The sequence below is a fragment of the Paroedura picta genome, chromosome 2, assembly GCF_049243985.1.
Source record: "Paroedura picta isolate Pp20150507F chromosome 2, Ppicta_v3.0, whole genome shotgun sequence".
Taxonomy (NCBI): Eukaryota; Metazoa; Chordata; class Lepidosauria; order Squamata; family Gekkonidae; genus Paroedura; species Paroedura picta.
The window spans coordinates 62,180,969-62,312,577 of NC_135370.1; the positions used below are offsets into that span (position 1 = coordinate 62,180,969).

General features: G+C 43.1%; 5 protein-coding genes across 21 annotated transcripts; 3 read left to right on the top strand and 2 right to left on the bottom strand.

The window, feature by feature from the left end:
- Positions 1 to 7,256: 7,256 nt before the first annotated feature.
- Positions 7,257 to 53,435, top strand: ESYT3 (extended synaptotagmin 3). Its single transcript, XM_077320315.1, has 23 exons — positions 7,257 to 7,857; positions 15,638 to 15,679; positions 17,163 to 17,297; positions 18,486 to 18,562; positions 28,088 to 28,154; positions 28,268 to 28,357; positions 31,312 to 31,367; positions 33,562 to 33,682; positions 34,522 to 34,695; positions 35,214 to 35,296; positions 36,156 to 36,204; positions 38,121 to 38,210; positions 38,640 to 38,702; positions 40,188 to 40,256; positions 41,473 to 41,538; positions 43,043 to 43,129; positions 44,186 to 44,335; positions 46,551 to 47,017; positions 48,294 to 48,392; positions 48,999 to 49,130; positions 50,748 to 50,853; positions 51,992 to 52,041; positions 53,278 to 53,435. Exons 1-23 carry the CDS (start codon positions 7,501 to 7,503, stop codon positions 53,312 to 53,314), a joined length of 2,667 nt encoding a protein of 888 aa, XP_077176430.1. The 5' UTR covers positions 7,257 to 7,500; the 3' UTR covers positions 53,315 to 53,435.
- A 1,397-nt stretch (positions 53,436 to 54,832) lies between these two features.
- CEP70 (centrosomal protein 70) lies at positions 54,833 to 77,734 on the bottom strand. Of its 10 annotated transcripts, XM_077320318.1 has the most exons (20): positions 77,478 to 77,733; positions 77,243 to 77,280; positions 76,519 to 76,596; positions 75,869 to 75,915; positions 74,959 to 75,072; positions 70,959 to 71,055; positions 69,379 to 69,502; positions 67,769 to 67,949; positions 67,246 to 67,415; positions 65,352 to 65,411; positions 64,787 to 64,880; positions 63,779 to 63,867; positions 63,485 to 63,556; positions 62,231 to 62,330; positions 60,752 to 60,925; positions 58,878 to 59,024; positions 58,322 to 58,490; positions 56,987 to 57,101; positions 55,564 to 55,643; positions 54,833 to 54,942 (listed from the first exon to the last, which is right to left on the bottom strand). In XM_077320318.1, the coding sequence occupies exons 4-20, from the start codon at positions 75,875 to 75,877 to the stop codon at positions 54,881 to 54,883; spliced, it is 1,857 nt and encodes a 618-aa protein (XP_077176433.1). In that variant the 5' UTR covers positions 75,878 to 75,915; positions 76,519 to 76,596; positions 77,243 to 77,280; positions 77,478 to 77,733; the 3' UTR covers positions 54,833 to 54,880. The 10 variants fall into 10 exon arrangements, with proteins under 10 accessions (XP_077176433.1, XP_077176432.1, XP_077176435.1 ...); XM_077320317.1 differs by lacking the exon at positions 77,243 to 77,280; XM_077320320.1 differs by lacking the exon at positions 77,243 to 77,280 and having other exon boundaries at positions 77,426 to 77,733.
- A 673-nt stretch (positions 77,735 to 78,407) lies between these two features.
- FAIM (Fas apoptotic inhibitory molecule) lies at positions 78,408 to 96,859 on the top strand. 5 transcript variants are annotated; one of them, XM_077320331.1, is made up of 5 exons: positions 78,408 to 78,545; positions 83,814 to 83,949; positions 92,546 to 92,774; positions 95,747 to 95,796; positions 96,131 to 96,859. In XM_077320331.1, the coding sequence occupies exons 2-5, from the start codon at positions 83,839 to 83,841 to the stop codon at positions 96,278 to 96,280; spliced, it is 540 nt and encodes a 179-aa protein (XP_077176446.1). In that variant the 5' UTR covers positions 78,408 to 78,545; positions 83,814 to 83,838; the 3' UTR covers positions 96,281 to 96,859. The 5 variants fall into 5 exon arrangements, with proteins under 5 accessions (XP_077176446.1, XP_077176442.1, XP_077176445.1 ...); XM_077320327.1 differs by having other exon boundaries at positions 78,529 to 78,549; XM_077320330.1 differs by lacking the exon at positions 78,408 to 78,545 and adding an exon at positions 78,947 to 79,103.
- A 2,945-nt stretch (positions 96,860 to 99,804) lies between these two features.
- On the bottom strand, positions 99,805 to 113,254 carry PARP9 (poly(ADP-ribose) polymerase family member 9). 2 transcript variants are annotated; one of them, XM_077320334.1, is made up of 10 exons: positions 113,126 to 113,254; positions 112,291 to 112,324; positions 109,860 to 110,677; positions 108,857 to 109,087; positions 107,737 to 107,955; positions 106,812 to 106,887; positions 106,289 to 106,648; positions 103,837 to 103,982; positions 103,250 to 103,421; positions 99,805 to 100,374 (listed from the first exon to the last, which is right to left on the bottom strand). In XM_077320334.1, the coding sequence occupies exons 1-10, from the start codon at positions 113,147 to 113,149 to the stop codon at positions 100,046 to 100,048; spliced, it is 2,409 nt and encodes an 802-aa protein (XP_077176449.1). In that variant the 5' UTR covers positions 113,150 to 113,254; the 3' UTR covers positions 99,805 to 100,045. The 2 variants fall into 2 exon arrangements, with proteins under 2 accessions (XP_077176449.1, XP_077176450.1); XM_077320335.1 differs by having other exon boundaries at positions 113,070 to 113,180.
- A 1,148-nt stretch (positions 113,255 to 114,402) lies between these two features.
- Positions 114,403 to 128,092, top strand: DTX3L (deltex E3 ubiquitin ligase 3L). Of its 3 annotated transcripts, XR_013228154.1 has the most exons (6): positions 114,403 to 114,790; positions 117,294 to 117,541; positions 118,622 to 120,178; positions 124,254 to 124,471; positions 126,622 to 127,654; positions 127,773 to 128,092. XR_013228154.1 is itself a non-coding variant. In XM_077320332.1 (5 exons), exons 1-5 carry the CDS (start codon positions 114,418 to 114,420, stop codon positions 126,689 to 126,691), a joined length of 2,466 nt encoding a protein of 821 aa, XP_077176447.1. In that variant the 5' UTR covers positions 114,403 to 114,417; the 3' UTR covers positions 126,692 to 128,092. The 3 variants fall into 3 exon arrangements, 2 of the variants coding, with proteins under 2 accessions (XP_077176447.1, XP_077176448.1); XM_077320332.1 differs by having other exon boundaries at positions 126,622 to 128,092; XM_077320333.1 differs by having other exon boundaries at positions 114,565 to 114,812; positions 126,622 to 128,092.
- Positions 128,093 to 131,609: the final 3,517 nt, after the last annotated feature.

A 131,609-nucleotide genomic window follows, 5' to 3' on the forward strand; every position in this document is an offset into this window, starting at 1 on the left:
TTTTTGTTTGTTTGATTGCTGTGAAGGGGGAGGAATTGGGCGGTTGTTTTCTCTTTATTCCCATTTCATTTCATGTCACCGCTTTAGGTGGCAATTAAGCCTTGAGGGATTGCTCTTTTGGTCTTTTTATTTTGGGGCTGCTTTTTATGGGGCTGCTCTGCCATCTAAGCTTTTTTTTTTTCCTTTTGAGATAATCACTGCCTATCCCACTGCTTTCCTGTACACACCTTGCCTTGGAGGAATTCTTCCAGTCTCAAGGCCCTAGGGTGATTTTACTGCCCCAGCTCTCCATGCTGATTCAACCCCTCCCCCAAGCTTCTTCTCCTTTGGGGGGTGATTTCTGCTTGTCTGGCTGCCTACTTTGCCACACACCATGTCTTGGGGTAACTGTTCTGGTTTCAGGGGCCTGGGGTGACTTACCACCCCAGCTCTCCATACAGACTCTTAACTCCGTCCCCTCTACTGAGATACTTCTCCTTTTGGGTGTTCTACCTGACCAGCTGCCTGCCAGCCTGCCTGTTTTCATTTCTGCCAACTTGTTAAGACCACCTGGTCAACTCTTCTGAACTGTGGTTAGGTGCTTGGTCAGGTCTTCAACACCATGAGTGAGGGAAGGGATTGTGCTTGTGGTCGTGGGAGGAGGCCCTCAGTTTCCCGTGTGCCAAGTGGTTGTGGGCAACAACCACATATCGCCCAATCAGAGGAAGAAGTGTCAGCCACTACTGGGTGGCTGAAGAGGCCCATTCCCATTCAGCCGGGCAAAGCTGGAGGTTCTGATTGAGACCTGCCAGTGCCCAGCCAGTCACTTCTTGTGCCGATCAAGGCTGCGCATCTGCTGCAAGGGAGGGGGAGGGGGAGGAGCCCAAACAGTGGCTCATCTAGGATGTGGCCACCTGGTAGAACTCCACTAACACCATGATTGCATGTTTGGTGGAACAGAAAAGTGTGATCCAGGAAGTTATCTCCTTATGACCATCCTGTACGGGGAAGAGGAGCTCAACACCAGCTCTGACTGGCTGACCCTCTCCCAAATTTTGCATTTCCTGAAGTCATTCCAGAACACCACCAACATGCTCTATACCCATATGGCCATTATGGGGCAAGTCTTCCCCCTTACAAGAGTACTGCAGCGGCAGCCAGTCCAAATATGAAGTTTGACTACAGAGTCAAAACAAAGCCCGAGGAAGTTACATATAAATTACATACAAATGAATGATTCCAAATAAGTTTGCAAGTTTTCAGTACAACAAATCTGCCTAATTTCCCTATGTGTTTAATGGGATTAACTGGCTAAGCAATTTATTTTTTCTCTGTTTTCTATCCCAGCTTCACCTGGCAAATAATGTATTAGGTTATCTGATATATGAAACTGTAAACCACACTTTTTCAGTGACATCCATGATTGCATAAAAAGTAGCCATTTGTGGCCTTTATTCAATTTATATGCACCTTTTGAAATTACAAATGGTTTTCATATGCTGATATCCACAGGAAAACATCATACATTTTGGACATCAAGATTATTTCTTGTAAAAGCTGACAGGTTCCTAGCCTGCTAAATGAATTACGTAATAGCACAAAATTAGTTCTCCGTTATGAGAATAGATTTAAAATCCAAGACAGAATAACCTTTCTTTTAAATGATAATCTCCAAAATCCTAATTAATACAGATTAATACATCATCATATTTCATATTTTTGTTTTAATAGACCAGCTATTAAAGTTGTTACTGTTTAGTTTTAATAAGGTAATGATGAATTGCTACATATTTCAAATTAGTTGAAAGATTCTGAGGCATCTCTCAATCACATTTTGCTAGATGGCTATCTAATATAGCCTTGTTAATATGATTTTGCTCTCGACTCCTGACCATGTGTATTCTTGATTAAATTAGGTTCAGTCTGAGGATGTACGGATTTAATTTCTACTCTTCCCAATTAGATTTGTTCATTTTACTTCCTATGACATTCGGGGGGGGGGGGGATTTTGTGTATTATAATATCAAGCCATACAAAAGATGGTTTGTATCCAACCTGTGCAACACTTTCCTCCCATGAACCCCTTTCACCAGCAGACCCCTTTGACCTCTGGAAAGATGATGCCTCAAGTCATAGGAAATACACAGACAAAAAGCCATGTAAATGAAGAAGAGCCATTTTTTATACCTTGCTTTTTACTACCTGAAGGAGTCTCAAAGCATCTTACAACCATGACACCATACAGACTTTCAATACTGCAACAAGGAGGGGAAATAAGGAAACCACCTCTCTTCCACTGACAGAGCTCCACACAGCAGAGGGAAAAGGGCCATTCCAACTGATTTTCCATTTGTAGCTGCGGCCCTCTGACCCACGTGCTTCTACGAGAGATTATCTGAGGTTTATACCCCCCCCCAAGTGCTTGGGGTACCATGATGCCTGCCAACAACTTTCATGGTGCAAGAAAACATTTATAACACTCTGTTCATTTTAAAGGACTCCTGCTAAATAGAGCTTTTGCCTGAAATGTTGAGACATTACTATTAGAGTTATGCATGACATCACTCCTGGACATTTGTGGCTGGCCTCACCTCATGCTGTAGCTATTTCTACCACCACATTGTGGCAGAATCCCAAAGGTTATTGCAAACTCAAAAAGGTCGACAATCTGTCTTCTTGTACTTTATATGTTTGAAAATGTGGTATAGTGAGCCACCCTGTCACAGGGGAAGACAGGGTGTACCTGTTTTAATAAGTGCCTTTATGAGGCAGGACGGTGTTGATATATAGTCAGTAAACCAGGATTTCTCAACCGGAGTTAAATGAAATCCTGGGGCTTCTTCAGGCTCTAGAAGGGTTACCCAAATGGGTGGGAGTTAATTTATATATATACTAGTAATCAAGCCCGCTGTATGAGTAATACAGCGGGCTCTAGGCACTTACCGGATCGTGGGACGTCCGTCGGGCGGCGGGGCCTCCCCGGGCGGCGGACATTTGGCGGGCAGGGAGTCCCCGGCAGCCGCGCTCTGCACGACTGCCGGGGGCTCCCTCGGGCGGCGGCCTGATGCGGCGAGAGGTGCTTTGCGCCTCTCGCTGCATCAGAACGCTGGGCAGGGAGCCCCCGGCAGCCACGCGGGGCTCCCTTGCGGCCGGCCTGACGCGTTGGAGGCGCTTCGTGCCTCCGACGTGTCAGGCCGGCGGCAAAGGGAGCAACTGTGAGCCGCGCAGCGCGGCTCGCAGTTCCTGGGGCTGGGAATTGGAGGGACCAATAGGCAGGCGCTGCGCACCTGCTGATTGGTCCCTCCGATTGTCTGTCCTGAGGAAGGGTACAATCCGGACCCTTCCTCATCATGGACACATCCCACCTTAGAACCCCTTAACCATTTATTTAGTCCGTGGCGCCCCCGGCACCACGGGCGGTTTAAAGATATTTAAAACATTTATTAAACATGTATCAGATGAAATGACCATATTTAACCATGTCTACCTGCCCCCCCCAAACTGTCCAATGATGGGCCTGAAAGGGATGGGGGGGGGGAGAGGCCCCAGTTGGGTATGTACACAGTTATGCTTCCCAACAGTATTCTGTACGATTGCATCATTACTGTGGTTTCTCAAAACCTGAAGAATGTTTCAGGAGCTTCTCAAGAGTAAAAAGGTTGAGAAAGGCTGCAGTAAACTAAACTGTGGTGCCAAGATGCTAGTGGCAAATCAAAATTAAATTCTAATTAACAGAAATAAACGTTACTTTCAAAATGGTGTCAGGGTATATCTAGTGCTGGGATGGCATATAGGGTTGCCAGCTCTGAGATTTGGAGCCTAGGGAGGATAGGGTGTGTGTGGGGGTTTTTTTTGGGGGGGAAGACCTCAATGAGTATAATGCCATAGAGTTTACCTCAAAACAACCATCTTTGGGGGAAGTGATTTCTTCTACCTGGAGGCTGGTTGAAATTCCAGATCTCCAGCCACCACCTTGAGACTGGCAATTCATGGCATATCAGTCGCATGAGTTGGAAGAGAAGGTTGCTACACAACACCCACAGCACCCACCATTCCTTCTGGAAGCCAAGCATCATTAGTCATTAGAAATAATAGCTGTATGACTACCAAGACCTTTTAAAAATGTAGGCCTTTGCATGGACATCAGCACTGATTGAAGGCAGATGAATCTAAGGTGTGACTGTCATAGTAGACTGGCACATCCACTTACTAGCCTATTAAGTGATGCCCAGCAGTGTCTGGCTAAGACTGGATGATGAATCTAGTGAAGTCTGATGCATTCTTGTCCCTGGCCTCCAGTTACATCCTCTGACACATGCACAAGGCCTGTTCTATCTCCAAGGTGTTAGCATTGCAAGCCATGTGCTGGAAATTACACCCAAAAGTACAGGGTTTTTTTTTTTATTTTAGTGTTCTAAAAGGTAATGGAGACAAAAGATTTAAAGGAAGTTTAGTCAGCTTTCAAGTTTATATAAGCACAAAGCTGAGAACTGCACTGATAAAAAGGGTCACAGTGATGGTAGATAACTCATTTACACAATAATTTATAAGCTGCTGTCAAACACCTCAGAGCCATAGTTATTACATCACTGAAAGACTACAGTTGAACACAAATTCAGGAAGGTAGCAGCCATATGCCTAATGCAAGACAGGGTCTTGCTGTTTGGTGACTAACCATTTAATTGTGGCATAAATTAGGGTACAGCCTACTCATCAGTCCTGGGAAATGGGACAAACATTGTTAACACTGCATGTATTTCAAGAGGCCACATTTCCTTCAAGAGACGCAACCTGTTTTATCAGACTCCAGCTAAGAGAAGACTTCTGATTCTGCTCACTATTTCCCATGCATCCATCTTTTCAGGCAATACTCCATCCATGCAGCAGATGGCAGCAACGGCAAAGACTTTCGTCATCTGCTTGGAGAGAGGAGTGAGAAGCGGACTGCCTCAGGGATCTGTCCTGGGCCCTGTGTTGTTCAATGTATTCACAAATTATTTGGATGAAGGAATAGAGAGGGTGCTTATTAAATTTGCAGATGACACTAAACTCGGAGAGGTGGCAAACATACCAGAAGATAGAATCAGAATACAAGATGATCTTCACAGGCTAGAAAATTGGGCTAAAATGCATTAAATGAATTTCAATAACGATAAATGTAATGATAAATTTATCATTTAGGCAGGAAAAATCATATGCATCACTATAGGATGGGCAAGAGTTGTTTTGGCAGTAGTACTTGTGACAAGGATCTGAGGTTCTTAACAGACAAGACACTGAACATGACTCAGTGAGGTGATATTATACTTTAATCCACTTTGGTTAGACTTCACTTGGAGTACTGTGTTCAGTTCTGGGTACCACAACTGAAGAAAGATGTAGACATACTGGAGCATGTCCAGAGGAGGGCTACAAAGATGGTGAGGGGTTTGGAGACCAGTTGTATGAGGAAACGTTGAGGAAGCTTGGTCTGTTTAGCCTGGAGAAAAGACGACTAAGAGGTGATATGATAACCATCATCAAATACTTGAAGGGCTATCATGTGGAGCAGAGTTGTTTTCTGTTGCCCCAGAGGGTTGGACCAGAACCAATGGGTTGAAATTAATTCAAACGAATTTTTGGCTAAACATCCAAAGGAAGGTCCTGACAGAGCAGTTCCTCAGTGGAACAGGTTTCCTCAGGAGGTGGTGGGTTCTCCTTCAGAAGTTTTTGAGCAGAGGCTAGTCAGTCATCTGACAGAAATGCTGATTTTATGAATTTAGACAGATTGTGAGTGGGCCCTTCCTTGCATACCCAGGGAATTGCTGATCACCACTGAGGGATGGTAGATGAATTCCCTCCTGGCCAGGCTGGATTCTGGAGATTTTATTGGGGAGATCATTTAGGCATTGGGGTCACTATGGGCACGCAGGTTGTTGTGAGTTCCTGCATTTGGACTAGATGACCCTGGAGGGGGTTGGACTAGATGACCCTGGAGGTCCCTTCCAACTCTATGATTCTATGAATCTATGAAATACAAAACCCACCACAGCTGAATCCATTCACTTTTACCAGCTTTTGCTGGCAATTAAACCGCCCTGAGCCTCCAGGGAGGGCGATAGATAAATAAATAAATAAATAAATAAATAAATAAATAAATAAATAAATAAATAAATAAATAAATAAATCACTCACCACAATTAAATGTGTGTGGCCAAATATTTCAAAAGTATCCAATATGAAAAGAACATCATCCTGAAATTTCTTGGGCCTTGCCACTGAGGTGTGGTCTGGCACCAAGACTAAAATTGCTGGAAATGAAAGTGTCAACATGCAAATTATAGTTGACTGAACTCATTGAGAGAGTGCAGCTGTTTTACTGTACAAAGACATGAGATGTGAACAGAGCATCAGAACAGATGTGTTGTATGCATTCAGTCCCACAAACTAGCACTGCTGCTGGTGAAAGCAAATTCTCTCTGGACTACAGAGCTTTGGAGAGTGGTCTGCATGATACTCCATAGTTCAGGAGAAACGGCAGTTCTAGAGTGCCATCATATCCCTAAACTCCCTCGTCTCAGATTCTACCCTCCCCAGACTCCTCTGCTCCCTAATCTCCAAGGATTTCCCAAATTGGCACCCCTACATCCAGCACATGTTATCACCCTCCCTTGTGTTCAGTATGGGAATGCCAGTCTCCAGGTGGGACCTGGGGATCCCCTGGAATTATGGGTCATCTCCAGGCTAAAGAGATCAGTTCCCCAAGAAAAATGTCTGCTATAAAGGGTGGGACAATACAACACTCAGCTCCCACCTCATCCCAAATTCCACCCATTTCCCAGCTCCAGGTGGGCTTGGCAGCTCTTGACTGGAAACTTTGGGGTGGAACCGGAAGTGGGTGGGATTTGGGGTAGTCCACCCTCTAAAGCAGCCATTTTCTTTGGGGAAACTGATCTCTGTCGCCTGGAGATGCGCTATAATTCCAGAGGATCCCTAATCCCCACTAGGGACTGGCATCCCTAGCTCCACCCCAAGGTCTGCATGCATTTCCCAGCCCGGAGCTGGCAATTCTAGTGCATGGCTCAGAGGACTATTATTATCAGGGCTCTAACAACTTTATTGCGGCATAATCTTCTGTGGCCCCGCGGCTCACTCACCGGACGCATCCCTGCGCGCCTGGCGGCTTAAGTCACTGCCAGCGGATGCCTCTCCCAGAAGGACGAAGGCTTGCAACGCCGCTCCCTCCACGTGCTTATGCAGATCGCGCCAAGCGGCCTGCCCCAGCGAGGCCCCGCCCCCGCCCCTGTGCCGCCGCTGGAGCGGAGCGGATTGGCGCCGCGGCCGCCGGGCGTTTCGGGGAGCGCGTAGTAGCGCTTCCCCCACAGCGGAGCAGCAGCAGCGTCGCGCGACGTCCCTGTTTGGAGGAGTGTGGCGCTCGAGCGCTCCGCGGGCACCGGGGGAGGGGTGCGAGAGGCCGGCGTCGAAGAGGCTCCGTGCGGAGCGGAGTGGAGCGGATCTGCCTGTCCCGCCCCGTCGCGTCCCATGAGAGCGGCGCCTCCCGATGCGGGGCAGCGTGGGGCTGCCGACCCGAGGCCCGACCCGCCGGAGTCCGGCCGAGAGGAGCTCCTGCGCCTCCTGTCCGAGCTGAAGCCTCCCGCCTTTCTCCTCCGAGACCTCGCCTCCTACGTGGCGCGGGTGCTGCTGTACCTGGCGCCGGTGTACCTGGCCGGCTACCTGGGACTCAGCACCAGCTGGGTGCTGATCGGCTTGCTGCTCTGGATATGGTGGCGGAGGAACCGGCGAGGGAAGCAGTCCCGGCTGCTGGCCGCTTTCGGGCTGCTGGAGGATGAGAAGCAAGCCATCAGCCAGGGCATTGCTTTGCAGCAGCTGCCTGCCTGGGTGAGTGAGTCAGTGAGTGAGGCGCTCGCGGGCTGGCCCCGGCTCGGTGCGTGTCTTCTTGACGAGGAGTCCCGTGCAGCCCGTATGCTTGCGAGTTTTTCGCGGGGATGATTCTCGATCCAAGGCTTCACTTGGGACACTTCGGGCCTAACAATGTGGTGCTTCCGATGTACGATCTTGTTGAAATAGTTGAGGGGTGGCGCTAATGGCAACTAGGGCTATCGCACGAATGTAAAACATTCAGTGGGTAGTTGTTAAGAGTTGTGTGGTCCCAGTTCCACTTCAATAGGATGCGCCTGGTGAAAAGTGTTCCTACTGGTGGACCCACAACCTTAGAAATATCTTTCCATTGAAGTCCACCCAAACCAGATTGATGTTTACTTTTGGGTATCTAGAATAGAGGTCTGGTAAGCTGTTCTGACAGGACTTTAATGGATGTTAATATCCTATAATTGATTAACTTTTAGTACCTTCCTGTTGTGAGCCTTTTACACTCTGCTGTTGCTGAACTAGTTTTGATTTCTCCCGGTATAGGTGTTCTTATTCTCAACTTTCTGCTGCAGTGGTAGAGCAAAAGGCCCCTCAGTCATGTTCAAGGAGTTTCCACCGTTTCTTGAAGGGGGGGGGGGGAGACTGTGGCATACTTTGTGGATTAATGCAGGCAAGATCTTGTGAAAGATCTTGTGAACAGCAGGAGTAAGAAAAGCGCCACCTCAGGCATCCATCCAGTCCAGCATCCTGCCTCACACAGCGGTCCAACAGTTCCTCTGGAGGTCCAGCCACAGGCCATAGAGGCCAAGGCAGCCTCCTGAAGTTGCCTCCTGGTACTGAAATTCAGCAGTTAACTGCCTTGAATGTAGATGCAAGTGGGTGGCCGTGTTGGTCTGAAGCAGCAGAACAAATTTAGAGTCCAGTGTCACCTTTAAGACCAACAAAGTTTTATTCACAGTGTCATTGTATCTGACTAAGTGTGCATGCACACGAAAGCTCGTACCTTGAATAAAACTGTGCCACTGTTTTGCCACCATGCTTGCTATTGTAATTTGTAATTTTAACTGGATTTTAAAGGGAAATTATTGTATTGTGGGGTTTCATTCAGTAACCTGCCACGAGCCAACTTGCTGGTGAGAAATAATTTGAAATAATAACAACAACAACAATAACAACAATAATAAATTTGTACTGCCTTGAATGTAGTGGCTGATAGACCTATCCACGTATCTGTCTAATCCCCCTTTTAAAGTCACCTGTGCCTTCATTATTTAAACACTGTTTAAAAAAATGATTTCCTTTGGCCTGTCCTGAATCTACTGCCCATCAGCTTCAAATGGAAACAATATCCTTGGTAGGGAGAATTTCTGAGAAGAGTTCAAAGCCAACATATAGCTCTTAGAAAATGCAATCTTTTAGCAGCAGCTGGACAGATACTTCTCATGACTTCTTTTGGCTGATCCTGCATTGAGCAGGGGGTTGGACTCGGTGGCCTGCATGGCCCCTTCCAACTCTGTGATTCTATGAAGTCAGAACCTGGACAGGAAAATGTAGTCCACTGAGGGCCTTCATTAAGTTTCTCAGTGAGTTTCAGCTCCATCTTTAATACTATTATCTCAGAGAACAGTTACATTCAGTAAAGCAGTATCAAATGCTACACCTGCCTTTGAAGTATGTTGAACTGTTATTGGAAAATCTTGTGTTATGAGAAAATTACATCTTCTAAGAACTCCTCGTGGTTCCCAAATGTCAGGTGTACCTTAGGTGTTCAAGTAATGATAGTTTACTGTTATAATTTGAAGCAATTCATGTGCAATAGCCAGTAGGCCTTAACCTAAGCACTTTTTTCTCCCACAAGAAATCATGCTATGCTCCATATAATACCATTCAATCAGGATATCACATAATCACTGGGAAACAACCCCCTCCCCCAGTAGATTGGTGTTTGAGATATCTGCTCAGCACAGTCCTCAAAATATCTATATCTGTAGCTGCCTGCATCAAATTCTTAGGAGCTCTTCCACCAGGCATTTGGTTGGGGCCAAAGAATTACGGAATAGCATTGAGCTGGCCCCCTTCTTACAAGAGCCCGTAAGAGCACTCCCCCTGGAATAAAATATTCTGCAACTAAGTTTATACCAGTGGTTACGGAATCCTATGGACCTTAGATTTTTAATTGTTTTTTAATGTTTTAATTGTAATTCCTATATGTTGTAAACCACCCCAAGCCAGTGTCTGGGAGGTATGGTCATATAAAACCAAATCTAATCTAAATAAATATATAAAAGTTATGGGGAAACATAATATATTGACAATCATTATCCTCACACCAGCCCTGTGAAATAGATTGGGCTAGTCCAAAGTCTGAGATTTACAGCCAAGTGATTCAATCCTGGGTCTCCCTAGTCCAGGTCTTGAACAATTGCCTTCCACACTGGCCCTCTTAGAGGTGATCCGTATTCATGCCACATGGTGAGGCATCATAGATGTCCAAAGTGAACTGAGCCTCTAGGGGCAGCTATCAAGTTTATAGTGGCAGAGCATGATTTTGGCCCAGACAGAGCCTCAGGACTCTCTCCTTCCATTATTGTGATCTTCACTTCCATGGCATCCAGCACAGAGACTGCCTTTCAGCATTATGCAGAGAGTCTTTCCTTGACTGTTGACTAACTTAATACAGGACCTAGCTAATCAAGCTGCCTTGGCCTCTCCAGATATTAAGCTCTGGGCACCTGGGAATCCTGGCACTTAAAACTAGCTTGCACAAATCTGAAATAGCTGTTCAACCTTGAGTGCTACATATCCTTTCTCTGGTCATGCCATCTGAAGCCACCCTTTGTTTCTGTAAACAGTGTGAAGGTTTAAGAAACCTCCTCCCTAACTGTGTAACTGTGGTTTAAAATAAAATCATTACAAGAATGTCACATTTCCAGAAGGTCATATTTAAATACCTTAGTATGACCTTTGTCATACAGGAAGAAACTCAGAATTGTGGGGCGGTGCAGCTGCTGCCTCAGAAAGGTAGCCAAGGAAAGTGCTCATCTAGTAAATAGCAAAGGGTTGGGTCAGCCAGGCTAAACTTTAGTGTTTCCTGTTCAACAGATACACGTTTTGACATTTTTCTAGTGCTTTCTTGCATCAGGAGGGTCCTCATTCATGGAACTGACAAACAAGTCTTGAAGGAGCCTCTTTTGCAGAAAATTCACTTCTGCTGATATTAAAAGGAATATGTAGCTTTCCGATTCTAATCATGGATACACCATGATTGTATTCCACAAACCATGTTGTATTCAGCAGTGTTTATTCCCCATCTAGGTTAGGATTACAATTTAAATCATATCTGCATGTTTTTGTTTGGCCTTGGATGCTTTTCTGCAATGGCATAACTTCCTGCTGTCTGTTTTCTGGTTTCTGATAAAACACCATCCTTGTTTCTTTTGAGTAACTGAAAAGATTTAAGAAATACTTTTGAACACGTGTGCATATGCTAAGGGTCTCCAGGTTTTGGCTTTCTGTCAGGAGTTCTCTCAAATGTGTGTGCACATACATCTTGATTCAAAGCCTGTGTTTAGATGTTCATGAACACTAAGGGTCAGTGCACCTTCTGTCTCTTCCCTCCAGAACTGAATGTGTTTGATTCATGGCTCTTTTACAATAAGCACAGCCAGATGCAGTCTGAGATTGAATATTCAGTCAAACATGCTGTGCACTTCAAGAATAAACTGTTAATGCCAAGTTGAAAGTACAGCACATAGAGAAGAACAATAGCTAATGAATAGGGAATGGATGTGGGGTCAGGCAAGTGAACCTTTGTTGTAGCATGGATGTGTTTTGTACACAAGAGTGTTAATATTTTCATCTGTGAAATGTTGCAGAGAGAGCAACTGTTCCAGCCCAGTGATTTGCATGCCATGGTATCTGCTGCTGAAGAAGCTGTCACGATGAGGAATAGTATTATTGGGAAGCAGTGCTGTCCTTTCTTTTATAACCTCTGAACTCAAAGTGCTACTGGAACATTCATACTAGAAGAGAAGAAGAGTTGGTTCTTATATGCCACTTTACCCGAAGGAGGCTCAAAGCGGCAATACAGTCTCCTTCCCTTTCCTTTCCCTACAACAGACACCCTGTGAGGTGGATGAGGCTGAGAGAGCCCTGATATCACTGCCTGGTCAGAACAGTTTTATCAGTGCTGTGGCAAGCCCAAGGTCACCCAGAGGGCTGCATGTGGAGCAGTGCAGAATCGAACCCAGCTTGCCAGATTAAAAGTCCTCACTCCTAACCACTACACCAAACTGGCGATCAAATACACTGGCCTCCAACCTCCGGTCCAGAGACCGGTACCGGTCCATAGATCAGTTGGTACCGGGCCGCGACTCCTTCTCGTCCTCTTCCTCAGGCAGCAGCAGCGACGTCCCTCAGCAAAAGACTACCCCCCTCCCCCAGGCCTCAGTAAAATTGTCGAGCGTTGACCGGTCCCCGGTGATAAAAAGGTTGGGGACCACTGCTCTAATGGACAAAAATGATCTTATGTTAACTGCAGAGGTTGCTACACTGGTAGATATCAGCCTGACCAATAGGACCTTGCCCATGAAAGTTTTTGGCACAAACTAAGCCCTGTTCACATGTTATAGTGAACACACATCCATTCTGCACCTATGTGTATACATCTGTATGTGAGAAAAAGCCAACACACCTTCACTTTGTGCTAATTTCACTGTTAAGGCTTCCATTTTTAAAAAATTGTCAACTTCAGTGAGTGCAGTATTTGGTACTGCCAACTTTGTGAGGCAGAACAAGAGTGGGATGTAGAACAAACTTTACTTAAAACTATCAGGCAACCACTGGGCTCAGAATGGATTCTGCCTTTGCTGGTGGTCCTCAGAAGACTGTCCTCCCATGTGCACAGAATATTTGATATTTTAGCATTCATCACTGCTAACATGCTACAAATTATTTCTGGTATCTTTTGGTTTCCTTTTAGAACTTCTGTTTCCAGAATCCCATTTCTGTGCATGTTTTGTGTTTCTAAAAACAATTAGCTGATTATCCTTCTTTTACAATCTTGGGGACTAGTAAGCGTTCTTTATGAACCACATGAAATCTTGGAGATGGCTGCTTGAAAAGTGTATGGGCATTGATACCAGTGCCCCATTACAGCTCTTTTTTCCATTTCTGCTCTTAGATTCCCTGGGGAATCGGACTGGTTGTTAAGTGTAAATGTAGTACAATACCCTAAGAATTTATCAGAAACCTAACATCAAATGTCCAGAAGGCCAGTTATGGAGTATTATATGGAGTATACAGATTGTTCAGAGGTTTCCGTCCTGTGTCACACAGTCAGATATTGTGGGTTCTCAAGTTCCAAAATGCATGCTGCTCAATCTGGACTGCTGTTTGCATGAAAAGGAACTTCACCCTTCTCTCTCTCCCCTCCACATGCTATTTTCCTGACCTAAGGGGATGCTGGGAATACACTGGTGGGGAAACCCTTGTTTATACAGGTAGCTTTCCAGAGCAGGATATATATTGATTCAAGTGAGTAGCTATGTTGGTCTGAAGCAGCACAACAAAACAAAATCAGAGTCCAGTGGCACCTTTAAGACCAACAAAAATTTATTCAAGGCATGAGTAATAGTCTGAGGAAGAGTGCTTGCACTTGAAAGCTCACACCTTGAATAAGGCTATATATTATCATCCCTAAGAATTGTTTCAGGCCAGGAAAACGGCACATGGGACAGGCTGAAGTCCCTTCTCTATGTTTGCTGCAGTTGCTATCTGAATCAAGAGACATGCTTGAAGAACGGAGGAGAACTCCACAGCTCATGGTTAGGACACAGGTTAGGAACCACAGATTCAACATATATACTCCACAATATGTGAATTCAGCTGCTTCCTACTGGGTCCAAGCCATTTATCTTGTTGTAAAGAACGTGAAATTGAGGTCACTGTAGGTAGGCATGTAGTTGTGAGTTCCTGCATTGTGCAGGGGGTTGGATTAGATGACCCTGGAGATCCCTTCCAATTTTATGATTCTATATGGATGGACCTTTTAGTTAAGAGATTTGATCATGGACAACTAATTAATTGTCCTAATACCTTAATCCCCCCCCCCCACAGTCCAGTCCTGCCTCTAAGGAGCTCAGGGAATGTAATTCAAATGTGTATTGAGGATATAATGAAGGGCTTTGTTTCTGTCAAAGTTTTAAGGTAGTCTGCTTATCAATATGAATAAATCCTCATGCATTGCAAACACCTGTTTTAAACTGGCAGTGAAAGCCTGACGACCGAGGTCAGTACTGCTTGGTTCTTGGAGCATTTGTCACCCTCATCACCATCATTACTACATGTCAAGAGCATTTCATCTCTAGATACTCTACAACTTATCAGGCATGATTGATGATGTTTCAATAAAATATTCGTGTGTGTTTTCTTAAGAAAGGTAGAGTAGATCTTAAAACAACCAAGGCCAACTTCAAGAGAAACATGACATCCTCTTGTCTGAACAAAAGTGTATCAGAAAAGTTTTCAGGTTGAAGGTGTAGATGCTGTGCTCTTCAAAGGCCCACTCTCAGTTGAATCCTACACAGAACAGAAGATGGAACACTGTTAATAAAACAAAACACGTAATAACTGTCTTTCACTGAGTCTCAGAACTGGTTCAGCTGCTCTAGTCTGCTTCTTCTAGCTGACTGGCAATGGTTCCTCAAAGTCTTAGGGAGGCTTCTTCAGCCTTCCTACGGAAATCCTTTAACCTGGAGATGACAGAGTGAACCTGGGACTTCTTGCATGTATAGGCCACACTCCTAGTCCAAATAATAATATTGTGTCGGATCCTATTGAAAAGATACATGTGCACCAGAGGGTGGCCAGTTGCCCCCTCCTGTGGCATCTCTCCAGCTCCTTCATGTTACTTCTAGGGGTGCCTCATTGCCCATAAGCAGCAGTTCAAAGAGCTGCATTAGGAAGGGAGAGGCTGGGAAATTGTGCTGGAATTAAGAGAGGATCCAACCCATTGTCTTGCATTCAGCTGCACACCTTCCCATAGTGCTTTGGTGGCTGTAGAGAACTGAATATCTCAGTCCTGTTTTTATACATGTAAGGATGAATGCAAGAGCAGAACTTGTACATTGTGGGTAAATGGAATCTAATTGTTCCTGTGCCTGATATACCTTTCATTTGGAGAATTCATAGATCTTGGAGTCATTTTTGAAAAGGTATAAAAACCAAGTGGTCCAGTCCTTTCTGGACTGTTTCCCTTCAGAGTACAGGTTCAGGTGTTTGCCTGCTTTCCATTTCTTTAAAAACACTCCAGTCTTAGGGCTGACTCTGACAGTGTGTGCACAGCCTGGAAGCAGCAATCAGAGGAACCTGTGAGGAACCATTTCATGTTGCTGAGAATTTTGGACTACCTGACTGTGTGTTTCTGCTTATTGTGTACCTTGAGAAGGAGGTGATTGCCAAGATGCTTATGATGCCATTGCTCCAACTTCTAACAGACACTCCCTTAATAAAGGTCACAAGCAATACCATTCTGTTGTATTTCGTTTTCAAAAGTTCCTGCCTCAGCCATAGCTTCCAAGGTGCCTGTTCAAAAGCATACCAAGCAACTTCTTAATAAATATACAATGTGCAAGTATAACAGAAGCACTCCTTGTATTGATAAGATTGATGTCAGTGTCTTGTGCATCCTGGATTCACCTTAGTTTCCATAATACTCTTGCCTTCTTAATTGCATATTGTCTCTAAATTAATTTAGCACAGTTGATTCACATTTTCCCCCCTTTGCCAGGTTCACTTCCCTGATGTTGAACGCGTAGAATGGCTGAACAAGGTAAGGCACAAAGCAAACTTTATGTAGAAAAATGTAATCCTTGAACTGAATCTCTCCTAAAGCCAGTTGCATATCTTGATGCACACATATCAGATGAATGAGCATACTCCACTAAGTGGGTGGTACATGCTTAGAATGCACGTGACTGATACTAACTTGAGGGCATAGTTGAAAGTATGTTGATGTATGGCCTTGTTTAGTGATGAGGACGTTGGCACTTGAGATGAAAAATGTCAAGAAATTTTGAAGCCTTGGGGAGAAAACATTTTTTCCCCTGCGGGGTGGAGGATACAGACATGTTGAAAAATAATTATTTTCTAGTTAATCCTAAACATTTTACTGCTTTCACAGTACAAATACATTATTTGTAACAATGTGTACAATTGTGCTATTGATCATATTTACTGAATTTAATGCCTCATATTTCTACAAGCAAAATTAATATTATTTATTACATTTATATCCCACCACTTTCCAAAGATTTGTGGCGGTTTACACATAACCCCCTCCCCCATAAAATCCCCACATAAAACCCCATTACACCTAGGGTTCTTGGCTCCCTACAACCACAAAACATTGGCGGCCTAGAAATTCCTAGAAAATTGGAGAAATATCAAATTGTACAGAAAAAGAGAACCAGTAACTGCTGCAGTACGTGCTTGTGTGACATAGTTTTTGCTGCCAGAAAAATAGAAAAAAGATAAAAAGTTAAAAGCAGAACACACAAAGTTTGTAGTAAATAGAGTTGCAACCCCCAGGTGCTTGCATTGTCAATTATAATATTCTTGCTGAAGATACACTATATGTCTAACATTATTTAGTTAGGTAGCTGAGTTCACACAGACCTTTTGGCATGTTTGCTTAGTGCATGGTCCATGTTCCCTTTGTAGTTTGTTTTATTAACCTCCAGGTAGTGGCTGGCAATCTCCTGGGATTACAACTGACAGGCAACAGGGATCAGTTTACCCGGAGTGGCTTCTTTGCAAGATGGACTCTACGGCATTAAAGCTCACTGAAGCCCCTCCCAAATTCCCCCTTCCCAAATTCCCCCTCCCAGCAAAAATCTCCAGATGTTCCCCAACCCAACCAAGAAACTGCTACCTGTTGCATGTGATCTGGCACAAGTGGAATTTGGCTAAGGCCATTTATGTTTTCTCTTGTATGTGCCTTTGTTTTCATGGCAAACTATTGTTTCTTGTTATCGCCACACTAGAAACCATGTTTTCCTCTCTTTCCTGGTTTATAGAAAAGGCAGCCAACCTTCAGTCGCATGGTGGAGGAGCAGCGCACATGCTGAAGGCACATAAGCACAGCCCATAATTTGGTTTATGTCTGAGCCATGCCCATATGAACTTTGTAAAAAAACTCTCTTTTTTAGAAACTAAAAGCTTGCTTGTTATTTAAGTTGAATATTGTGAATGACACTAGCCTCTCTTACTCTTTCCAAGATTTTCCTTGTAAATATGTATTGTTGTTTGTTTAGGTTCTTGAGCAGGCCTGGCCATATTTTGGAGCCATTATGGAAAAAACATTTAAAGATGTTGTTGAACCAAAAATTAGATCAAAGAATGTTCATCTGAAAACCTGTACATTCACCAAAGTCCATATTGGAGACAAGGTAAGGTGATCACACTGGAAATGAAAAGTGGAGTTAGTTAATGGTAGCTTGCATTAGGCAGTTGTAGAGGAATGTAGGAATCTGAACTCGGAGTTCGCCCTCCCCTGTCAAAATGAATGGTTCGTAATGGGAGGTTTTCCCCCTCAAAGGTAACAATGGCTCTCAAGTAGCCAGTTCCAGGGGAAAAAACCCTGTGAGCTAGGGAGTTTTCTTTATTAAAAACAGCTAGAGAAATGGGCTCCGACCCTTGAAATCTTTTGTCCCATATGTGCTGTGCCCACAGATGGCACCTGGTGATTGCTGTAGGTATGATGCTGGATAAAAGACTTGCAGAAAGGCCCCGAACTTGAGAGGATATTCTTTCATTTCAGGGGATGAGTTGCTTGCTTTCTTATGAGAACTCTGAATAGCATAGTCACCCTTCACTTTGTTAGGGCAGTAAAAACTTGGTCTTATGATGACTCATATGTTCAAGGCCAGATTTTAAACATGACACTTGAGGGGTAAGGAGATCTTGCTTGTGCCATCTTCCAAATGCCCAGCATTTTGTTTAAATGGGACTTGTCCCACTTTGTGTGCAGCTGCAATGAGGCAGGCATTTATAGTTGGTGGAACTTGGGGATCCTCTGGAATTATAGCTCATCTCCAGGTAACAGAGAAAATGGCTGCTTCGGAAGGTGGATGCCATAGCATTGTACAGAGGTCCCTCCCTGCCCTGAATCGCACCCACTCTTGGCTCCATCCCTCAAGTCTCCAGGTATTGCCCAACCCAGATCTGGCAACCCTAATCTATAGCCTGTTCCATTATGTTTATAGATGCATATCATCTTTAATAGCATAAAGCCATATTGTTTAATGCTGTGCGTGCAGAGCTGCACAGCTTGTTGGTTGCATGCAAGGATCACACAAGCTATTTCGGCTTCTCTTCTAGCTTCATCCAGGCTCATTTGCACGCTGTTTAAAAAGCAGAATTTCACTTCTCTGGAATGGACTTATAATGTGAGATGCTTTTATTCCCTTCTGTTTCCAGACAAGTTTCCTTTTCCTGAAAATATTGCTTCCTCTGTGATTTTAGTGACTGCAGCCTGATAGCATGCTCATTCTCCCCCCCCCCCCCCAGATGTACAGGACATTTTTGTGTTTAATTCTTAATATCAAATTGTTGTTTTTTGTTTTTGTGTTTTTTAGTGTCCTAAAATTAAAGGAGTAAAAGCCTATACCAAAGAAGTTGATAGAAGACAAGTGATCCTGGACGTGCAAATATGGTAGTACAATGTTACATTCCTCCCCGCCCCCACCCCCTCTAGCTTGTCCTTGATTAGCTATATGGATGACGGAGGACAAAATGGAATCTTTGAGTTTGGTCCAGTGGTTAATGAAGTTTTTGACTGAATTGAGTTGCTTTCCAAGGAACAAAGGCATGAACATGAAACCTAACCATTCCAAGGTTGGGTAGCTTTATTTTTTGCCTTAAAAAGCACTTTGGCCTACTGCAAGTCAAATGACATCAGTTTCAATTCTCAATTTGAAAATTGTTGGAGAAAAGAGAACCCATTGGGAAATATCTTCCTGTTATATCTTCCAGCGCCGTGAACTGCTAATTGGGGAGAAAAGCAGAAAAATAAGTTGGCCAAATAAATATTAACAAATTAATATTTATTTGGGCAACTTATCCTGCTTTTGTACCCAGTAGGTAACCAAAGCAGGTTACAAAAATACCTATCAATCCAATAAATGACAACCAATTAAGCTAAATACAAACAAAAAACACAAAATCACATCCTGGGCAAGTTCTCAGTCTAGTGTTTAGATCACTCAATTAACTGGCAGTCCCATAATCGTGGCAGAATCCTTGCTTGAGTGCAGACATGTACCCGAACACTCAGTAGTGTGGGTAGTGCCTAGTGGTAGATCATTGCTATTTTGCACAATAATCTGAGGTTTGTGGCTTTTTTCTCCCGCTGAAAGAATTCCACATTTTATCTTTTCTCAACTTTCTGTCATCAAGGAGGTTTCTGATGGTTGTGAAAATAGTCTTTAAAGAATGTCAAGGAAGTATAATGAGTGGACTATTTCACAGATGATGTATGCAGGCAGATTCATGAACTGGGCATATTTGTGTTACTTTTGGCACTGAACTATTTATTCATCCAGGCCTTTCTTAATTTGTAAGTTGCCATCCTTTAATTGACTAACTGCTTTTAAAAATCATTTTCATCTAGGTTGTATCGTTTTATTCATCTTTTGCTAATTTATAATAATTACATTGCTTTGGAAACTTCAAAGTAGAACAAGTGGCACAAACCTTTAAATAAATGGGAAATGTGCATTGGGAAAAATCTAGCCTTGGCGTTCTTTAGATTCCCTTTGAGTAAACACACAGATGGTGCAGTATCCTTTCCAAACATCATAGCTCAAGATGATTTTGAATTGCTTGGCTCATAGGATGTTTTGAAATTGCTCAGTGTTCTGTACATATCAGTCCCAATACACTGAACAGCTATTTGCCCTTTAGCTATACTTGCAAAGAGGAACTGGGGGTGTCCTTGAATACAGCTGGACTGAGTTGGAAGGTAGCATTCCATTGCAAATAGGCTGGTTCTGTTTGCCCAGTATCGACAATCCACCTGTGATTCTTACAAGAGCTCATCTGATAAAACAATGAGGAGTAGTCCCAGTACAGGAGCATTCAAGTACCCAGAAAAACCAGCCCATCCAGTTAAACACCTTGGAGGATGCAACCTTACTTTATGAACTGGGAGTAGTTACTAAACATCCCTGTGGCTCAGGTGACAAAAGAATGAGTTGGGAATTTTCTGTTTGCACCTGTAAAATAAACTCCCATTGTCCATAACAAAATTGGATCATACTAACAAAAAAGAAACTGGCTAAGGGTATGTGTGGTCTCATGCTGTGCTTTACATTTTTGTGGTGGTTATTCTTTTGTGTGAAAGGGGTTGTGTGGGAAAGATTTTTGCTTTCACCACTCACTTGGACATTTTGGGTGCCACCACATCCAAAATGTCTTCCCATTCTTCTGTTGCTTGGTGTAATCTTTTCTTCTGTACAGAGCTTCTTCATTACATGATCCCAGTACTTGGGGGGAGGGTTCCACAAAATTAATGTTAGAATATCATGGTGCTCTGTAAACAGAAAGGGAAGTCAAATGTTTCCTATTGGTCTCCACAGTACTTGGATGATCAAGTATCTATTTGTTTATTTATTTATTTATACTTTATATACCGCCGCTCTCAAATGTCTCGCGGTGGTTTACAAGATCCATGAATACAATAAATCCCCTAAAATCACCCATTAAAACACAATTAGAACAATAACATAATATCAAGATGGCGGACAATAAAATATACCCTCTCCCCTCCCCCCATTCAGCATGAGTCTGTCAATTTCTATCTGGAAGCAAGGGAGTTAGTTGATTCCAGCTAGAGATCCTCAGCTGACAACACCAGGTATGATGATCCTTCACCCCCCCTCCTTTTATTTTCAAAAGAGATGTGAATGAGAGCCAGTTTGGTGTTGTGGCTAGAGTGGAAGACCAGGATCTAGGAGACCCAGGTTCAAATCTCCACTCTGCATGGTAGTTTACTAGGTGACTTTGGGCCAGTTACACACTCTTGACCTGATCTACTTCACAGTGTTGCAGTGAGGAGAGAATAGAAGAGGATAATGATGAAAATGTCTTTTGGGTCTCCATTGGGGAGAGAAAGTACATAAAGTACAATGAAGTACATAAATACCAGTGCGCACTCCTTCATACTCTACCCCAGCTTTGTACAACTAGACTGATGAGGAAGACTTTGGCCTGGTTATCCTGGGCATGTATTTTTGCAAGGGGATTTGAAGACTTAAAAAAAAGATTATTCTGTGGAGGGTTAAAATATTCTTTAAAATGTGTCTCAGTTCAGCATTCGTAGCCTCTTCTGTATCCAAACTGTTTAAAACAAATGTTTAACACTGGGTCATATCACAACTGCCCTGACCTGGATGGCCCAGGCTAGCCTGATCTTGCAGGATCTCGGATGCTAAGTAGGGTTCGCCCTGGATGGGAGACCAGCACGGAATTCCAGGGTCACAAGTCAGAGGCAGCCAATGGCAAGCCACCTCTTAACGTCATTTGCCTTCAAAACCTGATGAGGAGTCACCATAATTTGGCTGTGGCTTGATGGCACTTTATACATGCACACACACATATATATACGACAATGATGTTCTGTGGTATTTAAACAGGTATATAAATAATGGCAATAACTAGGCTGAGACATTTTCTACGTAGATTGTGTGACCACTCTCAAATGTTGGCACTGATAATAAAATTTTATATTTTGTTGTAATAATGCACTAGCTTTAAAATGTTAGATTGGTCAATATCTGTTTTGATGGGTAGAATGACCGATCCCTGAGCGAATGACTGACTTCTTTTTAGCTGCTTCAGATTGAGCACATGTGATGAGAACACAAGGCTAGTCTAACGCTCTTTACATCTGGGCAGCAGTTGGTGTAGCTGACTTGTATGTGATAGATTCAGATGGGTAGCCATGTTGGTCTGGAGCAGAACAAAATTTGAGTCCAATGGCACCTTAAAGACCAACAAAGATTTATTCAAGGTGCGAGCTTTCTCACACACCTTAAATAAATCTTTGTTGATCGTAAAGGAGCCGCTGGATTCAAATTTTGTTCTGACTTGTATGTGGTGTCTACTCATGGGCTCAGTTCAGGCATTCCACAGAAATCATAGTTTATTTGAGCTAACTGTGATTAATATGAATGAATGCAGTCCACAAACTATGATGATGGATGAATCTGAAGCTGGTTCTTAACCTCATTTAATCTTAACAAATTATATGAACAGACATCTTTGCATAATTTCATTTTAGCTTGTTCTGGCTTGTTCCTTAATAGTGCCCTCCTGTCATGAACCAGGCAAGAGACACCTCTGTAAAGTCACTGGAATAATTACTTCCTCGAGACCACAATTGTAGTGAAATCCAAAAGGAATATTTATTCAGCAGACTAGAACAAATAGGCATCAAAAGGAACAGTTCGATGAACAAACTTCTTGGCAGAGACAAAGGACCAATCTCCTCCTTGGGGTTTTTATACCTGGGGATGAATAGCGGGGAGAGAGCTGAGAGGTTCACTAGGCGGGAAAATGCAGCAGTTCTCAAGGAAGCAATTGGGAACACTCTTTGATCTAAAAGTTGCAAGTGTTGAGACTTCACAGAGCCAGGCAAGGTCAGGAAGTGATAAGGGTGGGCTTACGGAGAGATGCTTTGGAATGCAAAGGGAGATGGAAAGCCATGGGGGAGGGATTTATGGTCGCTAAGGGAGTGAGGGGGCTAACCATCTGGGATTGACCGGGAGAATACCGACAAAGCATGGGTCAGGAACCGGGGTTCATGACACCTCCCAGGCTACAAAGAAAAGGACATAAAACCAGCATTTGTTGACAAAAAAACAATGTTTGAGTGTATGGCTGTGAACTAAATCATGTTTTCATGAACGGACCATAATTAAAATAAACCTCACTGTCACATGAACTGAGCACATGGCAACAATTGCCCTTTTTAGATGTTAGTCACACATACTGAGATCCTGACAACCACACATAACAGGAGCGTGCACTATGATTGCCATGTTGTATATACAGGGACAAAATGTGTACTTATATGTGTATGCAGCTTCAATGCATGGAAAGGCTGAAAAACGCAGTTGCTCACGTGTACTGGAGTTGTACATGTATGATAAATACATATGTTGCCTCTGTACACACAACCTGATGTTGGGAAGTCGTTGGGGATCACATGTTCCTGTAACATCTGGCTGTAACTGTTGCTGTATTTGTGACTGTAAAGTCTGGAAAGGACTTTTGCTTTTATCTGACCTCCTGTTAATGTGATCCTGTGCAAGAGTCAAGCTTCCAATTCATTTACGTGTGACAGAAGTATTGTGTCTCCTTTTAAAGCTGAGGGGTACAGAATGAGTGGTCGGGCATGGTGGACTATCACGACTCTTGTGGGGTTCATTACTGGGTTTGCTGAGGAACCAAAAGCCTTCACAGGAAGAGGTAGAACAGACAAAGACATTTCTTCCTACCTCCTGAATATGCCTGGTAGTCTTCCCTAGGCAGGCATGAGCTGTCATTTACTTGAGCATCATAGCCATTTTAATTCTTCTGAAGTGACTCCTAATTGTGACAGGTAGGCTATAAGGTATGAATGAGCCATGATAAATGTAATAACCTGTGCTGCAACATAGGAAGTAGTTAGCCCGAGAGGCAGGAATCAGATCTAATAATAGGCATTAGTTTCCTTGCTACAATTTCGATAAGATGTACAGTATCGTTCTTCTCTAGGTTTTGACCATTCCTCTTACACACTGACAACTATAGCCTGCTGAAAGCTGTGTTTTATGGCCCTGCTGCCATCATTAACAGAGCTGCTGCTAGGGTTGCCAAGGTCCAGGTAGGCCCTGGGGATCTCCTGACTACAGAAATCAGTTTCCCTGAAGAAAATGGCTGCTTTGGGGGGTATGGTACCATATCCAAGTGAGGCCTTATGCTGAAATCTGCAGGAATTCCTCAACCTGGAGTTAGTAAACCATAGTTGCCATGCTAATTATTGGAGTGTAAACATGAGTGTTTTTGGGAGAGAAGGTATTTGAAACAACCTCTTTGTTTTTTAAGCTCAATTAACAATCAATCACAATTTTGCAGGGAAAGTGAAACCTGCAGTGCAGTGTTGTGTTGCATGTTTGTGCATCAGTAGATAACAGTGGGAGAGGGAAGAGATGCAGGGCTTGCCCATGTACTGCTCAGCAAAGGTTTTGCTTTCCCCTGCAATTTCACTTTTGTTCCTTAACCCGGAAAACAAATTAATCACTTCCTATAGGCTTAGCATATTTTAATCAAATGGTTAGTTGTTCCAGGAGGAGGAGCTTTTGCAGTTAAACCAGTGCTTGTTGCTGTAATGTTAGCTGAATAAATTAAAATTGATTTTACTGGCAACATTAAAAAAATACTTAAGCCTCCTCTTCTTTCTCCTTCCTATAAAAACAGGAATTGATAATTAGCAGTTGATTCATACATGTCAGAGGCCCAGCAAGAACAAAAACTAATTACTTAAGCTGCAAGCAAGAAGGGTAGGAAGGGAAATTACAGGGAGAGTAGCCCTGAAAAATGTATGGCTAGGAGCTGCCACAAATAAAATTGGGGGGGGGGGGGGATAATAAAGAAAACATTAGACTCAAATTTTGTTGTGCTACTACAGACCAACATCATTAGAAGGTTGTAAATAACAATGTCTGAATTACATTTTAAAAACAAGTTGTGGCAATTCTGAACTGATGTGCCCGAAGACTACCTAATACAATAATATAGAGGTGTAAAATTCAAAAGCAGATAAATCCCAGCAAATTTTGTTTTGTTTTACCTCCAGCATCTACTATTCCATATCCCTCTCTTCCCTTCTTTCCTGAAAAGACAGCTGCACTTACGTAATTATTTTCTGCATGAATCCAGTGGAATGTGCTTGAGAATATTGTTGCTCTTACAATAGAGTTCTCTGTATACAAGCAGTAAAGGGAGGGTGTAGTTGCCTTGTACATTTGGGGGGGGGACACCAAATATTTATCAAATACAGGCTCTGAACATGTAGGACAACCATAAGTACCCTCCTCCCCTGATCCATGCTTGTTTCTGAACTTGGTTATGGATGCATGTGTTTTATATTGGGGAGAAATTACATACTGCATGTAAACGATATGTTTTTGAGAAACGAGTAAAGTGTCTGAAAGTACATGTGCTAATAATGACCAATTAAGATGGTACATGTGGAGTTGGGTACTGTGTGATGAACTCCTGTTCATCTCTGGTATGTTTGAAACAGGCTCCTTGCATATTATAGAAGGTAGGAGTTGAATAAGCATGCTGTCACATAATCTTAAACAACCAGTTTGGTATAGAGCAGGATGTGACATCTATACTGAACCTCTTGAATCAGGAAAAGAGATGCCAAGTGGGCAGGAAATGCAAGTTTAATTTGAACACTTTGGGAATCTTGTGACACATGAGCTTCAGCTAAATTGAGTTTATCTTGCTATGTCTTACAGGTTGCTTGTGGCTGGGTATCACTCATCAATTCAGAAGAGTTACTTACAGTTGGCATCTAAAACAGAGTTACACCTTTCTTAGCTCATTGACATCAACGGTCTTAGAAGGGTGTAACTCTGCTTCGGATGGCACTTTAGATGATCTTCGGGTCCTTCCCACAGTTGTGAAGAAAATACTGAAATGACAGTGGTGATGCGACCTTCTGAATTAGCATTCAGAATTGTTATGTGTCTTAACTCCTCCCAGGTAGTCAGACAGCTTGATATATTTTCAGGAACCTGTCACAATGACACCCTCCCACATTAGGAAAATAAGTGTGTAAACATTGTACCTTCAACCTCATAATCTTGTTCATTTTCTCTCATAAATCACTCTATTGTTTTTTGTAACCTTCAGTAAAAGTTAATTCCTTGTTGATGGTTAAGTCAGCAGACTTGAATAAGTCTCATCTGAGGGGAAGACACACACACACCCCTGTAAGATCTCAGCTTACATATATAGGCTAAGAGATGAAAGAATGGTGGCAAAGTGTGGTTCACACAGTGTTTGAGTTCTAACCCCAAAAGCTCTTTGCAGTGGCTGAGTATGGGATGGTTGAAAAAGGGAACTGGGCTGTGCTGCCTGGTGGAGCCTGCGGGTGAGAGAGGGAAGCTGGTATGTAAAAGGGTCAGAGGTCTCTGTATCTTTTAAAAGAGACAAGACAGGTGGTGAATACTGGCTCCCTCACCTACCTGTGTACCTGTTGTGGGGTGGTAGGGCGTGTGATTAAGAGATCGCCTTGGTCTTCATATATAATTATCATTAATCGGATGAAACCTCATAATGAATGTCAATGTAAAGTAAAATTATTTAATACTTTTATTTATGATAACTTGATTGCAGATTTTTTGTTTTTGATGTTAGAAAGCATAAAGTGTGCTGATGACACCCAGCTCTGTCTCCTAATGGACGGCCACCCAAACTCCCCCCCCCCCGGAACCATTCACCAGAGTCGCCTGAAACTCAACCCCTCCAAGACGGAGGTCCTGTGGCTGGGAAGAAGGCGGCAGGAACAGGAAGCGTGTTTACCCACCTTGGCGGGAGCGCAATTTACCATCTCGCCCCAAGCCAGGAATTTGGGGGTGACCATCGACGCCTCCCTGACTATGGAGGCGCAGGTCAAGAGAGTAGCAGGCCAGGCATTCTTCCACCTTCACCAGGCCCGGCTACTAACGCCCTACCTGTCCCCTGACTACCTGGCCACAGTGATCCATGCGTCAGTCACCTCCAGATTAGATTTCTGTAACTCGCTCTACGCGGGCCTGCCCTTGTCCTTGATCTGGAAAGTTCAGCTAGTGCAAAATGCAGCTGCTAGGGTCCTCACTGGCACACCTTGGAGGGCCCACATCCAGCCGGTGCTGAGGCAGCTGCACTGGTTGCCAAATACTGTCCGGATCCAGTTCAAGGTTTTGGTTCTAACCTTTAAGGCTTTATGCGGGTTGGGACCCACATACCTGAGGGACCGCCTTTCGCTCTACGTGCCGTGCAGGGCTCTACACTCTGCGGGTGAAAACCTACTGATCATTTCCGGCTCCAGAGAAGTGTGCCTAGCCTCAACCAGGGCTAGGTCTTTCTCTGTCCTGGCCCCTACCTGGTGGAATGACCTCCCGGGTGAGCTGCGGGCCCTGCAGGAGCTGTCAACGTTCTGCAGGGCCTGTAAAACGGAGTTCTTCCACCAGGTCTATGGTTGAGGCTGGGATTGGCGAGGAAGAACATTTCCCCCCTGGGGGGTTTGAAGTAGTCATCATCACCCTCCATCCCCCAATGCCCTTGTTTGGGTAGGGGAGAGTGGTATTTTCCGCCGTGTTGGGTATTTTTATAGTCTTTTAATGGGGGTTTTAATGGGGGATTTTAAGACGTTACCCGCCACGAGCCTGTAGGGAGTGGTGGGAAATAAATATAATAATAATAAAGGCTCTGGGTTTAAAAATAACTTTTAATTAATTCTTATTCCTAACTAAATTCTACAATTTTCCAAAGTTGACTGCAAATTATAATAAATTAAATTATGACATTTTTTTAAAATTAGAAAACTGTATACAAATACGCTTTGTACAAAGAGAAGTCTCTGCTTTTAAGTCTAGTACCACATGGTAAAAAAGATTTATGCGCGGTAGGAAGGCAAATTGATTTGAAAATAGCCAACTCCTTCCCTAAATGAAGGGATGAGTATTTGCTTTAAAACTTTTACAAATCTGATTCAAAGGAGAAACCTACCTTCTCCATTTAGGGATTCCTATAAAGGGGTCTTGAGGGTAGAGCCTATTAGGTGCATGTCCAGCTCAGGACCACCACCAGTTGACAAGGGACCACTTAGCAACCAAGTAGTTCTCAAAGTTGCTACTCCATGGCTTTTCCACAGTTTGGGAGAGTTAGGTTCATTGGGCAACAGGTGGGTCATCCAGTGCTTGATCCATCCACATGCTGTGCCAATTCTCCTGCTGTTGTATTCAATAAAACCATGGCCAATTCTTTCCAAACCTGGTTTATATGTTCTGGCTTCTTTCTTCACCATTGCCACACCTCCACCTGGACCCTCAAAGAAGGGTCCTAAACCACTCTAAATATTTTGTATCTTCCCCCCCCCCCCTCTATAACATGCTTAACTCTTGAAATGCTCTTTCAGTTATACAGGAGACTGTGAAATCAACATGGAGGTGTCAAAGTTCAAAGTAGGAGTGAAAGGACTACAGGTAGCGTATGCAGTATAACGGGAAATTATCAAACATTTTCTGCCACTTTACACATACTTTTTCTCTACCTAGCAGTGAATTAAATATCTTGTTTTTACTTGCTTTGTTTGCAGCTCAATGGAACATTACGACTGATACTTGAGCCTCTAATGACCGATGTGCCTTTCTTTGGAGCTGTAACCCTATTTTTCATGCAGAAACCTGTAAGTCTGTTGTGGATTCTGATCTGGGACTGGAGCCTTAGTTCCTGCTTATGAGCTTTATTGTCTGTATTATTTAAATAATGGCACTAGTTAACATTTGTATTGCACTTTTAACCTTCGAGGTGCCCCGCAAGGCAGGCCAGTGTTATTCTACACGTAGAACTGAGACAGCGAGGCTGTTTTTCCTAAGCCTATCAGTACACGAGTGACTGAGAAGAGATTTAAACTGCCAGCCTACCCATATTGCAGCTTTTCTTCTGTTCAGTATATCTCATAATAGAATTTTGAATGCTGGCCTCCATGTTTATCCAGTGTTGATTTACCAAACTTAGATGGGGTTAAACGTCCCATGATAGATCCAGTTAGAGTATGGTGACCAAATTTTTAGTTTGTTAAAGAGGAACAACATTGACCGGGGTTGCCAACCTCCAGGCACAGCCTGGAGACTAGCTTCAAAACCCGTTTATGGAAAATGGGCTTTGAAAGGGGGTAAGGGGTAAGGGAAGGAGAGCCCCCACCCCACCCCTGCAGCTTACCTGGCAGGTGGAGCTGGAGAGGTGGCCTGGCAGCGAGCAGGGGCAGCAAAGAGCTGCCCCTGGGTAAGGGAAGGCACGAGCCATTTGCAGGCCCAGGGGTAGCAGAGAGGCCCCCGTCAGCAGCCCAGCGGGCAGAGAGCCACCCAGGAACACCTTACGAGTCATTGCCAGGCCCAGGGGTGGTGGAGAGGCCTGCTGGCGGCGGCCAAGGCAACAGAGAGCTGCCCCTGGGCCCGGGAAAGCCTCGGTGCCTGCCTCACCCTCCACAGGGCCTCCCACCTCAGCCTCGGGCAGCCAGGCCTTGCCAGGCCTCTCCCCCCCGCCTCCTCCTCTCCCGCCGCTGCCAGGAGCCGCTCCCCTTCCCCGTGTGGCTGGCTGGCATCCTGCCCAAGTCTCAAAGGCTGGACTTTTGAAGACCAGGGCGAGATGTGGGACTATTGCCTCCAAGGCGTGTCCCATGGAAGTCAGGACTGATGGGCAGCTTAAGTTAGAGCTTAAGGGTGCTGCTGGATCCAGCCTTGCTACTGGATAAGCACGTCTTGGCTGCTGCTAGGAGCATTTTCTTTCAACAACATCTCATTTGTAAGCTGGCCCCTGATGTGAATCCTGCCAACCTGATCCATGCTCCTATAACCTCCAGCTTGATCCATGGCTTTATGCTGTGTGGGGGCTGCCTTTGAAGATGCCCAGTTAGTTCAGAACACAGCAGCAGGCCTGCAGCCAGTTGTTTGGGACATATTTGTAATCACATGCCCTGGTTACCCATTTGCTTCCAGACCCAATTCACAGTCTTGGCTATTACCTTTAAAGCCCTTTGCAGCCTCGGACCCTCTTACTTATGCTATAGTCCAAACCAATATTTCCCTTCAGTGCTATAGTAGCGCTATTGAGATGCCTTGATTCCATTGACTCAGTAGAATCAGAGCACCTTGTGCTATATTGATATAGTGAGATTGCAACTGTTATTACCTGGAAACCGGAGAGGTAGCTCACTGGACAGTGGGTGCTCAGGGCATCAACAATTGGTGTGACAGATGTTGCTAACCTAAGCAGGTGCCTATAGCAAATGTCCTGATGTTCATCCATTCATGAATCCCATCCATGTCCAGTCGTGATTGCAGGTATATATCTCAGAGAGGCAAACATCTTCTCTTTGTAGATTGAAGTTGGCGAGCACCTGCTGCCCAATTAGTTACTTCTCTCCTCTGGTTTCCAGGTAACAACAGCTGCAATCTCAGTATATCTCAATGGAATCAATGGCCATAACAATATTAAGAAGGAAGCAGTCTGTACCCACATACTAGACCTAGTCATTTGTGGCACATTAATAGCCTGTAAATGACTTGGAAATTAAAACCAATGTCTCTGTTCCCATTTCCAAAAATTCCCTGACCTGGTCAGCTGGATTTGATTCTTATTGACTATAGATGACTAAGCAAGAATGCATTTTCAGTAAGCCATGACTTCTTCAGGTAGCAAGTATTTTCAAATATGGCAGTTCTATAAATGGATTGCTATATAGCATGATGCAGCCTTGGGGAGGGGGGTCTACAACCTCTTGTACATGACTTGTGATGTGTTCTTGTAATTAATTACATGATAAAAGGATGCACAAAGTAATGGTGATATTCAGGTATATTTCCAAATGTGTATGCATTGCCTGCTGCATTGAGAATAGTTTTTAAAACAGTGATTGCTACTAAGATTCCTAAGAATCCTAAAGGCTTTTTGATTTAGGGTTATTCTCATTTTACATATCTTCAGAGCAATTCCTGTGAAAGTGTCTTAGGCCCATATTATCTCTTCTCCTAGCCTCCTCTTATTCTGCTTTGGCCTGTTTTACAGTACATAGTTGTCAAATAAACTGTAGTGTCATCTCTAAAATGAGTCATATGAGTTCTAAAATTGTTTAATTACTCAGGTTTATATGGCAGACATCCACGTAGATTAGAAAGTGGCCACAAGCAAAGCCCATGCTCCCTTGGATGATGAACGTGTAGTTAGACACTGGATGATCATGGCAAGTTCTGGGAAAGGCAGTGTGGAAAGGCTTTGCTTAATTATCTGCTTGTGATATGAGCTGTCTAATCTCAGGGTTGCCCTGTTATGTCTGGTGAAGTCTTACTTATGGAATTTGTGATGGCCGATGTCATGCGTTCCTAATGGGCATGAGTGGGAGATGACTGGATGGCTTCTCAGGGGCTCAGTAGCTGTGAATAATCTGAGCTCATTTGAAATGACTGTAACAAACCTCATGCCAAACTAAAAGGCACATGCATTAGAGATCAATTAAATAATGTTGATTGGCATATTTAGAATGGTCAAAGAATCTTGTTAACTGTGTTAATTTTAGTGGTGTTTTTTTTTCATTCTATTTTTTTCATAATTGTGTCTTCTTTTTTTAATGCTCAATCTAAGTATCTGGAAATCAACTGGGCAGGACTGACAAACCTGTTAGATGCTCCAGGCATTAGGTGAGTGTTCACATCTCAAAGATGTTGGTGCTATATTGGCACTAGCCTACTTGATAGTTTCCAAATGGAGGTTGCTTGCTACATGTGACCCTTCCAATACACGTGTTTGTCATTTTGTCTGAAAGGTGCCACATGCATATTTTCCCATTTGGAAACATATTCTGATTTTTTCTAGGGCTGTGGTGCATATGTACCATGGCTGAAAAAGGGGGGAAATCCATGTCTTTTAACCACCACTGTGCAATAGCATGCGTGAGAATTATGAGCACACATATGGGGAAACGGTGCTATGCATAATACTTCCAGTGCAGACAACTGCAATTTTGTGATACATATTTTCTCCCAAAATGAGTTTCATTCATCTCCTCCCCATTTTATTTCACTCTAACCACTACAACCACACTCTCAGCTGCTAATTAATATATGAAAGCTCCACAAAGTTTGTATGCATGGTACATATTGTGAGCCAGTCTGCACATTTCAGCAGTCACTGTTGTAATTCTGAAATAATGTTAACTTGCTCTGTTTATGTATGCATGCACACGAAAGCTTATACCTTGAATAAAACTTTGTTGGTCTTAAAGGTGCCGCCGGACTCAAAATTTGTTTAACTTGCCCTGTTTTGTGGTCATTCAGGTGCTAAGCTTTGTGTCACAAAGCTTTGGGCAGATTTTGCCATGATGGCCAAGTATCCTGTGTGATGTCACACTTAAGCACAATACAAATTTATTTGCATGGTAAAATGAACCCACTTAATTTTCATTTGCAAAAAGTGTGTCTGTGTCATAATTTTGTTCAGTCATTTATGGGTAACTGAACAAAATTATTTCTGTTCGTCTTGTTCACTTTTTTAAAAAAAGAGCAATTTTGAGTATTTTGGTTTTTTTATATATATGATTCAACTTGTACCCTGCCACTCCCTTTTCTGGGTGATCTGAATGTGAAAACCATCTGCATTATCATATTTAGCTGTGAAATGCATTGAATGAGAAGTTTGCAATTTTCACTTTTTAATCTGATCAGACTGGATTGGTACACACACACACACACACACACACACACACACACCCATACTCATGTATTGGGATCTTGACAGCTCACCAACCATGAGTCCACGAAATACTTGACTTTATAATCTGTTTTAATCTTGTGCAGCCCCACATTGGCCATGGACATTTTTTAAATCTTAAGCACCAAAGAGGGGGTGCCCCACCCCTTTCAGAGCCAGTGCATGCATGGGATTCCCACCCAGTGAATCAGGTGCTCCAGCAGCGGGTACCCTCCCCCCTTCCTTCAGCCCCATTTTTGCCACCTTATTAAATATATGGGCTGGACATCATCATCAGATTTCTAGAGAATCATGAATCAAATGCAGGGGGTAACATAGAAGCCAGCGCCATGTCAATTCCCATTTGATCTTCACACCAGAAACTAGAAATCTCTGTAGCTTCCTGTCATAGCTTAAGTAGTGTTTCAGATCTGTCACCCAGTGATACCATGGTAGATCCAACAACAATACCTCCCAGTGAAGACTTCCATCTCTTTGCGTATCCTCAATGCTTGTTCCAGTTGCTTTCCTTCTCAGAAAGGAAGAATACTCTGAGGTTGAGGCCTTCTCAGCAGAATTCCCAGGGATCAGAGCCAACGATCTGCAAAGTTCTGACTAACCACCCCTATAATTGCTGTCATTTCTAATTTCAAGGATAGACTAGCACAGTTTGTAGAGGCCTGGCAACAGATCAGACAGTTGGGTCTGTCTATGGTAGAGGAGGGTTACAGATTAGAATTCTTATCTCAATCCCTTTGCTTCACTGCTTCAACTGCAGTAGATAACCCATACCTGGCAGAACTTAGATTGCCGTTAGAAGAGCTTTTTAGGAAGGGTGCAATAGAATAGTCCCAGGTGGGATGCATTCCCAGAGTTTTCATGCAAATTTGGTCTGTGATGCATTGGGCAAGAATCCCACACATGTGCTGGCTCTGGATGGGGCAGGGTGACCCTTCTTTGGAATTTAAGCTAGAATGAAAATGTCTGAGGATGGCCTGTGAAAGTGCAGTTCCAATGTGTGTCTGCACAGAAGACATCAATGAACAGCAGTTATAGGTAAGTGCAACTCTGTTTTCTTATGGCCATAGCTTTCAGCATGATGGGCCACAAGGATTTTAAAAAAAATTAAATATTTTCTCCTTACAGCGTACTATCTGATACCTTAATCCAAGATCTCATAGCCTCCCGGTTGGTGTTGCCAAACAGAATCACCATCCCACTGAAAAAGAACATTAATGTGGCCTGCTTGCGGTTTCCTATTCCATATGTAAGTGTTGTTTTCGAACCGGTCACTCAGCAGAAGGTTATTGGAAGGATTTATTTGCTCTTTTCCATCTTGCATGTTGAGTTGTGTTTTATGAAGGCTAGAACCAGAATATGGGCTAGCTGACTCAGAACATGCCGTGCTTTGGCCAGGTATAGTTGAGGCTGAGCTCTGAACTGTGTGATTCATACTGCGGCGGGGGGGGGGGATCTCTTGTTTTCTCTCATTCCCATTTATCCAGGATCTTATGGGATTTTGCGGCAGAAATTAGATCTTAAACAAGTGTCTTTGCCGGGGTGGGGGAAGTGTGTTTTTACTCTAGAATGATGGAAATGTGTTGAGATATTTTTTTGCCTACTAAAGAAGCATGGTTGTTAACGATAAAGGAGATAATAAATATGATAAGATTAGCAACTTTGCAATGCTCTAAGAACATTGAACACTGTTTAGGTTTACATTGGCATCAAATGATGTGCTGTATGGGAATCCAGAAATGGCTTTTGAAATTACAGTGGTTCAGTTCTAGTAATCTTCTGCATTTATTATATATTAAAAATAAATTTGCCTATTTAATAATAAGGTGCAGGATATATCCACTAACAATGAATGTGTATTTTGGCTGAGTTAATAGTACGTAGCAATCTTTGTGCTTGAGTATGAAATAAATATAGAATCCTTTGATGACATCTTAGTAATAGCATACATTTCATTAAACCGCTTTTGTAATGATAGACAGTACCTGCTGTATTTGCTTTCTTAGTCACAGTATTTAAATTGCATGCTTTGGTGAACATTTCCAAGTGACACTTGTATTTTGTTTGTGTGCTTGTTTCTTTTTTAAGGGAGTAGTAAGAGTCCATCTGTTAGAAGCTGAGAAACTTGTCCAGAAAGATCATTTTCTTGGGGCAATCCGGGGAAAGTCAGACCCTTACGCCCTCCTTCGGGTTGGCTTGGTGCAGCTCCGAAGCAAGACCATTCAAAGGAACCTGAATCCCATCTGGAATGAAACTTTTGAGGTGGTGCCTACTTTTGTAACACTTATTTAGCTACAAGAAGGAAGCTGATAGATTTGCTTAAAGAGCAGAGGGTGTATTTAAAGATGAGCTTGTTTGTAATATAACCCATCTCATAAACAAAGTTTCTTTTGTATGATATAAATATAATTGAATCAGAGTGGAACAATCTATTCCATCCCATGTAACATATTCACAATGCATTTTGCTTCCCCATAGTTCCGGTATTTTAGAGGGAAAGTTAGTCCTGTGGTAATCTGTGGAATGGAAAGCCAATAATTATCTTGCATGGTTACTGTTGTTCTGATCAACAGGGATGGGAAGAGGGAACGAAAGGTCACAAGGAAACTCCTGCTGCTCTTGCATCTGCAGGATGATACTCAGCCATCAGGAAAACACCATTTCTGTGAAAGTGTTAAATTTAGAGGAGTAAGAAAGCTGTATTTTTACAATTTGCTCTGTACTGTGAAATTTTGTGAATGTTGTTTTTATCTTCTAAATAGTTTGTGTTTCCCCTGTAGTTTGTTGTCCATGAAGTGCCTGGTCAGGATCTGGAGGTAGACTTGTATGATGAAGATCCAGATAAAGATGACTTCTTGGGCAGGTAATGGATATAAATGTCTCTTCTTCATCTGTATTTGCTGCGATATGGAGCCAGAATTTGGAGGACGGGGAGTTTCACAGTTGTGCTAGTTTTCTTTTAGGTGGAAAGAAATTTTGTTGTGAGGAAACTTTCAGAAATACAATTCCACACATGCCATCAGAAATGATAGAGTCTAATGAGAGCTCCTTCTTTGTCTATCTAGACTACGATATCAGATACATGTCTAAAACGATAACTGCACATGTAAAAATTCCCTCTGAGATTAGTGCTACACGACCGTGCCAGTGTTGTGACTTCCATAGAAATGGAGTAATTAAGCTAGCTCCAGAGTCTTCTGAGGCAAGCAGAAGCAACGTTTCTTACATTACCCACATTTGGTATCATACTACTGAAAGAGATCATGGCAGTCTGCTCCCTTTATACGCAAACAAGCTCTGATTCCTTTTTTGAGCCAATTGTAGCAGGACTTTTGATAGAATGAAGCTTCTCCAGCTCTGTTTTGTATGTCTCTGCATTTTATTGGTGGTGGAAAGTATCATACGGTTTCCACTGACTTATGGGAACCCCATAGAGTTTTCAAGGGAAGAGACATTCAGAGGTATTCCCCATCCAAATATTAGCCAGGGCCAGGCCTGCTTAGCCTCCAAGCCTGAGGAAATTGGGCTAGCTTGGGCTGTCCAGATCAGGGTATATTTTATTACACTGGAGTTTGTTTGTGCACCTGCCCAAGCCCCTGAAAAACACAGTTGATTTTAAACAGAAGTAATGTAATAGCTGTTTTATCTGTTGCATAATATAATCTTAAATCTAATAATTTTCTTTAAAAATTATGCCTGAGTCTTGTTCTATATTTTTACAGCTTGCTCATTAACCTTTCAGATGTGATGAAAGACAGAGTGGTTGATGAGGTAAAACTTGTTAAAATCTGGTGACTTTTCCTACATGTTCTACAATGTTGATAAAAAACATGTGAAATTTATAGGCAGTTTTTAAGAAAGATCAAAATGTATTATTATGAAAACCTAAATTATATCTAGGGTTAGAGCTTCATTTGGGTTCACTTGGATGTCTCTGGAAGTCTTAAATGTTTGCACAGAATTGTTGATGAATTTTTTGAACTCTACCTAAAGGCTTGGAGCACACACACCATATTTTAGTGTGGTGAATATTTTCATAAGCAGGAAAGAGACCATTAGATCCATGGGACAGAAGATGATGTGTGTGTTTGTGTGTACCCAAAGCCTATACACACATGAATCCAGTGAAAGGGAATTGTTCTGCAATATGAGATTTAAAATGAGAGAATGAAGACTAATATTAGATTATTAATTAAAATGTGCCTATTGAAGGCAGAACAGTAAACTTGAGATTTATGATATTGAGAGGATTGAGACTGGAATAAATTTTGCTGATGAGTAAAAGCAGGAGGCAAAAGAAAAGCTTAAGATGCCCAGTGTGGGGCACAGTTTCTGTTCATTACCTATAGAGGAACTGTGCACTATATATATATTGAGTTGGGACTGTTTATTTGAGCAGTCTCTAGATTGTCTTCCTTCTTCCAGGAAGAGAAGTGACTTCAAATGATCCATCTGCTACCACTAAGTACAATAAAAATATATATGGGGAGGATGCAGAAATTCATTACTATGCCAAATGTTTTCATAGGTACATTTGACACATCTTCTGCAGAAGTCTATGTGAATGTGTTGTGGATGTACAGGGCATGGTTGGAGCCAACTGGTTGGGGCCATCTTTCCCTTACATTTTCATGTTGGCTGTTCACACTTGTAACATGTGCAGTTCTAAAACGTGTGAACCTTGTTGAGCTAGCCCAAATCCTACCGGTGTTGCATGTAGAGATTTTCACATATGTGAGAATGGTTATAGGGAGGGAACATAAGACCCTTTTGAGAATTTGCTTGCCTCTCTGGAACCTACTGAGGCGGCCCCCAACTGAAACAAAATAGCAAAGCAAGTCAATACTACCAATGAACATGCAATGATATACAGTTAACAATATACAAAACTTGGAAGAGAGGTGTGTTGACTACGTACCCTAAGAGGCTCAAGGCACAGTCTCTTAACTTCTCTGTGAACACATCAGGGCTTCAGCAGGTTCCTTTTTGGCCCCAGTGTTTTCTGCTTCACAAGAAGATGCTGACCATGCAAGTGGCAACTTCTGAACTATAGAAGATCTCCTCTGAAGTGGTCTCAAGGTGTTTTTTGGATCTCAGCTATACTCTGCTAAGCCATGACAAGGATCCTTTAGATTGAGAGGTGGTGTGGGGTACAGGCTAGAGTGCCAGACTAGGATCCGGGAGACTTAGGTCCAAATTCCTATGTCGCCATGGAGGCTTGCTGGATGACCTTGCGCCAGTCACACACTCTGGCAAACTTTTTTGTAAGAATAATGTGGAGGAGAAGAGAATGATGTGAGCTCCTTTGGTTCTCCACTGGGGAGAAAGGCAGGGAGTATAAATGAATTATTAAATAAATAATAAAATAAACACATGGGGTTTTAAATAATAAAATAATTCCCCCAGATTCCTTCTGCACAAGCTGGTTTGAGTTTAAACCAGTCAACAGTGTAAATACAAATAGCTGCATGCATCATCTTTAGACATGGATGCAACTAAAAAGGTTTAAATGTGATGCTTATTTTACAGACATCAGCTTTTAAGGCTGTTTCAAATATACCTTGCCCATAAATCAATTGAAATTGAACAAATGCCACTTGGCTTCCCTGTTGTATACTTTTGATAGCACACTTGGAGTCTAGAATGTGTTTTAAGATGTTTATGTGTTTTTCTGCTCTTCCTAAAAGTGGTTCCCCTTGAGCAAGACAGCAAGTGGGCATCTGCATTTAAAGCTTGAGTGGTTTTCTCTGCTGACTGATCAAGAGAAACTGTGCGAGGTGAGTGGCCATGAGACTGCCAGAGTTTGACTCTGTCACTGAAAGAAGACGGAAATGATAGACAATAACAATGTGTCAACATTCTATGCATGTTCCCTGCTATTGAATAATGCCACTTATTTGTGAGGTTACATAGCTAAATACTGTACTTAAACATTTGCTGTGTGTTTAAGAGTCCTATTTGTAATTTTGGAAGGAATTCAGGTGTGTGTTACCTGGCTGCCCCTGCGGTCAACATTTTGTAAAGTATCCTGACCTTTGGAAGTTTGCATCCCTGTTCATCTCCAGCCTGGCCGCATGGCAGGTGGATGGGCAACAATGGAGCTAATAAGCAGCCATTTGATGCGCAAGATCAGCTTTCTGGTTGGGGATGCAAGGATGCTGAAATCACTTGCATCAATGTTTAAATTTTGGTTCAATGTTTTTCAGGACAAGAATGGTCTTGCCTCAGCAATTCTCATAGTGTATTTGGACTGCGCTTTCAATCTTCCCGTGAGTAAACTGAAGCAGGACGTACATACCTTTCAGTAAACTGAATTGTTACAGGGCAGAGTTTACATGTATTGGATTGGTGCTGGCCAGTAGAACATTCTTGCTAAGTGTACTCCTCTGGGTAGCAAAACACTATTTTGTCTTATTCCAGTGACACTTTTAAGACCAACAAAAGAGTATATCTTGAATAAATATTTGTTGGTTTTAAAGGTGCCACTGGACTCAAACTTTATTCTGCAGTTTCAGACCAACACAGCTACACACCTCAATCTATTTTATCTTGGAACATCATCATGTAGCTTGGCTAGTGGATGCAGTGTTCTAAAGATATGTGTATATGCTTGTCTGTTTGACTTATAGCCCACCACTCCCAGCCAGACTGGTTCCTGGAGGGTAACATAGTAAAACCCCACAACAAAATTCCCATATAAAGCAATGAAACAATTATCCATCTCGGAAGCGGAGAAACTCCCTCCCTCACCTCTGCTCAATGGACTGCCAAGCTGTGTGCCTCAGGGGACAGTTGGAAAAAGGGGTGGGCAGTTGTTCTAGCCCCTTTTGAGGGGGGCCCAGATTTTAACCGCTCCAGCCTCATCCAAAGACCTGGCAGAAGAGCTCTGTCTTGCAGGCTCTGTGGAACTGAGAAAGCCCCAACAGGGCTCTTAGCTCTCCTGGGAGCTCATTCCACCAGGTCTGGGCAAGGCCCAAAAAGGCCCTGGCCCTCATTGAAGCCAGGTGTACTTCCAGTGGGTCAGGGACCTCAAACAGGTGTGCACCCACCAAGCAAAATGCTTTGCATGGGGCATAAGAAGATAGGCGTTCCCGCAGCTATGTGGGGCCCAGACCACGGATAGCCTTAAAGGTTAAGGCTTTGAACTTGATCTGGGCTGCCTTCAGCACTGGCTGGATATGGGCCCTCCAAGATGTGAGGACCTTAGCAGCTGTATTCTGCACCAGCTGCAATTTCCAGATCAAGGACAAGAGAAGGCCCTCATAAAATGAGTTACAGAAGTCAATTCTGGAGGTGACCGTTGCGTGGCCAGGTGACCCCAGGACAGATAGGGTGCTAGTAGCCAGGCCTGACTCTTCTGAAAGTATTCTTTAAAAAATCTTGAGGAGAAGCCTCAGTTGAAGTGGTTAGCTTGTTTGTGAGAGGGTAGAGCAGAATGGTTAGCTTCCCTTTCCTGACCTGTACTGGATGTAGAATTAACCCATAGCTTGCCATCATTTTCTTTGTAAATCTCACACTCCTTGATGTCAGTAAAATTTGCTTCTGCTGTTTGTTGAACTCAGTAAACAAGGTAGTCTCCTTATTGGATAGGAAATGAGGATACCTACATTTTGTTCCGGCTGCTTTCTAGGTTCTCATGAGGGCAAAAAGGCATCTCCTGACCCTTGCTCCAGATATCTATGGAGCAGGGTTCTTATTGTTAGGAGTTATTTTTCTATTCCTCTAATTGTAAATGTCACCTTCCCTTAATACAGAAAAATCAGTTTGAATATTCCAATGGTGAATACGGAGCGAAGAAATACAGAACCCCCAGGTACCTCAAGGTAAGTTCCCCCGTCCTTCCCCCCAGTGCCTCAAAAGAATTGTGTATGCTGAACAAACATGCAGTAGATATAGTAGATATTGTGATGTATAACATTTTTGCATTTATGGTGCTGCAATTGTTCTCTGCAGCATGCCAAGCAAAACAGGGTGAACAAAAGGGACTAGATAGCTGGCAGGATAGGATAGGTGAAGTTACAGCAGTGAACAGCACAGTGGCTTCTATGTGATCTACACAAATATCATTCATTTAAAAATGTCTGCCTTTCCTCCCAGTTTGGGGTATCCAGGGCCCCCATCTTCAATACTTTGCTTGTAGCCCTCTTACCAATAGAAACAATAATGAGAAGTTAATTTTTTAAACCCTCTTATTTACACTCACACATTTCAGAACTCATGACTGCTAAGTCAGCTGCTGATTTTGAACATTCAGTGGAATTATCTTTAATTATCTCAGCTACCAGATGTCAGCTGGTTACACACTTATCTACCGTTGAAGTCCTGGGCCTATGCAAACTGTTAATGTCAGGCAATATAAGATACAGATTAGCTGTTGTCCTCCAATCTAAATCTTAAGGATGTCTTTTTGTGCTGAACAATAATCTTCCCCCTGGCTTTAGTTACAATTGACACAAGTTTAGATCTTGTGTTTAAGGAATAGCAGTAGGATTGCCATCCTCCAGGTAACGGCTGGAGATCTCCTGGGATTACAACTGATCTTCGGGCAATGGAGATTCCAGGGAACATGGCTGCTTTGGATGGTGGCTTCTTTGGCATTAGACCCCTCTGAAAACCCTTCCCTCCCTCAACCCCACCCTCCCCAGGCTCTACTTCCAAAATCTCCAGGAATTTATCAAACCAGAGCTGACAACTGTAGCAGTACCTGTTGCTGACTTCATCTACACCAGGCGCTTTGCAAAACCTTTAATGTTCTGTACCCAAGCTGTAGCTTCATAGTATAACTTGACATCATCAAAGGATACATAAGAGGTTGTGTGCTGTTTTAATCTGTGTTGTATTAAGCTGGGAAAATACAGTATTTACAAAAATGAAATGTCAAATGGCTCTTTGCAAAGTGTAGTTTCCCTCTAAAAGTTGGAGAGATCTAAAAGTTGAACCATGAAACGAATGTCCATATTCCTGCTCAAACCTTCTCCATGTCTTATGTTGCTATTAATGTTGTTTTCTGCATCCAATCCAAACTATAAATAAATACAGAAGGTGGAACGAGAACCTTGCTCTTTTGTCCAGCTCACAGTGGGCACCAAAACTCAGAAAAGTAAGGTAAGGGAAAATCTTTTTTTCTTCTTCTTAGACTTGTATCACAAAAGTCATAGGGATTTTTTTTGTCATGTGTGAGGGTATTTTTTTAACTTGTGGCAAAGGATTAATGAAGAAATTATCCTAAACATCTCAGGGCTTTTCTAGGTAACAAACAGTCCTTTGTACTATGCGGATGCTAGCACCAACCTAGTATCAGTATGAAGTGGAATGATAGCATCATAGCTGAAAAAAAAAACAAATGTCTCTTTTGCAGTTGTTTTGGTGTTACGGTGGATGAGCTCTCTGGTACTAGCTTTGCTCAGAAAATAAACGTACTGACAGCACGGATGTCCCCTTCCTGGCCTTTTAAAAAAAAGGTTAACCCTTTTTGATGTGGAAACACAGCTACTGGTGTGCTCCCTGTAATGAAAATGATAACGGACGTGACATCCATTTTTCCTGCCCCTGCCCATGACAGATAGGCGGGAGAAAGAGGGAGAATATCAGTAGATGTGAAAGGAGTCAGCAGTGGGGTGGGTGGCTTAGCGACCAAGGACCGAGCAGGGTGGAAGATGGGCAGTAGAGACGGCAGCAGCCAAGGACTGAACAGGGTGGAAGATGGGTGGTCGAGGCAGAAGTTGGAAGTTAATTATATCAGTCACAACAGCCAAGAGATGCCTGTGATATCTGCACTGTTATATTCTGCAAAACATGAGCATGTCGGCAAATTACACAGTAGCTACATTTTAAAAGTGTGCTAATCATGCTTCAGAGAGTGCACACCAGCTGTGTTTCTTGAGCTGTGTCAAGGGAATAGTTGGTACAGTTAAGAGCTAATTGAATACATTGTTAAAGAGGCATTCACTTCTTCATAATATTTTTCCTGTGTCTGGACAGACAATGCAGTAAAGATATGATGCTTGATGCAGCAATCTGGGGCCTTCATGCAGAAGAATATCTCCTTTGGCTGGAGACAAAACAAGTCATATCTTGGAGGCTGTTTTGTGAGCCAGAGAGAGCATTTGCTCATGAGCAGCTGTTGAGAGAGTCAGTTATCACTCCCAGTACAAGCAAAATAGCCTTGCTCCAGGTGGAATGCAATATTAATCTGCTTTATTGTTTTATTAATCTGCTTTATTGTTACCCTCTTCTGGTGTTTTAAAACCTGCCACAGTTAGCAGGGGAAACCTCCTTTTCCCCACAGATACAGACCTTGACAGCTTCTGTGACAGCATATTTCAGCACGGGTACATAGCAGGTCTTGTTCTGAGGTTGCTAAGCACTTAGTGAATGTTTTCATGTACCTCTGGAATTGAGATGGTATGTTGTTTTTTCCTTGAGGCTTTGGGTTTCCCACTATTTGGGTGTGCGACAACTATGATGAAAGTCAGGATCCTATGGCAGTGAGTTCCACTGAAGTTGGTGGGATTTGTTTTTGTACAGTTCACTTTTGTCAAGACTTCATTACTAAAACTTCTATAAACGTGTGGATGTTTTTTCTTCTCATCTCCCCCCCCCCCTCCAGACTTGCAATTTCACCAAAGATCCCGTGTGGGGTCAGGCATTCACATTCTTGGTCCACGGTGCCCAATCGGAGTCACTTCATCTGGAGGTCAGTTTGTCCCTTCTCATTTTCAAGGAATGTGAGAGAGCTTTGATTTTCTGCCTTCGCACAGTTATTCTAGTATATATGTAAGCTATTTCTGCTGTTTTAGAAAGTTATGGCTCACTTTTTTTCATGATAATGAATCTTCGGGGGTTATAGAGGACCACAAATCCATCATCATCTGGTAAACTTCATGAAGGAGCGGTGGTTTGAATGCAAACCTAATCAGTCCTAGTTCAGCACTCTAACCACTGTAGACCACTAGCTTTGCACACTGTAGTGTACAAACAGAGATGAAAATTAATTAAAAAGTACATTCCCCAAGTATTGTATATTGAACAGTTGTGTCTGGAACACCCACCTACAAACAAAGGACCACTTGATTTCCCTTGGGCCTTGAAATTCATTACTTAATAGACCTAATGAGTACCTGGAGCAAATTTTACCCACTTCATAGTTGAGGTATTAGCATAGCTACAGAATTCATCCAACGCCATTCTCATTGAGAGCCAGCATGCTGTAGTGGTTAAGAGAGGTGGCCTCTAATCTGGAGAACTGGGTTTTATTTCCCACTCTTCCAAATACAGCCAGCTGGGTGACCCTGGGCCAGTCACAGTTCTCTCAAAGCTCTTATCAGCCCCACCTACCTCACAGGGTGTCCGTTGTGGGAAGGGAAGGTGATTGTAAGCCACTTTGAGACTCCTTTGGGTAGTGAAAAGTGGGGTACCCAAAAAGCTGCTCTTCTTCATTTCCCATTGGATTCCAGAGGCTGTCCTTTCATTAGTTGCTATGGAGAAAGACTAATACTGATGAGTCATTTTCCATTAGTGACCATGAAATGGCTGAGTTTTGGGCTATTTTTCCTCCAGTGATTTGGTGAAATGCTCTCTCATTAGATAGGGGGAAGTTAGTATCTAGCTGCATCAATGATAGAGAGTGTGATTTGAAAATAAAGGGGTTTTGATATGATTTGAGAATGAATGATTTAAAATATTTAAGAGATTTAAATATTGTTGGGGCTAACCTGCCATATAATGCACCTCAATTGGCTCTTCTCTCTAGATAAAAGATAAGGATCGGGAGAATGCTCTGGGGATCTTGGTGTTTTCTCTTGCCAATTTGCTAAGAAATCCTGAGATGACACATGAGCAAAAATTTCAGCTGGATCATTCTGGCTCAGACAGTTTTATTAAGATGAAACTTGTGTTGAGGGTGAGTCTCTTGTTTTGTTTTTGTCTTCTTCTTCTCTCTCTGTTGTTCTTCTGTTCTTGCTGCTGAGGCTCACTGTGAGCAGAATCCTAAAATGGGATTGAGAGATTTCACAAAGAGAATTTTTTCTCCCTCCTACAAAATACTGGAACTCCAGACCATCCAATGAAGCTGACGACAGAGAAAAGTTATTAATATGTGGAATTTGATGCTGGAGGGTATAGTAATGACACTTTAAAAGGGAATGAGAGAGATTCATGGGGGATAAATCTATTAATGGCTACTAGCTGTGGTGACTGAAGGGAACCTCCACGTTCAGAGGCACTAACCCTTTGAATCGCAGAGGCAGGAGGCAATATCAGGGGAAGGCCTCTGCCTCCATGTCCTATTGTTGGCTGTCCAGAAGAACTGGTTGACCACTGTGTGAGACAGGATGTGATCCAGCAGGGCTCTTTATTGTCTTATTTTTTGTAATGGCTGTCAGGGACTTATTTTCATCCATACAGTCCAATGTTACTGATGATAATGAGCATTTCTTCAGCGTACAAGGACCCTCGTCTCATAGAGCTGCTCTGAGACCAAATCCAATTTTGTGTACTGATTTTGCACTCCCTCTTCCAAAGGCATGTTGACTAAAGTGCACCAAAAGCACATGATGTAACCCATTGATCTCGCTGTGAGATACACCTACATAGGGAGAGTGCTGACTGTTCCTACTTCGGATGACATGACAGAAGCCGCGATAGGAACTCTTTCATTGGTCGCAGGAAGCCTGTTTTTCCTTAACAAAACTAGTCTTGGGGTAATTTTTTATGCAAAAAATAACCAGGGACTATTAAACAGGTTTTCTTTAAATGTTTTATTTGAAAACATATGATATTTTAAATTGCTAAATTCAAACCGTGGCTCTACTGTCCAGGGCCTCACTCACTGGACTTAAGGAAGCATTTTAAATGTTGTATTCTTCTTCAAGCCCTAAGCTGGCTGTTCCCTACAAGGAAGAGCTTGCTCTTATGGAGCTGGATCCAAATGATATTTTTGGGCTAGTGGAAGGCTGATGTCTACTGGAAGAGATCTCTTCTGCCTCCGGTCTCTGCACAGCAGATATGCTGGTCCTGGGAAACAAGGGACCCTCAGGAATGGCCCGAAGGAGCAAGTCAGGATTGTGTAGCAGCAAGGGGGAACTGGTGGAAGTTACATGCCCCCTCCCCTTAGTGGAATTTTTTTGAAGGTGCTGGTAAACCAGCTTTTATTGACGTTTGCATAGAACAGAGAAAAGAGAAAATAAGAAAAGATACATAAAACACATTACAATCCATTAAGCCTTACCATCTTCTAATATAGTCCTTAACTAACTACCTAGGGTAGTCGATATAATAACTCCAGAGTTCCTGGAATTCATCTGCAGAGTGATTGTTCATTAGGCTTGTAAACTTCACCATTCTGGCCAATTCTCCCAATTTCTCAAGCCAATCTGCAAATTTGGGTGTATCTTGGTGTTTCAACATCTTAGTCACCACTAGTCGTGCTGCTGTTGTTGCATGAAATAAAAAACCACCAGCTTTTTGAGGAACACTGACGGGTAACACACTCAATAACATACATTCGGAACAAAATGGAAATCTAACTTTCAACATTCCTTCTAAAATATTATGGATTTTTTCCAGAATTTTTGCATTTTTGGCATGTTCACCACATACGAAGGAACCAACCTTTCCCCTACATTTCCAACATTTCATATCAAAGTTTCCAGAAATTTTACCTTAGGAGTCACGTATCATCTATAAAACATCTTATACCAATCTTATACCAATTTTCTGTTAGTGGAAAATAGAGTCTGGATCCAGTCCATGGAACTTAACTAGAATATGGGCTAACACCCCAGTAGTCAAACTTTCACAGCTTCTCATGCGTCATGATAGAAGAATCTCTAGAAACAAAGGTCTCCTCAGTTCAGAGGAGCTCACTTGTTCTACTTAGTACTCCAGCCTTCATCTCTCACAGAGGAAGTACAAAACTTTCCCTTAAGCTGTGGAAAAAACTTTCCTTTAAACGGCCCTCCTCGGGATAATCTTGGATTGGTGTGTGTGCATTTGAAAGGCAATGCTTACTAGTGCACGGCAGTAGGATTCCTTGGCTTGTCCAGATTTTCATAAAGGTAACTATGCTCACGCCAGAGATTTCAGCTATTTTCTCCCTCACCCCCTTTTATTTCTAGGCCTTAAGCATAGAGCAGCCTGACCCAGAAAACATGTACACTGGAGTTAATGCCTTAAAGCAAGTCCCTATCCCTGCCACGGAAGAGGACGGAAACGAAGGCAAGATGCCACTGCCAGCTCCAGCACCGCTGCCGCCACCACTGCCACCACCTCCCCCCAAAATGGAAGTGCTCAAGGCCCCCCAAGGGAGCAAAGACTCAAGCATGCCCGAATCCACGCAGCAGATCAGTCCTCATCTTACTGGAACTGAGGATCAGCCCGTTGTGATAGAGGCAGCGGCTGCCATTAATGAACGGACACGCCCTCGGGGTCTGGATGCCCCATCCTTGGCACCTCCACAGCCCTTTCCAGCAGGCCTAACGTTACCAGCCCTGCAAAGAATTCAGCTTGCTCCCAGCATTGCATCTCTGGGCTCCCTCGCCTCTTCACACTTTGATGTCACCTGTAGCAATCTGGATCTCTACAAGTAAGTTGATCGTAATCCACATTGTTTCCTGATGTGCAGACTATTTATGCTTGTTTCTCAACTGTATGTAGCAACACAAGGGCCATTTGGCTTCAGTCCCATCCACAGCTGCCACTTTCTTAAATAAGTGTGACTATAAGTATAATGTTCATGGTATTGAGAAAGGGAAGGATAACCTCAAGCCTGGGAGAATCATGTGTTGAAAAGGCAGAACTCCTTTTACATTTTTGATAGCTGCACTGACTTGTGTAGAAGCGGAATGAGAAGCCTATGCAGGACTCTGCACCATGCCAAAACCACTAGCAATTGAGCTTACATTTCTTGAGGTCTGCAGCTGAAACAGAGCAACGCTACAGGCAATGTTTGATTGTACAATGGCATATAATGGTGATAAAAGTTTTGAGTGGCACCTTTAAAACCAACAAAGTCTGAGGAAGTGAGCATGCATGCAAAAGCTTATACCATGAGGAAAACTTTGTGGGGCTTAAAGGTGTCACTGGGCTCAAATTTCATTCTGCTGCTTCAGCCCAATACAGCTACCCACCTGAGTCTATATTATTATGATGTAGCCATAGTATATATGTATAGAACATTGACTATGCAGCATTTAGTATGATACAGCTATAGTATAAAGTGCAGCATTGAGAAATGGTAGCCATTTATACAGGGGACAAAGGTCCCTACAAACCTCCCACCCCCATGATTTTGTACCACTGTAGTTATTTGTAGACATATGCTCCTTGGCCACTATGTTGTTAGGCCTTCCTAATGGATGGCGGTATTTATTTCCATATAGCCATTTATATTATTTGGGGGAGGGGGTGAGCCTTAGTAGCGGAGCCTCCGCTCTGCATGCAGAGGATCCCATATTCAATCTTTGGCAATGCCAGTTAATAGGATCAGGTAACGTGAAAGACTTCTGCCTAAGACCCTGCAGAGTCACTGCCTGTCAGACTAAGGAGTCCTACCAACAGTCGGCAGAAGGCAGCATAAGTGTTGCTACTTTGAATGCAGTTTCTCTTATAGTGTGAATATGGTTGGTGCAATACATGAAGCACACTTGAAGTAAAATACAGCACAGAGATTTCAGGAGGCTCCCCTTGTAAGTCAACAATTGCAGTGGTCTACTTTGAAATAAGATGGACTCGTGTGTGGCGAAGGGGATGGCATTTGTCGGTGTAGTTTACTTCAGTGCCAGAGCTTGTATGGGGGTGGTACTAGCGTGTGCAGACCTGCTGGGCAGCATAAACATTTTTAAAAAGCTATATTGTTGCAGCGGATCGCAGCTCGCTGGAGTGTCCATGGGAGAAATCCACCTCAATGTGCGCTATGCCTCCATAAGGCAGTCTCTCATTGTTACAGTCAACGGATGCAGGTAATATTTGATGGAGCCTTTTCAAGTTGTGTTCTGTGACAAGCATTCATTTGAGTTTGACTTATTTAAATACACAGTTTCTTTTAACACAGCCTATTGTGAAATTTAAGGTTTTCCATTTGCATATTTGTAAAATGGTATGGTCCTCTTCCAGCCATGTTATTGTGTGGCCAGTGCTATTCTCTTACTTTTCTTCTTTCCCTCCCTCCCTCCCGTCTTGAACTACATTTTAAATTCACAAATCTCCGAAATTGTGGTTTATGTGTCTCTACTGATTGGCAAGGAGAGTCACCCCACCCTACCCTCAAAAAAGCAACAACCAAATGGCAGCTGCCTTTTCCACCTGGGCCAGGAGTCATAAACACCTTTTTATTTTGTCTTCTTTCCAAAGGACAAAGACATACAACTTTCCCCATAAAGGCTATGCTGTCCTTTTAACTGATGTCAACAATAGTCCTCCAAGGAGAGCTCATGATCACTGTGATCTTTGCTCACTTGATCTGTACCGTCTGTCTCCAGATCTTTGAATGCAGTGAAGAGCACAACTAATACTCATAACAGCCGAATTTTGAGTCTATTAACACTGTTTTTTTTCTATCTCAAAAGAAAGCTAATGCCATGCTCTCAGCATGGGGCACATCCTTATGTCCGTATCTACTTGCTCCCAGACAAAAGGTGGGCAATGCGAAAGAGGACTGCAGTCAAAAGGAGGACACTGAGTCCCCAATACAATGAAAAGTAAGTGAAGTCCAGTACATTTCATCACCATCCCTTTAAAAACTGGATGAAGCTACAGACTGAAAGCCAGAGTGGTTTGGTGTGGTGGTTACAGTGTCAAATCAGGTCTTAGGAGACCCTTATTCAAATCCCCACTGTGCCATGGAAGCTCTCTGGGTGACCTTGAGCCAGTTACACACCCTCTGCCTACTCTACTTCACAGGGTTTTGATGAGGATAAAATGGGGGAGATGTGAAGGACGTAAACCGCTTTGGGTCTCCACGGGGTATAAAGGCAGGATGTAAACCGGCAGAGAGCCAGTTTGGTGTAGTGGTTAGGAGTGCAGACTTCTAATCTGGCGAGCCAGGTTTGATTCTGCACTCCCCCACATGCAGCCAGCTGGGTGACCTTGGGCTCACCACAGCACTGATAAAACTGTTCTGACCGAGCAGCGATATCAGGGCTCTCTCAGCCTCACCCACCCCACAGGGTGTCTGTTGTGGGGAGAGGAATGGGAAGGCGAATGTAGGCCTCCATTGGGTAGAGAAAAGCAGCATATAAGAACCAACTCTTCTTCTAAATGAAGAAAATAAGAAATAAATTATATGTGCTATTCACTCAGATGCCATTTTGGAATGTGTTATCTCCCGCATTGAATTGCGATCCAGTCCCTGATTCAGAATATGAAAACTTCTACCAGTTTCTACCTGCAGAAAGCTAAACTGGATTCTGTGTGGTGCCAGCAGACAGTGCTGGTAGAGGCTTGGTGGTATTTTTTCCACACAGCAGCTGCCTGCCAGTGCTGAAAAGGTGATTCCAGGGATTAGGGAACTGTCACAGTTGACACAGCAGGAGGTGCTTCCTGCATTGGTAGACCATCTGCTGCCCCCTTCAACAGTTTCATATGCAGCCAGCAAGTCCTTAATTTTAAACTGCAACACACAGTGATTATTCTAATTGATTGTTTAAATAGGTTTTAATGTTAAGTTAATGTTGAATGTTGTTTTACAGCTTTTATGAATTAACTGGTGTTGTAGCAAGATGTTGAAAACTGCCCTGAGCTCACTATGCTGGGAGGGGCAGTGCATAAATCACTCAAAAAATAAAATATTCCTTACTTTTCACCAGCAGGCTCCTGCATGTAGGTAAAATTGTTTTGGGAATCTGGGGGCATGGGTTAACAGTAATGAGTGGCAGTTAGGCCCAAACCCATGCTCTTTCTTACTCTGACCTGAACTATTTCAGTTCAGAGGAGTTTGGACTGGTCTCTGAATAATATAACTAGTAAACTGAGATAGTTGCCACATCTGTCCCTTCCGCCCAGTCCAGCCAAGTGGAATGAGCTTGTGGACCTTCCCTGCAGCAGATGGTGTATACATGGCTTGCTTATCTGCCTCAGTTAGCCAGGAGCCAGCCACACTTTCTGTGAAACAATGTCTGAATATTACATGAAGGAGAACAATTAATCATTTAAGTCTAATTTAGGTTTTTCAGTTCAATAAATAAGTTAAAAGCTCTCTCTTCATATAGCTAAAAGCTTTCTGAGGGGAGGTGTTTGGGCAGATTTCGAGATGGTTCTCTACTGAGTTTTCTCTTCATATATGTTATGGTGTACTTATTTCCTATCACCCAATTTAGGTTTGAATTTTTTGAAACTTTGGAAGATGTTAAGAAACGAGCCTTGGATGTTGCAGTAAAGAATAGGCGGCCATTTTTTTCAAATGAAAGGAAGGAGCTTGGAAGGGTAAGGTGCTTCTTGGAATCTCAGCTTGTGAAGATTAATCCTGTTGTTGCTTTCCCAATGTTTTGCTGATGTTATGTCAGGAAAAGTTAAGGGGGAAACCAAGTAGAGCACAGACTGATGGCAAAGACACTGGGTCTGTTTCAGCATTAAAAACTTGTTTTGTGTCTTCTCTGCTGCCACTGTACTTCCAGCTGAAATGCTCTGACAGGCCCATTTCCTGACTGGTGGTTAATTCTTTTGGATTTTTCTCTTTTTTTGAGCTGGCAAGCGGAGCTTTTCCTTGCACATATATCGGGTGAAGGATCACATCTTAGTTCAATCTGTGCTTTCGTCATGGCAGAGCAGGAGCTTGGATGTCATTACTGCCCCCCTTCCCTCTCCCCTTTTGTATACACACTACCATGACACAAGCAGGAGTTGGTGTTTCCAGGGCAACAGAGGTCTACTGTATCCTCCCCACCACACACTTCAGCCCACACCAGGTACCCCCACTTCTTCAGAGAATCAGGAGAGGAGCATGGGTATGAGTTCTCCTCCCTTTCTCTGATCAGCTCAGAGCAGTTCAGGACATTAAAGAGAAAAAAGGAATTTTAGTAGCTAAGCATAACCATTGTCCAGTAATACAAGACTGGCCCTGCCCCAGTCAGTTTATGGCTACCTGATCAAAAGTTAAAAAGGGCAGGCACTGCCAGGGGAAAACACCCACCTTGTTTTGTTTTCTTTAACTGCTAGGAAGTAAGGTGTGGAAGTGTGGAAGACATTTAAAGTGTCATCAACTGTTCAGATGCCACATACAAAAAACAATGCAGGTCTGTTTCTTCCAGAAACATCAGTGCAAACAGGGAATTTGGGAGATAATGAGTAGAGCAACAGTGGCCAAATGGATACCCTGTGTAAGGTTGGGAGGAAACCCACAAAGTTAGGAAGTGGGGGGGAGGGGGATGCATTTAAGAATCCAAGCTGGAGTTAAACCTCAGTGCAGAAGATCCGATCGTGGGGCATGGGAAACGAGGTAACATACATCCTGGCCAACTGAATACATTAACCTTTCAGAGTTTTCTCAAACTACCCAGAGTTGCGTTAGGACCAATACTGTTGCACTTTTGAAATAACGGCTCGTGTGTTAATCTTTTTATAGGTGCTGATAGACTTGTCAAAGGAAGACTTGGTCAAGGGAGTCTCACAATGGTATGTTTCAATTTTGTAAACTACAGAGGCAAACTAAGTTATATGGTGGACAGCTTCGTTCTTCAGGCACCAATATGGGATGTGGTAGGACAGCTGGATAAAGTATAGCATTGGGGGGCAGAGCTGATTAATACTCTGCACTTCCACCACCACACCACCCTAAACGGCCTTCATGTTTTTTTTTTCTTGCCAGCAGAAGTTACTTATAGGCAAACATGGCATTTAAAAATAATGTGGGGAAGCATGGACATGGTTTAAGCCCACACTGCATTTAAGCAGGCTCCCCTTTCCCAGACGCACCACCTTGCCTTTTTTTATGGGGGTAGGGCAGGAACCTTCCAGTGCAATTCTGTTGTTGTTAGGTGCGAAGTCGTGTCCGACCCATCGCGGCTCAATGGACAATGATCCTCCAGGCCTTCCTGTCCTCAAAGTCCATTTAAATTTGCACTGACTGCTTCAGTGACTCCATCCAGCCACCTCATTCTCTGTCGTCCCCTTCTTCTTTTGCCCTCAGTCGTTCCCAGCATTAGGCTCTTCTCCAGGGAGTATTCCTAACTCATCTCATGCACATGACATGGGAGACTGTGGTGGAAAGGGGGGGGGGATTCACTTCCTCCTCCCGCTTGTGTGAATAGAGCTCCAATGACAGAACAGTGTGATTTCATCCCCTTCTTCCTCCTGCTTTGTGTGGCAATAAGTCCATATGGTCCTCCACAAAACCCACTTTCCCAAGGTTGGAAACGGGGATAACAGAAAATCAGCAGCCACCAGCACCTTCCATTGAGGGATTATGGGTTGTTAACCCATTAAGGACCTAATAGTTCAATAGAAGTCATGGCTCCATTTGCTTAGGGTCTCACAGCTAACATAAAGATGTTGATTTAAAAACCTCACTTTTCATATATATATTCTAAATTCCTTTCTTCCAAATTTGTCAGCCTAATGCATAGATTTTAGCAGCTTTAAAACTAAGGATTTTTAATTATATTGAATTTTTATAGTGAAAATTACACATTCACTAGTTGGTAAAACAGTCTCTTTAGTTTTGTCTATGGCTGCAGTACACATTTGGGAACTGTTATTGTATTTAAGAGTGCATTTTCCCATTTAAAATTTACTGAAAGCTAGTCTGATTTCTAAAAGAAAGAAGTTAACAGTTGAACTAGTATTCACATCTTTGTTTTAATGTTACTGCTTTATCCAGCTTCCAACTCGAGTGTCCTGATTTTTTTATAGGTTTGAGCTGACGATAAATGGACACCCATGTGGATAATACTTGGCACCAAATGAAGAAGTGTATATTTGTATATTTTAAACTTAACTACATATAAACTTGTATGGAGATTTTTATGTATTTTAATAAATTATTTGGAAATACACTTGGAAAAGATGCAGATATCCTATCCAGTAATCTTGCTTTTGACACTTAAGAGTTTTTGTGTACAAGTAACTTATTCCTGTTTTTCTTAGCAGTCAATCCGCTACCAGCAGGAGCATAGAAGTTCTCTGACATCCTCCCTCCCCCTGCATTTTCCAGTTGCTATACCAATTTTCTTATAAAGATATCTTTTAAAACTAGGGCTTTGACCAAGGGTGCTGTCTTCAGTGATAGCATTATAGTGCCAACTCCCCTACTGTCCCCTTGGAAAAAATGTCCTCAATGCAGAGACACATCCCAATATTTACTGTGGACAAACAGCAAGCAAATTGAGAGGAGTCAATAGCTTTCAAACAGTCTTAATAATGTGAATATTGCCAGCAAGTGGCAGTATTATTATGGATTTTTATTTCCTGCCACTCCCAGAACTGGATTATGGTGGGTTATAGTCCAAAAATTAACAACCCCAATGAAGCCCTATTGAAATATCAAACAGGACATAAAATTTACAACATATAAATAATAAGCTGAAATGGCGGTATAATCCACCACCCATCCCCCCCATGACAACATCCAACTAATAGAGGAAATAGTGAGAGGAGAGCCATAACCCTTGCCATAGATGTCCCTGGAATACCACTGCTTAACACCAGGGGGGGCCCAATCAGATCTTCCACTCAGACCCCAGCCTCAACCATAGACCTGGCAGAAGAGCTCCAACTTATAGGCCCCGCAAATCCTCAAGGGGGAAAAATCTCCAAGGGGGGAAAAACAAATAAAGGTGGGGCAAGCTAGATTTCAGGAAACTTTTTCTTTAAACCAATGATACATCAGGAGCCCAACCCAAAGGCAAGGCTGTGGCTGTCAAGAGCAAAAGGTCCTCCTGTGCCTTCTGAAAGTGCAAGAAAACAATTGACCATGGGGGAGGAAATGTTTTGGAAGACAAAGAAAAAGGCAACAGTTGATACAAGCAAACCAGAAGAGCAACGATCCTTCCTGTGCTTTCTTATAGCAATACTGACCTTCACAGAAGGGTTAGCACTTCCTTCGAGGGGTAGATTCTGATAGCAGGCTGAAAAGCTTTAGGAATGGCATTTTGCACACTGCAAGTGAAAAGGCTGGGAGACCCAAAAACCCAGTGCCTCTGTAGCCCTTTGCAGCCTGACTGTCAAAGACTTGCAAGCAAAGCACATTCTGATCCCATTTTTATGTTCTTCATGTCACTGAAAGACTACAATGACAACTTTGACATTGCTTGTTTTTAACAAATAAATAATTCAAATTACGAGGTATCACTGGGGTGTTAAACTTGTCAGTTGGATGATATGCTATGCAGAAGTAAACATTTTCTGCCTTTGCCTGTAGGTATTGCATATTTGAAATGAAATAAGACTACATTAAGACAATAGGATATTAAACTATAAAAATATTTAATATTCATTCTGTACATAGCTTCATACATTACTGGATTTTCAATTTTAGCATCTGCACAGCAGGTAATATATCAGTTAGACTTCTGACCTCTAGGAAAAGAAAGAGAAGAGAGTAGTATAAATTACATCCTTCCAACTCAAGTTCTCAGCTATTTCTACAGTCCTGGTGTAACTGGCAAAGGATAGAATTCCACCTATTAAGTATTAAATTGCAGGTGCATGCCCTGAGATAAGGTGGGCTACAGCTAAATTAAGAATTAGGGTGGCGCACTAAGTCTACTATCAAGAGCTGAACAGCTGTGCTAAGAGTACTGCTTCCTTTGTTTTTTGCTGAACATAAATACGCTAACTGTAGCCATCACCTAATATGACATGAATTGAAGATAAATCCTTCAGCAAGTCAGTCTTTCTACCAGAACTTTCCCTCACAGGGTTGGTTGTGAGGATGCAAGACAGATGCATATGGACTGCCTCTGAGAGGAGCAGGACACAAATGCAATTAAATATCCCTCTGGTGATACAAACTGAACCAAATATAACTTTTTAACAGACATAAGTCAGCCCTTGATTTCAAGAATGCAGTGAACGCTTCTTGCAACATTGGCTACTTTTCTCTAGCGGCTACAACTCCCTCTTCCCTGTTTTACCCAGAAACCAATCAACTAAGAACAGCTCTGGACGTAGTGCTGAAAGATGCATAAATTAACTTACCTAGAACACGGAGCAAGTCCTCAATTAGAGCTTGAAATGCAGGGAAGAAGTCGTCATATTCTTCCAATCTATTGATAATGCTGAAGAATATAAATCATGCCAAACATTTATTCTTTGGAGGTCTTCTTTTCAAACAAACCTACTAAGCACTCCTATATATTCTAGGCTTCAGACCTGTGAACTAATAGTTAGAACAGGGGTAGTCAAACTGCGGCCCTCCAGATGTCCATGGACTACAATTCCCAGGAGCCCCCTGCCAGCGAATGCTGGCAGGGGCTCCTGGGAATTGTAGTCCATGGACATCTGGAGGGCCGCAGTTTGACTACCCCTGCGTTAGAAGAACCTCTTCTATATATCTACCCCAGATTAATTGATTTCAAAAAACATTTTCTCAGCATGGCTGTGCCACACTTTTTAACGAGAGGGAAATCTGCTCCTTCCCTGCCATAAATGCAGCTGTTGCCCCTGCAGTCTCTCTACAGCAAGGCCATGTGGATCCTCTGATTCTGGCAGTGACACGCAGCAGAAATGCAACAAGTACTCCACCAGATGTAGCAGATATAAAAATGGAAGCTACATTCTACTACCCTGCAGTATTACTATAGCATTTTAAGATACATATAACCTTTCAAGAGGATAAATGGCAGAAGCCATGTGCTCAGTGTCCAGTGCATACATCCATATTCAGCAGCTTTAAGGAAAACTGCAGCTTCTGCTATTACAATGCACTAGTGCGCCAATCGCAGCTGCAGAAGGAAGTAGCTGTCCTGAGTACATGCACAATTTCCCCCTTGGAATTAGTTTCATCTGTTATTTAAGCTGACAAAAGAAAGGAGTACGTTCCACCAGTGAAGTTTGTTGCATATCCCTTCTGAACAGCATTTCTTTGACAGTTCACTTGTAACTTTTTTTGAAACTGTGAGACAGGAGGAACTGATGCAGTAATGCTATGAAGCTACAATTAAAGCAGCATTATAGCAGGACAAAACTGCATACTGCATACTAATGGAGCACTGCCATGTGCCAATACAGCTACGCTATGCACAAGTTCATGGGTTCAATGGTAAGTCCTAATCGCTATTTCCTAGCACTGGGATCACCCTTGTGGGCCTATCATGATGTCTGCGTAGAGTCGGATATTATTCCAACAGTAGCTTAGCAATGTCTGGATATACTTGCTCAGCTACCAAAGAGTACTTATCACATAAGCAGATCTTGCCCAGAAAACCCTTCAGCCTCCGTATACAGAGTAGGGGCCGGGGGGGAATCAGAACTGTAGCAACTTCTCTTTCTTCTAAATTTAGTCCAACTGGAACAAGATGCTCTGCTGACTTCTGAGTGTTGGATAAGAGGACTAAGTACCACCTTCTGGCACTCTGTAGAATGAGTCTGACATTCAAGAGTTACTGCTAATTATGCTTACCTTTTGATGTCTTGTGTTCCCAGGAGTTGCTCTACCTGCCGGGTCACATTCTCATTAAGTGTACTGCATAGTTTTCCAACCGTGTTCACCAGGACACTGGGAGGAGCTGAGCCATCTAAGAAGAGACCACATCAGTTTCTGATTATTAAAATATCTGGTTATGCTATGGCTAACCTTGTACTGTGAACAAGCTATAATAATCCTTCATACCAACTTCAGCAGGGGCAGCGTATGCGCACACGCACAACAATCGAGGCAGCCAGTGCCATGGCTCTGCCACCTGCCACTGCCGCAGCAGCCAGCAACCTGGCAACGACACAGTAGGGGCCAGGCGACCCCAAATGGGGTCACGACCCCTAGGTTGAGGAAAGCTGGAGAGACTGCTGTGCACTTGGGAAAATCAGGATCACTGCTGGTGCCTCCCACATTGGCATTGTTTCCCTTGCTGTCGTTCCCCTAGCAGCCCCATAGCAGCCCTTCTTCCCCTCCATGATACCAAATGCTGGGGGGGGGATAAGCCATTATTTGACATATTGCTACAGCAATACAGCAATTGCGGTTTTAAAAGGGGAATATATGAAGCTGCCTTGAGAACAGCAATACAGATCTCTGCCTGGGTTTTTGGTATATCACATAGGGTTAGAACACAACAGAGATACATAAAATCAAGCTTGTAGTGGCGAACTGAGGAAGTCAAGGGGTTGCACAACCCCCTTAGGAATCCTAAAGAATTATTTTTGTAGTGAGATGCCTCAAGCCCTGGAAATAGGAGCAAGCAGTTCTTGAGGCTAGCGGCCACTATATAAAAGCAAGAGAAACAAAATTAACAATATACCATTCACTGGAGACATTTCACTTTTCTTTTGCAAGTCCAAGGATATTAAAGTTTCCTTTGACATTCAATCAAGTATGTCACCTAGTTGCAGAATGCTGCAGACTTAAGTACATAAAATGCCAGGAGCTAATGTTCGGTACTGCAAAAGTTTATGCCATCAGGGGCATCACTCTACTAGTCTTTTCAAAAGCTACTTAGCTGAATGGTCAGTAAACAGTTTGGGAACATCCAAGGCTACGCCACTGATAGAATTTTATTAGGCAAGCACCAGCCTTTAGTTTGGAGACTGCTGGGACCCCAAGCGAAAGTACGTCTACACAGTAATTGAGGACCTTGAGATGTCTCCAGTTATGACACTTTCAAAAGGCAGAAAATGAGTTCCTTATAACTAAGGTCTCGTTTACCAGTATCGTTCCTGAGCAGCCATGAGGGGAAACAAGATACGGATTAAGTTGCATGTTACTGAGAAGTAATGATATATTTAATATCTCATACTCTACCCAGTTCTAAGAGGTCGTGAAGGGTTCTCATTGCATTGGTCATTTCTCCAAGCTTTGTATAAACTTCATTCATTCGAGGATAAACACCTTTCAACGAATTCACATCAAACAGTTTTTGAAAGTGAGAGACGATTGCATACAAGGTTTGCTGCGAAGGAACATGACTACTCTGCAGAATGCCGGAAGAGGGATAGGGGGGAAATGGAGGGAATGTTCAATACAGACATCATAAATGTTATGAAAGTATCTACTTGTTCTAAAATGCAGGAATTTCCCACAGATAAATAGAAATGATAAATGCACTTTGAAGAAATTTGGTTGGTTTTACAAATAGACTAAACAGGTAAGATCTTTTAGATAATTATAAGCCTGCACAGCCAAAATCATCCTTGGACACCAAGATGGGGAGCCGAGAGAACTGATTAAAACTGAGTTTTGTCAATTCTCATCCCATTTGAATCCTTGCCCAGGATGTAAACACGACATTCTTTACTGGCACATGCAAACCAAATTCATTTCAAATGAAGAGTCTGAAGGGACAGCTTTTGAAGCTCACCTTTTCTTTATTTTCTACTTCTTCCAGCACGGCATCTATTAGGAACTGAAGGTCTTCCACTCTAATGCGTTCATTGTCATCCTGCACAGTTGCTGTATGCCAAGGCACTAGTTGTTGCAGCAGCTTTTTCATGGACCTTTGTAGGTTCTTGGAAGAAGTCAGAGACAATGTTCGTTCTCCTTTACTTAATATTCTTAATGATACTTGCATTTTAAGGGGCTCACTGGCCCAGAAAAGATGAAAGGGGGCAAAAGGAATAAAAGAGGATCAAAAAAAGAGGTGGAAGGCAGATGGAAGAAAGGAAGAAAGGAGCCCCAAGGGGTGGGGAAACCCTGAAATAATTCTCTCGGGGGGGGGGGGCAGCAGCAGCAGCAGCAGCCCTTACACAATGCTCATTCCTCATTCAGCACTCCAGCAAGCCGAGCCACACAGGCAACCCTTCTATCAGCAGCACAAATGTTGCCACTGTCTCTTGAAAGGCTGCTACAGCCACGCCCGAGGAGGGCTAGCTGCCAGCTGGGGAGGGAGGCAAACAATTGTTTACTTCACTGCATCCTCTCTCCTTGAAAACAAAAACATAAGCACCAACTCATGCCACCCTTTGGGCCCGGTCTGAGGTGCTGCACTCACCCACAGCCCAGATCCTTCTCTCCCCAGGAAAACTGCCCACTGCATTGCTGCCTTGAGTGGGTAAGAAGCTAGCCCTGCCTAGAAAAATCAGAATGCCAACTGCCAGGTGGGACTCAGCATTCGGACCCCTCCTCCCCAGGAATGTGCCCACTGGGTCCTCTTCCTGGTTCCAATGAACAGCAGGCCAGGCAGAATTCCTATTCCCTCCCTCGCAGGGGAAACCACTCACCGCATCCCTGTGGGAAGGAGGTCAACAGAGGTCACCGAATATCGGTCCTCCAGGCTGCATGCTGTGCACCTCAGATTTAAAGCACGTGAGGATTTTACAGATCTGGCTTTTACATTTTTAACATAATTCTTGCTATAGAAGGAACTGTTACTGATCAGGTGTCCCCCAAATGATGACGGAAAAGATTCTTCATACAACTCCATCTAACTTAAAAAAAGATTATCCATTCTCCAATGGGCAAAGAAAATAGTTCACTGAGTCTACAGTCTACTGCCCTTTTCAGACAGACAATCCGAAGGAAATAATTTAGAAGTCAAAGTGTGAGCAAGACTGTAGCAACCAGCTCTGCCCAACCTAAGCACTTCTACTGGAATGCATTGTATAGCGAACCCAATAGGAACCCCTAAGGGAGATCAGCATACAAGAGTGCAGTTTGACACGTGGGGCTGCCTTGGAGGACTACTTGGAATCTGACAGTGGCCGAGTTGAAGAAGCCTGTGTGATAGCTGGGCTACCCATATGGCGGCAGCATTACAACAGCAGCACAACCAACCTGTTGGCTTCCAAATCCAATTCAAGGTGCTGGTTCTGACCTTTACAGTCTGAATTCCATATACTAGACAGACTGCCTCTCCCTACATGAACATGCCTTAAGATTCTCACAACAAAGTTTGCTTACTCCTCCCCCCCCCAAAAAAAAAAGTGAGATCTGCAACTGGTAGAGCAAGAACATTCTTGTGGTGGGAGTGCATATTTATCAAGAATTTCTTGATTTGCCATAAAGATACTTTTGCTATGCATTTCTATTCAAGGAGAGAAGAAGGCTTGTCAGATTACTAGCAGATTAAGTGCCTTCAAGAGTTGTTCCTCAGTGACTACCCGAAGGGCCCTTATTTTGAAGCTGTTAACACAGCTGCCTACTTTCATCTCTGTAAAATAAGCATCAGACTGTGGTCTGGTCTGAAGATTGTGGTCTGGTCAGCAGCTGAAGACTGAAATCAATAACGGTCAGTACCTTTAGAGCCATTAACTGGTCAGCCCACATTTCAATGGTGGGAAGGAGGTGCTCAAATCCACAGTCTTGATCATCCTCTTTGGTGCCTCTTCGGGGCAACCCTTTATTCTGCTTATATATCACCAAGGGAGCTCTTCTTGGGCTTCTTATAACAGAGTCAATGCTGGACAACAGCTGTCAAGAAACATTTGAGGAGAATATTCTCACAAATATCACCCATTTTTGTTCCCAGAGACACCCAAAATAGTTCAAATGACAGTTCAAATTGGCATACCAGTCATGCCCAAATAATTGCTGATATAGCCTGTTTTCTTAAAACTCACTTTCCAGATGCTAAAAATCCTATATTATTTGTGAAATATCTATTTTTGTATCTTTCACCAAACAAAACATACACTTCCTGCAGTGTATTGTATTTTTCAAAATACAGTTCAATCTGTCTTGTAAGGCTTTGAATTTCAATAATCTGAAAGCACAACCAAGCCCAATTTATGTATATTTGTCCCACTAATTTCACTGAAAAATAATTAAACCACACCTATTGAAGTTGACAAGGCTTTAAACTGCCAAGTCCAAGGGAAGGCTGTGATGGGCTACTGACAAGTCAGGCTTCTTCCCACCCACAACTTCCCCAAATGCATTTTCCTTTCAGTTTGTTCTTCCTGTGTCAAGTGATAGTGAAAAGACAACTACCGCCATTGGCCTCTATATCACAGTATGTAAAAGAGACATATAAGTGTTGGATATACATTGCACTGCAGAGTCTCTCTTGACAGGACAAAGGCTCATGGACAGGCATTTTAGAATGCAAACTTTCACACCATTAATTTTTGTGCTTCAGTCTCTCCAGGTAGTTCAATTTGCTACCTGACTGGCTCAGTGCAGATACAGAGAACAAGCCAGAATTTTATTTATTTGTGTGTAACAGTTACAAATATGATTGACTGCCATCAACACTGCTACTAATCTCTTACTTCAATTTCGTTAAGACATCTAAGTACAGGCATATTCACCAACTGAGACTTGTTTCTTTCCGAGCAACTGGGATTCTTGACCATGGTTTAATACTGTTAAGATTTCTGCCTTAAGCCTTGGCATCTGAAAAAGTGTGCATGAGACTGGCAATTGAGCAGGTTTGTATCAGTCATAAATAAACTTCTGTCTGCTGCTGATGGAGCAACAGTCTTGAGTGCTCCAAAAGCACCACTTCATTTTGGGGGGTGGAGGAGCAGCACAGAAAATATGGCATAGGTTTCTAGCAGCTAGAAGTTTGCATGAGTCAGCCAAGATAAAGAGCATTATGAACCTCATATGATTTCTTTGCCAAGTGTCAATACTGTAGCTATCAGGGCAGAAAATACAATGTTATCATACATTTCTTCCTGCATGCCAAAAGGAGACAGGTGGTAGGTTATGATTTTTTTTTAAGAATTTCATCTTTTCGGTTCTAATTTAAAGGTGCAATCACTGTCGGCTTACTTGAAAATATCTTCTACAGGTTTCCTGTAACTGGTCTCCTCTGGTAGTACTTTTGAAGTCTTTGTTTTCTTTCAGATTTTCTTCATCACTCTCACATGTCCTACATGGCAGACAAAAAAAAACAAAAACAGTTATCCCATAAACAAAAACGAATTTCAATTCAAGTATCATTTATACACCGAACCTAGAGGGAGAGGGGTTTGGCCAGGGAGAAAGGGCTACACAACACACACATGCTACTTCTTCCTCCAAGATCTGACATGAGTACAACTCTTTCACAATCATATATGCCCCCTGCGTGATGATTACCCCTAAATAAAAGCACAAAAGAGTTATGCTCTGTTCCTTTCAAACACCTCTCCAAGCATAAAATAGCACAGAGGCAGTCCCTCTCATTCCTAGCAGAAGGCAAACAGACCAAACCTTGCTGCCCAGTAATGGGCTCTATGCCAGGCCATGGGAGATGCCCCATCACAATGGATGTTTGATACCAGCCCTACGTAATTTGTGTGCTAAGCTAATATGAAACACAGTAATTAAATTCACTAGAACCATCGTCTTCAGCCACTCTTGGATTTACATATCTTTTTGATCATTACGGTGTAGAAGCAGAAACTAAAAATAAGACAACTATGATGAGAAGGAGGTCCAACCTTTCAACTCCCTTTTCCTACCACTTTGCTTAGATGGCTGAGGCTGCATAGGCACAACTATTCAGAATACCTGGGGAAGGTACCAAGACATAATACAGACCAACTGTGTCTTCAAGCACACCTTTCTTCTGCCATAGCCCAAAGTCAGAGGCATCCTGAAAACTTGGGTGGCTCTACTCTTTGGCTAGAGCCTCTTGTGGCGCAGAGTGGTAAGGCAGAAGACATGCAGTCTGAAAGCTCTGCCCATGAGGCTGGGAGTTCAATCCCAACAGCCGGCTCAAGGTTGACTCAGCCTTCCATCCTTCCGAGGTCAGTAAATTGAGTACCCAGCTTGCTGGGGAGTAAACGGTAATGACTGGGGAAGGCACTGGCAAACCACCCAGTATTGAGTCTGCCATGAAAACACTAGAGGGCGTCACCCCAAGGGTCAGACATGACCCAGTGCTTGCACAGGGGATACCTTTACCTTTACTCTTTGACTTTCTGCTAGTCTATCTATATCCAGTCTTCAGAACAGATCTAACTAAAGGATCCCCTATTGTCTTAATAGATCTTCAAAACCAGACATCAATATTTGACGATTGAAGAAAGGCATAGTTACTTCATGTTCTTCACTGTTTTCTCAAGCTTCCTTGCTTGATGTTTGTAAAATTTTAACTCTTGCTCTGTCGGTCTAAAAAGAAAAATAGTATTTTCAGAATCTGAAAAACTGTAAAGTTAATGGCAGAAGAGGGTTTTTTTTATATTACTCTTTTCACTACCTGAAGGAATCCGGTGGAGAGGTTTACACATTCACTCAGCAATGGGGAACAATGCTGGGAAGGGTGGGAGGGGAAATACAAAATGCTTGTGCTATTTTTCAATGTTTTGAGCCATAAGCAGTAGACAAACTCACCTGATTTCCAACTCTTCCTTGAGATTTTTATTTTCATGCAGCAACTGTTCATTTCGGGCCTGTGTCTCAATGATCTGATTCTGGAAATACTTCAAAGATTATAAATATATTATAACTATTCATAATAGTTTCATACGTTCTCTCATTGGCCCTCACAACAACCGTAAATTAATGAATGTGCCACATCGTGAGAAGGGAACAGTTAACAACATCTTACTCAGAGAATCAACAGCAGAACTGACAGATTTGAACAAAGCTTTCCACAAGTGAGAAACCACAGTTGAAAAATCAAAAGTCTGACCACTTTCCTAATCTTTGAAGTTACAAAATCAATTTGGCACATCAAAAAATCCTGTCCTTTATCAAGGCTGATGTTTCTTGCTGCCCAAATAACATTCCTGTGGCTGAAGAATAAATACCTTGAGGCCTGTAACATCAACTGTAATATCTAACTCAGAAATATTTAAGTGGTGAGGGATAAAAATAGTTTCCAGTTGAAAGGTTGCCAGAAAGCGTACAAGAACTCTTCTTTCTGCAAAAGCTCAGCTTTCAATCTTTTCAGAACGCAAGCCTTCCAACAAAACTGCCTCTCTTGTTCCCAACATAGTGTAAAGGTAGAAACTCTTGATGGAACAAAATCTCTCACACAAATGGAGAGCTGAGAGCCCATTGATCTCATACAAGGTGCTGTCCCTTTTTAGCTACACAGAAAGTTGGACTAGTTTTCCCTTTCTTTTTCCACTACAAAAGCCCACCCTTTTTCCACTACAAAAGCCCACCCTGTCTAATATTAGTACTGTGTACACAAGAAAAAGTGAAGTTCTAGATTATTTTTCTCCCTCTCCTCCCATGATGAACACAGCAAGGTGACAACCTGTGAAGATACTCCTAAACTCTGATAACCTTATTCTGAAATGCGAAGGCAGGGGGGGGGGGGGGGGAAGCAAAAACTACCAATCCAAAATCTGGCTGCCATTTCCAGACTCATGATCTCTGATAGTTTCTTACCTTGAGCAAAACTCTGTAATTAGTAGTAGCGTCTACATTCAAAAACTCATCTTTTCCTCCTCCATGGATATCACCAGTCTCCTTCTTGTATCTCCTACGAAGGAAACAAAGTTAGACCACGCCTGTTCAATGAAAAATTCTAGAAACATGAAACTAAACAGAGTGACCTGCTAAACACCATCATTATTATTATTATTTTATTATTTATTTGATTTGTATGACCGCCGCTCTCGGAAACCGGCTCGCGGCGGTTCACAACATTTTAATACAAATACAATATATTAACCATTAAAATTCCCCATTAAAACCCCATTAAAACCCCATTAAAAAAATGACTAAGTCACAATGATGGCGATTAAAACTATCATGCCTTTAGCAGGACATTAGTAATGGGGAAGCAGGGGCCTGGCAGCAGTGCTTTTTGATGGCATCAGGAGTTGCCCCCTGTGCAAGATTCTCTTGTAGAAGGAAGCCCCTTGCATCAGTGGAAGACTCCTTGCACCAGAGAAAAGCACCACTGGCAGCAGAACAGCAGTACCCCTTCCGCATCCCTCCATTTCCCTACCTTAAATTTTTCTTCATTTGGTGGATCTGAGATTCATAGTAGTCAATTAGATTAAAAATCCTAGAGAGACAGAAAAGTAGAATGACCAGGAATGCCACCTCAGCCAATATAAATTGCACGCACCAAAGGAAGGATTTATCTCCCAGGGCAAATAATCTTTCATTTGTTGTCTGTAGAGCTTTTATATTGTGTTAACTGTAATAAACCAGCCAATCCACAAACTGTAGGCATGGGCAGGAACTCACAGGAACCGTTCCTCTCTTCTCCCATGCAGTGACCATTAGCGATCAAGCCCCGGATGCTAATGGGTACATTTGTCTCCAAGCCCAATTCTTCTCCCCATCTCAGGTGGGCTTTAGTGGGCTCAGCTTCCCTTAGGAGATTTGGGTTCAGAGGTAAATATATAACTCATGCCAAGCATTTTAAAAAAGCTTTCTAGTTTAGCATCAATACTTTCCCCAGGATTGTCTCAAACTACAGATCAGCTTCTTCTTATCTTACTGGATATAAAAAAAGCAGTTTAAATCATATGTTATGCCACTTAGGAGTTCAAAACCAAAGAATTGGAAACTCCGCAATAATTCAGGTGTGAATATGGCAAACAGCAGCAGGTGCCTCCAGGGACTAGAAATTAAACCATTGTCTCCTTTTTGCTGCCTCCCAGTGTGCAAGGCATACCATTCCCATTCTTTATTAATTTAATTCCAAGCATTATGAAGAGTTGGTTCTACACCAAGCTGGCTCTCCAATAAAGAAAAAATTCTACAGTTTGAGGAATACTTTTAAGTAGAAATCCCAGATTTTCTCAATGTACTGACCGCTGGATTTCGTTGGTGCATAACACCATGCCATACCTTACATAACTATAAACTAGTCAGCTTAGGGATGAGCACAGAGCAAAAGAGGCAGTTTGGTTTGGGGTCTGAGGCAGCCCCTGGACCAAACTCAAAACTGATTGGAACTGGCCTCACGTGGACCAAACCAGTCTGTGAAGGCAGCCAAAGGCACTCATGAAGGCTGCAAAGAAACCTCTGCCTGTGGAAGAAGCCCCTCAGGCACGTAAAGAAATAATGGTTTGTGAACCCATAAACATCAACGGCACATGAAAAGCTGAGAGCAGGAAGCTGCATACTGTGGGAAGCTCTTAGCTGCCTGTTTACCAGCTTCTCTTCAGCCTAGAGCCTAAACTGAGAGGCTTGGGAGGACACTACACTAACCCCAAGTATGCATCTCCAGGCTAATTCCATAGCCTCCAATAAGATCCCATTAACTGAGAAGGCACCCCGTCATCAATTAAGGACATTTTCTGGCTTCCTTGAGATTTCTTAGAAAGCATAGTTGAGGCTGATGATCAAACTCTCGCCTACTTCCCAATCTCTGCAGGATTCTTTTAGCAAGAGGCAACAATGGCAAAAAATTCTTCACCACCCTACCCCTTTTTGCCTCCCTCTGAATTTTCTACACAGGACCCCACTGAATCCCTCCATTCTCCCAGACATCTGACTGGTCCCATTGCTATACACATGCAGCTGTTGACTATGCAACCTGGCTGTATCAAAGTGTTAACAAAATGGGTCAGTGATGCTGTACCTGAACCATGTGGGTTAAAACGTTATGTCCTCAGAGAAGCATGCTGGCAACCGCCGTAAATAAGTGCCCCAGATTTGCACTATGTAATATTTACACTTGTAAAAGCATGCTTTGCAACCCCCAGTCATCCAGGGAGTTGGATGTATATATATTTTTCTGGCAATGTATCAGAGACACCCCTCCCCCGGGGGTCAGCCAGATCACATGGTCAACAGCTGCATGCATGTAGCAGTGGGACCAGCCCTACTCTACAGATGTCTGGGAGAATGGACTGCATCAAAAATAGTGATGCACAAGTACTTACTGTTGATCCAAGTGAGTTCTGGGAGCCTGTTTGCAAAACTGTTGGAACATTTTTTTCTGTGTAGCAATACGGTGCTGCTCTTCTATGCCCATCTTACAGAGTTCCTTCTGTAAACGGGCAATAGTCTCTTCTTGTTCCTTCAACTTCTCTGCCTGCTGATGATACTTTGCCTAGAAGCCAATAAGAACAGAGTCACAGAAGGCATGTCAGTTCTAGAAAGTGAACCAATCAATGCATAGGATGGGTGAGGACAGACAATTTACTTTCTCTTGCAGTTATATTTAAGTAGATCAAGATGGGTACTGCCTGTAGCAGGAGAAAAGAGCAGAAGTCCGGTAGCACTCTAAAGGCTAACAAAATTTGTGGCAGGGTTAAGAGCTTTTGTCACTTCCCACATCTTCAGAAGTTGCAAAGAAGTGAGAGGTCACATACAGAAGCTCATAGCCTGCCATAAATGTTAAAGCAAGGGCAAAAAAAAAAAATTCATCTACAACATACCCCCATATCAATTTACTGCAAGTACCTGTGAAGACTGCTGATCTTTCTGAAGTTCTCTGACTTGAGTCTGCTGTTGGCAAACTTTAGCTATGGACTCATCTTCCAACTGCCGTATCTTGGATTTAATATTCTCAACAATTATGTCTAAATCATTGGCCCGTTGCTCTTGGCGAGAAGCCCGACTTCGCTCCATGCGTATTTCATCTCTTTTTAAACAAAAAATAAAAAGAAAGGTGCTCCTTCAGTAAAAGCCAGTCGCTAACACATTGCAAAATTAACTCAAAATCAAGTAGCATATCAATCACAACAGGCTTGTTTCCTGCTGGTCTGGCTGGTGTCCATGCTCATTATCCTGAGCTAAGGGTCATATTCTGCCATATCCAGGAAGACTAGCCCTTATGCAAAGGTAGATAGGCAAGTGACGCACCAGTTCCTTCTGTGGCATGGGCGTCCAGGTCAATAACTCCTTTGCAGCGGTCAGAAGACAGTGCAACAGCTCCCAGAATGATAATTCTTTGCTAAAACAGCTCATCAGTCCTTTTGAGTTCAGTTGCAGTTCACAAAAACATTGGTGAAATAAAACTGTCCATGTTAGTAATTAATGGCAGAAACTTTCCCAGTTGTGGGAAGAATTAAAGGAGACTAGTTGGTGGCCCCATCCGTCTCCACCCAAGTGTGGAAGCGTCCCTGCAAGTGACAAGCTGTGCTGGCATGTTGTCATGTGAGATTCCAAATTACATTACATATTACTAACATCCCATTAGTGTCACATTGTCCCAAATAAAATAAGAGGGAGTTGTAAGGAATGTGGATATAAGAGTTGAATGAGGTTAGCATCCATAGTGAAATAAAAAAAACCTTTGTCCTTGTTGAGTCCAGGGTATGTAGTTGTTCTGAGTGTTTAGTAACTTGAATTTCTGCAACCTCCCTTTCTAGTCTGTTCTTGAAGTTCCTTTGCAATAATTAGAATTAGAACAGCTAATTAGAATTCCCTTATTAAATGTCCTGTAAGGTTGAAGTGTTCTTACAGGTTTTTAAGTTTGATGTCAAACTTATGTCCATTAATTCTTTGGCGGACGGTTTGAAGTGTTTGCAACTAGTCTCTTTTAATTATTTGTTTTCACAAGTGTCTGTCATTAATTACTAACATTGACAGTTTTATTTCTCTGATATTTTTGTGAACTGCAACTGAACTCAAAAGGACCAATTAGCTGTTTTAGCAAAGAATTATTATATGGCATAATTTGGGTAGTATGACAAAGTTTATTGATTTGCCACTAATTTACCTTTTTTCTATATATTTGTACTCTCATGATCCTTCTCCATTTTGTCTGAGGAAGAGTGCTTGCACTCAAAAGCTGATGCCTTGAATAACTCTTTGTTGGTCTTAAAGGTGCTATTAGACTCAATTTTTGTTGTGCTACTTCAGACCAATACGGCTACCCACTTGAACCAATATTTTATTGTTCTCAATTATGCCTTTGACACTAGCATTATAAAATGGGAACCTGACATGAATGGAAAGTCTATGATTAGAAATGAGCAAACATAAAGGTAGCTTCCTTCCAAACTCAATTTCAGAACTTTTCAAATTTAACTGGGTGCTACAGAATAAATCTTCAGAACTCCGTTTACCTAAGTTGACGATTGTCTTCTATCAGGCCACGGACAATTTTTCGTTGACGCTCAGACTCTTCCAGCAGTGTTTTCAATGCATGTCGTATGGCTTGTGAAGAACTTCTGTCCATAACAATCATGTCTATATACATAGAGAGAGAGAGAATAGGTTAGAAGAGATGCTGTTTAAAACACATCATAGTACAAGTACAAGTACTATGTACAAGTATAAAAAGTTACACCTGCTGGATCAGACCTGTGGTCCATCTAGTCCAGCTTTCTATTCCTACAGTGGCTAACAAGATATCCCATGAAACCTACAAGAACAAAAAGTCTGTTTTCCCCCCACCCCTGCAACTAATATTCAGTAGCCTAATACCTATAAACATGAACATTTTATTTAACTACCAGCCATTGGTAGACCTTTCTTCCATTAAATGCCTTTTAAGAGCCCCCATAGGGAATGGGAGACAACCCCAAACTGGTTGCCCTTTTTTGCTTCTTTTCTAGCTATCTGAGGCATCATGAACTGTATACAGTATTCTAAATGTGACTGTACCACCATTTAAGTGCATTATGGTGCTAGCATTCTTATTCTCATCCTCTTTAATAACTCCTTAACTTGGAATTTGTTTATTTTCTCAGCTGATTAAAACAGAAAAAACTTACTGTGGTCATAACCTATGACACCTCTTACATATGTCAGCCAGCAGGAGGCATGCTACTAAATGTGTCTTGAGCAGGCTAATTTTCTCCAGATACTAGTTTAACATGAAGAATGGTACAAACCAGCTGACAAATTGGCTGATTCATGAATTAATATTTGCAAACTGAAGAACTGCCACAAATTTGCATGAATTTTGATGCAGTTTGTGAAGAGCGGAAAGCAGGGGTTTAAACTAGGGTTGGGCTCTTTGGCTGCTGAAGTGGCCATTAACGCCCAGAAGCAGCCAGTGCCGTGATGCGGGAAGGAGGGGCGGCGTGGGTGTTGGCGCACCAGTCAGCGCACACATGCAGGCACAGAGCTCTAGTTTAAACCCAACCCTAGTTTAAACCCCTGCTTTCTGCTCTTCATGAAAAACAGCTAAGCAAGTAGGAGCTCCCACTGCTCAGCTGTTTGGTTTAAATAGCTTCAAACAGCTGGTCCAGACAAAGCAATTTGCTCCATACAGTTCAACTGTTTAAAGAGGCTTTCTTGGGTAGCCACCCCAAACGTAGCTGTCCAAGAAAACCCCTTTAAATGGCTGAGCCACGTGGAGCAAACTACTTTGTGTGGATCAGCTGTTTTAAAGGGGTACGCAAGAGCAATTTGGTCTGTGCAGCTCAGCTGTTTAAAGGAGCTTTCTTGGGTTCATCTCTGTGGCATTTAAACCAAACAGCTGAGTGTCAGATCTCTGCAAAACTGTGGTTCATGCCCATCCCTATTTAACCCAATAATCTACCAAGGTACCACTTATAATTCCCAGTATCAGTACAGTGATGTTAGACACACTTTGCTTACAGCAATATTTACAACCTGTGGTTAATGAAAATTCACATCTTCAAACAATTCTATTTAGGAGTTATAATTTTTCTTCTTAAAAATAGCATTTTGTTACCTGACACATTTCTACTACTTCTGGGTTTAGCAAGGCACACAGGTCTTAAACCATGTTGCCTTAGTACCTTGTTTAAATTTTCCCATTCTTCTTCTTCCTATATTTATGATGAAAATAGAAAAGAAAAGGCTATCAGAGTCACACAGTGGTATAGTACAGTGGTCCTCAACCCCCGGTTCGGGGACCAGTACTGGCCCGTGGATCAGTTGGTAACGGGCCGCGGCTCCTCCTCGGCTGCTGCCCTGCCACTTTGCCACTGGCTCACCTTTGGTGCTCTCTGGCAGCTGCCATGGCTGGGGCTCCCCCTTGGCGTGGCACTGCGCAGCTGTTGCTAGCAGCACCACCCAGTGGGCGGTGGGAAGTCAGGGGCACCAATGGGAAAGCAAGTGGAGCAGGGGCCTAGGCAGCGGCGACATCCCTCGGAAAAAGACTACCCACCCACCCCACCCCCCGGGCCTCAGTAAAATTGTCAAGCATTGACTGGTCCCCAGTGATAAAAAGGTTGGAGACCATTGGTATAGTGTACTGTATTTTTTAGCTTGACTACTAAAATTCCTTCAGGTTATTTAATGTGCAGCTAACATCAGTTGTCAAAATATACATGCCAGCAAGCATGGCACAGTGAGAAAATAAGAACGTCACTGAAAATATCACATTGTTTTTCAGATGCAATTGGTTAAATCCATGTAACAAGGAAAGCTCCCTCAAACTCCTACAGGGTTTCTTGTTCTTTTGTACGACTGAAAAAAAGCAAACGTAAGGGTGCTATACCATTCATTATTAATTGTAATTTAAACATATCAACAAAATGATTGCAAACAATCACAATTCTTTTCATATCCACATAAATTCCAAGCTCCCCTACCCCTTCTCTTCAGCAGTATCTTTACTGAGGCCCATTCTGCATGTGTACTTTACCTTGATTATACAATCATGCTACAAGCATTTCTAATTTTCAATTTTGCAACTCATTTTTCCATTTGGGGGATTCCTTGGAGTTTCTAAGGTTTTTTTTCAGAACACCTACAGGGCAATTTCATTTCCAAGCCAATTGCAAGTTGGCTTACATCCAGGTGCAATGTGCTGGAATTGGTATTTTTTTGCACCAGCGATAAACACTCTCTTTGCACAACCTCCATCCCCATTCTCCTTCCCTCTGCCATCTCTTCTCTAGCCACAATATTTTTTGTTATAATGGAGATTAGTGACAGCTATCACTAAATGTTATAATTTTTAGATGATCATACATGTGATAATACATTGATGAGTTGTTTTAAAGGCAACTATTCAACCCTCAACAATTTTTATTATGCTTATTCTGAGTTTGGATTATTTTGTTTTTTTCCTGTAACCTCTGAACCTGACCCCAAGTCATCCCTTCATTTGCATTGTACCATATTGGCTAGTGTTCACTACCATAATGCATTCAAAAAATTCCTACTTTCCTGGCAGTTTGCTAATTTTTTCAGCAGCACACACAATTTCTTGCCCCCTTCCCCTTGCCTTTTCCCACCCTTGGTTTTAGTAATCACATTCTACCCAGTCCAACTTTACTGTTCCCTTCACCCAGGGAGAATTTTTAGTACTATTAGGCTTGCAAATTGTTACCCAAACTATATTGAGTTGGGGCATTTAGCCAGCAAGAGGGTAATAACAGGCTCTCCATCAGTGTATACCAGGATTCTTCTTAGAAACTCTCAATAAACCAGACCAAAATAAGTGATTTTATTGAGAATAACTTGAACTAACAAACGTGCACACAAAAGTAAACTAAACACACACAAGTTTAGAAAAGCAGAGCTGAGATGATAATGTAGGGGAATATAAGGGGGAAAATATAAAGCATAGATACCGTCTCGACGTGAAGAAGTCCATGGGAGAAATGACCAGCATATCTGGGAAAAGATGAAGCCTACAAGCATGTAGGGATGCGTGTATTGAATCCAAGCACACACAAACACACACAGAGGTTCTGGTACGTGCCTAAAATAGCCAGATATGTGTCTTGTGGTTAAAGCTGGGTACTAAAGCAATTTACTTGCAGTGATGTGTGTATAATAAAGAAACTAGAAGGCATATGATGGTCTTGACAGGTTTGAGACCTTGGGTGGAATTCCAGAAGTTTCCCAAAGTGCGAACAACACCTGTGATAGCCCTGGATGGATCCTTAATGAATTTCCCAGGAAAAGAGACAAAATCATGTTTGCATTACTGCAATCATTACTGTGTGAGACTAAAAGTATAACAGGTTTCTTGGCAACACCTAGATTTTGGGACAGGAAGCGGACTAGCTGTGGCAGGCATGCTAGTGATTTCCCTAATTGAATTTTGCCAGGTGAAGGAAGGAAAAAGATTTTAGAAGAAAAAGAGCTGGTTTTGTGTACCTAATTTTTAGTATCTGATGGAGTCTCAAATGGCTTACAACAGCCTACCTTTCAAGTGAGCCTGAGAGACCTCTGACAGGAACTGTGACTGTTCCAAGATCATCCATGCGGAAGAATGGAGAATCAAATCTAGTTCTCCAGATTAGAGGCTGCGACTCTTAACCACCACTCAAAACTGGCTCTGTTAGCATTGATGACATTAGTAATACTGTTAGGAATTCTAATGTCCTGAAGATATGCATTGCTAATTTAAATGGGGAGAGAGAGAGAGTCAGTTATTAACAGCCCTTTGCAGGCTCTCAGTGATTTCACCTGAAGAGTCCAAGCAGCTTCTGAAAGCATGACATCCAGCAGGCATGTAGTTTCCACTTCTGCTCGGGAAATGCAAAACTGACATCCATCTGTATATTTCAGTCATATAAAATGATTGCAGGGCAATGTGAAGGCAATGTATAGGCGATCTCAGAGAGAGGTGTTTGTGGGCAAACTTCCCCTCAAAAGGAAGAAGGGCCTGGCACTAATACGATAACACACTACTATAAGTAGCCAGCAGCAAAATAACATTTTTTCATGTACTTTTCTGGAAAAATCACTCTTAGTTGCGTTAGCAGGAAATTGTACAGAAAACAGGCTAAGGTGCAGACTGCTCAATTCCCTGTTGATTCCAAAACTTGGGGATTGACCACATAAAAGATCAACATATGAGGAACAGGGCTATTTCAGCCTTCCCTTATAGTGACTCCATTATTACTTTTTAATCTTGTTACAAGTCTTTTGTGTATTTAACTGCACACAATCAAACATGCACACCACAAAACAAAACAAAATCCAAATGGCCAGGTAGAAAGACAGAAAGAAAGAGAAACTAAATTAAAAAAGAAAAATCCACCAGATAGGAAGCAAGATTACCTTCTTTACCAGGCTGCATCTCATTCAGAAACTGCCTCTCTCTTTCAAACCCAGACTTTTACAATACTACTGTTTCCTGGGCCTATGCTATGATGAACTGGTTTCTGAGTTTGGTTTGCACTTTACGTTTATGTTGTATATGTCTTTTAGAGGGGAAAAACCTGATCCTAGCCTTTATTTCTTTATAAGTTCTAACAAGCTGTGATGTATCCCAGCACCAAAATGTCCCTCAAATTCCTAACATAAGCAGCAATTCCAACACAGGAGCACTTAAACCAATATTTGTATGATCAGAGTTGTGCTTATGCCTCATTCATTCCCTCTTGTTTCTCATTCAGAGGTAACTGGTAACTCATTATCTGTGCTACATGAAGGTAGGTACACAGGGAACTGCTTCTCCTGAGCCAGGTTTTTACATGAGATAAAGATCTGAACCCCCAGTTTGTGCAGAGAAATTAATTCAGACTAAACCATATGCCAGCATTTATATATCACTGAGTAATCAGAATTATTTTCTAACCATGTTTTCTGTGCAAAAAGGAAAGTGGGCAGACTTGGTTTATGCACTTGTCGAGTTTAAGTGCCATCTGAATGCAGCCAGAATACCTCCCCATCACCCACACCTAAAACACTAAACTGTTTTAGAGAAGCACATCATGTTCTATGCAGAATCTTCTATCCAGCTCATTTTGACATAAGACCTCTACCTGATATCCTACATGTTCATTACTCCACGGATCAATGGGCAGTCTTTCTGGTTGAGAATTTACTACCACAGAACCTGAGAAGGAATCTCTTGGCAAGCCACAATTCTGAGAGCTCTGTAAAACAAAACAAAAGAAATTAAATATATGAATTAACACCATGTTATTCTTGTAACAACTGATTCTTAGCACCATATAAAGACATCAGATTAGGTACAACAGATTGAAGGATTGACTCCAGCTCTGACAACTCACTTAGTGATCTATTACAACTCTAGACTGAAAATGCACAAAAAGAAATGTTTGCAGTGCATCACCCTCTTTACATTTTACTTGTTGTTTTTTTTTGCAGAATGCAAAAAACAGAAAGATGAAAGGTGCCACAAATTAATAAACTGTTTTATGTATTCATATTCAGTTTTATGTATTTGTACAAAAAATAAAGTTTACAAGGCTTCATTGTAAGAAGTATGGACCGTATCTTTGTTTCTGATTTACTAAATAAACTAATAGTTTGCTAGCTTTGACTATTAATAATATGATTTTAAAAAATTAAACATTTTACAAAATTAAATTACAGGCCTCACATTTGAAGCATGGTATTATTGTTAAGCTAGATACTCTGGTTTCTCTTCAGATCGTATTGTTAAGCTGGGTACTCATTTTACCGACCTCGGAAGGATGGAGGGCTGAGTACCCAGCTTGCTGGGGGTTAAACGGTAATGACTGGGAAAGACACTGGCAAACCACCCCATATTGAGTCTGCCATGAAAACGCTAGAGGGCGTCACCCCAAGGGTCAGACATGACTCAGTGCTTGCACAGGGGATACCTTTACCTTTATTATTGTTAAGCATCATTGATTCTATGTTTAGACAAGGTTCAACATTTATACAAAGTTTACACATACACACCTCTGTCATAGTTGACCGGAAATCAATGTCTCAGTCACTTACGGAACCTGGAAACGTAGCACATAACAGGAGAACAATTTAAAAGATGATAATGATCAATTTCTAATATGCAGTAATAATGACCTTGGTATTTTGTGACTTCTTCCCCATTTCAAATAGCTTAAGTGTGCAAAAATATGGAATTTTAAGTCTATATTTTTCACAAAACATTTATCTTCTTGCAGCACATATACACACACATCTGTAAAGGTACTAAATGCAGTTATTACTCTAAACATGCAGTAAATCAAAAATACAGAGACACAATCACTTTCCATCTTCAAGCATTAGGCCACAGGTTTCCATTTAACTCGCTTAGAGCATCAAGGTCACCCCTGAATAACAGCATTGTACAACCATGAATGCTTATAAACTTGTGTTTTTGTACCACCATTTCTGTAATAGAGCTGCACATGAAGACCCACTGAGTCAAAAGCAGTCCACTCAGTCAAGTGGGCTATGCTTGGCAGACAGCTGTTAAAAACTTACACAGTGGTGACAATGTGTGATGATGGTCTCTCACACATTCTCCTACCTTAACCAATCATATCAGACAAATTTCTCAAAAGAAACAAACTTACTTAAAAAACTATAATCTTGTGCAAACTTACCTGGGAATAACTGACTCCACAGAGAACTATTGCCAAGTAAACATCAGACTGCCAAGTTCTGGTGCAAAAACACAAGCACTAGCCAAGTAAAAAAAAAAAACACCGTTTGACTCAGTGAGTAACAAGTAGACAGAAAAACTAGGCTGTACAAGAGTAACAGAACAGTTCAGGAGCAGGTATACTTCTCTTGGTCAGAGCATATACAAGTGTTCAAGTTATTCCAAGGCCCTCAGCAGGATACAAAAGAAAGGTATTTTTTAAACATGCATTCCAGTTTCAAAAATTTTGAACAGCTTACAAGTTTGAGCCGCTTGCTGAGCACCAAACTGCTTGAATAACTGATTGCAGACTGCCTTTTTTTCTGACGCACATGAGATACACTCTCAGCACATAATTATATAATAGCGAAGAGTAGTGACCCCCTAGGCATATGTCATAGGAGGTGGTCTCCAAAAAGTCTAAAATTTACATATATTGGTTGGAGCCATACTTTACAGATCCCATTCAACCACTCAGCTACACTTTATGAGTTTAATATAAATATAGTGTATTATCACAATTCTGACCACTGAGGAAGAACCAGTAGGGTCGTAACGCGTTTGGTCTTAAGTGCTGTTAGTTCTGTATAGCTTTTATGAAGTTTTAATCTGTTTTTAATTGTGCACTATAATAAATAATCAACATTTTTACATTTTATTGTACAGCTCAACTTCTGAGTTCCTACCTGTTAAGGCTGGGTTGTGTTCCTTTTTTGGTTTTAGACTGCAATAAAACACACACTTCTAAATTGCACGTTACTTCGACTCACATGAGAAAGTAGAACAGAACTTAAAACCAACAATCCTCCTCCTGGTTTATAAAACGAATGCGGCTACAAGAAAGCTTTACAGAAATGCCTCCCACGTACCAAAGGCCAAACAGCAACGCTTTGAACACCTATTAGGTAAAAGCATCATCACCTGACCAGAGACCGCCGAACTCTCGCTAGGATCCCGCCCCCGCCGCGCTCTTCTGCCTGTGTTGGGCAAGCGTTCTAATGGCCACGCGCCGGGAGCGTCTCCGCCTCCCCCTGGTCCTTTCCCCCTCTCGGCCCAGGTGGAGCCGCAAGCCGAGGCCGGCCGTTACAGGCGGCGTCTCAGGCTGGGCGGTGCAGGAAATCCGCGCTCTGTCGAGCCGCCTCTAGCGAGGGGGGCTGGGTTTCCATCTCCGCTCGCTGCTTGGCTCCGCCTGTGGAAGGAAGCGGTGGGCAAGGAGGCCAACCCCCGCGGCTGCGTTTATGCACCTTTAAAGGAACTCCTTTTGCTTCGTGGGATTTACTTTTAGATCAGGATGTTTGGGCTGCGCGAGATTTTATTATTCCGGTGTGTTCACGCCTTTGCGGGCGGGCGACTCGAGCGCTCTTGCGTTTCACCAATATGATTGCGCCTTTTTTCCTCGCGCCCTCAGTCGACATTCAACAAGTGAAGTTTCCCGACCATACAAGAGGAAAGGATGCCTGCTAAACTTTCCCGTCTCACACAGCTGTTAAAGGGAATGGTACTGCTAGATGGCCCAGGGCAGAATTTAATCAGAACAGGATTCAGTCAAAGCCTTGGTCCATCAAGGTATCTAGGGTGTCTGCTCAGTCTGGCAGTAGCTCTCAGGGCACAGGTCTTTCACTAGGTCCTTTTTAACTGGAGGATTCAACCTGGGACCACCTCATGCAAAGCAGTTGCCTGAGAGTTCTCAATTGTTTGCTCTCAATTTTATCACCAGATAGTGATCTCCAACTTCTCCAGAGGCAGGGTGCTATGGTGGGGAGCAGACCAGCATGGATAGATTCAGAGATCCCTCTCATCCATCTACAGAACTTCTCTGTTCCTTCCCTATGGTATCTCCCCTTGCACCCACTTGTCCATCATTCACCCAGCATTGCTCAACGATGCATGCAGTGCTGACTACTGCTATCTGCCAGAGCAGATCTCTCAGGGTGGAGCACTGGAAGCTGACAGGAAGATTACTGGGCCAGGCAGGAGGACTAAGACAAAGTAGGTGAGGGAAAGCTTTCATGGGGTGGGGTTTCAGTCACAAAGGTTTGTGGAGCACCTGAAGGCAGGAACTTTCCTGGTGGGAGTGAGGAAAGTAGCCTTTGTGGCATTATTTTTATTTTATTATCTCTACTATCCTCCCAATATGGCTCACGTAAATATGTACAAATGGTATATAACCTCAGTATGAATGGCAGAAAAAATAAGGGGGAAATATGGAAGAGGAGAACTCCCCCCAATAGAAAGGAGTGGGATGAAAAATGGGAATTATGTCCATCCTTACTTCGGATGCCTTGAGTCTCGGTGAGAAGGGGGGACGGTCAGAAACCAGCACAAACCCTCCTTGTGGGCCATGTCCACAGTCCAGTAGCGGTCACTCTGAGGAGACTTGCATAATCACAACAGGAGTTGGAGCCAAAGTATCTTCATCCACCAGCATTCAAGAAGAACGAGTTAATCTTTTAAGCTTCCACGAGACTTGTGTATATTTTTACTCCCCTTTACGTGTGCCTAGCACGGCAGTCTCATTGAGGAGCAGGACGGGGGTCTTCACTCCCGGTAAAGAAAGGGTCGACTCAGACGGTATTCTTTATTTGCGGGGGGAAGGGAAAGAATTCAATTAAGAAGCCACCGCTGCTAACAAAGGACATAGAAAAGAAGGCGTGGGTGAGGAAACTTCTGGCCTGTTGCCGGGAGGGAGCCGGGGGCGGGCGGGGCGAGTAGGTGTGTTGCTGAAGGAGAAGGAGGAGGAGGAGGGGGGGGGGATGCGCTGAGCTCTTGCTCCAGTCGATGCGCTCCCTCGCTCGCTCGCTCGCTCTCCCTCCTCCGGGCCCAACCGCCATTTTGCGAGCTGAGGCCGGCAGGAAGGCGCGGGGGAGCCGCGAGCGGAGCCAGCCGCCGGGGGAGCCGCAGCAGGTATGAGGGGGGGAGTTGGGAAGCGGCTCCGCCCTCCTCACCTGCTGGGTGGGAACTGCCTGGGGGAGTGCCGCGAAGTGGCCGGGCGCGATGACTTTCCTGGCACCGCCGCCGCCCAGGGAAGGGCCTTGGGCAGGCAGAGGGGGTCGGCTACCTTCGCCCCAACCTCAGCGTTTCTGCATAGTGACTTTGGCCGCCCCGCCCCTGTGTAAACGCGGCTGTGTGTAAATATTTGCACCCTTCTAACGCTGTACGCTTTTTGGAGGGCCACGGCCCGCTGCATCCCATGGTTATGAATCCAGATTAACGCCTGCTCATCCCTTTTGCCCTGGAGCCACGCTTTTTAACGCTGGCATCACCAGCCACGACCATAAAAGGGGGGGGGGGGGTTGAGTCGGTTCCTAGCTGTTCGTTGTTCCTAGTTGTTAGGTAGCTAGCCTGGCTTAAAAGTGGCTGCTTGTTTGTTAGTGTGCTTTTGGTACGCAACCATGGAAACAGTGCTATTTTTATATCTTCAAGAGTTATTGCTCTTTGTAAAACGAATTCAGGAATATGGTGTAGGTAATATAAAGTGTTCGGTAGGTACATGGGCCTAAAGTGAAATCGCAACCCCCAAAACTGTGTCATATCTTTTAATACGGCCAATCAAAATAATTCACAAATATTATCAATGTCTGCAACACCTCACTCCGTAAACATCTATGTAGCCTAATTAAGAGTTATACAGAACTCAAAAGAACTCTTGGAGGAGGGGGGCTTCAAATAAAAATGTATTTTGGGGGGTGTAGATAGTGGCCCTTTACCTTCATACAAGGAATAACATTAATTTCATAAGAGTGCATGTCTTTGTTGAAGCGAGCTCTAATTTACAAAACTTTATCCTGGAATAAATAAATGTTTTTACTCTTTAAGGAGTTGCTGGACTTCTTATTTAGGGACCTCTAATTCTCAGTATAAAATGATGATTTTTGTTTTAACCACAGTACTGATTGTGATAAGTATGCTCCTTATTTCATTTTAAGCAGGGATAAAGCTGAGTCATTGCACAAAATTATAAATATTAACCCAAAATACACATGAAGTGGCCTTTTGTTTTTGTTTCTGTTTATGCTGTTTTATCTTTGCTTCTAGAAGCATCAGTTATTTGGGATTATTGAGAGTTGCATACTTGTATGAAAAATTTATTTTGTTATTGTCATATTCAGAGACAATTAACAGGTAAAGCTGTTAAAATAGCAGGGATATGAGACATCAGAAAATCGCTCTCATCATTATTCAATGAAAGATGTTTGCAGAGAATCTCTAGGAGTTTTTAAAGTGGTGTTAGAATACTGAAATACAAAGTGAAGTAACAATGCTGGAAAACCGACTCATCAGGTCCAGTCTGCTCCCTATAAAACTGGATCTACAGTAGTTATCACTTCTTCCAAACTATTCTATGGTTTCTGAGGGTGAAAAGCGGGGTACAAAAACCAGCAGCTATTCATCCTCTTGACTTTTCTGTATTTGTTGGGAGGAAGGCTGGATGGGAGAGTTTGCCCAGATTTTGTGGTGAAATTAGATACCTCGGCTTATATGCAAGTATATTCTATTATTACAAATATATATAATATATATTTTTGTGATGTGAGTATTGTGTATGCTTTGTTACACCTTCTTTATTATGTCTCCATATCTTGTTGAGGTATAGTAAATCCAAGCCATTTAACATTGTTCTTGTTCACCTTCTCAAATATATCAGTGTCACAGCTGTAATTCAGTATTTCAGCTCTGAATTCCAAGCAAGTAAGATGGCAACTGGAGTGCAGTAACTATTCAATCCACAGTCACAAATGTGAACATTCAATTGATATGTATTGCACTCTACTTCCTAAGCAGCCTTGATCTCTGGTCGGCCAGTACTTTTATATGAGGGACACTTTGATGACAGAATTAAGAAGTGTGGAGACTGGAAATGTACTGTGGGTTTGAGTCTCCCCTCTTCTTCAAATACCCTTGCTTTTCCATAACCATTATTTGGCATTATATATGCACCTAAGTATGGTTGCTTCTGACCAAAATTGCTTTGAAATTGTTGTTTAAAGTGGGTTTTCAAAGGTTCAGTCTTTGACATCTTCTGGTAGAAAGGTTTTGGAGACCCTCTTAATCCTGATCATACTCAAACCAATCTTTGCAAGTAATGCAAATGGTGATTTCCTAAATGCACATTCAGTACTTGAGGGCTACTTCTACTGGCTGTAATTCAGAGTCGTGATGTAGCTCTAGTTTGTAAATAGTTTAACTTGGACTGTGCAATCCTAAGAAGTGTTAGAAGGATGTAAGTCCATTGAAGTCAATGAACTTAGAAGGGTGTCACTCTTTTTAGGGTTGCGTTGTAGATTTTCTTCAGGCATCCTGGAGGCATTTACTGCTTTTATTTGCCAAGCCACCATGCTCCAAATCGCTGACAGATATGCCTAGAAAGAATGTTGAATATACAGGAGGAGGAGGAGGTTCTTATATGCCCGCTTTTCTCTACCTGAAGGAGCTTACAGGTGCGGCTAAGAGAGCCCTGATATCGCTGCTTGGTCAGGACAGTTTTATCAGTGCTGTGGCAAGCCCAAGGTCACCCAGCTGGCTGCATGTGGGGGAGTGCAGAATTGAACCTGGCATGTCAGATTAGAAGTCCGCACTCCTAACCATTACACCAAGCTGGCTCTCCAGTTGAAGACTTAGTTGAAGACTTAGAGCCAAGCTACAGATTATATTTTAAAGGAGATGGGTACATGTCCTCAGAGCCACAAAGCAACTTTTGGGGAATACTTTTTAAAATGCTGCACAGGCCTGATCTGATTTAGGACCTCCGCTTGGGGGAGGAGGGGTCCCCCAGTGCTGTTTTACTGATGCAGTTCCAAAACAGGACAAATACAGCAAGTTTCCTGGGCTGTTTCAGCTTAGTAAATGGCATGAGGAAGGCAGAAGCCCCACCTCATCCCAGACCATGATCCTGAACTGAATTCAGTTTCTGCAGTGCTTTAAGAAGCAGTGTTCTGTGGCTGCAAGAAAAGCAAGTTGCCTCTGTGTTCCATAGAACAGGGGTAGTCAACCTGTGGTCCTCCAGATGTTCATGGACTACAATTCCCATGAGCCCCTGCCAGCGAATGCTGGCAGGGGTTCATGGGAATTGTAGTCCATGAACATCTGGAGGACCACAGGTTGACTACCCCTGCCATAGAAGACAAATTATGACCGCATCCACATAGCAAGGATTCTCTATTTATCACTGCCATGAATACAGTGGCATTACTATCAGCAATAGTATATTCACCTGAAAGATTTGGATGCTCTTCCCTTCATCAAACTCTATTTTCCTTGCATGCTCCGCCCATCACCACTAGAGGGGTTCTGAGTGCTTTCTATCTAAAAGTCAATAATTGGTATTGTGATACTGCACAACAACTATAACAATCTAATTGCAATCTAGTAGTTCTGCTGAATTAATTTATTTTTAAAGTAAGCCCCTTTTTTGTTATAGAGGTATGAGGAAGCACCTTATAAAATTCCTTTCCCAACATGTCTCTACAAGGGAAACAATGAGTTGTGTGTGTGTTTTTTTTTTAAATCTGACAGCTAGTAAATCGCAGCAATACACCATTACAACATTTTTGTGCAATACCAACCAAATTTTTAAGCCCTCCTGTAGTGCACCAGTGAAAATCAGCTTCCCTAATGGAAGAAGAAAGTGAGCTCCCTCCTTCACTGTCTCTAGCCTCCTAAAGCTTGCCAGGAAGGCAGTAAATAAATCAATAAATCTGAATGGGTATGAGGCCATGCATGTCCCCCAGCCATGGGAAGAAACTTTCCAGTGGTCAGAAGAGATTGTTGGGGGGGGTGTGTGTGGAAAAACTGAGAAGTATATTTGTTTCCTGGGACTTAGAGTGGGTTCCATCACTATAAAATCACATCCAGGATAAAATACAGATAAAATATAAAACTACTAAATTAAATTCAGTTAAAAAGTAAGTACAAAAATCCAGTCCACAACTGCCTAGCTCTTCTGCTTACTGGAAAAGGAGGAGAGAAGAGGTAGGAGGCTCAGATTAGTCCCAGTAGATAATGGGGCGGGGGCTTTGACAAGGCTAGCATAATTCAGATGTTTAAATTTTCTGTTTTTCAGAAGACACCCACTTTGCACAATGTGGTAGCTGAGTTTGGAGATATTTCAGAGAGAACTTCAAATGCTAAGGGCAAAGAGCAGGGGTGGTGAAGTTTAATGTCTATGTGGAAACTCTTGCATGTGCCTGAAGGAGTGTCTGGGTTGTAGGCTAAGGTTTCATCATATATTAATGCATGTTTAAACTGCTTTTACTACAGACCTCACTACAGGTACCAGGACAACATGACCGATTTGGTAGCTGTCTGGGAAGTTGCCTTAAGTGACGGTGTTCACAAGATTGAATTCGAACATGGGACCACATCTGGCAAACGAGTTGTGCGTGTCGATGGAAAGGTAGGACTGTTATATAAAATGTATGTTGGAGTCATTTTTTAAACAGTGGTCAAGTCAGGCTAATTAAATCTGATGTGATACTGTGACTAAGTATCAGATCAACAGCATTTCCCTGGGAATAATCCCATTGAATAAACTCAACTAGGATTCTGAGAAGACCTGCTTAGGATAGTACTGAAATTGTTATTCTGCGGTTTAAAATTAAAGTTCTGGGCTAGGATCCAAAACAGGATAGGCACATAGGGCCAAACTACACAAGATATCTTTTAACAAATCACATCCAGGTTCCCCAGGCCCAGTTCATTTTTCACACAGCAGTAACAGAAACCAATTAACACTCAGGGAAAGGGGGGGGGGCTGAAGATCATGGAAAGGAAGCACTCCTGTTGGGAGTAATTTGCTCCATTTTGGAACTGCATTTTGGGAAACCTGGATTCAACCCATTCTCTCTCTACCTTGTACTGCTTCTTAACTTATTAGTTCTAAACAGATTAGTAAAGTATAAATAGCTAGACTCTATTTGGAAGTCTATGAAAATCTATCACAAACACACAAAACATTCCAGCTAAAAGAATGAAAGATCTATTATCTAAGAAAAGAGGTATGCTCTATATTTTTGAACAAAGGAAGAGTTATAAGATTTTTAGGCTCATAAAAGTAATGATATTCAAAGGCCATGTGATACACCACTTGTACCATAGTCACATACTGTCTCAGAGTATGGTAAATTAAGATGCCTCTTTTGCAAAACTTTAAGGCGTGCTAGCATAAGGGCACACATATCATGAGGTGTCGGAGCCAGCCGACAGCTGATAGCCCCTGAAAGAAGATTAAAAGTCGGTGTGCCTTTTCCATCTGGGTAGGAGCTGAGGGGAGTCCGAGCAGAGTTTTCCCGTCTGGGAATTGAGCGCGCGCTCTCTTCTTCCTCTCTCTCTCTCTCTCCTACCCCGTCTTTATTGTTACAGTCTTAATCCCCCTGTACTCTGTGAGTATGCTTATCTCTACTACAAAGTTAATATATACCATACATAATCCTTATACATACATCCCACATGCACTTCCCTTCCTATATGGAGTAGTTTTCCAGTCTTCTGGACTTTAGGACACATAGCTCTGTTCCTGTCAACGTGGCAGTATTTTTCCATACTCTGCACATCCTTCTTTGGTCACTCAGCTCTCAAAAATGGCTCCACTTTGGTTCAGTACGCTGAAGGATTCCCACATACCCACTTTTCTTTTAAATGACAGCCAATCATATCTCTAGTGGGAACCGCCTGATATACAGGCGCCGTGAAATGGTGTCTAGAAACGGCTTTGGCCGATTTGTTTGCATGAAACCAATCAGCGCACTGTGTCATCAAAGACGGAATACATTGTAATCAACAACATCCTGTTATTAATACACAAATCACACATAGTTTTCCCACCACCGCTTGTCACAGCCAGGTTATTGAAGATAGCCACCCAATGATCCAGTCCCACCACCTGTACTCATTATCTCTACTATTATGAAAAGTCACTTTACATGCCGCCTGACCTACAATTTCACAATATCCACCCTGGCGTGCAAGCAAAAAGTCCAAGGCAAAACGGTGCTGCACCATCATTTGATATAATTCTTCAATTTCTCATTGCAATTCTTGAATAATCAGTCCAGTGGCATTGACCGTCCTTCCCAATCTGCATGTGAGTCCTATTACACAATAGTGTGTCAAAAGAATTGCATTTTTAAGGAGGAAACACTGTTCCTCTGTACATACACAGAGTGCCTTTTCATAGGAGTCAGGCTTTGTGGAAGCCTGAGTACCCAAATGAAAGATCTGTATGAAGCTTTCTAAACATATTCAAAACAAAAACAAAATTGCAAAAGCAGATTTTTAAACAAAATAGTCTTATGGAAAAAAGAGAAAAAGAAGTGTTAACTGCCAATTAAAATTTGAAATAGGAAATGTCAGAGGGAAAAGCTATGGAGAGAATGCTTTTTCTCAAAGAGAAAACATTTCAAATACTAAAAGCAGCCAAAATTGTCTTAAAATAAAAACTAAAACAAAACAGAACAGAACTATTTTACTGTACTCTACCCACCCTTAGATTCTCTCTGAGGTAGGGGTCAGTCTTTAAAGAAACAAAACTTCTTCCCTTCCTGATTTGGGAAGAAGGAATACTTTCAGTCATTTGTTATGTGGATTAGTTGCTGGGATGGGGGAGAGCAAGCATGAGTCATGGGGCTTAGTGCCTAGGAAGGCAGTTAGACAAAGAGAGTCTGTTTAAGATTGCAAAATAGTGGCTGTTTCAGTGTGACTGCAACTATAGCTGGAGGCTCTACCAATTGCAGCCAAATTTAAAACTTGAAAATTCAAAAGTAAAAATGGAAGCACACATGTTGAACCATTATTTTGAACTTGGATTTTGGAACTCTGTACGGGTTCAGAGGCAAGATTTCCTTCCTGACTCTGTGATGGGGGAACTGAGAATATTTCCTCTTCTTTAAAGACAAGAGGTGAAGCTGGGTTACTGGGTCTACTGTATTTCTTTTCAATTTATTATCTGTGTGGCTTTGGAAAGCCAGTACCTTTTGCAAATGTGTTTTTACTTTTAAAAAGTTCACCCTGGAATTCCTTGTTTTTCATATCAAGATCCTTAATTTCCAAATCTTGTTTCTGAGTAAGAGTTTTAAATTTTCAAGCGTTTTTGTGATGCATTGTATCCTCTCATATGTTTGTTATATATAACATTATTAACCCCACAACAAAAACCCAATCCTTTAGTACACATGGTCACACGCATCTATCTAATTCGAAAACCTGTTTCTAACTAATCTCAAGCTTGTTCAGGGGGCCAAAATACAGTAGGCTTGCTTCTCATTTCATTAAGGGATCCCATCACCAACTGTGGCGAGGCCAATAAGCCAGGGACAAACCCTGTCTTTCTCCCCCGATAAAGGAGATTCATACAGCAAGATAGAATCCTTACCATGTTGCTTGAACATATAGTGAGCATAACGTACAAAGAGATTACAATCAACAAAAAGAAGCATGTAACAGAACAGAAAAATACAAAAGCTCATTTTCCTGGTTTCAGCGGGACAGATCCTTTCCACTCCGGGTCGGGGAGGCTTCGGTAGGCCTCCAGTGGTTGAGCCAGAGGTTCCTCTGCACGAAAATGTTGCTCCACAGGAGTATGTGGCCTGCGATTGACAGGCCTGCAGCATAGCATGAATATCAGTTCCTGATAGGTCAGCGATAGGACGCAAGGCTGCCTGACAATCATCGTTGGCATTCTGAAAAGCCAGCTGGCGGACTACCACCTCCTGAGCTTCAGGACTTGTGACTTGTCGCTGAACGGCAGTCATGAGACGATGTATAAATTCAGCGTAAGGTTCCGCTGGATCCTGGCGGACCGCTCCCCATTTCTGCAGTTTCCTGGTAGGGTCGGGGGTGCGAAGAAAGGCGGCTCGCACGGCGGCAACGGAGGCCTCTTGAATCGGGCTGTGCAAGGCAACCTGCGTTGTTATCGCTGCCTGGATGCTTCGCCCCAACAAGCCGTCTAGCATGATGGCCTCATCTGCTAGAACACTTCCAGGGGGCAACTGGGCATTATATTGCTGAACGAGCGCAGGAGCCCGCTCGCGGCACTCATGCTCCCATTCATTGTCAAAAATGACCAGAGCTGAGGGAGGGAGGAGAGTGCACGCCAGCAACTTAAGGTCTTCGGGAATGAGGCGAAGAGAAAAAACATTGTCCATTAAGCCTTGAGCATAGGGAGAACTAATGCCATACGTGGACACAGCCGTCTTCAGTTCCTTCATGAGCTGGAACTCGAAGGACGCATGAGTAGGAGGACCAAAGGGCTGAACAAAAATTGGAAAAGCGGTGGGCTCCGCAGACCCAGAGGTCGCTGGCAAGATAGCCGATTTCCGGGATGGCGGCGGCTGGCCTTGGGCAGGAGGGGGTGCAGGCGGCAGCGGAGCCTGGGAGGCAGGCGGAGCAGCTGGCGGCGGCGAAGGTGCGGCAAGCTGCGGGAGGGCTGGTGCCGGGAGAGTGAGAGCAGGAACAGGCAGGCTCTGAGGCGTAAGCGTGGTCAGGCTGATGTTAGGCGGCGCTAAAGTGCCGTAGGCCACACGAACCTTGCACCACGCGTTCAAAACTGGCAGAGAAACATGCGGATTTCTATGGAGGATGGTCCCAACCTTGTCCCAGGGCCCTATTTCCCCTGTGCCGTCTTCGGGAAACCAAGGACAATACGTGGCTATTGCCAAAATAAGGGACGTCAAATCTTCCTCTGGGACCTCCAGCTTGTTCTGTTTAAGAATATACTGAAGGTCTTTCAAAAAGCGCTTCTGCGGACTGGAAAGGGAGCTGCCCATAGTGGAGAAAAAAAAACCACTAAGCAGCGGAAGGCAAACACCTGGGAACGTCTCACCGGGATCCGAAGATGAATGGCGCCTGAAACCCTTGCCGGGCGAGGTGAGCGTTGAAATATCCGACCACGTGTCGCGACGAGCCTCAGAGAGGGCACCACTTGTCGGAGCCAGCCGACAGCTGATAGCCCCTGAAAGAAGATTCAAAGTCGGTGTGCCTTTTCCATCTGGGTAGGAGCTGAGGGGAGTCCAAGCAGAGTTTTCCCGTCTGGGAATTGAGCGCGCGCTCTCTTCTTCCTCTCTCTCTCTCTCTCTCCTACCCCGTCTTTATTGTTACAGTCTTAATCCCCCTGTACTCTGTGAGTATGCTTATCTCTACTACAAAGTTAATATATACCATACATTCCTATACATACATCCCACATGCACTTCCCTTCCTATATGGAGTAGTTTTCCAGTCTTCTGGACTTTAGGACACATAGCTCTGTTCCTGTCAACGTGGCAGTATTTTTCCATACTCTGCACATCCTTCTTTGGTCACTCAGCTCTCAAAAATGGCTCCACTTTGGTTCAGTACGCTGAAGGATTCCCACAATGAGGAGCAGACAAAAATGAATGTAAGGAGTCCTGCTGAATCAGGCCAATAGCCTATCTAGTTCAGCATCCTGTCTCACACAGTGGCCAACCAGTTGGCCATCTGCCAACAAGAGGGCATAGATTCTGAGGCCTCCCCCTCCTGGCTCTGGGATTCAGAGGATTAATGCGTCTGAATGGCTAATAGCCATTGGTAGAATCTATCAAATTCCCCTTTAAAGCTGTTTATTCCTGTGGCCTTTACTACATTCTCTGGCAGTTAATTCCACATTTTAATAACTGTAAAGTTTTATGGAGGTCCTTTTGTCTGTCCTGAACCTACTGTCCATCAGCTTCATTGGATGCCCTCAAGGTGTAGTAGTTCGGGAAAGGAGAAAGAAATTTATCCCTTTCAGCTCTTTCTACCTCATGCATAATTTTATAAACCTCTATCATGTCCCTCCTTAGTTGTCTCTTTTCTAATAGGAGGGTACTCCAACCTCCTAATCATCTTGGTAGCCTCCTGTGCAACATCTTTTTTGAGATACAGTGACTAGAACTATACCCAGTATTCCCAATGAGACTGCACCCTAGATATATACAGGGGCATTACAATATTGGCTGTTTTTATTTATTCATTCGTCCAATTTATGACATCTCTCAATCACTTCTCTAATAATTCCAAACACAGGGTTTGCTGTTTTCACTGCTGCAACACCACCAAATAAAGAGGGTTACAGAAATAGAACAATGCAGTCAAAAGAGCAGTCTATTAAGCACAACAATAAAGAGTTCCAAAAAGAGTTTGCTGTATGCCTTTTATTAATCTTTAATGTTGATTTAGCAGCAGGACAGGCTTCTGGTAAAGCCAAATTTTGTTTACAGTTCATCATTAAACAGTCAAAAATACCCAGTGAATATAAATCATAATAAAGTGAATTAGAAAACAAGGAGGTCTCTGTAAAAGGACCACTTTACCACTATTCTCAAAGACTTACTTAGCTCTCATCAATGCAAGCTTTTCATAGGTTCAGTCTCATGTTCCATAAATGTAGTAAGAATTATTTAGTACAGGACAGGTAAAATTACCCATGCAACCAGCATAGAGTACAAAGAACTGTACCAAAGGTTTCTTATCTTTCTCAAGGTTGTTAGTGCAGAGACAAAATACAAAGAAATTTAAAGAGCAAACTAGCTACAAGTGTAATGATTACTGATACCAAAATGTGTTAATATTAAAAATACTTTCTTTACAACAACAAGATTTACAGAAATCAATTTAGTTCCACAAAACTATTGTCCATGTGGCTGGAAGGTTCTGTCAATGTATATAAGAGAAGCTGTCCCCTTATCCCATGATTGCTAAGTTTACTTCTTTGGTGAGGTATCTTGTTGAAAGTCCTGCTAGGCCACTGTTGTCTGCTTATTCGCTTTCTCAAAGAACCCCAAAAGGTTGGCAAGGCAGGATATCTCTTTGCAGAATCCAAACTTTAAAAATGCCTTTAAAATCTAACTTTAATTACAGTTTCTGCCAATTTGCCTCAGACAGATGTTAGGCTAACTGGCTTGTAATTGCCTGGTTCCCTTCTGAATCCCTTTTTTTTAAATTTGGGTGTAATATTTGCTAATCTCCAATCTTCTGGTTATTATTATTGTTATTAGGTGCGAACTCGTGTCCGACCCATCGTGACCCCATGGACAATGATCCTCCAGGCCTTCCTGTCCTCTACCATTCCCCGGAGTCCATTTAAGTTTGCACCTACTGCTTCAGGGACTCCATCCAGCCACCTCATTCTCTGTCGTCCCCTTCTTCTTTTGCCCTCGATCGCTCCCAGCATTAGGCTCTTCTCCAGGGAGTCTTTCCTTCTCATCAGGTGGCCAAAGTATTTGAGTTTCATCTTCTGGATCCTGCCTTCTAAGGAGCAGTCAGGGCTGATCTCCTCTAGGACTGACCGGTTTGTTCGCTTTGCAGTCCAAGGGACTCGCAAGAGTCTTTTCCAGCATCAGAGTTCAAAAGCCTCAATTCTTTGACACTCAGCCTTCCTTATGGTCCAACTTTCGCAGCCATACATTGCAACTGGGAAGACCATAGCCTTGACTAAACGCACTTTTGTTGGCAGGGTGATGTCTCTGCTTTTTAGGATGCTGTCTAGATTTGCCATAGCTTTCCTCCCCAGGAGCAAGCGTCTTTTAATTTCTTTGCTGCAGTCCCCATCTGCAGTGATCTTGGAGCCCAGGAAAATAAAATCTTCTGGTACCAAGGCTGAATTTAGTGATAGGGTTGGTAGATCAACTGTTGGGTTTATGTCATCAGGACCTGGAGATTTACCAGTTCTTAATTTCTTCAGAAGGCCTAGAATTTTGTCTGTTATCTTAATTTGGCGCAGTTCTTCAGACCCCTTTATTATGTGTGCCCTACACACTATCCACAGTCAACACAAAAGAAAAAACGTTACTGAGTCTCTTCCTTTAGCAATCCCTTTATTACTTTGTCATCGAAAGGCCCCAGTGCTTCTCTGTTTGGGTTCATTCTCCAGATATTTTATTTTAATGTTTATTTGCTTTTAGCAACCCACTCCTCAAAATGTCTTATTGTACGCTAGAAACTGTGTTCATTCCTATTCAGCACATTGGGGCTGACCTTTCACTTTTTAAAAGAAGCCTCCTTATTTTTATAATTTCCCTGACCTCTTCTAATTTGGCAGCACTTTTCCTAACCTGAGGAATGCATTATATTTCCAATTAATGTGGTTTTAAATAGCTTCCAAGTATCCTTGACTTTCTGTATTTCCCTTTCATCTTCCATTTTACCTTTCCCCTCATTTTGGTAACTTGATTGGGAAGCTTTCCAGGGAGATGTCAGCCCCCCCCCCTTCCATTTTCTCCCTTTATTGTGCTTGACCAAAGTCCCAGAACTCTCTGCAGAGAGTTCTCCAATTGTTTTCTCCCCACTGTGCTGTTCCCATACTCGCAACCTCATGGCTTTGGATGCTTAGGCTATCCTTTCCATGTAGAGGTGTTAGTCGCAATCTGCATTTACCTTTGAAGATAAGAAGTGTTCTATGTATATTGCTGGATGGGGGATTTCTCTCTATAAAAATTTTCTTTGAATTCTATGGCCTTTAAGTATCTCGGGGCTTCCAAAATGGTTTCAGGCAGCTTACAACAGTTAAAATACTAAAATAGATCAATTTAAAATTATTTAACAAAGAGTATGCTATCTTACATGCATGCATGCACACACAAAAAAGCCTGGGATCACATAGCTGGTACTTCAGTTTTCAGTCAGGCTTGGATGGTAGGAGTAAGGTGGGGGGTGGAGTTCAGCTGGTAGAGTGTAGCCCCTGGCTTCAATCAAATGCCTCGTGGAAGAGTGTTATTTTACAGACAAGAGTTCCATAGGGGCCTGAGTCTCCACTGGCAACTCATTCCACCAGGCTGGAGCCATTTAATCTTGATTTTGTGGGAAACCAGGTCAGGTTAAACTAATGTCATTGTTGGTAAATAGAATAGGGCATAGAATAGTCTATCTGAATAAAGAAATCAAGAAAGAGGTTAAGATTATTCCTACCCCGTGGTAACATTACATTAACATGGTTCTACCCATCTTTTCACCATTGAAGCAAAATGTTGTCTACTAATACCCAACTGCCTTTTTTCCAGGAAATAATGAGAAAAGAATGGATGTTCAAGCTTGTGGGGAGAGAGACATTTATCGTTGGGGAAGCAAAGAAAAAAGCTACCATTAACATTGATGCAATCAGTGGCTTTGCATATGAATATACCTTGGAAATCAATGGACAGAGCCTCAAGAAGTACATGGAGAACAGGTCAAAGACTACAAACACTTGGATGTTAACCCTGGATGGAGCTGACTGTAGGATTGTATTAGGTAAGCTATTCGCCTACAATATCTTGCGTATGTTTTGACTGATTGCAAATCCACTTGTGCATGGCCCAGAAAAACTTCCAGAATTAGTGCAGGGTATTCTAGATCAGGAAAAAAAATTTGTAGTTTGCTGTCATCTAGCAATAGTTCTGTTGTTAGTGGTATATTTTAAATTACGCAAAGTTAGTTTTATGGTAATGTTGCAAAGCAGGATTATTTGTTTGCAAACATTTTGAATAATAAATTCAGTAACTGATTAGTGGTTACCTTTACTGTTTTAATTGCAACAGGTAACTTGTTCTAAGGATTTCACTAGTCCTTAAAGTGCAACTGCCATTCATCTGTGTTTTTTTCCATGCATCATCCTGCTAAATTCTAGTAGAAGCGAAATGTGACAATGTATCGTGCAGTTCCTCTCTCTGTAAACTGCAATCAAGAAATTGGATCATGGAGAGGAGAAATACTGAACAGAAAGACTCCTTTATTGTACAACTTATACTTGAGAAATACAGATCCATGGAAACTCTGGGAGTTCTCCCATAATTTCTAGTTGGATCTGTATAAGGCCTTCCTGTTTCAGTTGTTTCATGCTATCAAAGACAAGTCTTAATAATCTGGTCTTGCTGTGGCCATACAAAGCATGGGTTATATCACCCTGACAAAGGTACAAGCCTAAGCTTGATGCACAGGCCAGAACCAAAAAGGCTGTTGCCACAAGGGTTATTTCCAGAGCTGTATGTTTATCACAATTCCAGAGAAGTACAGAAGAAAGCACATCATTTGATTCATAATAATCTTGTATTTTTTTGTCAAGGGCAGAGGTACCGTATATACTCGCATATAAACCGAGTTTTTCAGCAGAGTTTTTAGTACTAAAAAGCCCTCCTCGGCTTATACATGGGTAATTGAAATAACAGCCTGCTCCCAGCCAGCCAATCATAGCATTGCCTTTGCAAGCTGAGGTTGTTGCTCCCAGCCAGCCAATAGTAGCATAGCCTTTGCAAGCTGAAATTTTTGCAAGTGAGCTAGTTGCTCCCAGCCAACTATTGCCTTCTGCAAAGATCTTGAAAGCTGAGCTTCCTCTGGCAGCTTGTAGGACATCAATGGTTTGACTGATTTTGATATTTTTCCCTCTTTTTTTCCTATTCTTTTAATTTCTGTGGGTGGGATGGGTTTTGGGTGCTTTGGGATTTACTGTTTCTTTCTCCTAGTGTTTTGTTCTTCTTTTGAGGGGCAGCATTGTTTGCCTTTTCTTCTTGGGGTTGTGTTTCTTTTAAAATTTGATTTTTACAGTTCTTTCAATTTTCAGTTTTACAGTTCTTTATTTCAGTGTTTTGTTCTGGTTGGGCACTGTAGCCCCCAGTTCGGCAGCTGTTGTTGTAGGTGGCCAAATTCGGGTACTGTTGTTCTGCTCTGGTTTGCTGGCCTGGGGGACACTGTTTGGTTCTCCTGCCAGAGCTGTTCTCACAGAGCAGTTCTATCAGTGCTCTCCCAGGGTGTCTGGCATCAAGAGAGGAAAGCAATTGTAAGCCGCTTTGAGACTCCTTTGGTTAGTGAAAAGCGGAGTACAAAAGCCAGCAGCTATTCATCCTCTTGACTTTTCTGTGTTTTTTGGAGGGTGAGGCTGGAGGCCTGTGATGATGGAGCATGGATTAAGCGCTTAGGCCACCCTGTAAATTTACCAGTATCTGTTGCATTTCCCACCCTCGGCTTATATGCGAGTATATATGGTAGTTTCTTGCAGTTATTGCTCTGAAAATATGTTTGTAAGTTTGTGAGAAATACTTGCTAAAACAGCACAAATTGGAGGGGTGATTGAGTAAGGCTTCCATTGTTTGGGGGTAGGGCTTTCATAGCACTTCAGAACTTGTCCTTCTCCGGAACTACCAAGTCTGGAATGTGTAAAACAGTTAAAATAGCAACACTACTATACAAAGGTGATTAATTATGCTAATTACAGTAACTTGTACAGGTCACAAAATCCCACATTTGTGCTATGGAGAAGCCACGTTGCAGGATCAGCAGAGCAGTAGCACCCTAAGGTCTAAATAAGTTGCATGAATGGAATAAATCTGTAAGCTGTGCTTTCATAGATGCTCATAAGATCACACTGTCCACTTAAAATAAGAACCTTCTAATTGTAGATGGAAAAAATATAAAAATTAGCTACAGATTTATACAGAGGGCTTTTTCCCCACATAACCGCATGAGAAATAAAACTATTTTAACCCACCAGTAGGCTGAGTGCAGAGCAGAACATTTTTATGTACTTTGTACCTAGATGTATCATAAAAGGCTTGCTTAGTAAACTGTTCAGTGTCCTGCTTCTGGGCAGGGACTAGTTGCATGAAAAGTAACATCTCCTTTGAACAGGTATTGACTTTCTCTTGTTTATGTTGGAATAAAGGTCTGAAGACACCAGTCCTCTTCCTCAACTTTTTGGGTTGACTTTTAAGCTAGTCATCATAAACAGGGGTAGTCAACCTATGGTCCTCCAGATGTCCATGGATTACAGTTCCCATGAGCCCCTGCCAACAAATGCTGGCTGGGGCTCATGGGAATTGTAGTCCATGGACATCTGGAGGACCACAGGTTGCCTACCCCTGATCATAAACACCTCTCTAATGTCTGTTAGTTTCCTTTTATTAGGGAAGGACATTGGTCTTTGGTATCATGTAATTTCTGCCAACTTTCAAGGTCCTGTAGAGAGACTTGGGGACCCTTTGCCATATTTTCTCTTTTTTCCTGTGTTTCCCTTCATTGAAAATATTAGCACATGTAAATGGTGCACAGCTGCATTTATAGCTTGATGATAAAAGAATTAAAACCTGATCTCAGAAATCCAAAAGAATATAGCAAAAGTACAAGCAATCAGAATCAAATGAAACATAACCTGTAAAAGAGGAGCAGACCTGTACTGATGCTTAAACTTCATAAAATAAAACTAGTCTTTTTGTGATGTCTTGTTTTTACAGAGAAAGACACAATGGATGTCTGGTACAATGGTAAAAAAATGGAAACAGCGGTATGTAACTTTTAATATCATTAATGTAACTGCGGGCATGACTGAACAGTCAAGGAAACTGAGTTATCATCCCTTGGTACTCTCTTATCAAAATGTGTAGAATTGGGACAATTAAAATATAGTTAAAATAGTTAAATCCCCTCTTTAAACAGGGAAGTAAACTCCTGAGTAATCCCTACTTTTACTGGGATAGCAGCCTTTGGTTTTGCGTGAATAGTGGCCCCTTTGAACACTAACCTGTGCTTTAGAACAGGCCTTTAGTGACTAGCAAGTACTTGTGAGATTCCAGAAAATTTGAAAATTTCAATTTTTGCTTCTCCCGTTTTTGTTCCAGGGTGAATTTGTAGACGATGGGACCGAAACCCATTTCAGTATTGGAAACCATCATTGTTGCATTAAAGCAGTTAGTAGTGGGAAGAGAAGAGAGGGAATTATTCATACACTCATTGTTGATGACAGAGAAATCCCAGAAGCTTTGGAGTAATCTTCAAGTGTTCTGACTGCTGCAGATACAAAGATCAGGGATTTTCAATTACTGTGGTAATTGACAATTTTAACAGGTACAACTTGGTACATTTTGTATGTGCTGTTTTATTTTCTAGTTACTGTATATTAAACTTATTGGAGGATCAGATAAGAATGTAAAATTATGTACAGCCTCCAGCATTCTTAGCTATTTTGTAAATTATATAAATATATATATATATATATTATGACACAAAAGGGGACTTTTGACTAATGTACAAATTGTTTACATGGAAAATTTTAATACAATAAAAGTGCAGAATGAAACAGTGGTTTGTGTTTTTAGACATTCAGATGTAGGATTCTTTTCAAATCCTTAAAAATGTGTGGTCTGCTTTATTTTAGCCTGCTTTCCCTGATAGCTTTTGGCTGGTATAAATGCATCCCCATGACTGGGGCTCAGTGAGAAGCAGAGGCAATGAGATCTGCTTGTGGGAAGCACAAATTAGTTAGAGCTGTTTGCTGAGGAAACAAAATCTATGTAAAACTTTTTCTTAGGACCAACCAAAATGGCCCTAATAAAAGATATGAACATGAATTTTGTTTCTTGTTCTGGATTTTCAGTGGGCCAGTATGGCCGTATAACTTCTTGCTTATTTGCTGGTGGTCAGCCAAGGAAAAGAGTGAAATGTGATCCACTGAGTCCTATATTTATCCACTTTCACATATGCAGCTGTCTGGGAAAAAGAGTGAAAGTCACAAAGCGCAGAACACCTACCTACACATGAAAGTCAAGAGACATAATTCAGAATCTATGCTAGCTTTGTACATTCCAGTCCTGCATGTGGGGGTGCATTTATAACTTGTTTGAGACTCCTACTGAATAATATTAACAGTAAAGATGTCTTTACCTTCCATTCCAAATGCTACTATTTCAGTGTTCCTCAGTGCTCTTCACAAAAACCAGCTGAAAGGCAGGAAGCTCCCCACTACTTAGCTATTGGGTTTAAATGGCTGAGAGCCATTAAGACCACTGCTTTCTGCTCCCTGATAAAAGCTGCAGGAGTTTAAATTTTAAATGGCTCACAAACCAATATGGACCAACTTCCCAGTCCATGCAGATTTAGTTTAGTTCACAGTTCAGCTAAGAACCGTGAATCAAACTGCAAAAATAGGATTCATGCCCATGCCTAATTTTGGCATTAGTATAATCTAATGTAAGTATGTATGCTGTGGCATTGTAAGATCTGACCAATACATCTATAACCATGAGCATCTAAATAAAAAGGGGTAAGGGGTCCTGGGAGGAGTTGGTGTTAAGGCTTATGGGCCAATTAGGTCCATCATTGGCACCTGTATGCCTCTGATTTGCCATCTACCAACTGGCTGCCAAATCAAATGAGAACTTGCACCCCTAACCATCTTCCCACAATTCTGTTGCTTCTTTGCAGTCCCTGGCCCCTCAGACACCTTTCTTGAGGTGAGTTACCAGGGGTGCGTGGGGGCTTTTCGGCTTTGCCCTCCTGAGGCAATGGCTCCTGCCTACAAAACTTAGGAAAGCCAACCTGTACCTTCTGAGGGGGAGTGCCCGCCCTACCACAACCCATATAGTGATGTTAATATTAGTAGACTCCTATAAATTTGAACTATATATAATTGAACTATATACCCAAGACATTATAAAAGACTAAGTTATTTCCAACAATCATAAAAACATTATTAGAGAAGACTGAGTTATTACAATATTGAGAGTTCACTAATGAAGATACTGAAAACGGACTATACCTGGGAATTCATTTTGAACATTGTGATATTGAACATTAAATCACTTCGCCATCACCAGCTTGAGACTTTTCCCCCCTACTTTATTATGGCTGATGGGTCTTCACCTGTTCATTACTACCTAGCAATCCTGGCACAGTCTTGGGTGAGTGGCAGGCAGCTTGCAAATGTTTTCCACCTGCGGGGCTAGGCTGCCCTTGGTGTTTGTTTCCTTGCTCATGACTGATGGGGCTCACAGATAGATGGGGAAACTAGGATTTCTGCTCCATGCTGCCCCAGAAGACCCCTAGAGACCCAGCCCTTCCTGCAGGCCATTCTGCCCCATTTTCTTCCCTTACAGAGGAAAGAGAAGAGCACTTCCTATCATTGCCTTGGAAAATTGTGTGGAATGATCCAGTGGTAAATGAGGCTGAAGTCTGTCCCAAAATTATGTTGGGGTTCATCCTTGCCCCAGTCCTGGTTGTTCTAGGGCAGGGGTGATTAAACTGTGTCTCTCCAGATGTCCATAGACTACAATTCCCATGAGCCCTTGCCAGCCCCTACTAACAGTTAAAGAACGGCAGCCTCTAAAATGGAGAGCTCTCTCATCCTCACCCCCCTCGCAGGGTGTCTGTTACGGGGAGAGGAAAGCCTTCCCCCCGCCTCTCACTTGGACCCCCCAAATCTTTCCCAACCAAGCTCACCTGCAACTCAGCTAACACGGCCAGGCCCCAGACCTCGTTCTCCAATAAAATGCTGCCATGGCCTCCAAGATGGACACCTTGGCAGCCACACGCTGCCCTGCGCTGTTGTCCCCCTCTGCAAAAGCCCTTGCCACCACCCTCTGCCACCCAGCCCCCTCGAAGCCAGCAACCATTCCCATGCAACGTTCCCTACTACACTTTATTCACACCCATATCACCACTACCACACCTCCATTTGCCACCATACCACCACAACCCCCACACACAAAACACCCCGCCACCCCCATGGCCTTGCATGCGGGACAGCCCTTCCCTTCCTCTTCCCACCCCCAAACTCTAGCACCCATTCCTGGATACAACAGGCTTTACCCCTAGTCTTTAAACCCGACTTAATAATTGACTAAGGGCTGTGTGGGAGGAGTTAGGGCGGGCCCTGTCCGGGATAAAAACTCGGAGGGGCCAATCAGGAGCCGCGAAGTGGCTCCTGATTGGCCCCTCCGAGTGTCCATCTCGCTCCAAGCAGCCTACGGGGAGCCACACAAAGCGCAGCTCCCCGTTGCCTGCTTTGCCCGGCCACGGAATCACCACATCGACTGACTGGCAGCCAATGGGGTAAGTCCTCTGCGGGGCGTGCTGCCTTCTCCCGGCCGCTGGAGCGGCCTCGCCGCGTCTTCGCTCCAGTGGCCGGGAGAAGGCTCCAGAGAGCTGCCGTGGGGGGGGGGGGGGCTGCGCCGCCTTCTTCCGGCCGCCCTAGCGCCCATTTTATTCACCTTTAAAATGGGCTTTATTCCTAGTTAAACTAATAAAATACCTGTTACTAATGAATGAAACAAGTTACCTAAAATCTTATAAAAATAACTACGATGTTTTGGTATAAGCACTGACTTAGGAACATACTAAAGAGAACTCTCAGCATAATGCGATGGATCCCACTGAAAATTCCCCCAAGCTATTCCAGGGGGTCTTGCCCCCTTCAAGAACATTTCATGCTGCAGTAGGAGGAATTGGGGAAGTCATATTTCAGGAGAGACCCAGGTCATTGTTAGGTGTTCAACAATATAAGAACAGCACAAAATAATTTTTTCGAAGGGTTTGAAGTTGGTATTTTAATATACAATTGTCAGTGCAGTTCTGTTGCAAATAAAATTACATTGTTTTAAGCTTCCTTAGTTAGTTGAAGCTGCTTATTAAGCAATTAAGATAATTAAATCTGCATAACAAGACTTTTCATTGCACTGAAGAGCTGCCATCTATAGATGTTTAAATACACAAACATAGCTTGGGCCTACTGTCTGATGAAGTTTGAGGTCTCATATTTTCTAGGCTGATGACTCCAAATTTGTCTTCTGCCCTGGATTCCAAATCAGGGAACAAGTCAACAAATACAATGGCAGAGCCTGTTCCTTATTAAAAATGACAAATATTTCAGGGTTGTGAATATCATCAACGACACTGTCATAGAGTTTCATTCCACTTGCATTAATTAACGGTGGTACTACATAGCTTCGATTGCCCCTAGTGTATAAGCCTGTTACAACTTCGGCCTCAAATGCACAGAGCAGGTGGTCCATTTCACACTTGTCCCTGATATCTTCCACAAGGTTCCTGGGATTCTTGTTAAAGTAGATGCCAGCTCCATATTTTTGATCTGAGGGAGGAGAAAGACTGGTGTGGGTTATGTTCTTGTCATGGCACCACCACAAAACACAAGTGTTGGATACTTGATTCTGCATCACCTTTGACCTTCAATCACGCCTGAAGGACAGGTAACAACTAATACAGTGCCGGGTTACATCCTAAGAAGCCTTATTGTGAATACAAGACAGTTCTGCATGACGAGGAAGTCTATCATTTCTGTGGATTTCCCAGTCTAATTGCAGCCCCCGTCCCCCAATACTGACTCATACCATTACCAAGGGTTTCCCAGACTTTCAGCATCTGCATTTCAGATGACATGGGAGATGAAAAAGAGAAGGGAGGTAGAAAATATATTTTCCCTAAGTGGAACTTCCTGACTTAATTCACTTGTTTGTGTACCATCTTTAAATAGGACAGGGTCTTATTAAATAAAAGAGTAAGGCCACCTGGGGAGGAGTTAGGGTGGGCCCTGTCCAGGATAAAAACTCAGAGGGCCCAATCAGGAGCCGTGAAGCGGCTCCTGATTGGGCCCTCTGAGTGTCCATCCAGGGCCAAGCATCCAATGGGGAGGCGTCCAAAGTGCCTTCCTATTGGCCCCTCACCAGGACAGACCAAAATTCCATTCACCCAGCCCAGTCTGGCTGCCAGTCTGCTCCTGACCACCAAAGGGAGAGGAGGTCAGTAGGGCTGCCAAGGGGGATGAGAACAGAGGCTGCGCCAGCCCTTTTCACCCCAAGGCTGTCCTAACTGTCATGTCCAACTGTAAATTGCCTCAGAAACCTGACAGAGCTGGCAGGAGGCTGCAGAGTGCTCCCCCTCCCCCCTTCACGCCTGCTGTGAAGGAGCCTCTGACAGGCCCTGACTGAGGGGAGGGAGGCCTTTCCAAGAGCAACGCAGGGGAGCCTGAGGGCCTTCCTTTTGAGGGGGGGGGACTTTCTCCTTCTGCCAAACAGCTGCCTGACAGGGAGGCTACAGAAAAGCCCCTTCTCACTTAAAATACTGCTCTGGCCGGGGGTTGTACACAGCCAAGCCATGTGTCTTTCTTCTTTGCAACTCTCTGCAGATTTGAGGCCACTGCACAGCGTTATTCTGCAGAGGAAGCTGGCTGTTTTGTCTCCTGTTTCATCTGCACAACAACCCTGTGCAGTAGGCCTCAAGTCTTTCAATTCAACAACAACCTGTGTGGGAAGCCTTAAATGTTTCTTCTCTGCCACAACCCTGTCCAAAGTAGCCCTTTCTTCCTGGGGAGCTGATCTTTATACTCTGCAGGTGAGCTGTAATTCCAGGAGCTCTCCAGGCCACACCTGTAGGTTGGCTACCCCTGGGTTGGAAATATTCCTGGAGGTTTGGAGGTGGGACTTCAAAATCGTACAATGCCTCAGAGTCCAGCCTTCAAATGAGCCATTTTTGCCTCCAGTTGGTAGGGAGTGGTGCAGGAGTGTCCCTCCTGGCCTATGGGTTATGGCCAGCCCTTATCAGCAACTGTTTGTATTCTGGGGCGCAGACAGGCAGACCAGCATCAGTCCTGTGAGTCTGGAAAGTGCAGGAAGATCTAAATAAATATTTACAGCCTGAAACTAAATAGAGAACAAGTAAATGTCTGGAGACACATCGTCACTGAAATAGTAACTGGCAAATAACCTTGGCCTGGCAAATAAAAAAACAGTATTAAAAACCTTACTAAGGTCAAGAGTGCTGTGCACAGACAGTTTTCCTCTTAGGGTTGCCAGCTTCCCTGTGAGGCTCGCTACCCCACCTCCCTCATGGGGAGTTTGCTATGGGGAGAGAAGGGGAAGGCAATTGGAAAATGCTTTGAGACACCTGAGGTCTGCTGGGTCACTGCGACCCATTCCCAGTTCTCTCAGATCTCTCACAACCCTACATACCTCACAGGTTGACTATTGTGGAGAGACAAATGGAAAAGGTGTTTGTAAACCGCTTTGAGACTCCTTTGGGTAGTAAGCAATAGGGTACAAAAATCCATTCTTCTAAGGAGCAACCATGAAAGAAGCATGTGGGCACATAACATTTTACCGACAATGAAAATATGGGAGACAGAAGGAACAGGGTGGACACCTGTGTACTGTGACTACCCTATGTGTATTAGGGCAGAGGGGCATTTCAGTGAATGTGACCTAATTCACACAAGAAGGGAAATGACGCAGAACTGGGGGGAATTGGTTGCCATGTAATCTTCCCCTAAGAAGAGTCTCCAGTCTGATTTTCCCTTCACATATCTGAGGACATGGCTCTGGAAAGCTCATCTGTAACCACTATGCCACAATTCCCAAAGGACAGTCCTCTCCCACAATCAACGAACATTCCACACCACAGGTTCTTGACACCCATCTCTCCACACCCATGGCCTCATTTGCCACCATGCCACCACAACCTCCCACACAACACACGACAACCCCATGCCCTTACAGACTGGACAACTCCTCCCCTTCCTCTTCCCACTGCCAAGCTCTAGCGCCCATTGTATTCTTGGAGACAACGGGCTTTGCCCCTAGTAAGTAGTATAATCACTTTGACTTTTAAAGAGATGGAATTAATCATGGGTGTGTGTGTGTGTGTGTGTGTGTGAATGCAGAACCCTAAAATCTAGCTTTGTCTCAGATCAGCTTGTAAATTGCAAAACTAATGAGTGAAATTTCATTTCTCTTGTTTTAGAAAGATCATATGAATATACTGAATTATGATAACTGGATGGATATTACTGTTATCGGTATTCTCCATATTCTGTCTTTAAAATACTTTAAGAATCTTATGTCTGCATGGCTGTCAATTATGAAAATAATTTTCTGCAGGATCAAACTAGTAACGGGGATGTTTATAGTTATATACTGCATTTACCAAATAAACACAAAGGTGCTTGGGATTACCTTGTGAAGAATAAGTTGTCTGAAATCCAGTTTTGCAGACAAGACTGCAATGCTGAGCTGGTACACGATGGTATAACCTATGAGTTACTGGCCTTCCACTATTTTTTCCTTCTACTTTTCTTTTAATCCTTTGGAAAGCAGATTCTAATACAGGATTATATATTTTCTCTATCTGCAATAAACATTAACAATATATTATATCTTAGCTTGTTATGTGTAGTACAATATGTATCAAACTTTCTACAGGGCCATATCTGTGAACACTTAAATCTAGAAACTATCAATGAACAAACTAGAAATCTTATTTTTTTTAAGTTGGAAGGATCATAAAGACCATAAAGTCCAACCCTCTGTACCAAATAACTGTCCAGTCTTGGCTTAAACATCACCAAGGAGGGAGAACGTACAACATCCCTGGGCAACCAATTCCACAATTGAGCTCCCCTTATTGTTAAGTTTGTCCTAACTTCATGTCAATATGTTCCTCATAATGGATAGCCACCCTGGCTCGCCCCCAAATATGTCCCCCTAAATTCCTGGTGATTTTGTCCCTGTCATGGTGATGTTCCTGTTGATGGCTTCTTTACCTTGAGAACACGGAGACCAGATTTTTCAAGCTGTTTTTCTTTGTCTTTGAATTCCTGGAGATACGACTCTATTGGAATGACTTGGTAACTGTATCTGCTTGCCACCTCTGTGCACCCTTCTTGATGAAGATCGTTTCCCAAATGTCCTGGGGGCAGGTAACAGGATAGGCTTAATAACAGTAAAAGCAAGACTTCACGTTTGGACTGACCAGACAATTACTGGATAAGGATATTACCAACCAATTTTATTTGCTTAATAATGGGGAGAACAATACCCTCTGAAATCTAAATAAATAAATATAAATCTAAATAAATAAAAGGGAAAATAACTGCTATGGGTTGTTCCTTTAATGAAGGCCCATTCATGGCAAATTATTTCTCTGGAAGAGACACCTGTAGAAAGTTGAATCTATTTAAGCCAAAACCATTAACAGATTAGTGGGAACTAACTAAGATAAACACACATCAGTTTTAATCTTTAAGGGGCAGGAATGCCAGTCCTGTGGGCATCATGAGACATCTTCAATATATGCCTTGACTGAAACTAGTCCTCTAATTTGTACAGACATCTGTGTCAACATCCCCAAAGAAAAACTTATTGAGATTCATTATTTAATTTGTTTGTTTTTGGATTTTTATACCGTCGCTCTTAATACTGTCTCACGGCGGTTTACAATAAAACAATACAATACAATATAAGATAAAGGTATCCCCTTTGCAAGCACCGAGTCATGTCTGACCCTTGGGGTGATGCCCTCCAGCGTTTTCATGGCAGACTCAATACGGGGTGGTTTGCCAGTGCAATACAATACAATATAAACCCCCTTAAAAAACCCTTAACAGGTAATCTGATATTGCACATTTCAGAATTTACTAAATATGAGTTTACTATAAACACTTAATTGTCACACAGTCTCACTCACCTTTTCAGTTACAGTTAGATGGCCATTAAGTCAGTAGATGCTAAATATTCTTCTTAACTTTATTTATTTTATTTTTATTTTTTATTTTATTTATTATATATTTATATACCGCCCTCCCCGGGGGCTCAGGGCGGTTTACATAATAACACAAGAACAATACATGGAACAGTCTTATAAAACATTTCAGTAACCGTGCAATAATAACTGATAATTGTAAACATATAACATTATAATTGTATAATCAATAAACAATACAACGTTGCAACATACAAACAGGTCCAGAGTGTATAGGTGGTGTTCTGAGGGGGGGCGGGGAGCAGGGGCTCTTTGGTCGCTGTTGGTTATATATATCTGGTCTCAACCGAATGCCTGGCGGAAGAGCTCCTCCTTGCAGGCCCTGCGGAATTGTTTAAGCTCCGTCAGGGCCCTGATCTTCTCCGGGAGCTCATTCCACCAGGTGGGGGCCAGAACAGAGAATGCTCTGGCCCTGGTTGAGACCAGGCGGACTTCTTTACTTGACCACTTTGTGTTGCCTATGCTCAATCTCCACTGATATTCTGGATGATTTAGGACAGTGAAGTCCACAGCAAGGAAGGATGTACAACATCTCTGTTAACATGACACTTTTTAATGAAAGTATGATTCTCAGGTTTTTTTCCTTTTTCATTAGCTGCTGAGAGAGGAACACTAGAATTTCCTCTGTGCAAAAGCTACCACTGAAGGCCCAATACAATCACCCAGAAACCAAGCTTCTGCAACAATGTAGTTCTTCCCCAGGTCTTTTCAAAAGCACGTGTCATAGAATCACTTCTGTGAACTAATGTGCTAACAAAGGGCCAAGATAAAGATGTGAAAAAATACTGTTACCAGAGAGATGGATTTTACTTGGCTGAAGCCTGAAGTTTGAAGAATTATCTGCCTCAGGGATCCCTGTTTGCTATCAAGTAATAACTGCAAAATATAATTGCTCCCCACTAAGCTCTCTCAGATTTAACATCACAGAAAGAAAAAATTGTGCTCAGTTATTCATTATTACCTCTGTTTTTGCCATCTGAATAACTAATTCTTTCGCATTAGGACAGATCCCATGAACTGTGGATGCAAAGATTGTGGATCTTTCTCATGTTTGCTGAATCCCAGCCCAATGGATAGTTCCAGCATTTGGACAAGGGCTCATTAGCCAAGTACTCAGCAAGGAATCAAGCCAAAGGCAGCTTGTCAAGGATACACCAAGAGTTATGGAGGGACTGGAGAAAGTTGAATCTATTTAGGCCAAAAATATTAAGAGATTAGTGGTAACAAATGAAGTTAAGCATAATTTTAGAACAATTTTAATCATTAAGGGGCAGGAATGCCCTCCTGTGAAAGTGTTCAGTCCTGATGACATTATAAGAGATCATCATCATAAGCCTCAAACTAGCCCTCTAAACTAATTCTACATATTATTTCAACAAGACAAATCTCTTCATCAGATTTTTGGCTCTGTTGTATTCATGCATGTCATAAATGAAGCGTGCAGTATTACGTACCATCTGCCTTCAGGTGTTCTGGATCAGTTGTATTTTGTAGCATAAATTCAATGGCAAATGTTGCATCAATCACAGCTTGGGGGGAACCTTCAATCTCTAATGCTGACCCCTCTCTAGTCACACTCTCCTGTATGGTGATACCAAAATGCTGTTGTAGTTCGGACAATTCAACAGGTTGACTCTGGCCGAGGTTTCGATGGCTGCAATTTCTTATAACAATTTGGTGCGTGTCCTCAACCTGTATTATGTTCTTGAGCCACAGTCCTGCTTCCTCTAAGGTTTCACGACTACATCCAATGAGTTCTACAAATGGTCCATTTCTTTCAGAACATGCCCTGGCTTGAATGTCAGTCTGTATATCTGGAAAAATAGTGCACATTTGTTATTTTTCATCTCAAAGGAAAACAATAGGCGCATAAGAAGCTTCATTTGTTGTATCTCTTCTTGCCGTGTAATCTATTTCTCATTAAAATTTTTACCACCAGCATCTCCACTAATTTTACCCATTCTGTCTTTTTCTTACCCATAGCATCCAAACTGCAGCAGTCCATTTTTTCTTCCAGTTTGTTTTTGATTGACATAATCTTGGTACAGAAAGCCTTTAAAAAGAGCAACACAAATAATCAAGAAAGGCATTGTCATTTCTACCTGGTCATGGTAGTACTTGTGTATGTCATTCTGTACATCCTTACCCAAGTTCAGGAATCAAAGCAGGAAACTGCAAAGCAAGTATTTCTAATATGGACTACATGCTTTTGTTCTTTATTGATTCCAATGTCTATTCCAAACTTCCTCTATAAAAAGAACTGAATGTTCTCATGCAAACTATGCTATGTTGCATACGATAATTAGCAACTTTTCCAATTCATTATTGTTTCAGTGTTATTCTTAGTACCGACAACATGTCCTACTTCTCTGCTGTTAAAACTGAAAGCTCAAAATGGTTGCACCAGCTTAGGTTCACACAGAATTTAACAAATCCCAAGTGTCTGGTCACTGTGACACCTAAAATATCCACTAATTTTTAATTGCAGTATGTCTTAGTGATATGCAATATACTTCTTCAGCACGTGGAAACAGATTGTCCTTTTCCACTTCAGAACATCCAGAATTTTCACTAATTGCAGTGCTGTCTTATAGGATTTCAGATCTGTGTTCTGGGTACACCAAACACTACTGGCACAGAGGTTACATAATCCCATGCCTGGTGAACCTGGTCTATTATTGAGCAGAGCTTTTGAATACTAGTGAGCCCCAGTAACATTAACTCTCAAATGAAAACTGACCAGCTTCCCAACCTCGTCATGGGTGTGTGTATGTGGGGGGGGGGGAGGTGCTACGTCAAGCGGCAGCAGATGACAAAGAATAAGAAATTGTTTGAACTCAGTGCTCAGACAACACAGTTAACTTTTGCCCTGCCTATTTTGGGTTAATAGTAAATATCTTACCTCATAAACATCATTGTCAGCAGGTGGAATTACAATATAGACATCTGGCTTTTCCCCAGGATGTTCCTTTGCAAAGCATATTATTTGCTCTACCATAATATTTGCTACTTCATCCTTTGGCAAATGTAAATCTTCAATCCCAAGAGGAGGGAAAGAAATGGAGGGAAATTGCTGTTCCTGAGTCTTGAAAAGGCTTTTAGAAACTGCCGCTTTTAGTGCCTGAGGAAAACAACAGAGTTATATATATACTAGCAAGAAAGCCCATTGCAACCAGGAATGCAATGAGTGCTAGGACCCAGAAGACACTGGGAGGTGCGGATCTCTCTGTGTGTCTTTCCCTTTCGATGCATGTCTCTCCGCGTGCCTCGCAGCAGGAGGCACAGCAGGTAATTAGGGCTCGTTCTGAGGAGGGAAGCAGGGCTGGTGTGCAGTTTGGGGCAGCTCTCTGTCTCTGACTCTCTCTCCCTCTGTCGCAGCAGGGGTGGCTCTCTCTGTGTCTCTCTCTCCATCACAGCAGGTAATTAAAGCCCCTTCTTAGGAGGGAAGCAGGGCTGGTCAGCAGCTTGGGGGGCTCTCTCTGTGTCTTTCTCTGCCTCCCTCACAGCAGGAGTGATAGGAGGGAATGAGGGATTGTCTTCGGTCTGGCAGGGCTCTGTGTCTCTGGCGCATCTGAGAGAAATGTGGCTAGTGTCCAGGGAAGGAGGGCAGGAGCTGTAGGGGCAGGGTCAATCAGGGTGCAGCACCGTTGCTGGCTGCACCTTGATTGGCCCTATTCCAACTTGGACAGCCGGACATGTTCCACCCCCCAGGCTGTTTCACAAATATATAGAGGAACCATGGATAAGGATGACCCTGCTGCAGGAAACTCACCAACAGGGGCAGCTCTCACACAGCAGGGATCTGCAGACTCAGAAGGAAGTGGAAGGAAGAGGGGGTGGTCAGAGTGGGGGACGGAAGGTGATTGGCTGGCCACTAAATAGACAGGTAAGCCAGTTGAAGGAGGAGGCACTCAGGGGCAGGACACCCACCCTGAGTGGGAGTTGTGGCAATTTAGCCATGAGACCAGCTCCTCCTCTTAGCCCTTACCATAAAATTGTACTGGTACCAGAAAAGCCCTCACCTGCTGTGTGTTGCCCTCATTATGAGATGGCCATATCACATGGAGCACAAACTCACAGGCGATGTTGTACCCTTTGGTGCATACCAGTTGGAAACAATCTGCTGGAAGTTTCTGTAATTCAGAAAGAAATTGCTCCTGCAGAGGTAGACCTGCTTTTTCTAGAATTGCTCTTGAAATGGTTCCTTGTGAAAGATCATCTTGCACAATCACAGAGTTGATAATAATGGCAGTCTGAAAGAAAACAATGTAAAATCTGAAGCCATTTCAACTGAGGGGGACATGTACTAATTGTATTAATTCATTAATACATGTATTAATTGAATTTCTGCATCTAGCATGTTTTTATCCCCTTGCCCCATGCAACTCAGGGTGGTAGATGCCTTTCAGATATACTTGGAGTACTTTTAGTATCATCATGGAACCTGAACTGAAAAACTATGGGGACGTCAAGTTCAATTAATAACTGCCTGGAAGAACACATTCTAAGGGTTTGGTTATTTTTCCCAGCCTCATGCAGATATTCTTATGCTTTAAACTTACAAGCCAAGGCACCCACACTATTCATCTACAATATCATAAGAATGCGTCCCTATCAATCATGTTGAAAAAAAGTGGTGCAAATTCAACTTTCATTTGGAGAAGTTCCTCCAGCCTAGGGAGCCTTCCTCCAACTTAAGTGGCCCTGCCATTGGAGTAAGGCTTCAAACTCTTCTAAACTGGAGTGGTAGTATTTGCTAAAGCATCTTTTCAACATACTGTCTTGTGCACACACCATAGAACAGTGAAGGAGAAGCATTCTTGGAGAAACAGTGGGACAAGATACAGGACCTGCAGCTACCTACTGCACTAAACTGCTTACCTAGTATTTGGGAACATTTAGATCAAGTCATGGTGATGAAAATAATCAGCACTCCTAACCTCATGGCTGCATGATTACGGAATCAACCTTCAGTTTCAAACTCTAACTCAAACATTTGCAGCCTGTAAGCATACAGAAACTTACTTGCTGATTTTCTATATTCCCTTTTCTGATCTGCAGGCAAAGATTGTTCACTGTGATGGAATCTGTGGCTCCCTTCAGGGGCATTAGGTCGTTAACACCAAGCAGTTCTTCACAAGCCCTTTTCATTATTTCAACTGTGGGCTCATCAGCATTCACAAGGTGGATTTCTTGCAAGTAGCCAAATAATGGAGCTAGCTGGATAAAATTCTTTATAGTCTGAACAACGACTTGTGCGCATAAATCCAGCGGGAAGTTGAAGAATCCTGAGCCCAGTGCAGGAATGGCTACCGACTTGATATTGTTTTCTGGCGCATTGCCGTATTTCAGAATATTTATAATGGCTGTTTCAAGTCGGAGGCAACATTCTTCCCTCTGGTCTTCAGACCATCTTGGGCTTACTATGTGGATCACTTGCTTGCAAGGGAGTCTGCCTCCACTAGTGACTGCAATCTGGCCGGCATGGAGAGGTCCGTTCTTTTCAATGAAACGTTTGCACTGCTCTTCAATTTCTGGCCCGCCAGCTTTCAGAAGGGCAAATGCCAGGCCTCCAAAATGATGTAGGTTTTCATTGGCTGTGTTCACCAAAGCATCGGCTTCGTGTCTGGTCAGGTCATCTAACAAGACTGAGACGTCAATTCCTTCTTTCAAGTTTTTCCTATAAACTTCAGTGGGGTTCCTTTTACTTTTAAGGATAGTTATGCAGCCAAACTTCTTCTGAAGCAGACGGCAGAGGTAGTTCTCTCTTCTCTTAAGAATTGCATAAAGGTTGTTGCTGATGTGAATTGTTAAGATTTCCTCGTCCGTAGCCCTGCCATTATCTATGAGATGGGGGAAAGTAAACATTTGGTCTTTTTCTGAAAACAAAACAATTTTGTCTCTCTGATTACTTTTATAGCTTTTTCTAGTTTTCTATCTAACATTACTTCAGAAAAGACAGGAAAATGATTGCCCTCTATATCATATTCACATAAGCAAATGTAATATGGACTGCATTTGTTACTCAATTTATTTATTAGAGGTAAAGCCCATTGTATTTTCTAATACAATGGGCTCTAGCCTGGGCACTGCTGGCCCCTTGGCCCCGGACTAACACTCGGAGGGGCCAATGGGAAGCCACTTCGTGGCTCCCCATTGGCCCCTTTGAGTTTTTATCCCGGAATCGCCCTGCCCCTTTCTCCTCCCACATTGCCCTTACTGCATTATTATTACTGCTCCCGCGGAGCGGTTTACAGATGGAAGATCAGCTAACAGCCCAAACCTAAAAACTGCAGAGCTTTGGCTGAAACATTACATCATCCATGTCAGCAATAAGGGCCAGAAAAGCCTCTGGCCCTGGTCGAGGCCAGGTGAGCTTCACATGGACCAGGGATCTCCAGCCTATTTGCACTCACAGAGCATAATGCCCTGCATAAGGCATAGGGAGTTAGACAGGTGTGTATGTGTGTGAGGGGGGTGTCTTAGTTTTAATGAAAACTGGTTTTTAATGTTTTACTATTCCATTCAATCTTGACTGTACTTAAATTTTATGAGCCAGATGCCCTGACCCCTAGGGGACAGGGGGCATAGAAATTTAAAATAAATAAATTAAATTAAAAAGACAGAAAATGCTATAATGCAACACTGGAAGTCTAGGGCCATAGTTCAACAGCTATGTAGGGCTGATTGCTGAGATTAAGAACTAGATGATTGGGAAAGCATTCTTGGAAGCCTTGAGCCTGAGCGATTTACAGTGCTATCCTAAAGAGAACAGCTAGTTTCAAATCCAGTAACACCTTAGAGATCAACAAGATTTTCAGTGCATAAGCTTTTGAAAGCCAATACTCCCTGTGACAGATAGAACTAACAATTGCGATCTCTAAGTCCTTTTATTGCTGTCAGATAGTGGGAGAGGTGTGGCAAAGAAACTGGAGATCCATGTCAAAGTGCAGGAGCAGGGGCTAAGTGGTTGGGGATTGTGCCCAAAAAACTACCAAAAAACTCTCCCCCGCACATGCTGTATGCTCCGAAGGGCTTGAGCAAGCCAATCCCCCCCCCCCCTGTTTATTCATGTCCTTTTGACATTCAGGTGCTCTCAGATTTCTATGTTGCCTGGAACCCACTCAGTATTCTTCAGGCCATGGGGCGGGGGGTGTGTGCTTATGGAGAAGTCACAGCCTCCTCTGTTAGTGGCCGGGTTTAGCTGCTTTTATGATCGGCACATGCCTCCCTCTTTACTTTAAGATATGATTAAAAACAATTCCCTCCCTTCAGTGAGCAATACATTGTGTGTGCGCGTAATTCTGTCAGTAGGGGCAAATCAGCACTACAATAATTCTTGTCATGGAGGAATCTGGACAGGAGGCCAGAGCCTAAAGGCCTCATTCTGATGTGCCTGAAAAGGAGAAAATCCTATTCAAATTGCTAATATGCAACAAACAGTGTAAAGACCTACCTGGATTCTTTTCAGTTGTGCCAGAACTGGAAGCCTGGGGGAACAAAATAACAATGTACTCAGAATTCCTCTACTGTGGAATAATGTTTGTGTGTTTTACTCCCCATTCAGAACTCCTTGCTTCAACAAGTTCCCCCCAGAGGGCAATTCTCTACTTGGATCCCAGCAGCAAAGAGCATGCAGATTTCCTTACACAGAGATGAATGGGATGCAAACTGTGCAATCCAAAGCAAAGTTACACTTTTCGAAGCCTGTTGAAGTCACTGGGCTTAGAAATGTGGAACTTTGCAGATGATTGCACGGAAAGATGCCTATTTTTCTTTTCATACTGTTGACTCTGAAATGTCTTTTCTTTCATGTCTTGACTGCTGAAACTTTGAACCGTCTATCACATTCAGTACAAATCAGTTTAAACTCTTATCTCTTGTTCTCACATTTGAACAAAAGGGGTCGTTCAGGGGGGAACTGTAGTTCAAACTTGAGAATGAGAAAGCAACTGTTTTGTCATCAATGGTCCTTATTACTAAGCAGAAGGGTTAACAATAACAACAATTCCAGCTGTCCATTAACAAGACCAGACATTCTTACACAATCTGAAAGTTAAATTTATTGCTTTTTTGAATTACTGGACTCGGGAGTTGGTTGCTGAGTTTATATGTTGAACCTCTGCTTTGTCTTGATACCACTTGTGTCTTTGACCAAAAAAGTCCTGCCTTTTCTTAGGAAATTCCCTGCTCTTGATTATCTAAGATTCTGACTGCTACACCACATTGACTCACAGTTATTGACATATAGGTTCCAAAATCTGCTTGAATCTTTTAGTCTAAGACTTTACCATCAGTTTCATTATATTCCCCATCTTGAATTTCCTCTTCTTCCTCCCCTTCTAGATGTGATTCCTTCTCGTCCCCATTTCAGCAGCAACTGCTTCCCCCAGAACCTCCCCCCTTAGAATCTTAGTCTAGTTGTTATGGAGACTCAGTGACACCATCAGGCTGCTTCCTGGGTCATAATATCATAATTTAAAGCAGTAGGGCTCATTGTTTTGGGCTACAAGAATGAAAGGCAGGGTAGAAATAAAGTGAAAATAAATTTGTGAAGTGAAAGGATGATTTTTTTGGCACTAAAATATGGTGGAATAAGTGGTAAAAATCAAATCCATTTTAGCGCTTTTGAGAAGATCATGGCTGGTAATTCCCCTGAATTACCAGAATTAACTTGGAGGGGTCATTTGGTGTTTGTGATATCAGCTTAAGAAATGTCCAGAGGAAACTGGCCCCCAGAAAAAAATGATTGATTGCTCCTGGTAGAACTTCTGTGGCATGGCCAAAAAGCTGCATTAGAGGCAAAACAAACCAGGCCTTTTGTAGCATTTTATCTTAATCTTAAAGATTAATAAATGTTTATTTTATCCAATGTTACCAATTTGCAAACAGGGCCTGAAGTTCTCCAGAAGTTCCAAAAAAATCTCTAGACTTCGGCAAACAGTTCCTCAGGAGGAAACGGCAGCTTCAGAGGCCAGACCCTCTGGCATCACATCCCTGGTGAGCTCCCCTCCCACACACAGCTCCCAAATCTCTAGGGCAGGGGTAGACAAACTGCGGCCCTCCAGATGTCCATGGACTACAATTCCCATAAGCCGCTGGCAGCGGCTCATGGGAATTGTAGTCCATGGACATCTGGAGGGCCGCAGTTTGACTACCCCTGTTCTAGGGCCTTCCCAGTTCCGAGCTAACAACGCTGACTACAGCCCCAGATCCTCAGACACAATGTACATTTGGAGGGTGGCTGTGAAGCCAGAAACGATTACTGAAGCTGGAGAGGGGGACTGGAGCAATGATCGGAGACGAGTCCACCTGTTTCACACTACAGCCCCCAGAGACAAAAGGCTATGTAGAAGCTTTCGTGAGCACGCGCACTTCATCCCGTGCAGGCCTTGAATAAAAGATGGTTGGTCTTCAAGGTGCCCCTGGATTCAAACTTTGCTCTGCTGCTAGTTCCGACCCTGAGCCTAGGATCAGTGTGGGGAGGCCAAACTAACCCCACTGGTCTTCTGGCCCCAGTTCTTCTGCAATGCATGGCAGGCGGCCCCAGAGATCCGGCAGCTTCGGGAAGGAGGCGCTCACGATGGCCTGCCGTGGAACTTGGGACGGGCTCCAAAGGCCGCCGCCCTCCGTTTGCTCGGCCACCGCGGCGCTTCTTGGCCGGGCAGGCTGCGCTGCACACGGGGCGAGGAGGGGGCGGTGTCTCCGCGGAGCCCCGCCTAGCGCCTCCTCCCCGCTCGCTTGCAAGAAACCGAAAGTGAAAGCCGCCGTCCCGTCCCCTCCCGGCCGCGGCGCCGCTTCTCGCCATGGCTGCCTTGCCTGGCCCGCTCTTCGTGGCGGTCACCCCGGCGGGGGAAAGGCTGGAGAGAAAGCTGCAGATCTATTTCCAGTCCCGGCACTCCGGCGGCGGCGAGTGCGAAGTGGCGGCCGAGGATCCGGAGCGGGGCCTTTATCGGGTACAGTTCCGCGCGGAGGAAGGTAGGAGGGGGCAGAGCAGGAAACCCCCGGGGAAGGCCGCCTTGCCTGGAAAGTAGAACTCGAGTCCCGCCGTTGCTGCTGCTTTTGGGTTCTTCCTCGGCACTCTCGCTTTGCTCCGAAGCACCGGGAAGCGCTTCCCACAATTCCATCTCCCGCCCGGGAAAGGCTTTCCTACGCCCTCGGCCACTTGTTGGCCGGCTTCAAGTAGGGGCGGGAGGCGGGAGCTGGCATTTTCGATTAGCCCCATAGGCTTCGGCGGACTTTCCCCTTTTAGACGTGAATCACAGTCTCCCAAATATAGTTCCGTTTAAAAGCTACCCAACCCCATTATCTTCCTGCAAAAGCTCACGCCTTGAATAAATCTCTGTTGGTCTTAGAGGTGCTACTGGACTCTGGTTTTATTGTGCTACTTCAGACCAACACGGCTGGTCATTTGAATCCAAGCTCTGATGTTCACAATGGTGAATTTCTGTTGCCAGCTGCTGTTTCTCCCAGGTGGAAGGGATGTTGGTTTGGGGTTAAGCCTCACTGAATTCACGGTGGACGGCACATCAAGCCAGTGTAACTTGCCCTCTAGTCTGTTCCTCTGTTGCACAAGAAGCCAGTGCTAATGCAAAGTCCACAATCCTGGGAGCACTTCCGAAGTTTTCTCCACCCCCTTCAGAAGTCATCGCTGAGGCTCAGCATCTCTCAGAGAGACTGAGGTTAAACCTCAGCCAACTGCCAGGTCTTACAAACACTGGTCAAAGAGAATGTTGCTGATAGTAAGTTACAGAGATGTGAAAAGGTTGGTGCCTTTTGAACATTGTCAGTAAATCCCCGCCTTCTAATGCAGTCTCCTCCAATTCCATAAAGGACCTGATTTCTAAAAGGTTCTTTACTAGTTCTGGCAGATTTACTCCAAAATTAGATATTTTTGTTTTCAAGGCTCTCCCTGCTGCACTCAGAGAATCACAAGGTTAGAGAAAGACTTCCTAAGATTATCTAGTCCAAGTCACCCACTGCCAGTGTGGGCGGCCCACAACTACGGTATCCCCAATAGATTGCTTCCCAGCCTCTACTTAAAACTATTAATCAGTCTGCTGAAACCTATGCCTCCCAAGTCTTTACTCCAGATAAAGTATATATGTTTTGCACAGCTGCCATTATTACGATTTTATGTTTCAGTGGATGTCAAGGGTGTCAAAGTATGTATTTAGACATTATAAAAATTATAATTTTACTGTGCCAGGAAACTGGAACCATGTTTACATTCCAATGAAAACGTTCAAGAGTGTTGTCTAATTTGGAAGCTGGTTTTGTAATGCCCTTCTAACCTGACTCTCTACCACCAGACACAGTTGGCTTGGATGTATTGCTTAATGAAGACTGGGCTTCACTCCAACAACTTGTATTCAACTGCTACCTCCAGCACTTACAGATCTTCTTAGCAGCACTTTAGGGGATTCCTTCCTTCTCATCCCTTTAACAAAAAGTCTCAGCAAATAGCTCAATGCAGAACAGGTCTACTATATTTCCAGCTGTTTGTGTAGGCGCCTCGTACTCTGTATCCAATTCTTAAGTACAACAGGGACCACCAGCTATGCTACAATTCCCAGGCTTCTTTGCAGCATTGTGCTTCCTTGTGTTTGTGACTGCACATTTGGCTGGAAAGGAAAGCTTTTCAGTAAACCTGAGCTGAGTTCTAGGGCTGGGCAAATCTAATTCATTCTGTCCTGTACTTGTTCTATAACTTTTACTGCCTCCTTCCAATGATCCACTGTGGATTTTCATGGATATAATAAAATGATAGATGCATATAATTGGAAGGGGTCCTATTGGTTAGCGATCCCCAACCTGTGGGCTGCGGACCACATGTGGTCCTTCGACTAATTGGAGGTGGGCCCCGAAGGACACCTTCTCCCCCCCCCCGTCATGAGTTAAACTGTCAGTTTAACTGTCATGAGTTGAAATTTCCATGAAAATAAAATGTTCCTTATGTTCATTGTTGTGGCGTGTCTGTATCTTATTTTGAAGGGATGTTTAAACATTACCATAGCGATCAGAAAGCGTTAAGGCAGTGGTTGAGAGTAGAGGAGTAAACTACCCCCTCTCACCGGGCCTCAGTAAAAGGTGTTGAGTGGTCCCCGGTGATATAAAGGTTGGGGACCACTGCTATAGGTCATCTAGTCCAACCCCCTGCCCAACTCAGGATCAGCCTAAAGCCTCCAGGATAAGTATCTGTCCAGCCACTGCTTAAAGACCACCTGTGTGGAGGGAGCCCACCACCTCCTTAGACAACTGATTCCACTGCTGAACTACTCTTATAATTTTTTTCCCTGCTATGTAGTCAATACTGTTCTACACATAGTTTAAGACCATTTCTCCCCTGCTTTGGTGGCTTCATCATTTGGGTATATTAGGTGTAAACCCATTTTTATAAATTTTAGGTATACAATCCACATACCTATTAATGTTTCTTGCTTATTTAAATCAATGTAGCAAAGAGCCGAGTGCAGGCATCCGAATACCATACTATAATCTCTCGTGATCAAACTCTGCATGTACGCATCCTGCAAGATTCCAAGGTGATGAATTCTGCAGAAAAATCACTTTCACAGAGCTGGACAAGGCAGGCTATCAGGCCACCTCTGTCCGTTGCAAGCAGTCAGCAATCTCTAAATAGTTTGGAAAAGATGCAGCCAAGTGAAGCATATCCAGATAATCCAGTGACCGATATTACCAAAAAGGTAAGACTCCGACATTGCCTAAAGAACACACTTGCAGTGCTCCTTGCAACTGGATCTGACGGTGTGAAATACCAACACCCACTTTCAAGCAGTTGTGGAAGTGTATTGCAAGGGGAAAAAGTGGGTTGTGGGTGATGTGGATTGTGGGTAGAGGGACAGTTTTTATCTACCTTCTTGCTGGAGCTTTGTGTTTTATGGGGTTGGGGGTTTTACGAGGGTTGTGCACTTCGGCCGCCAAAACAGCCATTCCAACCCGAAGTAGCCAGCGTCGTGGCTTGGGGGGGGGGGCGTGACCCAGCACCCGCACACAAGAACAGGGCTCTGTGCCTACATGCATGTGCCCACTGGCGCCGGAGCCATGCAGCCCCCCACCACCACCACCGCGGCGCTGGCTGCTTCTGGCTGGAACGGCCACTTTGGCAGCTAAAGCGCCCAACCCTAGTTTTTACTGGGGTTTATGTCTGATGTAACCAGCCTTGAGTTGTTCAAAAGAGGTGCGCTAAAAATCAAATCAATAAATAATAACTATCACTCACGCACACACCCCAAGTTCAGATGAAAATCTTGGAGTGTCATTTTTTTGGGTGCTTTAATCTTACCATATTCTAATCTCTCATTCATTCTGAGTATTCTTTTAAAATTATAATTTGAAATCATAATAGAATTTTATGGAATTTGAAATCTTAGAACAATGATAACAGCCTAATGAAATACCAGACAAAGAAACTATCTGGTGAGTTTGTAGTGGGCACATGTGAATATCTGGGTGCTACCCCTGTACTCAAGGGATGGCATCATTGTGTTTCCTGGCGACCAAGTAAAGAGGGCTCTGTCCCACACCTCATTGGAACAGGAGATGTTTCAGAAGATCCCAGGATGCATCAGATTGCATCTGCTTAGAGCACCTGTCTTCAAACACCTTGATTATAGGGGGATGCTTGGCTTAAAACCACCAGACATTTTGTAGTTGGTGCTTCCCCCCCTCTCCCAGCAGCCATTTTGTGGGAACTCATTGGGGACTTTACACTAACCCTTGTGCAGCAACTCACCTGTCCTATTCTGCCTTCTTTTCCTTTCCAGATATTTCTCTCCGTATCTGCTACTTTGAATACTGATTTGCTCCCAAGAGAGGAAAGGGACAAAGTGCCACATCTGTGGCCCACCTTAAAAATAGAAACACACTCAAACCGGCTAGGTGTAGAAAAAGTGACAGGAGATTATAGCGATATTGAAGTGTTGCACAGTCATTTCAAGGCACTCCTTGCAAAGTCCTCTCACTATGGTGAATCCACAAGCCGTCAAACACAGAATAATTTGGAAAGGCTGACTGTGAAGGAACAGAACGAAGAGATTGAGACTGATGCTGAAGAATCCTCCAGTATGGAAGTCCCTTCATCAGTCTTTGAATACTTTAGCCTTGTCCGCAAGGAAGAAGCTGAAGCCTTGAAGCAAAAGTTTAGCATAAAGCTCACCATTGAAGAAGATGGCAGTGGGATGACATCTGTCCGATTTACTTCTGCTGGGAGCGCTAGTGGCATCGAGGAAGCTCAGCAGGCTTTTGTGAATGCCATTCAGACAGTAGCAGCAGATCTGAAACAGGAAAGCATTCCTCTTGCTGACAGCCAGCAGGTCATTAAAGCATCAGGAATGGTAAACGCCAAATTTAAAACCATCTTGGTTAAACCTCTGGAAAACACACTAATTCTTCGTGGCCCTGCTAGGGAACTTTCAGCTGCTAAGGAGCTTGTGAAAGAAATGGAAGCACAAAGCTTACCTAAAAAGCTTGAAGGTAATTCTTTCAAAACTGGTATTTTAGTTGATAAAGATGTGTTTGAATTCTTGGAACCAAAGTTAGCCCAGGAAATTCAGTCTGTGCAGCAAACGTATGGGACACTGATGGAGAAAAAGAGTTGCCTTGATAGTAAAAAAATGCGCATCACTTTCAAGTCTGAGTCAAAGAAGAAAACCCCAGATCTAACATCAAATGCTTATGAGAACTTTGCCAGAACTTGGCAGAGAGCCTTAGAAACACCTACAGAAAAAACTATCCCCATGAAACAGTCACTGAATCTGGTGGGGAAAGTAAATGAGTTCTTCATTGATTTGCAAAAAGAAAATCCCAATGTTGTTCTGGAAAAAATGGAAGACAAATGGATTATACGTGGCCTTCCAGAGCATGTGTGTTCTACTGGAAAGCATCTTCTATTTTTGAACACTGGCCCCCCTGCTCTTTATTCACACATATTGTCAGCCTCTCACGCCAGCAAAGCTGGACCAAGCTCAGGAGCATCCCTTGAGCACAACAGTTGCCGCAAAGGGCACTCATTTCCCTCTGGGGATCCGTCCTGTGTAAAGGCAGCCAAGGCTGAGCCGGAAGAAGAGTGCTCCATCTGCATGGACAAAATTGACCAGAAAGAAGTGCTGCCCAAATGCAAGCATGCATTTTGTAGGGGGTGCATTCAAATGGCCATGAAATATAAGCCAGTCTGCCCTATGTGTAACATGGCCTATGGGAAGGTAGAAGGAAATCAACCACCAGGGAAGATGGAGATCAGTAAAACACGACACTCTCTTCCTGGCTATGAGGGATCTGGTACGATCACCATCACATATCATATATTTGATGGCACTCAGAGGGTAAGTTTGTCTAAAATTGTGGCGTTTTTGCCTCCCTATTAGGCTCTGATGATTTTATTTATTTGCTAAAGAAAAGTAATGACAATTTAGTCTGGGAGTAGGCCAGGAGACGTCGATTTCTACATGAAGCTCCATAGTTTCCGAGGAACAACAAAAGAGAAGCCTGGTCCCTCTATAATGCTTGAAGTGTGCTTAACTCTGCTTAATTTGAGCTGGACTGTCTATGATATGGTAGGAATACTGGAGAAAGGCTGGAGTGGCAATTAATTTGGGGCAATTAATTTTTTTGCATTTAATGCGCATAAGAACAACTCTTTGTTATTGCCTTTTTCTTCCTTTGTAGAACTAGGCAGCTAGTGGAGAATTTACAAGAGGTCTCCCATCTAGTCACTGGCCAGAGGAAGACCTTGCTTAGCTTCATCAAGCTTGCTGCCTTATGTGCCTTTTAACTGTACTATGGGGATATTTGTTTATTTAAATCATATCTGTGCTGCCTTTTCAGCCCAGCTCTGGATACCCAAAGTGGAGAAACATATCAGACATTAAAAACAGCATTCAAAATACAAATATTTATAAATTGTTTAAAGGAATTAATAAAACACACGAAATACATCAATCGGGAAGGGTTAATACATATTGTTGGCATATATATAAGGAATTAATACAAAACAAATCTTCACGTGCTGGCAGAAGACAACACCAGAGGGAGACAGACGAATTTCCTTCGGAACGGAATTCCAAGGTTTTGATGCCAAGACTAGGAAGCTTTTTTCTCTTATTGCTGCTTGCCTAACTGCAGACAGTGAAGACACTGAAAACAGGGCCTCCAAATAGAACTAGAGAGTAGGCAGACCTTAAGAAATTCACTACCAAAAGGTGAAGCTATTAAATTAGAAGGTAAAAAAATGAGGCCAAGATCAAGGGTGCAAGTAAATATATATTTTCTTATATAGCTAAAAATTCCCTGTGTATTTTGCGAATAGGAGTCTTCAGAGGAATCATGGTTATCTGTTCCACATAATATATTTCTGGTAAGGGCTTGGAGGAGGAGCATGTCTCATGGCTTAAGTGCCACACAGCACTTAACACCCACTCAGAGTGGCTGTCCCGCCCCTGAGTGCCTCCTCCAACCAGCTTCCCTGTCTGTTCAGCAGCCAGCCGATCACCTTCCGTCCCCCACCCCTGACCACCCCTCCTCCTTCCACTTCCCTCAGAGGCTGCAGATCCCTGCTGTGTGAGAGTTGTCCCTGCCGGTGAGTTCCCTTCCCAGGGGCCTACAACCTTTCCAAGTCCTGGGAGGAGGGAGAGGCCATTCACAAAGTTCTTCCACCACCACCACCCCAATCTAGCACCTTTTGTATTCCTGAATGCAACAAGCTTCGCCCCTAGTGTAAATAAATAAAGCATTGTTTTAAAAATCAAATTGCACTTTGTACAGTATATCAACTAGATATAAAATCATGAAATATAATCCAAAATTGGTTTTAATTGTTTTGTATTTAGCTTTATTTATTTATTTATTACATTTTTATACTGCCAGCTTCCAGACCAGCTGGTTTGTGGCGGTTCGCAACAATCTTTAAACTGCTCCTGTGGAGCGGATTAAATAAAAGGGTAAGGGCTGTTGGTTAGGAGTTAGGGCGGGCCCTGTCCGGGATAAAAACTCGGAGGGGCCAATCAGGAGCCACGAAGCGGCTCCTGATTGGCCCCTCCAAGTGTCCATCCAGGGCTGAGCTTCGCCTGGCTGGGAACTCAGCGCACAGACTGGACTACCAGCCCACGCGGTGAGTCCTCCGACCGGCGTCCTCCTCCGGCTTCTCGAGGCCGCTCCTGCGGCCGGGAGAAGCACCGGCCAGGCTCTGCTGGGGGGTGGGGGGATCTCTGGCTTCTGCCAGCTGCAGCCAGGCTCCGCTGGGGAATGGGGGGATCTCTGGTTCCTGCGGCCGGCAGAAGCCCCAGCCAGCTTCCGCGGTGGGGTGGGGGGCTCTCTGGCTTCTCCCGGCCGCAGGAGCAGCATCGTTTCGTCATAGACGCGGCGAGGTGGCTCCTGCGGCTGGCAGAAGCCCCAGCCAGGCTCCGCTGGGGGGTGGAGGGATCTCTGCCTCTCCTCCCCAGCCACCCAGCCACCCTTCTCTACCATCCACTCTTCCCCACTCAACCATACTTGCCCCTCCCACAACTGCTCCTTCCCCCCCTTCCTCCTGCCCTTTACCCTCTCATGCCACCCTCTCATTCCTTCCTTCTTTCCTCATATTCTGTCTCTCCTATTTGCCTCTCTCTCTCTGCCTCTCTCTCTTCCACTTGCTTGCTCTCTTTCTCCATTACTCCCTTTTTCCTTGTTTTCTCCCTTTCTTCCCCCCATCCATCCACCCACCCGGCTAGCGCCCGCTGTATTTAGCCTACAGCGGGCTTTATATCTAGTAAAAGCATAAACCATAAGATCACCATCTTGCTGATATTACAATATAATGCAATAAAATAACACCTCCTAAAAGACAAAGATGGCTGGCATCAGTCCGTAAGAGACCCATATTCCTCCTTCACCTATTCCCGCTAGTGTCAACAGATGTAAACTGGGGCGATGGATGGCCCAGGAGGATCCAGATGCCACAAGGGTATTGATATTATGCTGCACAAATAGCAATTTGATTTTTAAAACAGTGTTTCATTTATTTACATAACATAATGTTAGCTAAATAGTTATTGTTAATATATATAATTATTAAAACTCATTGGATTTGTATATTCTATTACAGAGTCTCATGAAAGAAGCCTGTTGGCAAAATTGGTAGGGAAATTTTAGCTGAGTAATGCTATATTTTTATTTTCTTTCAACATAAGCCTTGGTCATGTTTTTTGTCTTCATGACTAGTGCGACTCTTTTATTTTCTTCTGGTTCTTAAATTAGACCTGTGGCTTACAGTCCTTGAATTCTGGTATTCTTTGGTGGTCTCCCATCCAGATGTTGACCAGATCTGACCCTGTTTGGTATCCAAGATCTGACTTACCTAGGCCAATCCAGGTCAGGGTCTCAAGTGCTCACAGCAGGCTTTCTCAACCAGGGTTTCATGAAACACTGGGGTTTCTTGATGACCCTGGAAGGGTTTGCTGAATGGTTGGGAGTTAATTAATTTTTTATATATTTTTTCGAATTGTTTAACATTTATTGAGTGGTATGACCATATATGGTCATGTTGACCTGCACAAACAATGGCCAAAGATGGGCCTGGAGGGGGGTGGGAAGGGGAAGGCCCCGGGTGGGCATGTACACAGCTATTCTTCCCATATTCTCCATTTTTGTGGCTTTTTAGAAAGAGAAGTTTCTAGTGCACATGCTTAGAGAGCAAGGCTGCCAATAGCAAAGTGAGATCACTTAGCAATGGAGCAGATTCTTCCCAGACTCTAGCTCCTTGCTTTATCCTCACTATACCTCTTAATGCTTGGCTTGTGTTTCCTGCCCCTGAAAGTCTTGGTTCACTGTCTGTGATCCTGGCCTTGATACTTACAGGGTCCCAACTCTGGCTTCCTTTGTTCCTGTAATATGACACAACACATAGCCCAGTGCATCCCATGCTGCAACCTAACAAAGATGGATCCCAGTTAATGTTCCCTCAAATTTTTCCCCCCTACTGCATAGAGCAGTTCACATCCTGAGCAGAATATAACTGCTGTAATCTTAAAATGAACAATGGGTAGTGCTAGACTCTGTGCAGCTCCAGACTGCTGCTGAGCAGGGCTTCCTGTGTTAATGAGTGTACATCTTAGAAGGAACACTGGCCGTAGTTCTGGGTTAGACATATTTATGAACTGTAAGTCTCTCAGTGGCTGTTAGTCCCAACTAATTAGAACCTGCAAATTCAGCAGTGTACTGGTAAATATCAGGTGGTGGACACAAACAGAGAAGGTCATTGACTTAAGATCCTACTTGGGATCATCCTCACAGGTATCTGGATGGGGCCCCTATTGGAAAAAGAATGTAGGTCTGATATAACAGAAGCTAGTACTGTAATAATTCTTTGAACACCTTGCTGGTTTGATACAAAGTACCATGTTTTCCATTTTCTTCACAAATCAGGAAAACCATCCACACCCAGGAAAAAGATTTTATGGAGTAAGTCGGTCAGCATATTTACCTGACAACAGAGAAGGAAGAGAGATTCTGCAACTGCTTCGACGGGCTTTTGATCAGAAATTGATTTTCACAGTGGGCCAGTCGCGTACAACTGGAATGAATGATGTTGTTACGTGGAATGACATTCATCACAAAACTAGCATATGTGGAGGGCCGAATAGGTAATTCTGTTTAAATGTGTACATGCAGATTTTACAGAAGTTTTCTTTTAATTTTGATTTTGTGTCACACAGCCTCATTAGACTTAAGAGCTGTCAGAAAAGCTCAGGGAAAAAGCTGGTGGGACATATCTCCCTGCCTTTCCGAAATCAACATGCTGTTTGCCTCAACAGTCCTCTTGGGAGTATTGGGGAAGAACCTAGTGAAGAAAATCCACCACAATGTGCAGCATGCTGTGACAAGGGGGAAGTTGGTCAAATTGCTTCCTTCACTCTTTGTCACTGTTTATTCCCATTAGTGGAAGAGGAGGGGGTTTTGCCTGATTTCTCCATTTCTGCAGTGCACTATGCTCTTAACCCTCAGAGAAAATTTTCAGGGTCTATAGCGGGCTGCTAGAGGAAGAAGGCAGGGAAAGATATTGTGTCATTTTGGTCCATGAGATTTTTCTGCTGGATTCCCCCTAAGAAATGTTCATAGAACATTTCTTAGGGGGAATCCATAGGGGGAATCCATAGAACATATCTGAAGAAAAAATGGTGTTGAAAACAGAGATCTGGATTTCACGGGATAGGCCATGTTGGTCTGCAGTAGAACAAGTGCTAATGAAAGAACTCAGAGTTCTGAATCCCATCTTGTGCCTGACAAAGGAAGCTTTGATTCTTGAACGTTTGTACCCCCAAAGCTTGTTGGTCCCTAAGATGCCAACTAAAAGCTGATACTGTTCTCCTCCTTTGCCACAAATACTCGTTTTAATGTAATCCCAAGAGCCTAGTGTTGGTCAGGCGTGGGCTGTAACCGGTTCTGTGGCTGCCATATTCTGTAATTATTAAAACGAATGCTTACTAAAGTTCTTGGTGACTTCACATGCTGAATTTTTCCTGCCTAGTACTGGGCAGTTTTCAGTTAGATTCCATGGTTTGTAAATGTATCCAAGTGTCACAAAGTGCTTCTTGATTGTTCCGGATGTGATCAGTACGAGAGAATTGAGGGTCAACTTTGAATGTCTCGTACATTAATAAAACCTTTTTGGCTTATCGCTTACAGTCTTGACCACTCTGTTGTTGTAGTTGGCAACTGCAAACAAACACAACAAAATGACACTAGATGGAAGGGGTTTCTGTGTTGAAATCCTCCATGACCACAATACTTCTTCAATATTTAAATTACAGAACATGTTTTTGGTATGGTTAGTGCAGCCGGGTGGCAAGAAATCTTGCCTTGGAGCAGCCCAGCAGCCTAGATGGAAGTGTTATTCTGTTGTCAGAATTTGTTTTGCCTTGCCATAGCAGAGGTGAGCCATGGATAAGCATAACTGCGAAAGCTTGTTGTTCTTAAAGTAGCACAATTAAAATATTGGACTGTATTAGGAACAAAATAAACCAGGGGGCTGTGATGAATTTGCCTGGTATTGTAACATGGAAATGGCATGACATATCATTCGTACATCCTGATTGAGGTTAAAGTCCAAGATGGTGAGTATTGCATCATCTGTCCCATGAAGTTTCAGTTTCCATAGCCACTTGTGATGGCAACCTGAGCTGAGTCAAACAATGGTGATGTGGTCTTTATGAGAGGTGATGTGAAGAACCTCCTCCTAAAACCCCAGAGAATTTCTGTCATTTGGAGTAGACAATACTGACAGATGGGTGGTCGAAAAGAGTAAGGCAATTTGGTATATTTATACTGTTCACAGCTATTTCTTAAGCTACTGTCAAGGTAAAAAATTGGATCCAATGCTGGTTTTTCACCAGGCAGAAGGGTACTTTTGCTGGGGGGAGGTGGGTGTTGCTGGTTAATTTACACTTTGCAATCCCCACACTATGCCCAAGGTTCCCCATTTCATAGGGCATGGCAAGAGGTACAACAGATGTTTTCCATGAGATGAGCTTTGTGAATTGGACTTGGGGAAAAATCTGGAGGAAATATTTAAATTAAAGTAAAAATCAGGTGTTCATTCCAAACTAACCACAGACCCATTTTTGCTTTCTTTCTTTGGAGAGGTCTTTGAGGATGGTTATCAAACTGGTATCATTTTCCTCTGAAACACTTCCCTTTCTAAAAAGGAACTTAGATATATATAGCATGTTAATGGAAAATGCTCTGTAGGAGTTTCATTTTGTTGTGTAATTGGTTAACTCTCTCTTTCTCCTAGGTTTGGCTATCCTGATCCTAATTATCTGAAGCGTGTTCGAGAAGAATTGAAAGCAAAAGGAATTGAATGATTGTAGGGGTTTTTAATCACAGTCCAGAATGTGTTTCATTCAAAATATATACCATTTATTTCAGCACACTACTAAGATGCTAGGGTGGGGGTGGGTTAAAATGATCTATGGAAAATATTGCCGCTCATCCACTACAAGATTGTGAACTGCAAAAGATCTTTTGCCATAGCAATATGATTGGGTTTTTAAATAAAACAGATTATAGATTCTAACATAAATTAACTTCCAAACTACTAGAATAAATAAATACATGCAATCTAAGAAGATATATACATGATCAGGTTATAACAGGCATTCATAAAGTAGTATTACTGATCGCAGAATTGTGAAATGGAGTAAAATTTGCTATTTCATTTTGTAGGACTGGGCTCTCTATTCTGGGTTTGTTATACTGCAAAACTAAATGGAAACCATGTTATCAAAATAAGACTCAGGTGTGTATTCCATGAAGACATGAACCCTAGTCTGTTACTCATTGTGTGATCTGGTGGGTTTCAGATATACTTCATTGTAACACAGCAGCTGTAGGAAAAAATTTTTATGTGATCTACATTGCTTTATATACACTTTTGATTTTGAAGTAAAGTATGCACTACTTCTTCATTGTGTTTGGTATGTGTGCAGCTGTTTCTAAGGGACCTTATATGACTCTTACAGTGAAGGACGGCTTTCAAACCTTGGTTAGGGAAGTGGTAGGATACATTTATCTGTTTGTTTGTTTAGAGTTTTATACCGCTCATGGTATACCATGGTACATGTTGTGCTCCTGTAAGACCTCATGGGAAGAAAATCAGAATAACCTTCATGTGTTCCAGTTATCTAGCGTTTTTAAAGGGTTGTGTTTACATTATCTGTACATCAAATACATAATCTACTTAGACATAAAGGCACACATGCACTTCATAGAGTATGGGTAGTGTGTTGTAGTGTGATTGCATCAGGTGTAGAGCCAATAGGCCACAGGTGACCAAACTGTAGCTCTCCAGGTGTCCATGGACTACAATTCCCATGAGCCCGTGCTAGGATCATGCCTGTAGGGACTCATGGGAATTGTGGTCCATAGACACCTGGCGAGCCACAGTTTGGCCATCCCAGCAATAGAGGGTAGACAGGATGGTTGGCTGGTTCCATTAAGGGCTTCGTCATGTAAGAATCACATCAACAAACTCTTAGCATCATACCAACACAAAATTGTGACCGCATCATACCAACACAAAATTGTGACCGTATTAACAGACAACACTGTGGACCCCTAACTGGCTGTCCCCCAGAACTATTGGATTTTTAATGGTTATGTGTTGGGGTTTTTATTGTTATTGTAACCCGCCACAGGACGTTTATCGAGAGCGGCAGATAATAAGTCAAATCAATAAATAAATAAAATATGTTTGAAATACACAATTGTCTATGACAAACACAATTATGTTCTATACCCCCTTGTTTTTCTTTCTCTTTTCTTATCTGTATCCCCACTGTGTTCCAAAAATAAGAAAATTAAGAAACAGTTCCAGGTAAATGTAGCCCTATTTTCATCTCAGTCTTTTGCTCAGCCCCACATTTGGGAGACCCCTAAGCTACTTACCCAGAGGCAGGTATGACTTGTCAAACAGAGTGCTGTACAGGTTTCCCAACAGTTGATTCTTGTCTGGCATCTGTGTCCACAACATAATACTGAATAGATGTGTCCCAAGAAAACCAAGTCATGTCCCTGTATACTTTGGACTGAGGAATCCCTCACTGAAGAGCTGCTTATGAAGCCTGGTGGGGTGAGATTTAACGGACTGAGGCAAGACACCAACTTGTTTCTAACAGTTTATTCGTTGGGACTATCCAGCAAGATGGGTTCTGGAAAGGATGCAGGGTAGCCCTTGTAGGGGCCAGCAAAGCAAATAAACTTGACCACATCTTCTGATGTCTAATCCGTATAAGGCTTGTCCTGGAGAATAGGGAGGAACACAAGCCAGGAAACTACTTGCACTGGGTGAAATCTAGGGCCATTCCGCACGAGTTAAAAGTAGCAGAAGGCTTACAAATGGTAAACGCTACTAATTTGCTGTTCCGCATGACGTCGCACACAATCTGCAACAGTCCTGCAACACTAGCGCTAAAATCACTTTGTTGTAGCGATTTCCGGGGAATCCAGAAAAGTGCATTCACCCTCAGAATATCTCCTGCCAACAACCTGCAACACTTGTGGAAAAGACCTGTGCGTTCTCAATGTGGCGGCTACAACAAAGCTCCTCCCCTTGGCTCCTCCGAACTTCCGGCAAAGCAATCGCCATTTTTTTTCCTCGGAGCGAGCGAGGAAAGCAACGAACCAGCGAGGCTTCATTCACGCAGCGAGGCTTCTCCGGCTACAGTCCCTCCACAGAAGTGCTTTAAAGCTGCCCTAAGTCCCCAAGCACAACACAGCCCTGTTTGCAAGTTCCCTTTATTTTCAATCGAAAATCACGCCTGTGTTCACTTGGGGGAGGGTGGTAACGATGACTCACCAGCTCACATGCCTGCTAGATGGGTCTCTACGTTAGGAAGAATCAAGGCATATTCATTGAAACGTGTTTTTTTTTTTAAACCTGTGCTTAAAGGGAAAGGGGATTTTCTGGAGCATGATAACAACCGCCCATTGGCTGTTCATTTGATTGACGGCCAGGGGTGGGAACAAGCACAGAAAAAATCGCTTCCTTTCTAGCGATTTTTGCGAGACTGGAAACCTGTGGGGAACGAATGAAACACTACTGGATTCCACTACAAATGCAGGTATGCGGAACACCGAGATTCCACTATTGAAAATAGCGTTTCCGCTTTGTAAAACCAATTGGCAACATTGGTCCTTATGCGGAAAGGCCGTAGAAACAACTTTGGGACAGAACTCAAAACTAGGTCAAAGTACCATTGTGTTAGGGAAGAACTGTATAAAGGGAGGATCATCTTTAAGTGCTGCCAGTTCACCTATCCTACTTGAAGAGGAAATGACCACCAAGAAAAAGATCTTTAAAGAAAGGCGGGCCAGGGGGCAAGAGGCCAAAGGTTCAACCAGTGATAGAATCACATGCACCAACACCAGGGACAAAGGTAGCAAACACCCAGGAGGAGCTAGTAAATTGGAGACCTGCCAGAGGATGGCCCCTGGGTGAGGCCCGTGAGTCTGTAGTCACCTCCAGCATGGACAGCTGCCTCCACTTCTGGGCATGTCCTGGAAATGCCAAGTGGGAGGCAGAGGGTAGGGGCCTGGAGTAAGGCCTCAGCCCTAAGGAGCCAACTATGTCTGTCCTGGTCTGATAGTCAGGATTGGGAACCATTTGGAGGTGGGGGCAGCAGGAAGTGTGAGACTATAAGGTATGGTCAAATGAGAGGCTGAGGAGGAAGAATGGTGGCTGACATCCAAGCTGCAGCTTCTTTCTCCATTGCCACTTGCCAAATATCCTTAGCACTCACCTTTAAGGGCACTGCCACCTGACAGGTAGTGAGACCCTGAATCTATTCGATCCCTCGCTCAATCCACTTTCCCTGGCTCCCTCCAAAACCAGTCTCAAACTGATGCACAACTGAAAAGATTATCTCCCTGCTCTGAACTGACCAACTTACTTGTCCCTCCAGTTTCTTTCGCCAAGTTGATTAAGATAACTGAGACCAAACAGTTGGCTAAACGTACATCAGGCTCCTGATCTCCACCTTCCCTCTCTGTCATGCTCAGCACTAAGATTCCGCTATCAAGATAGGGCTTCTACCTGTCCGTGTAACCCCCTGGTCCTTTCCCTGACTTTTTCCTAGAGACACCACACTTGACATGACCTGCCTGATCTGCCACCACAGGCGGTCTTCCTCATGTAGCTATCAGCTTGTCAGTACATGAACGCAGAAACTTGTCACTCAGTTCAAAAGTCAAGAGATCTAGCTATTTTATCATTCCAGGTGCCTTCATCTTGCCTCCACTCTTGCTGTCCAGTCACATTAGACTTGTAATAGTCTCTTGCATCCTGTGCTAACTTGAGCCACTAAGAATTCAGCAAAAAAACTCAGCCTAATCTTGCTGATGGCCAGCTGCCCTGTACATGGACTGTCACAAGACTTTATGAATCTCTTCCTATATAAAAAACCACAAGCTGTCTCACTGCTTCCCAGGACACCTGTCTGCCCTGCTTCCAGACAACCTGCACCAAGAGAAAAATTCTACTTCTTGATCCATAGCTACTTGGTGAAGTGGTTCCAGACTAGAGTTGCTCTGGACCTCATCCAGGAGCCACTCTAGTTCCCCCAAACATTCAGTTATATACTTCTGTGAGCCAACAGTAACCTCACTGCCATCAAGAATAGGGTTGGTCACGAACCAGCTCATGAGCCATAATTTGACATGAACTTGATCTGGTTTAGAGCTCCTCTTCGGGGAAGATGCCTTCAAACATTGACTATTGTCCGTTTTTGCTGTTCACGGCCATTTCACCTGATAGCTCAACCAGTTTGGTGTAGTGGCTGAGATCAGCAGCTTCTAATCTGCTGAGCCAGGTTTGGTTCTCCAAACACAGCCAGCTGGGTGACATTGGACTAGTCACAGTCCTGATACTTCTGTTCTCACAGAGCAGTTCTGTCAGAGCTCACTCAGTCCCACCTATCTCACCTATTAGTCTGTTGTGGGAAAAGGAAGGGAAGGTGATTGTAAACCACTTTCAGACTCCTTTCAGTAGTGAAAATATAAAATCAATTTAGGAAAACATATTTATCACTTAACATAGCGATCCCCAACCTGTGGGCCATGGACCACATGTGGTCCTTTGACTAATTGGAGGTGGGCCCCGAAGGACGCCTTCTCTCCCCCCCCCCCCCCCGGCCCTTTACAAACACACTTCGGGTGTCATTGTCTCCCATGACTCCCAGATGGGACTATCTCGTTGCAGAGAAACAAGCTCAGGGTTCCCATTGA

Bases quoted from the DNA above. Each gene is read 5' to 3' on its own strand.
- ESYT3 (XM_077320315.1), top strand. From the start codon at position 7,501: ATGAGAGCGGCGCCTCCCGATGCGGGGCAGCGTGGGGCTGCCGACCCG. The intron at 7,858-15,637 runs GTGAGTGAGTCA...CCCCTTTGCCAG, and splicing joins TGCAGCAGCTGCCTGCCTGG to GTTCACTTCCCTGATGTTGA. The intron at 50,854-51,991 runs GTAAGGTGCTTC...ATCTTTTTATAG, and splicing joins AAAGGAAGGAGCTTGGAAGG to GTGCTGATAGACTTGTCAAA.
- CEP70 (XM_077320323.1), bottom strand. The intron at 65,412-67,245 runs GTAAGTACTTGT...CTGTCTCTCTAG, and splicing joins AGAACTCACTTGGATCAACA to GATTTTTAATCTAATTGACT. The intron at 60,926-62,230 runs GTAAGCCGACAG...GTTTCTTGACAG, and splicing joins CCTGTAGAAGATATTTTCAA to CTGTTGTCCAGCATTGACTC.
- FAIM (XM_077320331.1), top strand. From the start codon at position 83,839: ATGACCGATTTGGTAGCTGTCTGGGAAGTTGCCTTAAGTGACGGTGTT. The intron at 92,775-95,746 runs GTAAGCTATTCG...TTGTTTTTACAG, and splicing joins TGACTGTAGGATTGTATTAG to AGAAAGACACAATGGATGTC. The intron at 95,797-96,130 runs GTATGTAACTTT...TTTTTGTTCCAG, and splicing joins GTAAAAAAATGGAAACAGCG to GGTGAATTTGTAGACGATGG.
- PARP9 (XM_077320334.1), bottom strand. From the start codon at position 113,149: ATGGGGAATATAATGAAACTGATG. The intron at 110,678-112,290 runs GTAGGTCTTTAC...CCCATCTCATAG, and splicing joins CACAACTGAAAAGAATCCAG to ATAATGGCAGGGCTACGGAC. The intron at 109,088-109,859 runs GTAAGTTTCTGT...GTTTTCTTTCAG, and splicing joins GGAATATAGAAAATCAGCAA to ACTGCCATTATTATCAACTC.
- DTX3L (XM_077320332.1), top strand. From the start codon at position 114,418: ATGGCCTGCCGTGGAACTTGGGACGGGCTCCAAAGGCCGCCGCCCTCC. The intron at 114,791-117,293 runs GTACAGTTCCGC...AAATCAATGTAG, and splicing joins CGGAGCGGGGCCTTTATCGG to CAAAGAGCCGAGTGCAGGCA. The intron at 117,542-118,621 runs GTAAGACTCCGA...TTTCCTTTCCAG, and splicing joins TGACCGATATTACCAAAAAG to ATATTTCTCTCCGTATCTGC.